The following is a 144,179-nucleotide window of genomic DNA, read 5'->3' on the forward strand; positions in this document are numbered from 1 at the left end:
TATTTGCATGTTTGTTTTCATAACTACTGCAAATAAAATGCTTTCTTTTTCAGTAAGCCTGTATCTCAGTCTCAAAGCTATGCTGTAAAATATTAGGTGTCACCATGTTTATACCACTTCATTCTCTGCAATCAAACCCTCCGTTTCAATGCTGTTAAAATTCTTGTACCACACTACCTACTGCACTGTAGATCCACTCAGAGAGCTACAAAAAGATCTAAACCAACTTAAATTTATAGCACTAAACTACACCATTAGCTGAAGTGAAATGAATGACAAATTTCAGATCGTAACAGTGTGTCACCAAAAACTGAATTTGAGTTCTTTAAATCTGAATTTGCACTGCTTAACTCAATTAATTGCAAGAAAAACTTGAATTTGAATCTCATGATGTGAATTTGAATTTAGAAAATTGAATGTGAGCACATGTATTGCCTGTCCAGTTACTATTGTGTAAATGATACCTGCATTGAAATCATGTTGTCTGAAAGTTATTGCCTGAAATAAACTATTAACTAACTAACTAATTTGAATACAAGACGTCCTCAACTTACGTCGCAGTTCCGTTCTTACGATCTGATGTAAGTCGATTTTCGCCGTAAGTTGGAACCCCATCAGGAGAGTCCGCTTTACACTTGGGAGCCATAATGAAGGGCAAAAAGTTGGGGAATGTAGCACAATCGGTGAATGTAAACAAATTCGTCTTATACCACCATGTGACGACGTATTCATCCACTCTACTCGCCAACTAGTTCCACATTAACAGTTCCTATGTGGCGACAAAATGCCGTAGGTCGAGGACATCGTAAACTGAGGACCTCCTATAATGCAATTTGAATTTATTAAACTGTATTCCAATAAACATAAAACTGAACGTAACATTTTGAGATATCATTGCCTGTCGCATATCAGCAAGATTCCCAAACATACAATACTGTTCAAAAGTTTGTGTCATCCAGGCAATTTCATGTTCTCCATGAAAACTCACACTTTTATCCATGTTCTAACATAACTGCACAAGGGTTTTCTAATCATCAATGAGCCTTTCAGCACCATTAGCTAACACAATGTAGCATTAGAACACAGGAGTGATGGTTGCTGGAAATGTTCCTCTGTACCCCTATGGAGATATTCCACTAAAAATCAGCCGTTTCCACCTAGAATAATCATTTACCACATTAACAATGTCTAGACTGGTTTTCTGATTCATTTATTATCTTCATTTTACAAAAAAAAAAAAGTTTTTCTTTCAAAAATAAGGACATATCAAAGTGACCCCAAACTTTTGAACGGCGGTGTAGATAACACTACTCACAGCTGTTGCCTTGTAAAAAACCCATAAAGCACGGTCAGCTTTTCCCCCCAAACAACAAATGTATTTTTGAGGACACATTTATGTAACACTGTATAAAAGAAGCTCACATGTGGTGCTCAGTCACTACAGAGTGTTCGCAGGTGAACTTCTTTATTTTTAGTGATCATGATGTGAGAAACTCAGACCTTTGATTTTATTACCTTTGAGTGCTTTTAGGCGGTGTTGTTGTGCAGAAAAAAAAAGCACCCACGCACAACTCCTTACACTTCCAGGGTTTTCTGCTCCATAATGAACAGAAGCGACAGTAAAGTGTGGGTGGGAAGCCAGTGAGGGATCTTGACCTTTCTGTTGCATGGGCGACCTCCATTAGTGGTTCAAAGCACCTCTGTCAAGAGTGCTGGATTGTGAGAATCCAAGTGTATTCCTGCTTAGCTACAACATTTCAAAGCATCTCAAGACCCGTTTTAAAACCCACTTCATTAACGGTCATCGGTCAGTCTGAATCTCTTCTTGCATCTGCAGGTTCATCTTCTGTGTGATATAAATTTTCCACCTACACTGGCATGCTAATTAGAATAATCAGTGCTTTGCTCAGAGCCTGTGGAGAATCTACTGCCGCTAATGCAGCTGCTGTAAGTCAGTGCGAAAAACACTGAAGTGTGACTGAGCTCTTTCACTACACGATTAAGTGTGTGATAAAGCATTTTCATTAATACATAAAAATACTTGACACTTGATTATGTAAAAATCTCAAGTGTGAGTCATTAGCGTGGCCAGCTGTGGTCTGAGAACAGAGCAGAGAGTGGACGTCACGCTGATTGCAGTTAGCTGATTTCATTAATCAAAGAAGCACAGAAGAAGGTCAGTGAGTTGGATGTGGTTTCCAAAAGAGATGTCTGCACGGTGAAGAGTGAGAAGCACGAACACTGGGGACAAATGCATGTTTCACCACCCACAAGACGCCAATCAGCCTCAACATTATAACCACTGACAGGTGAAGTGAATAACATTGATCATACTGGTCCTATGTGGTGTTCTGCTAGAAAACCTTAGATTTTTGCATCCATGTTGACTAGATTTAGACACCCAAATAAACATTGTCCTAGAACAGAGACACTCCATCTAAATGAAAGCCCTGAATATCACTGGCCCACCAATCACCACGTCGCAAAAACATCATACAGTCAGGAACATCTTGGGGAACATGGCAATTACCCAAGATGTTGATTTCACCTCCAAACTTCTTAGACCCCATTCTGATCAAGCATGATATAAATTCCAGCATTAAAACACACCGATTAGCTCCAACATTAAAACCACTGAGAAGTGAAGTGAGCAGCAAACTTCAGCCAATAAATCTGTGCACACCAGAAACTGAATTTGAATCATTTGAATTTGTATTTCTCAACTTCAATAATTTAAATGGCTTTGAATTTGAATCTATTAAAGTGAAACTGAAAGTACCATTTTGGAACTGCATTCCGTTTCTTTACAATAGTTTTTCATCCTCACTGAAAATTCAGTTTCTGGTGCCACATATGTCTGCACATGGACACGGATAATCTTGTTCTCCTGGGAAACCGTGTGTCCTGGCTGACATGTGGATGTTTCTTTGACATGTGCCGTCCACCTAAACATTGCTGCAGACCCAGCTCACCCCTCCATGGCAAGAGTGGGCTCCTCCAGAAAGACAATACACCCAGCATACCGCAAAAACCGCTCAGGAGCAAGATGTCAACCCAGCTTCCAAACTCCTCGTCAGAGATGCAACATCAGTCATTTTAACAGCTCTTTTAAGTGAACGATGAGAACCCTTTTTGGAGTTGTGAGCTCTTCCCATGTCCAAATTACATGTCACCTGTGTGCCCCATCAGTCTGAGTTGTCCATGCTGCCTTCATGTGAACGACTAAAGACATCTCCAAGTTTGAGCTGTCCACAGTGCTCTCCATTCATGTCAACGCAGCTATATATGCAGCTAATTTAGAGAAGTCCTTTACCATCTTATCAGAGAGGAGGAGATGTTGGCGATGGGGGGAAAAAATAACATAAAATGAACCAGAGTCAAAGGAAACGTAGCTTCATTTGGATGCACCTTTCTGGGGATGACACACACGGTAGAGCACAATATTTGTCAGAAAAACATCCAGTCCAGGTCAACAGGCAACTTGCACCACTAATGTCATATATATATATAAACAATAGCAAAAACAGTGTAACCACACAAGAACAGTTTAACAATACAGAAAAAAAACATAAAAATAGGAATAAAATTGTAGATATGTACACTACCAGTCAAAAGTCTGGACACATTCTCATTCAACCATTTTTATTTAATTATTTTGTAAATTCATATTAAAGACATCAAAACTATAAAAGAATACATATGTAATTATGTTGTAAACAAAAAAACTGTTGTTCTTCAGTATTAATCTACAATTTAGAAAATAATACAAATAAATAGAAGGCACTGAATCAGAAGGTGTGTCCAAACTTTTGACTGGTAGTGTATGTAAAAAATAAAACTCAATAGAGTATGTATTGGTGGGATGTGTAAGCTTGAATCATTCTGATCCATATCATATCTTATCACTGCTACCAGTGATTGTTTCCTTGATAAAAACCAGTTACCCGTGGTTGACTTCTAAAAAATAAATGAATATAACAATGAGCCAGTCTTTGGCTCCCTTTAAAGAGCCGTAAATCCCATCTCTACTCCTATTCCAAATTGATCAAGAATCCATAAGTTGAGTCAAAACAAGCCAGAGCCACAGGAGGATGTAATGTTGTGGGGGATCGGTGTGTAATGCAATTCAGAACAAAAGACACAAAACGTCCATGTTAGTCATGCAGTAAACAAGTTTACCTGTGAGTCACAGGGTTAAAGACTGTGGTTGTCTGTGAGTACTGTAGCCAGCACTCCTGTCCTTATCCATCTATTTCCTCACCATCAATGTGTGTGTGTGTTTTTGTGTGTTGTATGCGGTCCAATCTTCCCTCAGCAATCGGTCGAATCATGAGCAGGCAGCAGCAGAAGGAGTCGGTATGGATAATGCAATTGATGGAAAACCACGGTCCCTTTTTACGTCATCGGCAGGGAGAGACGAGGGACACAAAGAGACTCCACGTTCATAAAACATTCATTCAGCACTTCATTCTGCCCCAGAGCAGCCACATACTGTGAATAAGGATGTCGGACACACTATACTGTGTGTTTCTGTGTGCAGCTTTGTGAAATTTTAAGCTGGCAGTGGAGATCTACAAGAAATATTCATACCGAGGAAAATATTGTGGGTCAGTAATGGTTTGTGGCTTGCTAGCTAAAAACTCGAGGAGCCCGAGGTCTTAAATAACCTTTACGATTAATGAATCAAAAGTATCGTGTGTCTTTGTGGTCCAGGTTGTACAAACTGTGTCTGAGCTGTCGGGTTGAGTCATCTGCAGCAGAAACTGTTTGTTTTTATGCGTAGTTGTGCTGTTTGTTCTCTCGGTGTTCCCATGCTGCCGCTAGCCAGAGGGTGTTTTGACACAGAGGCATCAAGTGGGAACAAAAACACACGATTTATTTCAATTAGAAGCTTTTGTCACATCTGAGGCAAAACGCTACAAATAGCCCGAGTTAAAAATAACCAATTTCTAAGAAGAGAAAGGTGTGGTCACTTAAGACATGTCTGTGCTGTGAATATTTTAAACTACTACTGATCCTCTGCTTCTTCTTGTTGATTTTTGTGATACCATATTTGAATAAATACATGGATTGCCTTTACATTTGATCTATACATGTATTCTCCCCTCAGGATGAATTGTGATAATTGTCTTTTATTCCCTATTTCTCCATTTGAAATGAGTTTTAAATATTTTTAGCACTTCATTTATTGGCAAATACCTGCAAAACTAAAGACATTCTTATGTACTTCTTTGTGTTTGGTGCAAATTAGCATGACTAAAGCCTCACAGAGCTGCTCCCATGACTGTAGGCTTTCAGTCTCTTCTTCTGTCTACCTCTGTGATCTGCTGCTTCTATTCAAGAGTGGGAAATATTATTCCTTCTCCTGTTGCCTTTGATGTGCACATTATCCAGAAGACTCAGGAACATAACATAATATATTATTCAGATCAGGTTTTTAGTCAGATGCTTTGAGCTATCTGCCAAACAAAGCAAGATATGGCAGCTTTAGAAACTATTTTTGTTTATGTTTATGCTTTGACATATGTAAGAACCAAGCAGAGTGCAAAAAACTGTTGTTCCCCAAATGACCACTGGAGGCTCCAAAAGCAAATCAATCCCAGTAGACCTCCATGCTAAAATGTTAACGCTTAAAGTTTTACGTATTTATAATGGAGACTAACAGGTGGGAGCAGTCACAGGACAGTTCATAGCCGCCTCAGCTCCACTTATGATCCACCTCTGTTCATTTTTGGATTAGCTGGGCAGTCATCAGAATTAGGCACTGACTAGACTGCATTCCAAATTGTATACTTTTTTTCTCTTTAAATACGTACTGCAGCTGTCGTTACAAACTGCATACTCTTGCATGCAAAGTAAATACAGTTGGGACATACGACATTGCCATAATTTTGTGCATTAGAACTGATCTTGCTTTTATGTGTTATGCAATCTGAACCGTCATCTGTCCATGAGCTTTCTATGCTTCGGCTTGAGCTCATATGATAATGCATCTTCTGAGGATTGTAGGTTGGAATTGTCAGAAAAGCCTGTTGACTTACATGCTGCAAAGTACAATGGTTGTAGCAGGACATCCTGATATTTATTACATACTATATCTTATATACTATGCATTAAAACACAGTAAATCCTCTATATTATGTAGTATGGGATCATGAGTATTGGGGTGCATCCTCAGTTTCCATGAAAACAATAAGTCAGGTCTTACAGAACTAGAGGAATTCTCTGTTATATCTCAACAAAAATGCAGCTTCCTTTTTCTTTGAGCACAAGAGAATTAAAAAAAACTTTTTAGGCCATAGATTCAAGTAGTAAAATATGGATCATAGTTGAACTGTCGTTCAAGTCCACACCACTCTCTTTATCACTTTGATGAATTTCCATCTTTATTCGTTATGTATGCTTTGATTTCAAACCACTTTTCTTCTTCTCTGTAAACATGACAATAAGTATCTGGAGTGAAATTCCCCAGTCAGAGCAGGAGTTTAAAATACCCGATATTTTTTAAATTGAGTCTGACAAGAGGCCCTCCAGTCATTTACTTTGTTTTGTCTGTTGTATACACTACCATTTCAAAAGTTTGTGGTCCTCATTTTTTTCAGTGAAGATAACATGAAATGAATCAGAAATCCAGTCTAGACATTGTTTGTCAGGGCTCTCTCCTCACCCCCCTCCCCACCTGACTCCTATTACCCTTTTCCCATCTATCTCCCACCTATGGCTCTCCCTCTTCTCTCTATTCTCTCTTTTCGTCTCTCTCCCTCTCTTTCCTCAGCAAGGCACCCGGTGAAGCGCGGCCACACCTGCAGCCACTCAATAATCAGCCAAGCTCACGGGAATCTGCACAGCTCCTCTCCTGCAATAAAAGACCGGCTCATCCATCCACACTCCACCAGGTTGTTAAACTAGACTCACAGCCAGTTTCTCTCTTGCCGTTCTGTTGCTCTCTGTGTTTTAAGCTGAGACTAACATTATCCTCTGCTGTTTGCACCTAGAACCCTGCTGTGTGGATTCCTTCCCGTCGTGTACACCTGGACTCCTGCTCCAGATTCCCTCCCTGCATCGAGTTCTGTTCCTCCTCGGGTCCCCTCTCCAGTTTCCCTCCTGGCTGCCTCCACCTCCGTCTGGCTCAGACGGCCGAACCCCGGAACCCAGCCTTGCCTCCTGTTTCCCCGGAGCGTCCATACCGGGATCCATTACGCCACCAGCAGTTCCGTCTTCGCCCCGGATCGTCAGCGTATCTGGATCTAATACACCACCAGCGTCCTCCTCCTCTGGTTCACTGGCTTCTGCATATCTCCGGCCGCCAAGGATCCGCCGCACTCTGGTACCCCCCACCCTTCGGAAACAGCAGCGGCCGCCGATTCCCAGCCAGAGCCTCAGACTGGGGACTTCATTCTATTACCACCCCTGAACTCACCCCGGCTCTCCTGCCCACCTTCCATTTCTCTCTCCCTTACAATAAATCTCTATTTCCTTCATTCCTGTCTCGGTAGTGTGGTTCTCTTTTCTGGTCCGCTGCTAAAAATCATGATATTGTTAATGTGGAAAATGATTATTCTAGCTGGAAACGGCTGATTTTTAATGGAATATCTCCATAGGGGTACAGAGGAACATTTCCAGCAACCATCACTCCTGTGTTCTAATGCTACATTGTGTTAGCTAATGGTGTTGAAAGGCTCATTGATGATTAGAAAACCCTTGTGCAGTTATGTTAGCATGTGAGTTTTCATGGAAAACATGAAACTGTCTGAGTGACCCCAAACTTTTGAATGGTAGTGTATTTCAAGAGCACTTTTCAAAATGGTCACCACTTTTCATATTGATGTTAATGCTAAAAAACGCTTGTTAACCTTTAAGGACCTGTTTCTTATCGCAGAGATTCTATTCAATCCTGGTGTTATTTGAAGAGTGGTTGACTTTGACTGGCATCTCTTTCTCCTACTAAAACATTCAGTATTCATTGTTGGTGGGGTTATGTTTGCACACGTGATTTTCTGCACTCAGAGCCCTCAGACAGCTGAAAAGAAACTTTTTCTGCGATAAGGAATGAAGATATTTGAGTGACTGTAAATGTGGATGCGGAGTGAAAAGGACTGTGGTTTATCAAGCTAATGGACGTTTAGTCGAATCTCTTTTCTCACATCTTAGTGCTGCGTGACACAAACCGGCACACACTTTGCTGCACTTCTGCGCGTGTGAAGAGCTTTTTCTGTGCTGTGAAGTGGAGGTCGGACCCGAGGCGTCCTCTAGAGACACATACAGCAAAACAAATGAAGATCAGGCCGATGCGGGTTGAAACAGGATGGATTTCATGTCAGCAGGATATAAATACCCAAGCAATCATCTCAATGGCACACACTCGCCTGTATTTAGCAATAAAACAAGCATTTTAACAGTAGTTTTTAATAGTGAAATCCTCATCAGCTGTATTGATTAGAGCTCGTGATGGGCACATAAATCTGAACAAATCGTCTCTGTCTTATTAAATTAGAAGACAGCGTGATGGAGTAGGTTAAGTAGGTCTCTCCTCAGGAAAGGAAATGAGTCGCAGGCAGGGGTGAGCTTGATGAATCTGCAGACACATCAGCGTTGTCTAATAAATAATTCAGAAAGGCGTTGGAGGGGAGTACAGCGTTGAACATAATATCAGAGATGTTTAAGTTACCTCAGCAGATGCTCAAAGGTCAAAGGTCAATGCAATCCCCAAATGTATTAGAAAAACAAAACCCATCATCACACAGCGCCTTGTCTGTTTGCTCTGTATCATCTATTTGAGAATCTTTAGTCACCGTCTATGTTAGCCTGAATCACCTCATAGATCTTTTCTGCCTTTTTCCAACTTTTTACTTTACACTGTAAGAAGTGGATCTGACTGTAAATTCCTGAACAGATCACAGTTACTTACCAGAGTACCGTCTTGGTAAATAACAAGTGATACCAAGAAAAGCATTCAGAGAGAGCAGTACTCCGCCAAGGCTGCTCAGTTTTTGTAGGATCTCCGACAGCTGAAATCTTGAGAAAAATTGTGGCAGAAATCACTGCAACACAGAATGTGTCCATTAAATTTAGATGCACCCACAAACAAAATGACTTTGCGCTGAGCACAATGCATGTGTACGTTATGTACGGATACCGAACTGCGTGACCTAAATATGTAGCGGGCAGCAGGAACTGATGGGACTCAGAAACCACCTCCCTGATTTAATCAGTTGTTCCTTGTCTAGCCTGTTCCTGTAAGTCTGTTTTTAAGGAGTGTTGGGAACAGACAGCACATCATCACATAACTCCTTGGTGGATTAGCTAGTAAAATTATGGGAAGAAAATTTTTTATTGACTTGTTAAATCTAAAAAAAAAAAAAAAAAAAGTCAACAAAAAAAGCCCATATTTCAAATGACTTCCTTTTCAAAAATGTTTGACAAATGGAAATTTTAACAAATGATTACTAGATCAAATCTAGAATTTGACTTCAAAATTACAGAATTTTTGCTGTATTTATATTAGGAAATATCACTATTCTAGATATATTCCAAATTTTTTTAAAAAAAGAATTATGTATATTAAGGACTGAAAAACAATAAGCATTTTTACAAATAGCAATTTCTTCTTTTACAATGAATGACTGAAAAATTACACTGCTTTGCTGTATTTAAATCAGCTTAAACTGTAATAATTTTACAGATATGAGGTTATATCATATCTGTATCATATATATTGATATATATTGACAATATATCATATGTATTGTTGGGATCACCAAGTTCCTTTTTGCACAACAATTTTACCATTTGGTACAATAAAAAAACCTTGAACCTTGAACCTTGAATATCATTTCTTCTGTCATCAGTGCTTCCAGATTTTCCCCGTTGTTGTCTCTGTAATGTATTTAGACGATATGTTTCAAGTTGACCACCGAGGGCAGTTCAGTGATGAATAGATTAAGTCTCCTGAAATTTACTGCAGCGCTCTGGATCGTCAAATAAATATCCGTCCAGAAAATGGCACTAGTGATGAATAATGACTGACAGTGATGGAATGATGCAGACACTCATAGCTTCTCATGACTTGACCTGTGATCTGTGCAGGACATCTGTGATAAACAATCAGAGAGGAAATGGGCAGTGCTGACAGCTCCTGACAAGAAGTCATAGTTTTCTACCTTTTTTTATGGAAGATTTGAAGCTTTTTCAATTTATTGACACCTTGTGAGCAGAGGCTAAAAGCAGGTGTGTGTTTTGTGCATTCAGTACTTTTGAATCACACCTTTTTTTTCTCCCTGTTGCTAATAAGGACCTCGTCTGTGGTATTTCTGAAGAAAATGTCAGCCTCTTAACAGCAGCCCTGATCCTCGGCTTTATTATTCTTCTAGAGCGAACCTCCAGTTTATTTCTGGAATTAAACTACCGTGAGCAGCCGTGACCTTTTTAATGCTTAAGTTCAATCTAATGCTGGAAAATACACACCATTATGTCAGAGAGGGCGGTTTGTCCGCTGAGTTGCTTACAGTCGTTTCCATACACTAATAAAGATCATGCGTATCATATCAGTCTTGAGTTTCCAATGATTCCTGTGACTCAATTTTTTTTGATGCCAGTAATTGAAATACATGCATCTTTGTGACAGAAAACAATACTGCATTTTGGGTCTTTCACAGATTTATGACAGAATCTGAATGAGGTCAGCTGACTACCCGAATACACTGAATGACCTGGTCTTTACATCAGTGGAGTTTTTCTTCCCTGATGACATGGACAACATGACGATGTTAGGATTCATGGGGCTCACATTGAGAATGAGTGGATCAGGGAGCATGAGATGGATTGACCTCCACAGAGTTCAGACCTCAGCCCCACTGAGAATCTTTGGGATTTTCTGGAGAAGACTTTGGGGTCCAACTCTACCGTCATCAATATAAGATCTTGGCAGACAATTAATGCAACTTTGGGCAGAAATAAATGCTGTGACATTGCAGATCCTTATCAAAACAATGTGTGTGTACTCAGAGCTAAAGGTGGTTTAATATGAGCGCCTACAACTTTTTTTGGACTGGCAGTGGACATACAGGAACTTGAATGATCAGTTCTGGTGATGTAGAAAGTTGTGTTCATCATATTGTCTTAGTGGCATGGCCGCTTCACTTCCACTGAGTGATTCCGATTAACTACAGCTGCTGACTCCTCTGAGCTGATTTGTACAGCGTCCATTTGATAGACTCATCAGATTTAGTCACAGATAATACAGTCGGAAAATCTAAGGCGTTGAGTGAAGGAGAGACACTGAACTCCAAGAACACCAAACCTGCTGTGAAGCATGGTGGTGGCAGTATCATGCTCATTGGCTGTTTTGCTGCCAGTGGAAAGATTTTGTCATATTTCCAGTAATAAATCTATGAAAGAACCAAAATGCATCCATTTTTTTGTGACAAAACACGTGTATTTTAATAATTCCATCACAGAAAATTAAGAGCTGTAGGATTCACAGCTGGTTTGCCATTTGTCTTTACAAGTGTATGGAAACTTTTGTTCATGACTGTAGGTGACTTCTACTTTCACTGGCAGCTGAATTTATGCACATGTTCACATTTCGTATAGAGTAAACTAGAATTTTTCATGCTTTAATATTTACAATTCAGCATATACATACCAATCGCATAAATGTCCTCTTCTGAATGCTTTTTCCCGTGTATTATTCTTCTTTTCAAACTTATATTTACATAAAAGTAAGGGCCTGTAAGTAAATAAAAGTAAACCGGTGATACTTTTATTGAATTTGTTTGCTTTTTTTATTCACTTAAATTTCTTATCACCTTTATTTGTATTATATACTTTATGTTTTATTGGGGGTTTTTCCATCTTTTTCCACTGTTTAATCTGTTTGAATTATTCTAGAAAAGGTATGTACACTGTTAACTTGTCTGCGCTGTTCATAATTTATTATTAAATAAGTATAATTTTTTTATATTAATTCTGCCATATTTTGTAGCTTACCTTTTACCTGTAAAGCACTTTGAATAACATCCATGTATGATCAAAGTGCTAGGGTTAGTCGTTTTATTTGCCCACTTTACTCTCCTATAATGCATTAATTCCATCATTAAGTCACATCACTTGATGCAAACTTTTTTCTCTAAGATATAAGCAACAGGGTCATCTCAGTCTATGTGAACATAAAATATGCACATTGTTGGTGTCTCAGCTCATCACTCTCTATGAGGAAACACCGGGCTCATTACAGCAGGAGCCGGGAGATGCTGCTGATAACAGCTCCCCTCCTAGGGGAAGGCAGACTGATGGGGTGGAGGTGAGACTTATGAAATGCTACATGAACAGCAGAAGCAGCTGCCAACAAACAGCAGCGTAGTGATGTGGCCACAGGCAGCAAATGAAAGAAAGTGAAAGCGGTGTGAAGGATATGTCAAGTGAGCAGCAGATCCAAGCTGACTGGATGTGTTTTTTTCCTAAACCTTTTCTTTTGTGTGTGCATGAATTCAGTCGTCTATTCATCCTTGATAGTTGACAAATGTGAAGGTAGAAACAGTACGTAGCTGTGACCCACTTCATACTAATTCTATGCAGAGTCAAGGATCAGTATTCACATTTAAATACACATAATGAATATTTTTAAAAGTTGTTATGAACCACAATGCTTTCTATTTTCAATCTTTGAGTAGGATTCCTATAAATGCATGCGAAGGCCATAGCATACAATTTCACTACATTTTCACAGTGACCTTCAGTGATCTCTACATGGGCCATTCCAGAACATTTGGGCTTCAAAATGTTTGAAAAATGAACCTTCTCTTTTACAATTATCTGCTACATATCGAAGGCGTAATTAGCTCAGCTTACACATCAATGGAACCATTTTTATTCCATGTTTTATGCGTTGTTCTCTAACCCTACTCTAATCACAGTAACCGGGTTGCTAATCCATGCTAATGTTAACTTTTTCTCAGAAGTAGATGTTACGATGGAGGGTGGAGAACCCAAGCGCAGACAAACAGACAGGCTAAACGGTTACAATGAAAAAAGGGTTTTATTCAGAAAAACTAAAAAAAATACAATAACTGTGACCAGAACTGGGGAAGCAGGGCAGAAACCAGATTAACTAAGGCTATGGAACCAAAAATGCTCAATATAACAAAACTAAGAGGAAGTACTCACACCACGAAGGGAACTCAAAACCAAGGGAACAAAACATACTGAGGTTGATCCAATGACAGAGTCCAAACGGGGTAATCCATGAAGGGGAAGAAGCAGAAAAAGTCCAAAAACATGAGCAGTCCAGGTTTCAGAAATCATGTAGGGGACAGAGGCTGTAGCAACATGTGACTGAGGCAATGATCCAGCAAAGACTGAGGGAAGTAGAGAGCTTATATAGCTGAGGGGAACAGGTGAGTGAAGTTAGCTGATTGACTGCAGCTGATGCCTATGCGGCAATCAGCTGGCAGAGCCAGAGGGCGAGCGACTGGGGGAGAGAGACAGGAGGGAAGGACAACAGACAGAGGGAGCCAGAGGTAAACAAGCCAAAAACACACACAGAAGGGCAACAAAGGGGAAAGGAAGGAGAAGGGGAGGAAAAGGGCAGGAGCAGGAGCATAACAATAACAGTAGAAGTTTGATATTTAGCTAGCTCGCTAGTATTTTGTACATGGATTGCTTGAAGTTTGATGGGTGGGACGTAAAATGTCCTCCAATCCTGGAATGACCCACATGTGCTCACGTATGTTTCATTACTCAGATTTCAGGTTTTGCTTTTGTAGCAGCTATCTTTATGTGGCTATTTTAAAGTAAATGGTTGTGCACGGGGACTAAATTAGCTTGTTTTGCAGAATAAATATGGCATTCAGAGTAGACACTGGAGCTCCTGGTGTTTCTCATGGTGGAAGATGTTCCTGGGATTCATTCAGAAACTTAACAGGAAGCTGTGTCAAAGAGGTGGCATAGCTTGGGTGGGTTTCCATAGATAGATCCTTCGGATCGTTTTTACAGCTCCACACACATCCATAAATTAGCCTCCTTTCATCTGAGCCCATTAAATCCTTGCCTAGAAGAACAGTTGCTTTCCCCTTAGCAGTGGTTATTTCACCCAGAACAATGATGGACATTTGACCCTTTGTTACTCATGACTGGTCTCCAGGTACAAGGCAGGCAGTTAACCTTTCAACAAAACTGTATTGCTAGTCAGCGAAGGAGAAGAGAGCTGGATGAATCAATTCAAACTCTTTTCTTCTGTGCTTTTTGAACCATATTTATGTTGATCTGCACGCTCGTCATATTTCCAAACAAATAATGACAAACCTCTCACTGTAATCCCCTCTGCTTCCAGCTCTTTCCCTTCACCGCTCAGCCTCAGTGTTTAGCTCGATGTCAACCAGCTAGAAACTGCTACTTCACATTATGACAAATGTTAACCCGCCCTCATCGGATGATGAATAATTGAGCGAGATGAGGTCAACAGCGTTTCATTATGTTGTTACTTCCACAAAGCAATTTAAAAGGTTGTATCACAAGTCGCAAATAGGTTGAAAATGATTAATAATGGATAACTTTAAATAGCTGCTGTCTTCGTAAGTGACCCTAATGAATAGGTTTGCTGATTTCATAGCTTTATAGTCTGTCACAGACAAACATAATGAAGTGTTCAAGGTCGTTTTAACTGACATTTTATAATAAAAGAGTACATATAAGGCTCTTTATACACATGAAAGTGGTATCAGATGAAAACTTCGGCTTTGTGATGAGTTTTAGTTAGTTGTTGGGCCACAATGTCACTGACGGTTCACTCTCATGACTGTCATTGTGTTGTTTTTGGCTACAGCCAGCAATCGTTTTCTAAAAGGCTCTGAAAGTCAGCATTAGCCGGTAAACATAGTGTAGCATTTAGTAGCTGGAGAGCAAGGTATTTCCCTCAGGAGTTGGTAGGGAACAAAAACAGAGCCCCAACCACGAGTCTTAATGAAAGCTGATGCTCAGCAGTGGACAGGAAAGCTCTCCAGAGGATTATTAACACCAACCAGAGGATCAACGGCTGTTCACTGCTTTCTTTGGAGGCAAGTCTCGCTGCCTTAGCAGAGCAGCAAACTGTCTTAAGGACCAATCCCATCCTGGACATCATCTGCTTGACCCTTCAGGTAGATGTTTCAGGGTTATCAAATCACAGAGAAACAGCTTCTACCCCATAAGAGAACTGAACTCCGCCAAACACTCACACTAACTGTCTGGATCTGAGTGCCGACTAGCCATTCCTGCTACCTGCAGTAATAGCAGAATTATATTCTATGTTTCTCCGTAACTGCTGGATGTGTAAAAAATATGCAACTGCTGGCTAATGAGTTTGCAATATCTACTTCATTCATCAGCTTGCTGTTTTCATAACTTGCTTGTGCTGTCCAAAATTTTCCAACATTGCAAATTTAAAGGAATTGACTCATGAGAATTCTGCAAAGTAAAGCCAATTGCATTTGTTCAAAATACATATGGATCCTGTAATTGCTAGACGTGCATGACCACAGTAAACGTGTTTCTTGTTTTTAAAGTAACAAAGCCTACGTAGAGTCTGATTCCATTTTCGATACTCATGGACAGGATCTCAATGTGCAATTGCGGTGAGAAGGCGTCTGATTGGGAAACCTCAGAGTCATATGTCTGCTTTTTGCAGATGATGTGATGCTGTTGGCTTCAGGCAGTGTGGAGCAACTGATATGAAAGTCAGCATCTTTAAATGTCAGACCATGGTTCTTTGCCAGAGATTGGTGGAGTGATCCCTCTGGTTTATGGTGTGAGATGGACAAACAGACAGACTGAGGCAGCATCGGCAGCAACGCTGGCATTGTACTGGACTATCATGGTGAAGGTGGAGCTGAGTAATCTACGTTCCAACCATCATTTATGGTCATGAGCTTTGGTTAATGAAAGAATAACATCGCAGACACAAGCAACCAAAATGAGTCTCCTCTGTAGGGTGGCTTGGCTCAGTCTTAGAGACTTGGGGAACAACTCAGAACTGCTGCTTCTTCATGGTGAAAGGAGATAGCTGAGGTGGTTCACCCATCTGATTAGGATGCCTTCTGGGCGGCTTGCTTTGGTGGTTTTCCATTAAACTGGGAGAAGACCCTGGGGTCCTGGATGGATTACATATCTCATCTGGCCTATGAACACCTTGGAATCCTTTGAAAGAGGTTGACAGGGAGAGGAACATCGGGAATACCCTTATTGGCTTTAATAGACCATGATGGATGGATGAATAGATGGATGGATGGATGGATGGATGGATGGATGGATGGATGGATGGATGATGGATGGATGGATGATGGATGGATGGATGAATGGATGGATGGATGGATGATGGATGATGGATGGATGGATGATGGATGGATGGAGGGATGGATAGATGGATGGATGGGTGGATGGATGGACGGACGGACGGATGGACGGACGGACGGACGGATGGATGGATGGATGGATGGATGGATGATGGACGGCCTATTTACTGTTGATGGTTTTACATTGTGGTTTGTCTTCAGATTTCAATCTTTAAAACGGCACCGTCAGCAGCTATTGATCACAGGGCCAAAATAGTCTGCAAAGTAAGTGCTCTGTCTAAAGAAAAAGCACTTTATTGATGTCTTTAAATTGTGCTGTGTGCCAAAACATTCACATTCACCTAAGAAAAGCAGTGAGCGTACTGATTAAACGCTTTATGATAAATTACAGGAATATGGGGTAAAATTGCTTTATAAATCTGCTTTTTATAGCGCTGCAATCAAAATTCGGTGACAGTTTAAAGATGTAAAGGAGAGTGGTTAATACACTTCCCTCCTTCCTTCCAAATTAATAATGAATGAACACTTGAAATGATATTCACAGAGCAATTTGAACGATCCTTTTTGTTGTGACACCCCACCATTCGCAGGTTTGTAGCACTGCTGTGTGAACTCTGTTTTATTGTTTACTATAAGCTTCTGGCTCCTTTTTCTTCAGAACCTATTATTGGAAACTCATCTTTTTTTCCACTTTCTCATCTTGTTTCTCTGTTGTGTTCCCTGTTATTTGTGCTGTTTCTCTGGGACTCTCCAGCGAGGACGCTCGGTGAGACCGTCAGTGCCGGCAGGTAATTAAATTGCTACACGGTGCCACCATGTGGTCCAACACACATTTTCTCTCACCACACATACAGATGAGATATGGTGGCTTTCTAAGAGTTTCACATGAAATCCAGCTTTTATGCTTCGTATTAGCAGTGCTCTGGCAAGGCACAGCTCTACTTTCTACTGAATATTTTGATAACAGTAAGTCAGAAGATTTACTATGCAGGAATAAGCCAAATGACATACCACAGCCTCAGTGCTGATTGCTCAGGGGTGCTTTCTGTACTGAACGTACAATGACACATTCATTCATTAGCACCTGTTTTTTTTCTGAATGAGACCACATACCGGTATGTTGAGCCATCGCCAAGGACATAAAATGCAAAGAGCAGTTGGATACTGTAATAGGATCAGCAGCCCTCCTACTCCTACACACATCAGCCTTCATTATCAGTAGCTTAGAGCAGGATTATTGTGCCTGTAGGTGATGTTTATTTAATATATATGCTGTCAGTTTTCTGACAGATATCTGCTACATGCATTAGGTTCTCCTGCAAAGCACAGACTCTATGGCTTCTTTTCTCTCTCACAATCCTTAAGTCTAACCAAAAACTGTCTTCTTCCAAATGATGAATCTCTAAGATGATTATTTTGTTCCTCATTGTAATCTAATGTATGACCACCTCACCCAGCATGTCTGACTTTCTTTAAAGAGGGAGTCACAGGACAAAACGTTCCTTCTGTGAAGTCCTGTAAGATCTGGAACAGTCTTCCACTCTCCATAAGGGACTGTTCCGCGTTACCAACCGTCAGAACTAACCTTAACCCCTTGACGCCTGAATTTATTTACAACTAAAGAAAAAATTTTGTGTGTTTTTGCTTTCCAGCTGATGTTAAAATAAGTGAAGATTGTTAATTTATTTATTACACATAGAACAGATATATAATAATAATAATAATAATAATAATAACAGACATATGATAATTAGGTCCCACTCTAACTGGTCCTATGAGAAACCAGCACTAAGAAAGGGTTCCAAGGTATGTACTGAATATGCACAAACAGGCATTGAGGAAATGGATACGCTATCTCGGCTGCAGTCTGGATAAAAGTGGTATGATGCAAATTCATGACAACAGGCGTCAAAGGGTTAAACAATGGCTGAACGTGAACCAGTCTTGTGACCACTGACCTTCAACTTCTTTGTGTACTTTTGTAGTGAGCTTCTGTTGTGACCTATTGCCCCATGTCTCACGCTTATGTGTTTTTCTTACCTGCCTAGGGACTGCTGATGTAAATTAGCATTGTTGCTATAATCCGGCATGTTTACGTCTATTGCTGTCTAAATTAGACATTCATTAATGTTCCCTGACCCTATAAATAAAATAAACAACCATGAAAGTAGTCGGTATTCCCACATCGTGATCAGTAAATACAACCAACACACAACACAACACACTAATTTAATCATTTTATTGCAGGAAACATGGATATCGCCTGTAAATTAAAGATATGTTTTTCAACATCTTGCCATGTGTTTGCTTTTGCCCCTAATTTCATTATCGCCGCCCTGATTGTGCGCCTTCCTCCTATCCCCTGCGAATCCTCTTAGGGGTGGATTACTGGACTTAGATGTCTACACCGAGACGGAAGAGAGTGAGGGAGAAATAGGGAGAGACAGCAGATGAGCACGAGGCACCCGGAGTGAAAGAAGCAACACGGGAGGAAATACAGGCAAGAAAGGGAAGAACATGGAGAAAACCCCTTGGCTCAATGCGAGCCATGAGTGGGGTAGAAGATGGTGTGTAACTGGGGTGAGTACGCCATGATTTATAAAGAGAAAACAGTTTTATTTGTCTGTTGTTGCTCAAAAACGAGAAAGGAAAACGCTGTATTTTGTCATTGTAACTGTGCATGCATTTATAGTATTTAGAAAGGTAAAGGAAAAAGTAAGAGAACAGAAGACATTCAAACATGGGATCAGTATGGTTTGGAGAGCAGCAGGTACCTGACAAACCTAATAGACTGAGTGGATCGCCTTCATGTCCTATTAGTTGTACTGAAACAAAAGGGAGACTAAGACTCTGTGTGTGGATTTGTGTGCCAATAGGTGACTTTAAGGCTTTGTGAATTAATCAGACATAACATTAAAACCAGTTGCCTAACACTGCGTAGATCCCCATTATGTGGTCAACATTCTGAACCATTTGGCCTGGGCCAGAGGACCTGGGTGGTGCAGTGGGGCCTCTGAGAAGATGTTCAAGATGTTCATGATTGATTGATGTTGTTGTGATGTGGTGGGAGGCATTTTCTTGCAGGCGTAGGTCAGTGACATTTGGGATTTCCATTTGCATGAAGGAGTGTGCTTGTTCTGGGACAACATTTATTAGGGTTAGGGTTAACACTGTGTTGGTCCCCCCTATGTTGTCAAAAATGCTCTGCACCATTGGGTTTGGACCAGGACATGGCAGTGGATCCTTTGGGTTCTCTGAGTTGTTCAGTAGAGCCTCTGGGAATCAAACTTGTTCCACTGCATCCTGTTAATGCTTGATCAGAATGGATCTAGGAAGTTTGGAGGTCAGGTCAACATCTTGGGTTATTATCATGTTCCTCAAGATGTTTCTGACTGATTGGTGTTTTTACGATGGGTTAGGGTTAGTGGTGGGGTGCATTTTCCTGCAGTGACTTTAAGGATTTCCATTTGCATGAAGGAGTGTGTTTGTTCTGGGTTTATTTTGGTGTCTAAGTCTCATCAACCCAGGCGTCAAAGTCCAAGGTTTTCCAGCAGAACACCACACAGCACCGATATGTTCGATGCTATTCACATCACCTGTCAGTGATCATAATGCTGTGACTGATGGTTGTATAGAACACATGTTTTCTCATTTCTGCCCCTCCCAGGGAGAGCTAGCAGAGCCTCACATGGTGAAGCACATCCTCCTGTGTGCCATCTCTGCTCTCTTTGCCAAATCAGGGACAGACTAACCCGGTTGGCAGTGATGTCTCTCCTGTACTTAACCAACCCTCCGGGCTGGAGCGTGTGTTCTGCCATCTATATCCTCATCCTGCTGCTCCCAGAGGCCAAAGCAGACGACCTGAACGCAACCACGACAAGCATTGGAGGGGTTCCCAGTGTGGGGAGTACACTAACCAGGTAATAACTGCAATCATCTGCAACATGCTCCAAAGGGATGTTCTCCAGGCAGCAGCAGTACACACTTATTACAGCTTACAGGTTTCTTATTTTACTCCAGGGATGTGTGAGCTCAGTGAAAGAGCTTCTCAGTGGAGCACAAAACAGCAATAGTTTTTGTTTCAGAGCGTGTTTGCAGTGCTGTAACATGATTTCAGGGCCGTAAACAGTGGCTAATTGATTGTTTGTGTGTGTATAAGAAGAGAAAATTGACTTGATATGATATACTTTTGACTCAATTATTGAAAAAAAACAATATCCAAGAAATCAAGGCGTTAACCTGCAATGATGCAAGACTAATTTTTTTAAAGATACTGTAATATTAAACAACTTATTGGTTTCTCACATTGCACACAATGACCAACATACAGCAGCATGGCAAAAATCTCATTATTTCGTATTATATTTTGCACATAAGTGTAATTTAAGGATACTTATATACTTGTTGAATTAGATTTGACTTAAAAAAAAAACAGTCAAAAATGAATATTAATTTTGAAATTGATTAGTTTCTGCAGCCTTCAACTCCAGTTCAATATTGAGTGTAAAGAACTTTCTATATATGTGGTATAAAAGAAATGATAAATTTGTGGGTACTGTGGTTAAAAAATCAAAAACAGACACAAGTCCCTATAACAATTGTGCACACTAGGTGGCGTATTGTGTATGTGCATGTTCATGTAAGCTTATATGTGTATAAACATTTATAATTGCGTATGCGGCTTACAATCTACTAATTATTTCATTTATTTATTCTTTTTTTATGCTGAATTATCATTTTGTCAAAGGAAAAAATCACAGGTTCATCTAAGAAGCCACTTTCCTTGATCCCAGTAAAGAATATTGTTGAAAACTGTTTATTTTTTGACACAACATGGTGTTCCTGCTCTTCATCCACCAGCTGATGGAGGATGGGATGTGCCGGCTGGTGGCCACGCTGCCTCAGCTGGACGATCGGAGATGCCCGGATATGTTTCGCTGCTCGGACGAGGTTTCCTACTGGCTGCATGAGAACGAGGAGAGGAAAAGGCAGATTGTGGCTCTGAAAGAGACCATCTCTGAGCTGCAGGAGGAGCTGAGGAACCACCGGCACCGCATCAAAGTCCTCGAGCTGCAGGTGAGATTTCCACATGGGCTTAGCAGGCCTGGGTCAACCATCAGCAGCAATCCTGTCAGCTGCTTTCAGGAGTGGCTTTAGGCTCCTCAGACTCTGGATGGACGGTGGCTGTACTTACTTTTTGATTGTTTGCATTTGGAAGCTTAATAGAATAAACAGAACTTTTAAGAGTCAGATTTTATGTTAAATGTTTACATCATCGTTTGGCCAGTTCCACTGAGATAAACTTTGATTTGAGATTAACTTCTCGTATTAATTTCAAAGACAGCAAGTGGTTCTTTCTGCACAGAAAATGGAGATGACCTATTTAGAGTGTGCAATTTTGTGCTGTAATGTGGTGCTTGGTCATCAAGCTGGCTTCCACCCAGCATGCCCTTGAACTTAGCCGCTAACAGGATTAGCCTCCTACTCTTCCACGTGTTGCCTCCTTCCTCTCAGGCAGTGAGCTCATACGGAGTCTCTTAGATGGCCGGGTCGGCGGCCACAGGGGGAAGGTAGAAAGGCCTCACGTTGGTTGTTCTGCACATTAGCACAGGGCAAAGGGAGAGGGCTCTTTGGTCTGTGGTAATGGGAGTTAGTGTTATCCTCTGTGGACGAGCTGGAAATAGAATCGTCTGGCTTTAGGATTTATAAGAGGACTCGTCCTGTTTGTCCACAGGCCGTCTGCAGATGTTGCATGTCAGAGTTTAATGCAAGGATGTCAAGGGCAGTTGAGCGGTCAGTTTTAGACCCATTTTTTGTTCACAAACTGTACATTCCCACCGTGAAAAAACGACATTTCACTCCTGTATTGCATGTTTTTGAATGCCTTTGTGTGCATCTGCATATATGGAGTCAGAGTGAAGAGAGGGCCCACTTGAACACCTCCTTGGAGCAGCGTTTTCATGAGCTGGAGCTGCATTATGCTGAAGCCACCACCCTGCTGCACCTACAGGGGTCTCTGATCATAGATCTTCAGGTATACTTCCGCTCCTTATCCTAACTAAAACTATTTTAGAGCAATTCTTTGCACAATTTTCTTGCAAAAGGTAACTGTGAGTGTGTCTCTTTAGAACCAACTCCATAATCTGACACTTTTGATGGATAAAGTAAAAAGGAGTCCCGGTTGTTTGATCAACATCGTCCATCCCAATCCTCTCATGGATGCTCAAGAAGCTCTGCACCCAGGTACAGGCTAATATGATGATGATGCCCCAGCAGAGGGAGCCAGATACCACTTGTTGATTTTCTGCTACTCAGTCTGCTCTCAAAATCTCTTCCTTCAGAGATTCTGCATGCCAGGAACTGTCCCATAGACTGTGCCTCTATCTACTACAATGGAGTGAGAAGATCAGGTTTCTACTCTGTGGTGCCATCGATGGCAGGCATGCCTTTAGAGGTCTACTGTGACATGGAAACAGATGGTGAGTCCCCAGAACTGCACATGAACATACAGGTGTTGTGCAAGTGCAAGGAGGATTTCCAAGACAATGCCATGAATAATCTTTATCCATGAGTTAAGTCCATATGAAGTGTAAAAGGCAGAAAAGCCTTAAGTCCAATCAGTTGGTGTGACCACTTTGTCTTAAAAACAACACCAGTTCTCTTAGTGAGGTAAACTTGAATGTTTGTTATTAAGGTACTTGGCAGGTAGGTTGTTCCAAGTGTCTTTGGGATTTAGGCTTCCTCCTTTGCCTCTGTCTCTTTGTGTAATCCTAGATTGACTCAGTGATGTTCAGATCAGGGCTCGGTGTGGGTCACACAGTCCTTGTTCTGACAGTGGAGACTGATCAGACCCTTCCTGGACAGCACTGTGTGATAGATAAGAATGTAAACATGAGGACACATTCCACAGGGTTGAAATCTGGCTTAGACGTGACTAAGTTTCAGTCAAATAGCCGGAGTTTCAATCTCTGTGTTGGCAAGCACACACTCTGCTTTGGTGTTCTTGAGCAAGACACTGAGTACCCGACCTGCAGTAATCAGCTGAGCGAAAGGGGAACCCGGGATACGCTCTGGACCTTGCATACCTTGCTTTTTTGCCTCAGGTGGTGGCTGGACTGTGATCCAGCGGCGAGTTGACGGCTCAGTGAGCTTTGACCGCAGCTGGAGGGAATACAAGGATGGATTTGGTGACCTGCACTCGGAGTTCTGGCTGGGCAACGACCACATCCATGATATGACCACTCAGGGACGCTACAGCCTCCGAATCGACATGGAGGACTGGAGCAACAAGCACAAACATGCCACCTACCAGAGCTTCAGGTCGCTGTCATTCCCACAAGCAGCTGACAAACACATGCACAGACTTGTGTAGAGCTGATTATTGCAAAACAATCCATATCTCTGAGATAATTTCCCACTGTTCTTCTGTGTTTGCAGTGTGGAGGACGAGGAGCATCTGTACCGTCTCCATGTGTCGGGCTTCAGTGGCACGGTGCAGGACTCTTTCAGCTGGTACCACGACAAGCAGGCCTTCAGTACGCCGGACAGTGGCAACATCTGTGCCGAGATCTCACACGGTGGTTGGTGGTACAACCAGTGCTTCTATGCCAACCTTAATGGAGTCTACTACAGGGTAAGGATACACAAACTAGCCCTCACATCACATTTATAAAGAGCCAAGTGTTTACTTCCTCTTTATCCTGCAGGGAGGCCACTACACCCCAAAAACCAGAGGACCGCTGGGTCCCGATGGGATCGTTTGGCACTCCTGGAAAGACTCTGATTACTACTCCCTACGCAAAGTCACTATGATGATCCGACCACGCAGCTTCCGAAGCCGTTTGTCACCATGACGACGGCATGGAGGCAGGACCCGGCATCCCTCGTCACAACATAAGCACTGTTGCTGTCTGGTGACTCAGGAGCTCAGAGAACAGTTTTTCAGTGAATGGACCTACAGAGTAACCTGGAAACCACGTCTCTTCTGAGGATTTTCACTTATGTGCAAATGACCTCATGTTCTGCTGGATATTTTTGGGAACCAACTTTACACTGTAGAGTTCATAGAATTTTCTCACTCAGTCTCAGGAAGTGAATTCTTCCTCATTTTGTACGTATTTTTTGTACTCTAGTTTGATACCTTGACACTTGACATACTTTTAGGAATCCAGCCAAAACCTGTTTGTTTTACGGCACTCACTGGCAGAATGAAGTGGCTCCAAATTCCTTCTAGCCGCTAAGTGGAAACGATTGTAACTGGCAAGCAGATCACGTGAGACTGTTCACTGAATGCTCTACAGATGTCGTGTTCTTATTGCATATCACTGACAATCATCAATTCTATTCTTTTTGAAGGTCGTCCAACTAAAAATTTAATCTATTGTGGAAGCTTTAATTAAACTCAAAAAAGGTCTTGCTATTACTGAAATTATTCAGGGCATAGCAACACCTGAAGTACACAAACAAAATGAGAACACCTCTGTCACCTGAATGTCAGATCATTCAGAATTATATCACCTCTAAGTAATTGTATAATTTCGAAGCTGAGAAGTGGAGTATTTACTTTAGAAAGACCATATTAAAAACACAGGCCTCAAAGTAGAAACTCGAAACAAAAGTGAATACACCTGTGATCATGAAAACAAAGCTGAGTACATTTGTGATTTTTAATGAATCTAATTAAATGACCTGTCAATACAAGATATTTGTCAACTTTAGACGTGTGAATTGTGTCTACGTACATGTCTGCGTCATGGCTCCATGTGAAAAGATCTGATGAGTGGATGCAGGAAGTTCAATGGTCAACTAAAAATCAGTGAAAACTAAGTTGCAGAAGTAAACAGGAGGTATAGAGTGAGTCATTGCAGCACTAATCACTGCGGTCGTTCTACTGAAATAATGCTGCGGACAGGATGTTGCTTTCACAGTTTACCTCAGAAACAAAGGTCAAGTGTTTGAGACTTTGCAGAGAGGGTATCAGTGGAAATCAAAGTTTCTGTGAATGCTCATACACCGTAAAGCAGCAGTCTCCAACCTTTTTTACACCATGGACCGGATTCAAGAAAGTCTTCTACAGACCGGTCATCGCACATGTAACAAACAAGAAAACCGTTTAGAGAGCGCAGTGCTCCGCCAAGGCTGCTCAGTCGTATTATTTCCAACAAATGAAATCTTTTACAAAAAGTTACCTTACGCTGAGCACAGGCGTGTTCTGCATGTGTACGTTATGTACGGATAATGAATTGTGTGACCTAAATATGTAGCTGGCTGCGGAAATTGATGGGACTCAGAAACACCACCACAATTTAATCAACTGTTCCTTGCATTATTTCCAACAGATAAGTCACGATAAGTCCACAGCAGTAGATTTTTACTTGGTGACAGTATTCATTTGTCATAGTTACAGTACACCATGCTGCTATCTCACAATGATACAGAAATCTTTAACAAATCCGTGGATCCAGATTATAAGCTGCATCACTGCCAAAATCTAATCACTTGGTCCTTGTGTCATTTTTGACCTTCCCTGAAAATTTCATACAAATCTGTCTGTCCATTTATGAGTAATGTTGGTAACAGACAGACAAACCAATCATCACATAACTGAGTAATAATGATTAAATAATTTTTTATTCCTCTTTTAAAAGAAGCTCCAGAGACGTTTGTTTTTTTAATTAATTTTTACCAGCTTTGTTAAACGTCCAATGTGGGAAACAAACACAGACGGAAAAGACGGGAAGACAATCTAGTCATTTTTCAAAATAAAACACCCTGCAGACTCCGCCAGAAATAATACAGAAAATAAACCGTTCCAATTCTCTCTATGCGGCCCAATACAGGTCCGCGGCCCGGTAGTTGGGGAGCAGTGCATCACGTCAGCCTGTATGAATGACCCTCGCTGAGGTCAGGTCCGCAAAACCACAGCGGATGCACAGTCCTGACAGTGAAACATGGAAATGAAAGTGCAATGATATGAGGCTGAATGTGTGACTGCAAAATACACCTCCACAAGCATGGAAGAGGAATATTCCAACAACCGTGTCGCCAGACTTGAACCAAATAGAACACCTTTAGAGTATTTTAAAGAAAAATACAGAAACACAACATCTCTTGAGAAATTTGTCTGATTGAGGCCATGATCAAAAACAAACATGGATATTCAAAGTGGTTAAGAAATAACGACATGAATGTTTGGAATGAAAACCGTGTTGACTTTTGGTGCATAGTTTTCTACAGTATGGCCTTCAGTTTCAATACAGTAAATCTAACATGTTGTTTTCTGATATACAAGAGCAAATACTGATTTTTAAACTTAGAAGTAATGCAATGGCTGATATTTACATGATTTTGCACACATGAACTCATTCCTGTTGCATCCTGTTATTAGAAACAATGAGCCTGAATCTGAATGGAGTGCTACTGTCTTAAAGTACAGGACCAGGCAGGGAAAATGGGCTATTTGAGGACTGTGTATACACATACATACTGTATGAGTGGTACAATAAACACTAAAATATGGCACAAAGGTCCCTATTTCATGTACTAAAATGCTTAGACTTCCACAACAATGCTCCTTTTGAAAAGTAAAGCAAATATCTAACTCAGAGTTGGAGACTCTCATGGTTGAGTGCAGACAGCAGTAATCATCTGTGGCATCCAGTAAGTGTTAGTTACATTCAAATGACTTCCCACATGGGTTTCTAAAGACCTTTAGCATGTTGGCAGGTGTCAGGCATGTGGTGGGCAGAGGTAACTTCTGCTGGCCTGCTAGCAGGGTTGTAATCCACTCAGTTTAAACTCTTATAAAACTGGAAAATAAATGTTTTATAAGATTTTTATAGACCGAGATGATTTTTATTGCAGCAGAACTCGTGAAAGTGAAGCAGTAACCTCTCTAAAGCACATGCACTTCAAAGTAACAAACAGGAGAACACTCAGTGCTCCTGTTTGATGATATCCTCTCATCTCGCTGCTCTGTGGCCTCCACATCCAGCTGCACCTGATGGCAGCGATAGCGGCTAAAAGAGCTCTTTCACTTCCTCCTCTGGAAGGCTGCACAAAACGCACTCTTCACTCAAGCTGCCGACTCATTCTCATTCCTATCCATGTCTACGCCACATTTTGCTTTGGTGAATGCTAGCTTTTGTGTGAGGGAATCAGCGTGCGCGGCGTGTTGTACACAGAAGCATATAGAAACCAAGAGGAGGATTCTTTCAAACACACAAACGGAAACAAATGAAATCCCAATGAGTACAAATCATTGTTTAATAAATCAAACAGAATTTCTGCTCACCACATTGCAAATACTTCTATACATAAAATAGTATCTCAGTGGAAAGAAGCACCTGATAGGTTCAATAGAACATATATATATATATTTATTTTAATGGATATTTTTTAAGGGAAAAGTGATATGAAAAAAAGTGAACAAGATTAGAGACTGATTGAAAACTGGGAGGTGAAAAGCAAAAAAGAAAAACATCATACAAGACATCGCTCAAGGTTCTTCCTCCAGCTCTTTATAGTACAAATCCTCGAGTGAATGTTGCCGCTACCTTCATATCAAAACCATAATCTGGTCAAACGAGGACAAACATTTTGCAGGAGTACTGGGAGAGGAAACTATTTTGGCACCGTCTGCAGCGGGATGTAGATTCCTAAATGTGCAACCCAACCTCAGTCTTCCACATCTTTTCTCCTGAAATGTAAACTGCAGTGTCATAGGCTGTACACTGGGGGCGCTACACTAACTAGTTCTATTTTTCCTGGAGGGGCAGGACAGGAAAAAGGTGGAGCTTCCTGCTAGCTTTTGAGGAAGTGCAGGATGAAAGGGGGGGTTCAGGCACTGCCAGCAGTGGACACACAGAGGACACAAATCTACCTTTTGCCAAGACTTCATAAAGGAATGCGCCTGCTTCTAACAGTGCTGGAAAACGAATCCAAATAAACCCGATGTTTGCTGAGAAACAAGTAAAGCTTGAATATGCTTTTGCAGCTACATTTAAAATGAACTTCCTGGCTGAGGATGGCTTTGGCTTTTGGTGTCATTTAATCTGTGCAGATAATAGTTTGGCCACATTAGTAAATCCTTTCCTGGAAGAACGGCTGAAAAACTGCAGACTATTGCTTTTAAACAGTTGCACCCGAAGCAGGAAAACGTTGGAGTTTGACTCATGCAATGAAAGAATTCATGACAGCTGTGACTTTTAGTTCCTGCGTTACGAGCTGTGAACCTTGGACAGAGGGAAGTGTGTGTGGAAATGCTGCGGTGCGTTCTGTTATCACTGCTGCCCCTAAAACCCACTAGTGTCAAAGCTTTTTCATGCTCACGAACTTCATAAACTCCTGAGAGCAGCGGACAAAGGTAACACCGACGAGCCGGGACAGTTGGCAGTAAAAGAGGACATGAGGTAACAGTGAAACAGAAGTGAAATTTAAATTAAAGGGAGGGAAAATAATGCAAACGTAAGCAAAGAAGGTTTAACTTTTCTTGTCTTGTAGTGCGAGACTCCCGGCGGTTGTTCTTCACATCGTAGTGAACTGACTGTGTGCTTGTCTCAGCTTCGCAGCGATCTGGGGGTTGCAGAAGAAGAGAGAAAAGCGAGCATGAGAACGAAGGCAGAGTGGTCATGTGAGGGTTTAGTATCTTCAGTATCTAAGCGCTGTGCAGCTGACTGCCAGGTAATAAGGCAATGAAAAGGACAGACTTAAATTTACTGGGATGAACGCTCAATAAAAGTGCCTGTACCGTCTCGTAAAACTTGACTTGCTCCTCCAGGTACTGCTGCATGACCCGGTTGTAGTCATAGATACGGTTGCTATGGAAGTGGTTCATCTCAGCTGCGCCGCAAGTGAAGGAAAACCACAGAGATCAGACAGAGCGCTGCGATGAACTGCAACGCTTCAATCAAGAGTGAGACAGCGCGGTCGGTACCTTGTAATGAGTAAGACATGGTGCTGACGCGTTTGGCCATGGTGACTTTGTCCTGAGTGGTAATTTTACCGGCGGCCACCAGTTTGTCAGCCTCCTTCACCTTGTCGATGGCTGCCTGTGAGAATTAGAAACGAGCAAACAACAACACAGCAGTCAGCCGGGTGTCCACAGCTTGTAAATATTCACTTATTTTGCCCATTGGGTGGGCTACAGCGACTCATGAATCAAAACATTAACTAAAATATGCAGCAATACTTGGTAAGTGCAGGTATAACTTTTTATGTACACTACCAAAAATTTGGGGTCCCTTAGACAATTTCATGTTTTCCACGAAAACTCAAACTTTTATTCGTGTGCTAACATAACTGCACAAGTTGCTCTAATCGACTTAAAGTTGCTCTATATTAGCTAAAGTGTCTCTATATGAGTAAAAGTTGCTCCATCCTTTCCTGAGTTCAGGTCCTCAGTTCATTTTGCTGCTTTTTATTCTCTCTCACCTCATTTAGGGGAAAAGCTCTGTGATCCGTTGAGCTAAAAGGAAGTGCAGAGGTCTAGTTTCCTCCTAGACCAGCTGAATTACAATATGCTAGCTTCTAAATCTGTTTTCTACTAAACCTCCATGCTGATAGCAGCTTCCCTATTTCCTAATACCATAGGAGCTGTTGTACCTTATGGACTCCGATGGTGTCCGGGAAGCATCCAAGAAGGCCCTTGTATTCATTGTTGGTCTCCATGAGGAAGTGAAGGTCTTTCTTGGGCTGAAAACAAAACAAACAGACATGAAAACGATAAATGTGAAAAGGAAAAAGGTGAGGTAAGGGAGCTAAAACTGGAACAAAAGTGACAAAATTAACCTCAGAGCAGGAACTAATGCAAGATCCTGATAAGAGAGAAAACAGGGAAACAGGGAAACTTCAGGTCACAGGAGTTTAAGTTTAACACAACAGCACTACATACGACACGAGCATGGATTCAGATGAACATCCAGGAGGTAGAGACACTGAACAGGGAGCTGGTAAAGGAGTAAAAACACTGACAGAATATTTAACTAAATCATCTGTTTACATGGCAAATAAAACTGACTTCCTACATTCTTTCCTTTTCATTGACCATATAAGACAGGGGTGTCAAACATGCGGTTTTAATGTGTAAATGATGAACTGAGACATTTTGTTAAAATTGCATTTATTTTTCTTTAGAAATTTCCGGTTCTTCATAACGTTTTGTAAAAAGAGAATTCCTTAAATGTGAACATTTTCAAATTAACTTTTTTTGCACTAAAACAAAGGAAAAATGTGGAGTTGTGGTTATTTATACTGGTCACTGGAGACCAAACTGGGCTGATTGTGGGACCTGAACTAAGATGAGTTTGACAGCCCTGATCTAAGAGAACGCCGTTAGCAGATAAACTTTACTGCTTTAATGAATCCATGTCCAGACATCGTCTTTCTCCAACACTAAACTGTATCGCTAAGCTAACATTTCTACAGGAGAACTGATAAAAACTATCTGGAGCAGCTCAGGCTTACCAGATGAATCCTCCCTCTGGAAGCTGCTGGGACACCAAAAAAGCCAAGAAGTGACTTCAATACACAGCATGAGGACCAGGCTCAACAAAACGGCAAAGAAAGCCAGAAATAAATCATAGGTCAGAACAAGGCTGAGGAAATACTAGAAATAAATCAGACCTAGGGCTCTTCCTCCACAGACACAGACTTGGTGAGCAGGACGTTGGGTTCTGGAGGTCAATAAAACAGCACAACCAGGAAGTAAACAGGAAATGTTCAGAGATATCGAGAGACGCCGTGAAGTGTGACCATGAATGAAAAAAGACGCAGCCGGCAGAAACACCTAAAATAAGCTGCAAGACCTTCAAGCTACATCTTATAGTTCTGGCCTACTGTTTTGTTCATGAAGGAAACAACTGCTGTTTATCGAACAACTGCAATATGATGTGTGTGTGAGTTTCTAGCAATAGGGGGAGTAGGGCAAGATGGACCACCCCTTGTTTCTAGAAAACCATGGAAGAACCTGGTCATTTGAAGGGGGATCCATTCTGCTCTTCCAGTGTAGAGAAGGAGCACATGAACAGAGAGATGCACAGTTTACCTAACAAAATATTCAGTGTGAAAGGAATTCAGTGTGAACTTTAGAGATAGAGAGTGTTAAAAGACCACTGGACTTCAGGTGGGAGTTGTTATGGGAGGGGTGACAATAGGAAGGGTAGAAATGGTTGTGTAACTTTCTGACTACTGGTAGTGACAGCGGTCAGAGGACCTACCTGCTCTGCAACCATCTGAGCGATCTCTTCGTACGTCTTCCCTGCTGCTGTCATGGCATCCGTCAGGGTTGACTCACCTTCAACACAAAAGGAGTTCAAACGTGTCATCACCATGTTGCCCAATAGCATGTGTGTACTGTTGTGTTTCGAAACGCGTTTCCACATCATGAATGACTGGATAGCCAGCTGCATCTGCTTCTGCTTTCACCACTGGGATTACAGCAATCTATCCAGCTTGGAAACAAAGACAAAACTGGATACTATGAGGGCCAGGGAAAATACATAAACCGCCCAAAACAGCACATGATGTCATATTTGTGTTCTGTACCTTGGTATCCGCTGCTGTTGAAGACAGAGGAAAGGTTCTGGAAGGCTTTGCCGATTCTCTGGTACTCTTTTGGCAAAGCTGTGGATGATGGGAAGAAAACAGCCAGTGTTGAGAAAATACTCGTGATTTTCAATGCAAACAGTAATTAGAGCAGCGTGAAGGTGTGGCCTGTGTGCTGTAAAACACTTATTTAGCTTCAGTGCAGTGTGAACATACGGCCTGTACATCTCTTCCAGTGCTCGTTTCCCACTGTGAGGATTTCCTTCACCCCGTCGTCCATGGCTTTGGTAAACCTGCTGAACTGCTCACATTTCAGATCCCTGTAAACGAGTAGCACACGTACTGAATATTCAGAATACCGCTGGCATGCATTAGCACATAACTGCTGCACACAAGTAACTTAGTCATGGTTTTCTCTTTGCAAAGTTTGATTTAACTCACACTTCTGACAGCTCCAGGTCCTGACCTTCAGACTCTATCGTGGAGAAGATCATCACTCCCACTGTCTCATCTTTCTCTGCTTTTCTCTTCCCCATCTTCCAGTCCTGCACAGATCAATCATCGCTCTTTTTAATTAAACATCTGAACCCCAGAGCTGCCCGGTTCAAAAGGTACCGGTATGTTGTGTGTTTTTTTTTTTTTTTAAATCACCAAAATGACAACGTTTAACCAGCAAGACAGTGTACAAATGAGAAGAATTGTATGATTTTCAGTGTTTTGACAGTTCTTGAACCACTCATGTGTAGGGCTGGACCCGAATATCTGAATATCTGGTCATTACGGTGGAATCTGAATGTTTATTTTGAGATCCAAATATTCAGATCCTCCTCCTCCCCCGAGAGAAAAATGAGCTCACAGTGAGGAAAAATGTGACAGGAGCTTAAAAACCCACCAAGACTCTGCTACGGTTCAGAGGGTTGATCAATAAATGAATTAAAACAAGCAAATAGCTCCCAGACCAAACAAGTTAATAATAATAATAGACAACCTTAGTTTTAGGCCATATGCAGCAACTTTTTAAAATATTAATTTCAATAATAAAAGTAGGTCATTTCTACCTTTTTGTCAATGTAATCTCAAAGTAAGCATAATTTGAGACGTTAAGGGAAACCAAACACAGGAGCTGCAGTTTACCTTCTCGTCTTTGTAGGTGAGGAAAAGCTGAAAGACTTCGCTGGAGGAAACAACAGGGTGCCTGCACATCCTAGTCATCCAACCCTGCAACCGCTCCATACGCATCTTAATGAACTCTTCCTCAAAACGGCCTTTAAACGGTGAAGAAAAGAAAGTTGCTCATCAACATACTATCCAACATGCATGTGCTAGCGGTGTTAGCGTCGGTAACTCACCCGTCACCTGCTTGTCCGGTAAAGAGGGGATGGGGATGGCTGAGCCGAATTTGTCCAGGAGCCTCTCATACAGCCAATCAAAGTGCTTGTATCTGTGATTGACTGTTCGGTTTGTGGTCTGCAAACCCAAAACACGGAGTTCATGAAACCTTGAAGCAAGAACTGACTTCAGCCAAAAGCCTTATAGCTCCCATTAAGCAGAATGAAGTTTGTTTAACGATTTTCTTGCAGGTATTTGATGCTGGTTGCTGCCTAAACTCTACTCAGTGACGTGACAGTTTGAAGAAGCTGCTGGATTCTTACGTTGGGTGTGATGTGGTACTCGATGTAGCTCTTGAGGCCGTACATCTTTGAGCCTTTCTTGGGATCAGCTACCACGCAGTCCAGCTGGGCTTCTGGGTAAGACCACACCGGACCAACTTCTCCATTCTGAGCACGAAACAGAAAGAATGACACGACTTTGCATTTCAGGTCATACAAGCGTAAAATGAAGCCGGCAAAAAGATGAAACTAAGTGAATAAAATACAGCCAACAACCACAAAATTCAGACATGAGAAACAGCAACAACTAAATGAGGTAGGTTCTGTTAATACACTACTACCATTTAAAAACATCCCCTAATGAATAGCAAATAATTTACATACGTATTTAGTGACAACATACATAAATTGCCAGCTTGTCTTTGCCCTTGGCGAGCTGTTTGCAAAGGAGGTAGAGCTCCGGACCAGACTTGGAGAAGCCAGGAAACCTGCTCAAACAGAAAGGGTGATTAGTCTCTTTAACTCTTCCACAAAGTCACAGTTTAATCCAAAAAATTGCGTGCGACCTGGTAGAAATTCTGTCTGCTGCTGTGTATGAAATTCTACGGGAGCAGTGACATTTCTGCGTTTTTCCTTTGCAGATTAAGCGATGAACTGTAACGTACCCAGAGCTTGTTGAAGATTTAACCATCAGCTGCTGCAGCATTCCACAAAAGCCGACATAAAGCTTCACGTCCGATCGCACATCAGCTCTTACTTGTTGAGGGAGATTTTCATTGAAGATGCGGGAGTTCCTCCTCTCTGTAACGCTCCACCGTCTCCAGATTCTGACTCGGCGTAACCACCAGTGGACTTCATGTCGTCCCATTCATCATCCCACTCATCGTCCTCTGCCCCTGGGGTCAGATTCACACAGTTAGGTTTAAATCAACCTTGTTCTGTGGTTCTAAACATAAGAAAAACTACTCTTCTGGAGCAAACGGGTGCATTCACATCAGCTGGAGGACATGCAGCACTCATCTACACCCCCTGTCAAAAGTTTTGAGACGGGTTCTAATTTATTTGAATGAGAAAGTCTTTTAAAACTTTTTACAGGGGGTGTATATCAAAACAATGCAAGTTTGTAAATTGTTTCGTACATTAAGAACACATTTTAATCATCGCCACTCTCACTTATCATCAGTAGGGTATAAATATCCCACACAGATGTTGCACACATGAAAGGTTAAATTTATCCTTGGCTGCACTTCCTTTTCCCACACATTATGTTTCATGTAAAAAGTGTTCATGTCTCATTTTAAACCAGTGCATGTACAGCTCAGACACATCAGTTCCCTGAAATCCTCTCCACTCCCAGATGCTGCTAAAAACATGTGAATTTTGGAGCATAATTTTCTCCCTTCGCTTCAAAAGGAGGCTTGAAAGCACACCGATGCAGCGTACAGGCTTAATGGAAAAAAATGCACTCAGAGTCTGTTTGTTTGAGGCAGACCTTAAAAGCAAGAAGATATTTTCACACATAAATACGGTAAAGGTGGCCCGCTGCATTACTGTCTTATGAAGGTAAATGCAAAATTACACTCGCATCAGAAATAAGACAAGAACATTTGATTTAGAGTATAAAATATCAATAAGCCACAGGAACCTAAATATTTTCAGAAAACAGTAAATAAAATTTGCAAAAATACTTTGATTGCACTAAAATATGTTTAAATAAACAGAGCACTGCGAAAGAAGATTTTAAATGTGTTCCTTGCATGAATTCTGTGCATCTCCTTTAGGCAAAAACATTGCACTTATGATAAGAGTGAAATTTGACGATTTTATCTACCAGAGCTGCTTTCTATGTGTGAAGTTTTATATGAGCGGAACATGTATTTTAATAGCAGGGGATCATGTTCATTTAATCAAGATAAAGACTAATATCTGATTAACTGTGCAGCCAAACTTACCTACATTTTCCTGTAATTTGACATTTAATTTCGCTAATCCAACATGTTTACGCAGTTTGAAATATGGGAGGAAGTAGCTAAATCCAACCACAACTAAATAATCAAAGAAAAAACTAAAGGTGCCTGCTGCAGCAGAGAGGACCTCTAACAATGTTCTCAGGCCACAATGTCATAAATGTTTAAAGATGTATTCCTTACTGTTAAGACTGTCCAAAGACAGAGGGTAAAATAAGCTTCCCCCCAACAAAACAAAGCTCAAAACACACTTCATTCGTGTTTTACTTACTTCTCTTTATCTATACAGGGCAGGCATGCTTGGACAAAAAAAAAGAGGCCACACTCTTCTTAAATTCCACAAAGCACCTTCTTGCAGTTAATATAGTTTTAATATCAAACTACAAACACGCATGCCTTATAAAGTTCAACTCTAAAAACTCCAAGGTGGAAAGTTTCACTCATCACATGTACTTATTGCCAGTCCACACACAGACATTAGGAAGCTTCCAACGTGCGATAAATGCGATACCTGTGTAATCAATAAGGTACGGGTAGATGTCTTTGGCAAAGAGAGAAAGAAAGAAAAAGTCTGTTAACTTTTCTCCTGGCCGTTTATTTTCCTGTGTTCTCTTTTTCACGAAAAGCAAATGGAGAATTTAAAAAACAGGTCAAGGAATTCGTCCTTCTGAGTCATGAGTGAGGCTAATTTTTCCACAGTCTGGCCAAAACTGAATCATGACTGGGCCGTCCTTTCCAGATGCTGGAGGGAATAAGAAGAAGAAGCACATCTGGGAGGAAAAGTCACCGGGCAGCAGAGAATTTAGAAATGATAAGCACTGGACCAAAGTAGCTGAAGCTCCACATTACAAGGATTACTGTACATTCTTAAGGTATATGAGTTATTACGGGATGAAGGTGGAGGACAGGAAGTGTATGTTTCACTTGCTAATTTTTATTTCATCGTCCTTCTCATGACAAAAACCCTCGTCATAGTGGCATTTTCATCAGACCTTTTACAGCATATCCCAAGAGCTGGACCGTAGTCAGAAAGCTTAAACATTTACACAGGATGTTTACTAAAACAATGACTGCTTTAGGATGCAGCAACCACTGCCATGATGAGCCAAAACAAGCATCCCAATGAGAAGGGAATTGTAGCATCAGACTACCAGACCGAGTCACAAACCACATAATCTAGATGTGTTGCTCAAGGCCGCTTAGTCTGATTGTCTGATGGATTGAGCCGACACCTCAGTCAGTCTGGTGTTTCCACATCTATTCCATCCGCTGCAGCCATACGACCAATCTTATCCCCAGAGTTACAGTCCAAACAGTCAAGTCTCTACAAACACTAACCTAAGGGCCAGTTTACACGACAACACTTTTGGATGAAACACAAAGGTTTTGTTGCATTGCTGCCTCCCGTTTACGGAGAAACGTGTTTAAGACGACCTAAAATACGGCCTCCAGAGTGGAATGCTTCTCAAAAACAACAGACCCTGTTGCCATGTTAACAAGTAGCCGGAGTTTTCAGTGAGAACGCCGATGTCATGCTCCTCAACCTCCACTTCTGGGATTTTGAGGCTGTGGGAAGTGCACAAAAAGGTCAGACAGGTGTGAAGACAATTCTTCCTATGGGATTCCACGCAATTTATTGCTGTGAAAGTTGTGTATTTAGGTAGTTTGCTTGATTTCAGTACCCACCAGGATGACACACATTTATCACACGGATGCAAATGTGCCAAAATTAGCCAAAAAATAAATCTTGAACTAGCCCTTAATCCTCTGAACCCCCAAGTAGTTTCTGGGTTCCGCTTTGTACATTACACTTTCAATCTAGTTGTCATGCATGAACTGAACAACAACAGTAACGACTCATGCTGCTGATTCTACTCAGTTTATTGAATCTCCTTCAGCAAACTGCATTTGTTTTACCATTACTGTAATCAACACAGACACAGTCAATCAGCCCACGTCTACATTGGCAGCTGTACTTCTTCTGGTCTGTGGAGGAACAGGTGGTGGTCGTGTGGGGTTCTTCTCTACAAAGTTACATCACCGACTACCAGCCTGGCCCGCACACTACAGCGTTTTCAGTCCTTCCAGTGTAAACGTAGATTCTTTTCACTTTGTCGTCATGTGAAACCGACAAGGCAAAGGAAATGCTTTAGTGTTTTTGGGTGAAACGTTGTCGTGTAAACGGGGCCTAAATGGCGTCACAAGACACTGTTGTGATTCCAAGAACCAAAACAGCATGTGACCTTCACAGTCCTGAAACCACAGTAAGACATCAAGACATTCATGCTCCTACATTTCTCTTTTATTTGTTTTACAAATCACCATGTGAGTTTCTTCAAAGTCTGACAAGTGAAAAGGCCTGTTAAACATTAAACACATTAACAGCAAATGCATGTAACAACTCAAAAAGGAAGCAGAAGCACTTGAAAGAATGAATATGCGGCTAAGCAGTTCACATTTTCAATTAACCTGTGGTTTTAAACAGTGGTAATTAGTGAAATAAATAAAACCACAACTGCCACAACATTATAGGCAATAATTTAACAGTATTGACAGATAACATTTGGCCAACCTTGGCAGCAAACTATGAAGCTGTTCCTACCTGGGCCTTGGTAAGCCTGAGGGTGGCCCTGTGACACGGAGCCCCAGGGATCAGCAGCGCTCTTCCCCGTCTGGGTGCCCTCCGGATTAGACGCCCAGTTGTTGCTGGAGCCCCCAGAGGGGTCTGCGTTCCACACCGACCAGGGATCATTGCCGTTACTGGCCTGGAAGAGACAGAAAGACGAATCGTGAGGAAGGAAAAGGAACAGAAACGGAGAGGGAGAGGACAGAGAGGAGACAGAGCCGAGTCCAGCCTTGTTTGGAACTCTGTTTAACGAGAAGCTGACGGTAGCCTTAAAACAACATGCTTTTCCAAACACGTGATGCAGACCTGGTCGCTAGAGGGGATCTGTTGAGAGATAAATCAGCTTGATAGAGTAGTTTGGAAACTCTGCTTCACAGATGAGGCGATGGGAAATACAAAAAGAAGTACTGCATATCCGAAAAAGAGCACATGCTAACACGCAAACACGACCGTCTGGTTTGTACACTCGATTTTTTACAGCACCTGAAAGCTCAAAGTGCGACTTACATGCTTGCAAGGCAGGCACACGCATCGCAGTGAGCCATGAGAACAAAGGCATGCAACAGTGTGTGCTCGTCTTTGGTGGGTTAGAATTAGCAGAATGCTAACCAAACCCAGAATTAGTGCAGTCACCAAATATAGCTTTTAACAAACAGTCATAAATACAACAGTAGTTTCAAAGCAAACTGCTGCAAGAACATTAACAAATAAACACATAAATGTAGTGAGGAACAACTTTACTGTACATGATGTGACATTTAGCATTAAAATAATGATTATTTGGGTCAATATATAATTGCGGGACTTTTTGTAACATAATTGACAGGTATCATAGGTGACATTTTTGCTGTTTTCAGGCCTAAAATCAACATGGCCGCCTATAACCAAACACCACATGGCATTTTTACAGAAAGATTCTTCTAAAATATTATGAAGACAATTGAGTAAAACTGAAATCGAAAGTTATTTATAAAGATATTGTAGTAAACCTGTTGACATGCAATAAATCCGCATTTCACTCACACAATACTTTATACTAAATATCTCAGAAAGTCTTGGAGTCTTTTCTTCAGGAGGAAATGACATCATGTGGAGCAGGTCATGTGATCTGGAATCAACACACTTCCTTCAGAGGTGTTTTTGTAACGGCTAACTGAGTTGAAAGTGATTTCTCGGACATAGATACAGTTTGTTATTTTCCATATAAAACTTAAAATATTGCCAAAAAAGAAACATCTGTCATGATTATCACAAGAACACAATCAAAACAATGTTTGAATAAGCTCATGTTTTTATTGTTTAGCTAATTAAAATGTGTTTTTCATTAAATTTGGACACTTATTTAGTTGACATTTTAGTGATATCCAGTCATTTTTTATTAATAAGGGATTGTTTCCATAATAAATAATTATTGAATTTATAAAGACATGATCATAAGGAACATAAAAACATTACTTATTTTTATTTTTAATAAAAATGTATGCAAGATATGTCCCATTTACTTCAAAAGTCCCTCAATTATATATTGACCCATTTCCATTTGTGACATTCTGATCATTTTCTAATAAATGCAAGTGATCTGTCTGTGCGATTAGTGAATTATCTGTGAGATATCGGTATTATTTACTGATCTTTAAATGTTCTCCTTGGGGTGCTGATTCGTATAATTCAAATAAAGGGTGTGGGAGTTGATTGTGTGAGCATCGGAGTGTCTGCGATGTAGTGCAAGGTGAATGGAGAAGATGAGATCATGCTCTCTGCAGGCAGTGGGGGTACGACGGGGGGGATTTGACAAACAGCAGACCAATCAGAGAGGAGGATGGTTTTGGGCTGAGAATGGGTGAGAGGGTGGGAGGGCTTTGGTTCATGCCACTGGCCACGCCCCCACCACCCACCCAAGTGGCGATTACCTCATCAGGGGACGTAAGGTAGGGGGAAACTGGGGTGTCGGGGGTGTCCGGCTGGGGACTCAAGCCCCCAGCATCCACCTTGAGGGGGGACAAGAAGGTGACATCATCACAAAGTGCCAGCAGTGGAGGTACACACAGAGCAGGGAACGGGTTAAAGCGCTGCTGAGGAGGTGTTGTGTTAGAGCGAGAGCGCACGAGGGACGATGGCTGACACATTTCCTGCCTCGACTCAAACGCTTACTGCGCCCACACTTATTTTCTACAGATCAGCAGCTCGCTCATATTTGTGGAACTTCCTGGCAGAAGATTTCACTCAACTTATTTCCTCCCAGCTCTGACTTACTAGAGCTAAAACCTGCGTCAGTTTATAAATGACATGACTACGGAGAATATCTCGCGCTGCAGCTGCTCTCACTTCTGCATCTCTGGGGCTCACACTGGCTCCGCCAACGTCAGTAAAACTCTGTCATCGGCTCACTTCTGCTTTTGCTTTAACATCACTTTATCGCACACACCAGTGAGAGGGAGAATGGAAACGCTGTGCACGGCCATACCGTACATATTTACACCTACTTCCCCAGCATGGTTTTAGCTCTTGTGAATTTAGAGAAGTCGAAGGCGTACCTGGACTTTCACTGGTCGTTTGCATTACCTGGTTTTGTGCAGGTGTTGATGCAGGTGCGTATGCATCAAAGAAGGACAGATCCGCAGCTGCAACATTTCCTACGCTTGGAGTCGGTGCTGTGGTTCCTGCTCCTTGAAACGCAGGAAATTGCTTGTTGAGCTACAAACGAAAGAGAGAGACAGAAAACAGTGAACAAATCCAGATATTCCACAATGATCTAATGACTTTTAAAGGTGCATTCTTCTGTGGTAATGTGACTGTCTCCTTAGCATTCCCTGGCTTTGCAAACAGGGTTTTAATTTTTCACAGTTTGTCCAAAATTCATCAGCACAAGATGGTGATTTTCATGCACATGCTTAACCACTTATCAAACAAAAGCACCACATATGATTCTATTTTTGCGGTTCAATATCCGTTTGTTTTTGCAGATCTTGTTTTTTACCAGCAGGGTGCACTGACATGGAAAGGAGTTGCTTAAGAAACAGGCCTGGTGTTTTTCATTAGACATTACATAAGCTGCAAGTGCAGTTGTCATCTGTGGGTTTTTATGATTTGGACGCAGGATTGAACAGGCTGAGGGGCAGCTGTGGAGGTAACTTAAGGTCAGACAGACGTACACATCCACGTGAGCTTGTTTGTGAATTTCAGCAGAGAGATGATACTAATCTCTCTCCTGTACAGACGCTGCATTGTTGGGGTGAGGCTAAACAGTTAACATCACAGACTTGAGGTTTAATCAAACTCTTTTTCTATCTCTTTGTGAATTTCTTTCGAGTGACTCATGCTCTCATGATGAAGTCAAGAGCTTCTGGACAAACACACACAAATACCCTAATCAGCAAAACCCTGAAGGAGGCACATCCTGTTGTGATTTTAGTTTCAGGCAAGAGAAAGCACCGCAGTATGCAGACACATCTTCCTCTATGGTGGGAAATAACTGACTGACTCAGACTATGTGAGACTGAATTCTTTTTGCGTGCTGACCTGGATAGCACATTCTGTACTTTTTGATCTCAAAACACAATAGCAGATGGTTCAGTTTCCTAATGTTGTGGTGGTACGTTCACTTCTATCAGTCTGTGGGTTGTGAAAAGTTTGCTAAATCACCACCGCACACTTTTTTGCATCACCATGGACACTGTCTAAGTTACCTCGATGTAGTCTTCGGGCACTAGTCCAACCTCCCCTCTGGAGTTCTGTGCTTCAATCCAGCCGCCTCCGATATTCTGAAACAGACCGAGAGCCAGCAACATAAGACCAAACAAACCAGGGCTGGTTTGCTGCTCAAACCAACCAAAACCAATCTGTTAATCCTGGTTACGCTAGCCTGGTTTGTTTGAATTTTAAAATACTTGGATTCAAACATTCAAGATGACTGCACACTCTACTAAGCTGCAGGAGAGGAAATTCTGCTAGCGGATGAGATAACTCTGCAAAACCAGCAAAAAACAAGAACAGAGCAGTGCCAAGAAGCGGCAAACTTTGTGCACTTTTCTACTACAGCAGAGCTAACAAAGTTACATAACAAAAACAAGAAACCAAACTATTAGGGCTGGGACTTCAACACATTAATTTTGATTAGTTAATTACAGAAAAAGTAACACATTGAAAAACATAACACATTTAATTGCATCTTTAATTGCATTTCTCAGTTCCATAATGCCTAGCATAACACTGATGCACACTCCAGCCCAGTAAGTGGCAGTAATGACCCTAAAGTCTGCTATGACGAGACTGCATTGAGCTTGTGGGGCGGAAAGTTTTCTTTTAAAAATCGTCCCGATGTGAGCTTGGATAAAAATGTGGTTGTGTCAAAATTGTGCAACAAAGAGTTTCCTGATCACCTCAATGTAAAACATGTTTCTGTTAGCACCAGAGCTAACGCTAGCTATGACAGTCCTGTTACCGGCAAACGGTGTAGCCATCCCATAATAGACCATTTTTCAAGACATTAAAAGTGCTTGAGTTTATAAAAAGTCTTAAAATGTTGAATATAATCGCTATAACTGGACTTTGCGTTTACAGTAATCTGTGAATGAAAAATGCAGATAAACAGAAACTAAATCACTATTTTTGTTGTTTAAGTTCATGTATTGTCTATTTATCGATCGGTCATCAACCAAAATGTATTTGAATTGAAAAACTTTGACTATTGTGTCAAATATTGATACTGACAAAAATGCAATTAATTAACTACAAAGCCTCTAATTAATTACATATTTTTTAAAATCACATCCCACCACTAAACGCTATATTGCAAGAGCTCTAAGGTAACATATCTCCAGCTTTAAAGTTGACAGAAACATCAAAATGAACAATACAAGAATAAGAATGACATTCCAGTAACAGAAACAGATTCCGAAAGCAGAATGCAATGAAAAGTATTAAATGTGTCATTTTAGTTGTTCAATGTGGCAGCCGTCAGGTGTCTTAGCATCTGTACATGCTAATCACAGAGCAATCATGTTTCTACCGAATGAACCTACTTCAGAGTAGGTTTGACCTGGAGGATAAACCGCCTAACAACTGTTTCAAAGAACAGTGAAACCTGGGATCGTGTCAAATCGTGAACAGTTTAATCCGGCTGAAAGGTTAATCCACATATGCAGAAACGGCCCCTAGACTGACCAGGTCACCAAACGTCTGCATCCCATGCACTTAAAGCACCGAGTCAGCGGGAAAAATGACCTAAAAGAAAACCTGAGGAAGTGTTGATTCCTCTAAAACCCACATTTACACACAGCTGGTGATTAAATTTCATTATTTATCTATGCACCCTTTATTTTTGGATGCTAGCCGCCAGCTGGAGGGCAGACTCTATAATGAGACATCAACCTGCTGTGTTGCTGAGTACAAACCCAGGAGACGAATATATTTCACTTTCAGGCACACAAGGATTTGATGAGGGAGTCTTTCTGCTTACTAATGCTGTATACGGTGATGGACCTACACATGTGCAGGGTCCCTGGACAAATCAGGTTTCCCCAGAAAAATGGAGCTGTGTTTCTATAATTGTGTTTCTCTTAATACATTGGTTTTGGGTTTGAGGGGGGCAAAAAGCAATAACCAGTTTAACCCAATAATCTGTAGAAACACTGAACACTCCCAGAACAAATTACTGCAGTCAGTTTATTTAGCGACAAAAAGAAAACTGTTTTCCTGGCGGGCTTAAGACAGACTTCGATTAGGAAACTATGTAGGTCAGCACACAATTAGTGACCTTTGAAATGTTTGCAGCTCTCAGTAATGACATCATGTTTGCTCTGTGTTTCATCGCCTCACGTCCTTCCCTTTCCTCAGTACATATTAGTGACATACATCGATTACAGACAGCATGAAGTTGTGCGACTTCAGCTTTAATAGGACTGACCGTTTTCAACAAAAACGCTAGAGGAGGAGCTTTATGAACATTTAAAGCTGCAATAGAGAATGCTCTTACAGGCTCTGCCCTTTGAAGCAGAATTATCACAACTGACTTTATGATCATACTGAAAAAAACAAACTAGTAGCTGCAAAACCTCAGACAAAGTAAACCTTCCAGTTTCCTGACCTCTTTAACAGTGGAAACATGACACATTAATTCCAACTGATCACACACTGCAACCCAAAGCTTATTTTAATATAAAACAACAGCAACAAAAAGCTCAACACAAACGTGTTGAACAAATGATGTCTACACACTTCCTTTGCAGCAGAGTGTCTGGTATAATACATGCAGTGTGTGCTGAATTTAAAAATAAGGAATGCTAATATTATTTACCTGATTGGTGATGGTGATTGTCTCGCCTTCTTTCACCGTCAACTCATTGTTTCCAGCCTCAGCAATGAAGTCATATAAAACCTGTGCCTAAAAATTGAAGAACAAAAACAAAAAAACAATGGGTGATTGGAGGACAATTTGTTTGTTCTGTGCACATAACCACATGAGATGTACTAGAACACATAATAAAACCTGTCGCAGCCTAATTCCTGTAAAGAGAAATCAACAGGACGAACCAGTTCTTCTCGGCCCTGTTGCGCTGACTCTTGCCTAAATTCAAGCATAAACCAAAACAAGGCCGGGACCATCACACTACCTGGTTCAGTTTAACACTCAGGAGCCCACACATCTTCTCACACTGACCCACATCCACTAATGTGTCCTTCCCTCAGGGCCTCGGAGTAGCGACAGGCAGCCGAGTGAAAACTATTCCAGCATTTTGTGTGTTATCAAAACGGTATCAAAGCCACAGTGTGTGTGCGACCAACTTACTTGGTCATTAACCAGTGAGATGGAATGCGAGGCTATTTTCGATTGCCCTGAACAGAGATCTATTTTAGTGTAAGTGCATCATCTCCTCGGAAATGAGGAAGCTGGATGATGTTTATTAGCAGGAACGACAGAACAGAAAGTGCCATGAATGCTTCTGCTGGCTCAGTTATTATTTCTACTGATCATTTCTTCCTTGCTAGTAGGCATTGTTATATGATTTGCATGGAGGTCATTTAATGCTGATAAATTTAAAAATTTAAATGTCTAATGTTATAGGTCTTTTAGTTATTGTCACTTCACTGCTGAACAGTTTGGGGTCACTTAGAAATGTCCTCTAAAGCACTTTTTTCAATGAAGATAACATTACATAAATAAGAACTACTGTCTAGACATTGTTAATGTGGTAAATGACTATTCTAGCTGGAAACAGCTGATTTCTAATGGAATATCTCCATAGGGGTACAGAGGAACATTTCCAGCAACCATCACTCCTGTGTTCTAATGCTACATTGTGTTAGCTAACGGTGTTGAAAGGCTCATTGAGGATTAGGAAACCTTTGTGTAATTATGTTAGCACATGGATAAAAGTGTGAGTTTACATGGAAAGCATGAAATTGCCTGAGTGACCCCAAACTTGAATAACACTGTAGGTCAATTTTAACTCATTTCAAACAACTTTAACTCATTTTACAGCAACCGTAACTAATATAGAGCAACTTTAACTAATTCAGAGCAACTGTGCAATAAAACAACAGTGATAATTACCAGCAATAGTCAAACAGAATGTCTGATAGTTTCAGTGAAACACATCAGATGCACGTCTCCATTAAAGCACAAAATGAAAACGTATGAGGAAGAAGTACATTTTGCATTCCTTGTTAATTCCTTGCCCTCCTTGTAGATGATAACTGAAGCATCCTGAGCCTCTTGTTGCCTCAGACTTTGCTGACAGCTACAGTCGACAGAAACAGTGGTTGCCCTACGAGGTGGGCTGTGTGGTGTGTGGTGTACAAACAGCCACAACACCGTGTACCGACCCCGTACCACTTCCACCTTACCGATACACTCCATGCTACTATGGGGACTGGCAAACTGGATGTCGGGTCACAGTTTACAAATTTATAACCTTCATCCTAGTTGCAGACTCAGTAACTTCTTTTAAATCACTTCTTAAAACCCATTTTTATAGACTTGCTTTTATGTGAAGTTCACTGTTAGCTTTAGTATTCTATTCTGTATTTATGACCTGTTCATTTTATAGGTTGTATTTTCATCTTAGCTACCTAGTTATGTCAGCTTTAATTCTTTAATTCTCTATTTTTTTGTAACTTTTAACCTTCAGTCTTATTCTTTAATCTTTAAACTGTCCAGTTCCTTCGTTTGATTTGCGTGCTAATCTAGCTAAGTATTCTTTTAACTCATTATCATTTTTACTATTTGTTTTATTTGACTGCTCCCTTGGCTTGATTGTCTTTGTTTGCATGTTTTGACTGTTAAAGCACATTCTGAATGCCGTTCTTGAGGGTGCTATATAAACAAAGTATTATTATTATTGGTGTTATTATTATTATTATATGTGCAATAACCATCTCAACCTAAGCATTTTTAATGGCATCAGACATTTTAAAGTAAATACTGCACCTCATTCCACTGTTACACTTTTTTTTAAAGGTGTTTGTTGTTGTCTGTTATATTGTGTTGTGTTTTTTAAAGTGCCAAGAAAGTTTTGTTGTAAAATGCAATGACAATAAATATTCTTGAATTATTATTCTTAAAGTTGTCTCAGGATTTTATTTGTTGTATTTAATGCATATCAAGATAACATAATTTCCTTGCCATCAGTTATTCTTCTATATTCTGTGTGTAATTATGTGTGTAAATGTATTTATTTGTGTGTGTGCCTTCCAATCTTGTGTTTACAACAAAATTATCACCTGTGAACTTTCATAAATGGGCTAAAGTGGTTTGATTTAAAACAAAGGTGGCTAAATTCAAAATAAATCTTCTTTCTGTTGGTTTATTAAATTAAATTAAACATTTAATAGTGATATTTTTTGCTCCAGCCTTATTTATCTCAATGCACTGTACAGCCCACACACCCAAAGACTACATTTCCCAGAATTCCACTGACGCATAAATGACCCGCACTGGAAAGGTAGTAAAATGTCACAAGACACTTTCTTAATGAGACACATTTTCCATGTATAGCAAAAACTTTCACGCTGAATAAATGTGCCCCAGCCGCCATTGCACGGAACTAAAGCCGAGTTTTTAAAACGTTTTAAACTCCAAATGTGTACCGAGAGAAGTGCTAACTGTAAAAACTTAAAGCGACAAACTGTGAGTCTGAACCTGAACAAGCGCTCATTATCCGTGAGAAAACAACTGTCAGGGCGAACCGCAGAACGTTTAGCGGTTAAAAAAAAAGAAGCAAGGAGAAATTGTCAGACCTACCTTCAGCGCCATTGTCGAAGCTTTGATCAATCATTACAAAAACAGGGCCCTGCGGTTTTCAGGATTTCCAGTCCTCAGCTGGACATTTCCCCCCCACCGCTGCTCCTCGGCTAAAGGCGAAGAAAACACGATAATTCCTGCCGGTGGACTAACGCCGCGACACACACACACACGTTAACACATTCCTAAAAACTGGTTTAAAAGTAGAAAGAAAGAAAAAACAAAGAGCTGGAGAACGACGGTTGGAAACGGAGCAATTGGAAATGACTGCCAAGTTTGAAGCTCGTAGCTGCTGACAGCACGGAGGAGGGAGTGACCTGAGAGAGGAACCCGGAACGGTCGTCCAGGTCCGACACGGCCCTCCGAGCACCGGACCGTTTAAAATCAAACACTTGCAACTTTTTAAATTTTTAAAAATTTTATTGTTATTAAATAAATTAAACAAAATAAAGTTATGAATTGTCTCGATTACAGAAAAATTAAAAGATTAAAAAATAAAATAAAATACAACTTGCTCAACCATAAAAACAAAACAACGGCGAACAGCTAACGTAATCCTATAATTCCGCAATTTCATTTAGCAGACGCTTTTATCCTCAGAGAGTAGATACAACGATATTAATAATATAATCATAATACTCAAAATAATCTTATAATATCAATAATATACTACTACTACTAATAGTAATAATACATATTTCAGCAATAAATAATGATTAGAACTGCCCTGTTGATTAGTGCTCTGACCACTGGTGGCAGCCACATGTTCCCTGACCATAGACTGTGTTTTGCTGACAGCTTTAAGGGAGTTACCCTTAACTTATTTCTTATTCTTCAGTCGACCTCTGCTGGGTTCAAGGTGCCATTACATTTTAATTCAAAGACCCTTTTAACATCTGTGTGGATACAAACCCCCATCTGTCATTCTATTCGGTACATCTTGCTGCAACTAAACCCCACTTTCACCCTAAGTCAGCTGGGATAGACTCCAGCCCCCTCTTGACCCTACTGAAAATTAAACAGTGTATAGACAATGGATGGATGGACAGTAGACTAAAAAGCAAAAACACTCATCTGCGTATTTTTTTAAATAATTTTTGTGCACAAAAACATTAAAAGAAAAGCATTGTTCTACAATTAGATACTAGCACTCACTGGACAGATAGACACAATAGTAAATATACAAATATAGTAAGATGATAAGATAAGATAAGATAAGATAAGATAAATTTTATTGATCCCTCACGGAGGAAATTTACATATTACAGTAGCTGGATACAGATGAGGCAGAAAGAAGCAGAAAATAAGAAATACTGATCACAATAAGGCTAAAAAGTTATTATTAAGGTTTTATAAAGTTTTAAGACAATGTACAAGGCATGATGAGTTTACATATGATATGCAAAATTATGACGTTGCATACACACACGCACACACACACACACACACACACACACACACACACACACACACACACACACACACACACACTACATTGTTAATGTGGTAGATGACTATGCTAGCTGGAAATTTTTACTGGAATATCTCCATAGGGGTACAGAGGAACATTTCCAGCAACCATCACTCCTGTGTTCTAATGCTACATTGTGTTAGCTAATGGTGTTGAAAGGCTCATTGATGATTAGAAAACCCTTGTGCAGTTATGTCAGCACATTGCCTGGAAGACCTCAAACTTCTGAACGGTACTGTAGATATATATGGACATGTACACGTGTGACATGAAGGATAATGTACCCATGTTTCTGTTGTTGTAGTGAAAAATATTATTGAGCAAAAAAATAAATACAAAACTGTGTTAGGATGATGTTATTGCACATGAAGTCCTGTAAGAGAACGGTGTTGTATATAATTAAATTCTTCCTATTCTTGTTGGCATAAGGGGATTAGGTATTTGTCGTCCCAACACACAACATCTCTACAACACAGTGGAAACAATGAAACAATGAAGTACACACCACATTGGAAACCATAGATGACCATGGATGTTCAGGTGTGAGTTGTGTAGTTTGTGCTGTGTAAATAATGGAGATAGACATACTGTAATGTGATGCTCAGAGAATGATCACATGACCGCATTCCTGCAGCATGAAACTGTGACTTTAATCAAGCGTTTGATATATGAGTGAGACAGAGAACATTTCTTCTCCCTCCTCGTCACCTCTTCATTTATCAAACACCTGAGTCAGGTTCATTGAGAGGCACAGAAAGGGGCAATGAGCTTGCAATTACATAACCAGACTTTTGGCAGCACTGAGGAGCAGTCAGGAGATTTCTACTCACATCAAAGACACTGAACCTGCAGATTTAGGGCTGAGTGTAAGCTCTGAAGAAGCCCTTAAGTTTGTAGCAAAAATGAACAGAACAATCAGAGAGCATGGAAATGTTAGACATAGACTTTATAAATGACCAGAAGGAAATTAAATTGTTTCAGCAGCATGGATATTCAATAAAGGGGTAAACAATAAGACAACACAGAATATTAGGGAAGGGTATAAAGTGAAGGTAGAATAAAATAAGACAGAAATATAGAAGATATAATATAGAAAAATATCTACAGAATGTGCAAATTAGAATGGGCTAGATGTGCAAATACCACATGTAGGTGCACATGAGCATAGTTGTAATCCTGACAATGCTATTTGTTAGCCTGGGAATGGTAGCCGTTAGCCCAGAAATAGTAGTGACAAGCCTAGAGATGCGAGGGACGAGCCTAAGAAGGCCAGTTGTTAGCTTTAGAATTCCAGTTGCCAGTCCAGGGATGCTAGTTACTAGCCTAGCAATTGTGGGATTCCAGTTGCCAATATAAGAAAGAAAAAATCAACAAAATATACAAGAGTGATACAGAAATGTGCAAATGAACAGAATGTGCTGGATGCGCAAATGACATAGGTGCACACAAGTTTACCTAATGAATGATATAATGAATGATGTTGAGAATGAAAAGTGTCCAGTGTGTGAAGTGGTTTCATCAGAAGGCAAAGTGACAAAGCCCTTTTCTGATCTACCAGACGTATTGAAAAGTCTTATTGCTGTGGGGAGGAATGACCTCTTGCACTGTTCCTTGTGGTATTTCCACAAGGCCAAATGGCAAATGACTGAGCACTTTTTTTTGACTGTATCGCTTGAGTTCATCTCGCAGTGCAGGTGTGTCGTAGGAGGAGGGCAGGAGGGCGGGAGGGCTTTTTTTTTTTTTTTTTTTGGCAACCCCACAGTTGCTGACTCTGAGCTCAGTTTGAAGTTTTCCAAGCTCACAGAGACACCATGTGCTCTTTGCCTCCCCTCCTGCCCCTGTTCCTGGCCTGGACAACAGTGGCGGGGGCAACGGACTCGACCATGCCGTTCATGGAGTACCTGGACCGGGACCGGCTGGTGTGTCTGAAGTGGGGCTTTGATAATCTGCAAGGAAACATCACATTCCAGCTGGTAGTCAACTCGACAGGCTGGGTGGGCTTTGGCTTGAGTCCAAACGGAGGCATGAAGGGGTCAGACATCGTCATCGGGGGACTTGGACCCAGTGGGAGCTACTTCACAGTAAGAGAGTAACCACACGAGCAGATGTTAGTTTTATTAGTACATCAAAGAAATGATTTCACACATTTAAAGCTCATTTTTGTCAAAACGAAATGTGACCCCATATGAGCAGCTTCAGCCTTGCTCCGTATGTACAGGTACTGCTCAGTTTGGTAATGACCTCTCTGAGGAGAAAGGACTTTTCAGATTAAGTGTCGTCAGTTTTTGCAGGCTTGCTTTCATGTTTTAATCTTTCTTTATTGTTTTATTTAAAGCTTTAGTTTTGTTTTTCCTGGATTCAGTTTATTCTTTTTCTTACCCTCTTATCCACTGTTTTTTCCTATAATGTGCACTTTTGTTAAATTTGATTTATATATGTTAAATTCTGTGCTTTGGTTTTAGTAATTTTTTTTACTCTTTTTCTCCACTTTTTGCTCCTCTGATCTTTTCTGTTTCTGTTTAATCTGACTGGCTTCCTTCTGTAACATTGTTTTCCTGAGCATCCTCATTTTCTGCCTTGTGTGTTAAATCACTTTGTAAACTCTGTATTTTATAGGTGTCTTCTCCTGTGTGAAGGTTTTGCCTGTTTGTCCTTTAGGATAGATATGCCACAGGGAATTCCATGCCTTTGGTGGATGACCAGCAGAACTACGTCCTCCTCTCTATGAGTGAAACCGATGGTCAAACCACCATGACGTTCCAGAGGCCCATTAAAGCCTGTGATGACAAAGACTTCCACATCACTGTAAGACGTTTTTTTTTTTGCTGTTCTCTTCCTCCCACAATGTACATTGTAAAGTACATTTCAATGCTAGCATCCTGCATGAAAAAGTATTCTTCAGTTTGAAACCGGTTTGTCCAGTAAAGTTTCACTGCAACTTATTTGGTGAGAAATAATGTAAAAAAAAATTCATAACATTTGATAATATACCAGATATTTTGATGCCAGACTGGTTGACACTTTATACAGAACAAACATGCAAGCATCCAAAAAAAGGGAAACCTTTTTGTGAGAACAGGACCTTTGCTACACATTTCTGCCTTTTACACTTCAGATTTTCTTTGTTGTTTCACACCATGGAGGTAAACCACAGGTTATGTTGTTCTTTGCATGTACTCTTCTAGCTCGTTATACATCGTCGTTTTATTGTTTGTCCAGTTCTCAAGTTTCCTGCTTATCGCCATGTGTTATGTGAGCTCTTTTGTCCTCTTTATAGGATTTTATTTCACAGCAGGTGGTTTTCAGATGTGAAGAGAAAGGCAACAACACGAAGAAATGCGTGAGGTTATGATTACGTGAAATGCTAGACGGCTGCTACGTTACTGTGCTGAAAGATGAAGATTTTTCAGTTCACAAACACTGAAAGCTTTTATGACCTTCACCCAATGAAAGTCTTTTCATGCTGTTGGTTTTGTCTTTATATTTCTTGACAATAACTTCCATCTCTCAAACAGGCCCAACCCATTAAACTAATCTATGCATATGGGACAACAGATGAGATTAATTACCATGGGAGCCGCAGAGGCACCAAAGAAGTGAACTTGCTCAACTATATGCCGAGGACCATCCCGACTGACTCCAACTATCTTAGTGCTAAAGTGGAAAATGTAAGAATAACAGCTGGCAGTTAAGAAACAGTAAAGATTAATAGAATGATTGGAAATGTGCTTTTCTGATACGACAGTCACCAGTACGTCCCTTTATTGATTTTAATGTGCGCCACCAGTCAAAAGTTTGGACACATCTTCTCATTTAATGACTTTTCTTTATTCTCATGCAAGGAAAATGACAAGAGTGTGCAAAAGCAGTAATCAAAGCAAAGGGTGGCTACTTTGAAGAATCTAAAATATAAAACATATTTTGACTTATTTCACACTTTTTTGGTTACTGCATAATTCCATATGTGTTCATTCATGGTTGTGATGCCTTCAGAAAGAATCTGGAATGTAAAGAGTCATGAAAATAAAGAAAAAAACATTAAATGAGAAGGTGTGACCAAATGACTGGTCGTGTATGTGTACCTTGTATTTCTTTGCCGTTGTAAAGCACCTTGAATTGCCTTGCTTGCTATTTACAGTTCACTGTGCCTGCCACTCCAACCTACTATCACTGCAAGGTCTTGAAGTTTCCAAAGTTAAATACGAAACATCATATATATCAGGTAAGGGTCTGTAATTCATGTAGGCAGAATAAATCAATGCAATGCAGTTCAGTTTTGATGAAATTTCCAGTTTCCAGGCTTCAATCTGCAACCATTGATCTGTATAGAAGTGTACTTTCTGATATACGCATGAATAGTATAAAGTAAAGATGCACCTGAAACCTAAAATGTGCTAACCTAAAATCTCTCCCCCTCAGATCGAACCAGTGATTGAGAACCATGACGTCGTTCACCACATGCTGTTGTACAAGTGCCCCCCCGAAGTGACAGAGCCGTATGAAAACCGATGCTACGTGGGCGACATAGGAGACCTCTGCTTCAATGTAGTGGCTTCATGGGGAAGTGGAGGAGGGGTGAGGGAGAATCAAGTTTTAGTACTTCATTTTTGACTGTCCTTAGTGTGCTTCTGCAAGTAGATTGCAACGGATGAAAGAAGCATTTAGATGTTTTACTCGTGTGAAAGTACCATAACGGCAATGTAAAAATATTTCTTTACAAGTAAAAGTCCTGGATGAGATTCCAAATACGACATGACTTCATTAGATTATTTATGGTGAAGAGTTCATGTTGTCGCTCCTGCAGGCGGCGCTAGTTTCAACAGTTTTATAAACAGGGACAGCAGCTAATTAATGGAATTTCTCATATGCAAATCTGTTTTCAGTTTTTATACCAAATCAGCTGAAGTGTGAACCAGAATACACACTGCTGTATGTGAGACACTGGAGGTTTAATTTTTAGCAATGTGTTGTGTTTAAAGACAAGTGTAAAATCTTCTTTTTTAACGTAACTAAAGGTGTCCGATAAATTTAGCAGAGCGGAAAGTGAAATATTTTCCTCTCACATGTCATGAAGTGGAAGTACACAGTAGCATAAAATGTAAATACTCAAATAAAGGTCCAATAGTTGCTTTCCATCACTGGTTAATCCACAGTTCATTTTTGAAACCTCAGGTTTTTGAGTTTCCAGAAAACGTGGGTATTCCTATTGGAGGGGAGGACAATGATACGTTCTACAGGCTGGAGATCCATTACAGTAACCCAGAGATTAAAGCAGGTAAATATGGTGTATATAGTAGTATACTGTATGCATTCTTACACATACAAACTTCAAAGGCTTTAAATTGTGTTTATTAATTAAGAAATGAAATATGCACTGATGTGTTTTTGTTTTTTTATTTTTTGTGGTTAACCCCCTCTGTATAGGCATTAAAGACAGCTCAGGACTAAGACTGTACTATTCAGCTCAGCTCCGGACGCATGATGTGGGCATTCTAACTACAGGCGTGCTGGTCAGAAGTGAACTGCCGTACAACATCCCCCCAAAAACATCTCAGTTCCGCACCTACGGGATTTGTGATACGTCACAATTTTCTCTGGTATACGGTTTTGCTGTACGGATTACAAATGGCAGAAGTAACTTTATTCATTGTTTATGAATATTCATGAAAGTCTTCAACTGTCACACACAGCATATGAATCCTGTGCCTGACCTCAGTGTGTTTGCTGTGCTCTTGCACACTCACCTAGCAGGGAGGAAAATCAGAGTTGGCCACTTCAGGTAGGAAAAAATAGGCTGAGTAGAGACTGCCAGCCCAAGGATTAAACAGCCAAATGAGAACTCAAAGCTGTTCTTGTAAATACACACTAAGAAATAGCTTTGAATAGAGGTTGATGGCTGCTACTGTATTCTTTCATAACCTCTTGTCTTCTGTAGAGGTGGAAAGCAGATAGACTTCTTGGGCTTGGATGAAAACTACAACTTTGAGTTGCAACAGACTGTTAGTTTGGGAAACATCAAGACAATCAAACCTGTAAGCTCTAATTGCATCAGTGCCCATTTATTTACATGATAAAGACAGACAGTGTTTGGGTTCTTATGATGCCACATTACTTGGCTCCCACTACAGGGCGATGAGATCGTAGTGGAGTGCACCTACAGCACCACCGACCGAGATGGAATCACTAAGGTGGGTCAGTGCTGTGTGTAAACTGGTGTTCATCCACTCTATGATGCGTCCATCTGTAGGAATATCAGAGTTTATCTTTCCCCCTTTCAGATGGACTTAGCAACCACTGATGAGATGTGCCTGGCTTTCCTGTTCCATTACCCTGCAAACAACATCACCTACTGCGCTAGCCGCCCAAATACTACATTTCTACCAACGATCAACGTCAGTGACATGTAAGACTCAATGCAGTCCTTCGCATTACATTTCTGTTGAGACTGACCAGTGCTGGTTTGGATGCATACACTACATACAGTATTTTTTTTTGTCAAGCAGATGTATTGCTATGCTTTTCTGAAGTGGCTTTCCACTAATTTCCAACAGAGCATCTGATGAGTACGAGTCATTGTTAAAGAACCAGCCTCAGGTTCAGATCACCCTTGATGATGCCGTAAGTATCATTATGATCATGTCTTTTCTTTCTATTCAATCTGAACTCAAAAAATGTTGTCTGGACTTTTTAATTATCACAACTTCTAATGAAATTATGTTCAAGAAACAGACTACACTAGACGAGGGGAAATAGCTTTTCCAGACAGACTTAACCATCTGAAATAGTGCAGGCATGTTAAGATGGAGGAGGGGACTTGAACTCACCGTGAAGAAAAATTAAAAAAAAATGAGCCAATTTCACCTCAACTTCACTTTACTTTTAAATCAAGTAATGCAGAATTTTTTAATTAAATGACACACAATATTTGGGTGATGCATTCAACAGTCTTATAATGCCAACATAACCCATTACAATAATGTGTGCAACTTTAATAACTTACCTAAATCAGTAAATTTGACTTTTTAAAATCTTGCAACCATGCATTCAATCAAGTAGTATGAATTTGTCCCTTGAATTACTTTTTTAAACTGCAGTAGAACCTTTTGTTGAGGACATTTTTTAAAGGACTGTGGACTCCTTAGTCTGCAATTGTTTCCATCAACAGTAGTTTAAAAACTTCCCCCATTTATAAATGATTAAATATTTGTTGATTAGTTTCTTTTCCTCCAGTTTTAGACATACTGTGCTTCAGCTATTAAACGTTAACAAATAACCAGTCAATCAATGATTCAACAGCTTTCTGAAAATTATAGTTATATACATTTTTTGACAATTTTTTCTTTTTTTTAGAACAGACACACTTTTGTCATTTTAAAATGCTACATTTTGTTATTTTATTATGAGTTGCAGTTTTTTTTTGCTGGTCATCTTGTAGTTCTTTCATTCACTCCTTTTGTTTTGATTTCTTGTCTTTTTTTATTTATAGTGACATATGGATGTTTTGTCTATTTGTATGAAACTTTAATGATTTAATTGACATTATTAAACCTTAGATACATAAGTGTCCCAGCGATCTTTGTAATGAAAACTTTTTATCATTTGATTTTGCAGCTATTCCTCAAAAAGTTTGTTTTCTGATATCATTCCATCAAAGTTTCCTTTGACACTTCTAAAGAAATTGCAATCTTTGTATTACAACCCCAAGCTCTTTGTCACTGATGGTATCATACAAGAGGTGATGCAGTAGACAAACTTGAAGGGACGGAGAGCAGCAACAGCTGGAAGAAAAGAGAAAAACGTAAAAAAAAGAAAAAGTGGATATTGGCATTCTTCTATTGCTGTTCTGAGTAATATTCTTCTTTTTCAACTATCAAAATGTTCAAAATCTGTTCTAAAGTGAAAAATAAGCATATTTAAAACATGAAATCATAATTGTGTGGACAAAACTATAATACAAACAACAATATAAATTATTTTTCTTTACCAAAATGCCAAAAATGGCATAAAAACACATTGATTCTTATGCGGGTCATTTTTGACCCACTTATGGAAGAGTGTAGGGTCCTATCACTTGTGCATCTAAGGCGTAATATTCAGTCTTCAGCCATTATCATTGCACACGTGTTGATAAAATCTTATTGTACATATATTGTCAGGCTCAGACACACAATCAGAGTCTTTAATCATTTTCCATAACAATGTCTGGATTTCAGTTAAGATCACGGACAGCCAAGCATATTTTTCAGTATTTCTATCGCAAGCATAGGGCCACCTCCATCCTGAAGGACTTCACCCACCCTGCAAACAAACACCTCAACCTTCTCCCTTCAGGGAGAAGGTTGCACAGCATCCAGACTAGAACCACAAGACTAAGAAACAGCTTCTTCCCCGAAGCTGTCAGGCTGTGGAACAGGTCTCTGTAGACTCTGTTTTTGTATCATCACCACCTCTCCCCACAAACATACATGCATGCACACATCCCCACATACACACACAAGCATACACACACACATACACACACATACACACACACATGCACAGATACATGCACACATGCAAACAGGCACACACATTCATACACACACTGCACTACTGCACTAGGCTCTTTATTTATCTACTAAATATATAATATAATATATATCATCTACTAACTGATGGTTCATTGCACATATATTTATGTTGTAGATTTGTATATATTAGTGTGTCTTTTATGAAAGTGTTTTTATATTGTGTTATGGCTGAAACTGGGACCAGGGTCTAATTTCGTATTGTTTCATGTGTAAATGTGGAATGATATGACAATAAAGAACTTTTGACCTTTGGCAAAATAAAGTATTTTTACATTATAAACTCTTGTTTTGTTTGCAGAGCAGAGCATCATATTTAATAAACGGCACTGTAAGGAAGATGATGAAGACACCCACAGTTGCTTGTCGGAGATACAACGCATCAAGCCGACTCTGCGCCTCCTGGATCGTGAACCACGCAGTGATTTTGCTTTCATTCCTCTGGATTGCAGTAGTGTGACGTGGTTGTACGAGCAACACATCCAAGTTCAGTCTTGGCAGAGCAAGATACGGCTGACCTTAACTGTAACCTATGTGATATATTCAACCTTACAGGTCATTTACTCTGGATTTATTCTCTCTTTATATTGCACATCTTTGCTTTGTCTTGTTAATTGTCACTCATCATAATGGAATTAGCCAAGTATACGTGAAATTTATACTCTCTTAATTTAAATTCACTCTCCTCTATTTCACATCACTTGTTATGAGAATTTAAATTTACTAATGGTATTAAATATTCTACCTTAGTAGCCATAACTTACTCTACTTTGATCATGTTGCACAATAATAGAGATGCTTTTTACAATAATAGATGTTTAAATGATTTTCAGTATGAATATAAAACATGTATTTTTTTAGCCTAGTATTTAATCTGCTGGATTACACAAAAACAGACAGTGTTGTTGTGTTATTATTTTCACATTTGAACCACTATAATAAGAAAATCACAGCTAGTACTCATAACATAAAACAATTAATTAAACTATAAACCAAAAGGTTCCATAATTATTAAGCTAGGCATCAGAAGAAATGCACTTTTCTGTTTTTGGTATATTTATTCTGTTTAATACTTGCACTGTAGGCCTAATTGTTGATTTGTACATGTATCAGAGTTTCTACATTAAATCATTAAAGATCATTCTCTTAGTAAGAATATAAGCCTAAATTTATTCTCATTTATTACATTTATTTATATCGCACCTTATGATGCACAGAGGTTGATCTGAGCGCTTTACAAGGAAGGGGAAGAACAAAACACATGTAAGACAATGCATTTCTGATTCATATAAATGTTATCTTCATTGAAAAAAATTGCTTTTCTTTCAAAAATCTGGACATTTCTAAGCAACCCGAAAGTTTTGAACGATAAATGTAAATATATTTATATATACATTTACACATCTGCACACTTTTATTGCCCAGTGAATAATAATGTAATAAGTAGGGCCTTAAATTGAATATTATATTTGATTGCAAGTGCAAGGATCTTAGAATAATGCGTTAAGAAAATAATGTATATGATGTCAGCATTTTCAATGAGCAGCAAATGTCTTATGATCTCATCAGAGGCCAGTCACTCAGGCTTGTATAGATACTGTTGATGGAATTGGATGCCAGCAGATGCGGTTGAAATATGCAGTTCCATAGACCTTCCTCAGGGGGGCGCTCTGGATTCTCTGTCCGCTTGACACTGACTGTGCAGGCAGAGAATGAATGTGAGCGGCTAGCCGGCTATAGCTTCGGCAATGTTGTTGTCACTATCAGAATGATATCGCAGCGGGACAGAGGAGAACTTGCTCGTTTTTATACTGTCACGGACCCCAAAAAGCACCAGAAAGGCTACACTGTGTACAAAGTCACCGCGAGGGTGAGTAAAACGGACGATGGACACTCTGGCTGGCTAGGCTAATGCTATGTGTTGTTAGCTAGCATGGCTGTGCTAGCCGAGCTAATATGATGCGGGGAGCAAACATTAAAAACGCCAGCGTAGCCTCTTAATAATGACCTGACAGCGGGTCCAGCTTGTGTGGACACAAGAAGTGCAGCTAATGAGCTCATTTAGACTCGCTTATGTTTTGAAATACTGGTTCTTTGTGAGCTTGTTGGCTAACTGGACTTAGCAATACCAAGCAGATTGACTGAATCCAACCAAAACGCTGCTAAATAGCTTAGCAGCTAGTAGAGTTACTGTCATTTGTAGCATTAGCGTAAACAGACATTGGGAAGATGACAGCTGGTTCGTGCTATCATTATGTTTTGAGGTAATTTTCTCTTAATGAAATGACATGAAATATTGTGAAAGGTACTTTTTTTTAACCAAGTCAGACCTGCTGTTTAACTAAGCTGTGGTGGAGCAATGTCAGGTTTAACTTTGTGATTATAATGTTAAAATATGTCCCCCAGAGTAAGAAAAATCCCAAACAAAATGTAACTCACAGATTGCTTGTAAAGAAGCATGTCCTCTGATGGTAAAAAAATGGTTCATTGTCAGTCAACACTTCTGTCAGACCTTAAGTCACCATAATTTTCAGCAGCCAGTCTAATAGTTTCAGTCAAGAACAGGCTGAGTTTCTTTGTCTCTGCCTGGCTTCCATCCTGCAGCTGGTGATGTCTCGCTCTAACACTCCAAACCGCCGTCATTTTTTTCCTTATAATGCTCTCATTGTCGTGTCACTGCTCATTGCTAGTGCCAGCCCGACAAGAAAGTCTTTGCAGCAAAACTATAGGGAAAAGTCACATGGAGTTTCCAGATCCTTGAGTTCTCTTGTCCTTCTTTCACACAGATAATCTCCAGGAAGAACCCCGAGGATGTCCAAGAGGTAAGACAGGCTGGCGTGTTTTTTTTTTTTTTTGTAATAATAACTCTCTGAATGTGCAGTGTTTTTTCTTATGTACCCTCAGTAATTGATTGTGTGATAGAGATTTGGTGACCTATTTTGGAAGAAATTTCCCCCATTTTCAAGCTTACTGTTTGCATAAAGACTTTTCCACAAATAGAAAATGAAACTGACATGGCTAACTTGTGGGAAAAGCCCATGTGTGACTCATCTTGTCCTCTTAACACATAAGATTTCACAAAGCAAACTTCAGTTTCCTTTGCTGGTTTATTCAGTTACACAAACGTAATTTAAAGATCCATTCACTGTGCAGTTTTATCTCCCGAGTCCTGTGTCTGTACGCCCTGTCATAAAATTACCATTCAGTGTTTTAATTTATCAAGTATATATGTTTTGCTCTGAAAAGCCACTTTGTGTTTACAGTTTGACAGAACACCGCCACTTTCTCGTTATGTATCTGTGAACATGCAGTAAAATCAAATAGAAACTCGCTTACGTTTCATACAAACTGAGGAATGCTGTCAAGCCTGGAAGCAGCGCTAATGCAGCAGGCATGATGTCAATTACTGCATGTGTGTCTAAGAGACAGAGTGAGAGCAGACATACCTCCGTTACTGACTGGTGCTCCTAAGTGGTGATCAGTCTAGTTTTGCTAGTTTAAGATTTTAGCAAACTGGACTTCCATCTTCAACATTATTCCAGTTTGCTTTGACTCCTCCCTTCATGTAAGTAACTGCTTCATCCAGGTTTGTGTGAGAATGTTGTGTATTCTTGTCGCGCAAGATGGCGATGAGATAAGAGGACACATGGGTTAATTTGATTCATGTGTTGGCGTAGGATCAGTCGCTTACATTATTGCACATATTTTTTTTTAACTGGGTGCAATATTTGAATGATTCCAATTCTGAAAAATCAATTAAGCGATACTAAGATTGCATTTACAGGCAAGTATTAAATAGAGTTACTTCTTCAAGCAGTGCTTGGTCAGCAGACTTGATAGTTTAATGTGGCTTCATAGATTTTTATACACAAAATTATTGATTGTCCTTTCTTAAGCCAGCTTCCGTTCTATCTCCAGTCATGTCATCTCTCTCTCTCTCTCCCTTTCTGTAGATAACGGTGTGGAAGAGATACAGTGATTTCCGGAAGCTACATCAGAATCTCTGGCAGCTGCACAAGAATGTGTGTAGCCAGTCTGAGCTGTTTCCTCCCTTTGCTAAGGCCAAAGTCTTTGGTAAGAAATCAGACTTCTCCATTTCCATCTGTCAGACATTTATCCTGAGGAAGTCATAGAAACCAGAAGCTTATCGTTTTCTTTTTTTTTTAAATGGCATTGAAACTAAGCTTTTCCTCCATTTTCTTTGTCCTTGCTCCTGTGGTACCTTATCCTTGAGTTTATTGTATTGTTATCTTTAACAGTCACAGATTTTATAGTGATGGCCTGCCCCTCTTTGAGGCAGCTTAGCGGTATTGTACTACACACATGTACTGGTTTTGCTGGATTTGCTCACTCGCCTCATGGAAATTTCTCATTGTGTATCCATGTGTGTAAATGTAGGTCGTTTTGATGACTCAGTGATTGAGGAAAGAAGACAGTGCTCTGAGGATCTCCTACAGTTCTCTGCTAATATTCCTGCTCTTTACAGCAGTCAGCACATCCAAGATTTCTTCAAGGTACCCGAGCACGCTATAGCATTAATAATAATAATATTCCCACATAGACTATAGACTTCAATGTTTTTTTACATTTTTTTCAGGGAGGTGAGGTTCACGACGGCTCAGAGCTCATTGGACCGGCGGAGCCCTTTTCTGACTTCCTGGCTGACAGTTTGTCAGACTGTAGCTCTGATGGTGAGATAACACACAATAAATCCTCCCCAAAATCTAATTTATGGGTCATTCCAGAATTGGAGGACATTTTCTGTCCCACCCATCGAATTTCAGATAATCCATGTACAAAATAATAAAACATGCAGCTGCTGTGTAAATGTACTTCTCCTGAGACCAAATCTAAAAAAAAGGAGAAAAGAATGTTCAAAAATATTTTAAAAAATGCCAAATAAATCTGGAGTTCCCCAAAAAATCATTTTTCTCTTGTCCCACCCCCTGATGACCAAATTGAACCTCAAATTAAACATGTTGAATTAAATTTAAATCTCCTTTTTTTGGTATTATTTTTTTCATTGATGTCTCTTGTGGGCTGCACAGTAGAGTAGTGGAAAACGTAGTGGTTAACACTTTCGCTTTGCAGCAAGAAGATCCCTGGTTCAAATCCCGGGGTGGTCCTGGGATCTTTCTGCATGGAGTTTGCATGTTCTCCCTGTGCATGTGTGGGTTTTCTCTGGGTACTCCGGCTTCCTCCCACAGTCCAAAAACATGCTATTTTAAATTGTCCGTGAGTGTGATTGTTAGTCTGTATATGTAGCCCTGTGACAGACTGGTGACCTGTCCAGGGTGTCCCCTGCCTTCACCAGAGTCAGCTGGGATAGACTCCAGCACCCCCATGACCCTAGTGAGGATAAAGCATTGTATAGAGGATGGATGGATGTCTCTTTTAGTTGTGGGAACATTTTTTTAATCACATAATATTTAAATATTAATTACTATGCATGAAATGTGTGTCCCACAACAACACTGTTGATGATGTTTTTGTCTCTCATTTCTGTCTTTTTTTTGTCATTTTATGTCTTGTTTTTATTTTCAGTGTCCTATTTTTGTCTTTTGTCATATTTCTGTCATTTTTTTTATATATATATATATTTTTTTGCCATTTTCAGCTTTATTTGGATAGTTGTAGTGAAGGCAGACAGGAAACAGGGGAGAAGAGTAGAGGGAAGGTATGCAGCAAAGGGCCGCAAGCAGGAATCGAACCCGGGCCGCGGCGTCGGAGACCAGCCCCTGTACATGGTTCACCCACTTAACCTGTTGAGCTATACGGGCGCCCATATTTCTGTCGTTGTGTGTCATATTTTTCTCATTTTGTTTCATTTCTGCTGTTTTTTGTCTGTTTCTGTCTCATTTCTGTCATTTTGTATCTTGTTTTTCTCATTTTGTGCCTTTTTTTGTCATTTTCTGTCTTGTTTTTGTCATCAACATCATCAAACAATTTTCTAAAAGAATGGGTAGAGCAATGTTACAGTATGTCCTCTCTTCTACTTTTCATATTTTCATAACATTGTCAGCCTTGATTGAATGTGTCACTCTACCTCATGCAACCCTGTTATGCAAATTGTCAGAATAAGACAAATTCTTTTTTCTTTTTCTTGACTGTTTTCCATCAGTCAGTTTGTCCTCTTGGTCAGCAGTAACAGCTAGCTAAATATCTAGCTTCTACTGCTGAGAAAAAGCTAACATTAGCATGGATTAGCAACCCTGTTACTGTGATTAGAGTAGGGTTAGCAAACAACACAGAAAACACAGAATAAAAATAATACCGTTGATGTGTAAGCTGAGCCAATCAAGCCTTTGATAGTTTATTACCTATTACTGATGAATATGGAGCAGAAAACTGTAAAAGAGAAGGATTATTTTTCAAACATTTTGAAGCCCAGATGTCCTCCAATCCTGGAATAACCCATATGATGACTAATTCAAACTTGTTTATTAACATGTGGCTGTATCTTTCAGTTCAGAGAGACATCAGTGGTGCAGATGATTTGACTATCACATCAGAGTATGGAGGTAAAGTTTAAAACATCCATGCACATTAGAGCTCAATTACACTTCAGTTCTTTGGTCATGTGAGGCTTCTTTCGAAGTGTGTCGGTATGTAGGTGACTGAGGATTCTTTTCCCTCACCAGGCCCGTCCAGTGACAGCGACCTGACCTCCCTGGCTGTGGATACGGACTCTCTGGCTGAGTTGGATGATGGCATGGCCTCAGGTCGCACCTCCCCAAACCAGCCACAAGGGGGAGCCACCAACTTTAGTAGTAGCTGCAGCCCACGTTTGCCTTCCCTGCATGACCGCCGCACTCCATCTCCTGCCCCAGTCCCTGCCTCCTCCGCCCCTAACCCAGAGGTCAGCTGGCCAGGTAGAACGCCGCTCTTCTCGGGCAGTCTGAAGAAAGCCGGCGGTGGCAACCCGAAGGACGTGAAGTCAGACTACCTAGACAAAGCCAGCGAGCTCATCTGTTTCGCTGTACAAAAGGAAAAAGAGCAGGATTACCAGGCAGCTTTTTCGTACTACCGCAGTGGAGTTGACTTGCTGCTGCAAGGAGTGCAAGGTCAGTTTGACAGAGAGCTTGATAACTTTTCTAGTAGGTCAGTGGTGTCCCATTTAGTACTAAGTACATACATTACCTTTAAAAATTTGGGGTCGTCCAGACAACGTCATGTTTTCCATGAGAACTCACACTTTTATCCATGTGCTAACATAACGGCACAAACACAATGTAGCATTAGAACACAGGAGTGATGGTTGCTGGAAATGTTCCTCTGTACCCCTATGGAGATATTCCATTAGAAATCAGCCATTTCCAGCTAAAATAATCATAAGAAACTTTACTGACTAATGTTATCTTCATTATAAAAACCTGCTTTTCTTTCAATAATAAGGACTTTTCTAAGTGACCCCAAACTCTTGAACAGTCGTGTACATAAGATGTTATACAGAATAAAACCATGTTATTCTTAACCTTGTCAACTTATCTGCTGGTGCCATTTCTGATGCGACAGTGATAATTTATGTGGCAAAAAGGAATAACAGTTGTCCAAAATAACTTCAAACGTGTCCAAAGTTACCTGAAACTGGACCATCCTAACCCAAAGAAATTGCAAAAATGACTGAAAATTTCCCCCATATTTTCCAAGATTTATTTTAATTCTATTACAATTGAACCCATGGTATGTAAAGACTTTACTCTAGTTACCCAAAGTTGAAGGAAAGGACATTTTTTAGGTGCAGATGCAGAATTGTCAGAACCATAGAGTGGACGACCTCAATTCATTATTCAGTGTTTCAATCCATTTGTTGCAGGTTTACACTATTATTTATCTAAATGTGTATTTTGTGGGAATAGAAAAATGATTTAATTTCCAGGACTGTGAGAGATTCTTATAAGTAGTGTTGACATGACACAGAAACACAATCCTGCAGCTAATAATGAGCCTTTAACATATAAATATTACAAAACGGTAACATATTGGTTGTGAGTGTGTCAGAAGAGCCAGCTGGGAGTTGCACATTTTGTTAATGAATCTTATTTTATAGTGCGCCTCAGGGTGACAGAGTGTTCTCTGTTATCAAATCATGTCACTTTCTTGCTGATATTTCTTTCTGAAACGATCCTACAGTTTGAATTTCCGACCAGACTTGCATAATTAAACTATTATCGAATAACTGCAGAGACCAGCAGTAAAAATGGTAACATCTATCCATGACTGAGTGTTTCCACTTGTGTAAAAGTTGCACAGCTTATACCTGCATATTATTCATTATATGACAACAGCAGGGTTCTTTCACCCCAGATTTAAGCTTGAAGAGTACACTACATGCCAAAAGTTTGGAAGCAAGAGACAATTTGTGCAAGAAAACGTCATAATTTGCATCAAAATAAGCATGATTATTACATGAAGAGTCGCCCATCAGAATAGATTTTTACTGTAATGATCAGGTATTTGTATCTGCACTCTTGTTTCTTTACTCAGCTGTTTCTTTCTAGACAGATATGGACACAGTTGAGATTTATTGGAATTTTTGTATGCAAAGCCAAAGAGCTGAAGTGAATAATGCAAACTGTGATTTATTTTTTTTTAACTTTTGCACTGAAGTTGTAACTCTTGTAAATCTTCTCAACTCTAGAACTTTCTTTTGTCAACATTTATTCAGCAGTTGTCTGCTAACATCAATGTACACCTAAAGATAAATGGAGGAAAACGGTGCATATCAATGAAAGCAAAGTTTGATCCTTCAGTAAACACATCCCAAAATCCACAGAATTCATGCTGGTTTTTCAGAAAGGTGTTGTGAACAGAAACTTGAAGTTGCTTGCTTCTAAATGTTTGGCCTGTAGTGTACGTTTAAAAGCGACGGCTAAATTCTGGTGCAGCAAAACTACAGATGGCACAGTGCAACGGATTTCACAGTTGACTAGTAAATCCATTAAAAATCTTCCATGGCCCACAGGTAGGTCATAACAGCCCGTAATTAAAGGAAACACAAAACCATATTGCTGTGTCGGTGCATTCATTTATAGCACAAAGTTTAGTCTTGTCTTCATCAAGGCCATCTTTCTGCGAGCTGCTGAAGAGTCTGAACAGATTCTGTAGTGTAGAAGGGCTAAACCAAAAATACATCACTTTCGCTTCGCTGCTCATTGGACTGTCACAGTAGTAGTAGTAGGTGTTTTATCAATAAACGGTATGCTAGTACAGAAAGTAAAAGCATCTCACTTTTCCTTTTTCAGGTGAGCCCAGTGCCACGCGACGGGAGGCAGTGAAGAAGAAGACTGCTGAGTATCTGATGCGCGCTGAACAGATCTCCAGTCAGCATCTGAAAAGCAACATGGGTCAAGGCTCAACACAGACAGTGGTGAGTAGGAGGGAAATGTCTTCAACTTCTGAACACAAATCACAGCAAGTATGTGCTCAGAAATGTTCTAATAGTGCTTGACTTGTAGTGACCTCTGAAGAATGGGCTGCAGTTTATTACCTCTGCCAAGGAACATGCTGGATTGTTTGTCTGTCTGTCTGTCTGTCTGTTTGCAACGTTACTCAAAAACGGAGTAACGAATTTGCATGAAATTTTCAGGGAAGGTCAGAAATGACAAAAGGACTAAGTGACTAGATTTTGGCAGTGATGCGGCGTATTGACTTGTTTCTGTAAATAAGTTCCATTTTCATTGATTTGTCTGTCAGGTTTTGGTGCTTCTAATATTTGAGTTGCTGGGTTGCTCCTCTTCTTCTCAAAATTGTTCAGAATTTATTTTGATATTGTCTAAAGTAACACCAAATTGTGCACAAATGACTGAAAATTGTGCCAAATAGCTTGAAAACTCTCCAAAATAACTTGAAATGAGTCTAAAATGACAATTTTTGAGCCATTATGAACAGTTTGACTAATTTGGGGCTTTTTTTTTTTTCATTTTGGACAATTTTTATTCCTGTTTTGATTCTCTGTCGATTGGCTGGTGAGGGATGTTTTGCCGTGCTGAATGTGTCTTCCGGCAACTTGCTCTTCTGTTCACTGCTTTGAGCTGAGCTGCATTTGTTTTATTGATCCAGTTTTTATCCAGATTTGTTAAAGATTTCTGTATCATTGCGAGATAGCTGCATGGTGCCAGTGTAACCATGACAACAAGTGAACACTACATCAGCTGCCTGATGATGATCACATGATTGCAATCCTTCTACAAATCCACCACTGCGGACTTATCGGTCGGAAATCATACAAGGAACAACTGATTAAATTGTGGGGGTGGTTCTGAGTCCCATCAATTCTCACCACCTGCTACATATTTAGGTCACGTGATGCTATATCTGTACATAACGTAAACATGCATAACACACGCCTGTGCTCAGCGCAATGTCATTTTGTTTGTGGGTACATATTTATTAAATGGTCACATTCTATGTTGCTGTGATTTCTGATAACTTATAAACAAATGCTGCTTTTCTGACAATGCCATATAGAGGAATGAACAGCCCTGGCAGAGTGCTGTGCTCTGAGTGCTTTTCCTGTCTGTTTATGTGTCTGTTTTTGACTATTTTTCACATGCAACATGGGCCAAATGTTGAAAAGTAATATATATAGCTGCAAAACACTGAAATGTTTCTGTCTTTTTAAGGCCTTCGGGGCTCAGTGCTGCGCTTCCACTAGCAGAGGAGGGCAGCAGAGTCCGTCTGAGGAGCTGAGAGCTTACAGGGTGTTAGGAGTCATAGATAAGGTAAGTTTACTGTGTACTAGTCTTGCAAACCAAATTTTGCAAATAAGCTTTGACGTCGTTTCCTCCATAAACCAAATCATCAGTTAATATTTTTACTGACAAGTAAAATAGAACAGCTTTATTGTCACCATGCATGGGGGCATGACGAAAATATGAGTAGCTGCCACTAGACGATGCAGTGATAACAAGCTATGAGAAATAAAATTACAGCAATAAATAGTCAGTGTACATACAAAACAAGACTATATTCAAAATTACAACATATGCAGAAGAGGCAAGAATCAAGTGGGATAAAGACCAATATAGTAGAGTAACTATGGGCAGGAGATTGCACATAAGCAGCATTTGAACCATTAAAGTGACACTAAGTTATTGTTTTGAGTTCAGGAGTCTGATGGAGCATGGGAAAAAGCTGTTTCTCAGTCTGTTTGTGCTGCATTTTAAATATGAGTGTGACCCTGTCAAGTACAAATATAGGCCTAAGTTAACACGTGTTATGTGATTTAATGTCAGAATTCCCTCAACATAATTACATTCCCATCGAGGAAACACTCCTTTACTAAATCATAACCCTGTCCCAGGGTATGGATGATATCCATCTTCAGATTTCTCCTCCTTGTGTCCTTCTTCGACCATCTCTCTGTTTTTTCTATTTTTTCTGAGGCAATAAAACGTAATAGATTTACTGGATGTATGGTGAGGGCTGAGTGTGTGTATGTTTAGCGTCAGTTATGACTACCACAAGGTCAGTTTGGGTTGCTGGTCCTCTCAACCAGCTGCCTGCGAAGCAACTTCACCACTCAGGCATGAAATGACTTGGCAAGCAGCTCAGAGAGTGACACACAGCGTTGGATCAATGATGCTCATCCTAACACACATACACACACCAACACACACACAAAACCCTAAGGAAAATGTTGACACAATACCAACATGTGTTACCCCATAGAGGTGCTTGAAAAACACACAGCATGTCAGAAACCATTCAGGCAAAAGAAGGAAAAAAACCATAAGCAGGAACAAAGTTGTCCAGCAAACGACCCGGCTTTTCCACTACTCTTTCTCCTCCTTCCTCCTTTCACTTTAAATGGGGACAGAGGGGACAGATGGAGAGAGCTCCTCACCCTGCTGCCCCCGCCTCCCCTCCACCTCCCCCTTCCCTGATGTTTGTTTCTTAATTATATTAGCGCCCTGGCTAGCACCGCCACTCTGTTTACTCACAGCTCCATTCATATCCATTTAGCCTGCACCTGTTTGGTCCCAGTCAGGGTCACATGGAGAGAGCGCACCCCGCAAAAACATACGCGGCGCACACAAACACACAAATACGCAAACACACGGACACACACATATGCTCAAGTTCCCCCAGAGAGAGCAGAAGAGCAATGGAGATGTCAGAGAGAGAAGAGCAGGGCTGGAGAAGGGAAGGGAATGAAGACGTTAGGAAGAAACAGAGGGAGAAAGTAGAGGAAAGTGAAGTGAGAAATGGTAGGAGCTTCTTTGTTTTGTTCTTGTTGATGAAGTTTAGATACATTTAGGCAATTTAGAGATGGTATTCTTTACTGTTAGTCTTTCTTTGGGGATGCATTGCAAAGCTCTGTGGTGAGATATTTTTTTAAGGAGCACGTGAGAAACTTATGTATCTTCCATGTAAACAGAAAGGTGAAGGCCAGCTGTTTCAGTAAGTGATTGACTAATATGTCAAAAGTAAAATAAGTCAAAATCTCTTACCCCAGCCTCTGAAATTTTGAGATTTTCTGCTTTCTTTGCCCCTTTATGAAAGTAAATTGAATATTTTTGGCTCGTAGGCGAAACACGACATTAGAGGATGCAATGATTGGCTTTGAGAAACAATATTTTGCACCATTTTGGGCATTTTATTGACCAAATAACTAATTGATTGATAGCTAAAATAACTTTTCGATTGGGCTAGTGATTATATTTGGTAACTTCTGCACACATTAACTGTGATGTTGCTCCGGCCTCTCAGTGAGGTTGAGAAGCGTGTGGTTTTCACCCAGCTAATCAACTAAAATCACTCCACGTTGCAGCACACTATATTGTGGCATTTCACCAATCAGCAGAGGCCTGGCGTGTATCAAACTTTCTCTTTTCTCCGAAGCTGGAAAAAGACAGACTTGCAGCTTAGACCTCTTCTGTATTTGCGGTTGAAACGTCAAAACTAAGCATGGTTAGTTAAAAAAATTTAAACATTTTACGGTTGAATACTTGTGCTAAGTGATGATATATACATTTCTTGGAATGTTTCTTTACTACCAACGTACAAGTAACATATATGGTAATTTTATTGACCTTGAATCTCAACATGAAAATTAAAATTTTTGAAAAATGTCACAAAAGTAAACAAGTCTTATGTCCTCCAGTAACACTGTAAGGTTGAAATCTTGACTTTCAAAGTATTTCAGTGCCCTTTAAAGGGCTAATTAAACATTTTTTAAAAAGTTGCAGCTCTATTAAGAATTTTAATGACGATATCTGTTGATAGTTAATTTGTTTGATGTTTTTTTCTCTACAAATCCATGAAAAGTCCAAATATATTGCTCCATCCGTTTGGTTTTTACCCTATGGAGATCTATAGATTCCTTTAGCCTGTGTTACGTTGCATTGCTGGAACTTGGTTTGGTCGACGCAGCAGGATCCAACATGTTAGTGCCAATTTTTCTGGTATAATTTAGGGACCTACATTTATCTTGCGGTGACCCTCGTGTGTGCCCTGACCCAGTCGTTGAAAAACATTGCTGCGGAGGACGTAAGCACTACATCATCTTAGACTGTCTGTTCATACCCGGCAATTAATGGCACTCTTCCATCACAGGTTCTTCTGGTCATGGACAAGAGAACACAGGAGACGTTCATCCTGAAAGTAAGTGTAACGTGCATGTGTGAGTGCGGTTTTTTTTTTGCCCTGCATCCTCGTCGTCCTGACTGTAAGTGTGAAGTGTGCCAGAAGCCCCAGTGTGTGACCGGTGTAATTGATTCTAATGGGCCTGTCCCTGTCAGCTCCTCTGCTCTCAGGTGTGAGACGTGTGCCAGATGCCAACGCACAGCGAAGCCACAAATGAATACACACACACATATGCGCGCGCACACATGCATGCATGCCGACACGCAACGCACCCAATGTGAACTTTAGCGCTGATAGATTTGTGTGGCGCTTTTGTGTGCTGTATGTAGCTTGATGAATCCGGTGACTTTGGGTTGCCACGGGGCATAGCTGGCACTTCGTTAATGGAAGGTTTCTCCTTTGCCACACTACTTTACTCAGTTTTGTTGCACCTTACTACTAAACGTAGGGGAGGGCAGTAATTCCAGAAAATGCCGGTAATGAGTTCAAATTAACCACATGCTCATAAAAACTAATTTTTTCACCTTCATTTCGTATTTAGAGTTGGCCTCTCTTGGCATGTATGTAAAAAACACAGACATGTGCATTTTAATTAAAACACTGAGAGTTTATGTTGGCCATTATGTGGCCAAACTGACAAGCAGTTACTCATTTGACTGGTGAATGTCTGTAAGATTTTAAGGAAAACATGCCACTTGACAGACCGTGAACAACAGCAAATTATCATATGACCACTCACAAAAACCAGAATTCTCCATGCATTATAGAGACTGAAGAAGTCGTCCAGTGTGGATGCTGTCTCTCGAAAGACTTGTGTAAGAAAGATATCTCAAGTGATGTCTGTAAAATGAGCCCAGTGGTCAAGATCATGGACGATATCACTGCAGACTGGAATAAACACCAGCAGGATCTTAGAGCTGCTGGGCTTAGCAAGAAGGAGGCTAATCTGCTGCACGCTGACAGCAGAAAACTCAGTATTTTTTATAGACTGAAGGCCCAAGGTGGACCATTCACAGCAGCTGTTGATGAGTATCTGCAAAATACAGCAGATGACCTAAAGACCAAGACTGAGAGAATGAGAGATGAAGTGATGTATGCCAGAGTTACCTCAGTATCACTACCCAGAATGAGCCATGTCTTCAGGATGTTCAGTACTGAAAGCAGAAGAGGCTTCCTCCTGGACTGTTTGGTGACAACTTTAAGGTTCTATTAGGCAGGACCAAGGACAGGTCGACAGTGACATTTTTGCCTAAATAACACACTGAGAGTTTATCATCAAAATCATGTGGGCCGTTATGTGGCCAGACTGACTGGTGAATGTCTGTAAGATTTGAAGAAAAACTTGCCACTTGATGAACCATAAACAATAATAAGTTACCATATGACCACTCACAAAACCCATGATTCTCCATGAGTGATATTGATGCATTATTGTAAATCAAAAGCGGCTGTTTTACCAGCATTTTCTAAACATTTTGTAAATGCCAAAAACAAGCTACTATATTTTTTTATCCAGACAGATCACACCATGTCGTACTAGCTTTGCAACATGATTGGCATTCACAGACAAAAGTAAGTAGTAGCTTAGGGTATACAACCTCAAATCTGTACTCTTTATTAGTTTTTTTGTCAAAAGGTGAATTGAAGTACTTCATTTCATTCATTCTTGGACGCCCTATTTTCAAGTAATTTGAATACCATGGAGAGGTGATGTCTATGACACTGTTATTTCAGAAGTTTTCCTCTGGTTGAAAAGTTTTTTTCTATTAGACAGGACCAAGGACAGGTCTACAGGGACACTGACAGACTTTTCTTTGACCATGGAGCAACTCCCCTTACATCAGGTCTTGGCTGAATGAGCATAGCCTTTCAGACATACAAGGATGCATATTGAACATTCTCTGGAAAATTAGCGATTTTGAGCATAATTGTGGTATTTCATAAAATGCCAGTGGCTGCAAGAAGCTAAATCACACAGAAAAATAAGGCTAGGATGTCTTCTTGTCCTACAGATTCCTAAAGATTGATTTACACTCATTACCGTGTGTGTTTTTTTTTATAAACATTTATAGCCTCCCCCGACTAAATGCCCATCTTCCTCCTCCTCCTCCTTTAATTTCCCTCGTCTCCCCTTGTTCTTAAATGAATGTTATTTACTCCCAGGCTTGCTGACCTCCTCCTTTTCTTCTCTCTTCTTATTTCAGGGTCTGAGGAAGAGCAGTGACTGCGGGCGGACTAAGAGGACCATCATGCCTCACTCCGTGCCCCACATGGTGCAGCTGAGAAAGTTCATCGTCTCCGAAGATGCCGTTTTCCTTCTGCTGCAGTACGCTGAAGGTAAGAGACTCATTTCCCGCTCACCGGCTTCATCTTCCCTCTTTTGTCTTCTTTACCTCCGCCTGTCTTTTCCCCTCCTTCCCCTGATCCCTTTTTTCCTCCCACCCATCCCTGTGCCCTTGTTCCAGACAGATGTTTGATAGAGATGGGTGTGTGTCACAGGTCATTATTCTGAATACCAGGTGGCGCCATGCTTCATTAGCTATGCCAACACCTGGGCCTCCTTACATCCCACTCACTCTAGGATGTGTGTGCAGACCGTGTGTGTGGGTGAGTGCGTACAATGAAATGCAGCCATATTTTTTAATGCCCTGTAACCTATTCAATCTGGTGTACTCCATAACCACCCTGCGCTAATATTAGTGGACAGTATTGAATATCATATGGGGCTGTTCAACATGATCTAATAAAGCTAATCAAATGCCAGTTCAATCAAAAACAGTTTTGCTGCCGTTACGTTCCCAGTTCTGTGATTCAGGAATTTCAGGATTACTCCTCATGCTCTTGCAGTGCGCAGTTCTTTTAACATAGAAACAACTGATGGGTTGATTAAGGAACGACAAGCAGACGGAGGGAAGCAGTGACCTGAGTGACTTTGGACAAAACAACATGTGGATGGTTTTACTTTCTAAGCCATCGACCTGCCCCGCTATCATTATCATCACTGTGAACTCCCTATTCATTCTCATCACACACAACAGATGCTGGCTTCCAATTGCTCACGCTACAGCTCCGTGTGTTTCTCTATGTCTGTGTGCATGTGTGTGTATCCAAGTTTTTTATTTTTGGAAGTAACATTTTCATATACAGAAAAGTGAGATGCATGTCTGCAAGATATTGACAAGTGTTTTCTGGGCAAAGTGAGTAACGATAGAGACCCCCAGACTGTCATGTGGCCGCAAAGACGATATTTGGTGGTACTTTAACAAGATTTAACAAAAAAGCACTCAGTCACCAAGGCTGCTCAGTCGTTGTATGATAGTTTTGACGGATGAAATCTTTCAAAAATTCGTGGTCCGAGGTGGTGGCTTTTTAGTTGGATCGTAATCATGTGATTGTCAGCAGGCAGCTGATGTAGTGTTCACTTGTTGTCATGGTTACAGTGATGCTGTGCCGCTTTCTCACAATGATACAGAAATCCTTAACAAATCTATGGATGCAGACTATAAGCCAAAATCTAATCACTTGGTCCTTGTGTCATTTCTGACCTTCCCAGAAAATTTCATCCAAATCCGTTGGTCTGTTTTAGAATAAAGTTGCTAAGAGACAGACAGACAAATCGACACTGATCATCACAACTCCGCTAAGTTCTTTGGCAGATAATAATCAGATATTATCTTTGAACAATAAGCTCTTTTTTGAAAAAAAAAGGATGTCCACATGCAGTATATCCCTCAGAACACAATCAATACACCGTTGTGTAACAAAGTGTAAATCGCTTTTATTTCCAGCCTCAACACTGTTCAACGTTTTCATTGCCATTGTTTGCATATATACCTGTTTCAACTTCTGAACATGGATATGGAAGAATAAAAATTTGCAAAAAAACATGCAACATTTGGCAGACAGCTTGATAACTTTTCTAATAAGTCAGTGGTGTTCCATTTAGTACTAAAAACATACACACTACCGTTCAAAAGTTTGGGGTCACTCAATCTCATGTTTTCCATGAAAACTCACACTTTTATCCATGTGCTAACATAACTGCAAATGTTGGAAATGGAACTGGAAATGTTCCTCTGTACCCCTATGGAGATATTCCATTAAAAATCAGCCGTTTCCAGCTAGAACAGTCATTTACCACATTAGCAATGTCTAGACTGGATTTATCATTCATTTAATGTCATCTTCATTGAAAAAAAACTGCTTTTCTTTCAAAAATAAGGACATTCCTTATTTTAATATAGCAAATATCCAATTAAGCTATTCTGATTTACATATTTGTCTGTTTATGTGTCAAACAATGGAACAAGCATGAAATAGTGACTGAAATGCAGCCTATTAACGCAACATGATAACCAGCATTCACCTCACAGAAACGTCCAATTCCGCACACTGATTTTATACCCAAACCGTTGTTTGGCAAATTCGGCATACAATGAGTGAAATACAACGGTTGTGTCGTGAATTCACTAATATTTCCATGTCAAATGACCAAAAGACGGTGCTATCAATCACAAATTCAGAGAATCTTCTTCTCGGAGGCGGTGTGGACAGCAGCAGCTACAGACACTGAAACACTCTGAGCCAAAATATGAGTTTATACACTAGTAAGGAAATAAAACATCTTTGCTGTATTTTGAGCTACAACAAATGAAAGACATTCAGAGGACATGTGAGACTTTCATTTATTTACTGACAAGCTGCACAATGTTCAACCTTTTAATTCTTTGTTGTCGTTTAATCTTCAGGTGGGAAGCTGTGGTCTCACGTTGGAAAGTACATGCGTAATTCCAGTCCAGACGAGAGCTTCGACATTCCTTTCATCCAGAAGAGCCACACCACGGCCGTGCACTCTCCACAGCACATGATGCCACACTTGGATCCAGATTCAGCCAGTTGTGATTCAGGGCCTGTTGCTGGTTCAGATTCTGCATCTGAGCTGCAGAAGGAAGAAGAGAATCCCACCGTGTCTCCTCTGAAGAAGCTTCTCCCTCCCAGGCTGGTCGAACAAACGGGGGCCCAGTCCGACTCTGGAGCCACCTCTGAAGAAGAGTGCACCAACAGTTACTTGACCCTTTGCAATGAGTACGAACAAGAGAAAGTGGAACCGGATGCGCTGGAGGAGGAGGAAGAGAAGAGTGAACAGGAGATGCTGTCATTGGAGGTGCCCAACGCTACGACCACCACGTCCTCGCGAAGTCGCTCTCTTCTGAGCAACGACAGCCTCTCTTCACCCATCAGTTCTCAGGAGCTCGGCTTCTTCAGCGAGTTGTCTGACAAAAGCGGCTACACCCACGACAATGAACGCGGCGAAGGACAGGATCACGGTGAAGTCTTTAGTCCTGTACGTTCTCCTGCTGTGCCTATGTCGCTGGATCAGTCCAAGCACACACCCATGGAGTTTTTTAGAATTGATAGCAAAGACAGTGCCAGTGAGGTGACCTGCCTCGACTTAGGAGAGCGGGGCTCTTCTAATACGCAGGTTCCCCTCTTTTCTGCGTCTGACCTGGGCTCCGACGTTACCGAGGATCTTCCAGAGCTGGCTCAGGAGGTTAAAGGCCCCAGTTTGGAGTTTTGGGGCTTGGACTGTAGTGATAAAGGCTCCAACGAGTCTGTGCCAGTCATCTCATTTAAAGAAGCAGTAGTTGAGGATGAAGGTCACCCACCAGACCTTTTGGTCAACCTTCCTGTAATGAGCGGGACAGTAGACTCTCTACAGGAGGAATTGGAGACTTCAGGAGTGTGTCTGGGCCTCGAGGTCACTGCGTCTCCTCAGAAGTTTATCCAGCCTGACGTTTTACAGCTTCACAGCCAGCCTGAGGAAGAGGAGGAGCAGCCGCAGGAGCTTTCGTCTTTATGCATAGCCTCTACAGCTTGTGACACAAGTGCTGCATCTACGTCTCCTTTCAACTCACTCTGGGACGACTACAACCTGGCGTTTGGACAAGAGGCCTCTGACAAATTGTTTGATCACCCTGAATGCCAAAATAATGACCTCCCCCTCGATGCAGGCATCCCAGATAGTGATTCCCATAGTGACAAACTAGAGCCCAAAACAAGCGAAAACACAGACTTGGTTCCAAACCCCAGCGGCGACAGCACAGGCTCCATCCCAGCCATAAATGGGGCCGAGGCCAGTGCAGTGGTTGAGAGTTTATTAGGTCTTGATGGTGAATCATCAAGAGTTATTAGTGATACAGGTGGCAGTGAATTTGATAAAGAAGTGTCGCGGCTGTTCGCAGAGCTGGACGAGCTGTCGTTGGCTGCGTCCCAAGCTCGTATCCCGGAGGAGTTCGTACGATGCTGGGCAGTAGAGATGGTGACAGCCCTGGATTCTCTGCACCAAGAAGGCATCATCTGCCGGGACCTAAATCCCAACAACATCCTGCTTGACCACAAAGGTTAGACTTCCATTTTAAATGGCCTTTTTTTTCATAACACAAGAATTTCTGTAAAAATATACATTTCACTGGTTCTCAGTAAGATTGCACACACTGAGGGTTTTTGTTCAGTTGTGTTGGGTTTCCTTCTGTTGTTACATAAAAAGATGATCCTAAAAGTACATCTAACAAATGAAAAAACTGCCCCAATAATGTTTGAATAAATATCCTGCATGAGTTATAATATTCTAGAGCACTATTCATACATATGTCATACAGTTTAGCGAGAGAATGTGAAAATAACAACTGGCTTAGTGCAACACATTACTTACGAGTTAATCCTTAAAAAAACAGAATGGATTCTGATCATTCAGACCTTTGCTAACAGCTGCCTTAGCACATTATTCCTGTTACTTCATGATGGGGACGCCGACACATCTAGATTACTTTTAAAGCAAAAAGAGTGTAATTAAGGACTGTAGATCTTAGCAAGAGATATTTGTACCTATATTACAAGAACTTAAACCCACATATGAAAAAAGTATCAAATCAAAAAAACTGGAAAGTACTAGAAGTAAATCTTCCGATCAGATATCGACTTTGAATACATCTGTGTAGGTTGTCTTTCAGTCCAGGTCATCGTAACCCGAAGAGTTTGTGTAGAAAGCAACTGGACTTCTGCTTTTAGCTCTGAAAGAACCAAAAACCTCTTAGGGTCAACTTTGAAGAAGAAAAAATAAGTTCAGCTCCACTAAACGGAGTCTGAAGACTACAGCAAGCACTAAAAGTTAAAAGGTATTTTATGGATGTCATGTTTTATTATAGTTGTTTTTTTTTTCTTTATTTCCAAAAACCCAGTGACTTGTAAGAAGTTAATATACAGTCCATATTGAATTCTTCTGAGCCTCTATCAGTCCACCGTGATCTCATCTATTTACCAGCATGATTTCTCTTCCTGAAGAGAAAGTGTTGTTTTACTGCGAGGTCACAGATTCTCCCTCAACTTCTTCTCTTGTCGTCCTACAATCATCTCTCTCCACCTCGTTATCAACAAGCGTCTAATTAGCTGAGTGGCTGTTTTCGTCTCCCCGGTGGTAATTATTGTTCTAAAGGGCCCATCAACGGCCTAGTGTGGTGCATCAGTCTGGCTAGCCCAGGCTAATGGCCACAGCTACCTAATGACACCATTAGTTCTAATGATAGCGTTAACGGGTAGCCGCTAAACAGGAGTAATCGCCGGGGCTGTGTGCTTGAAAAGCTCACGAAGGGATGTAGAGAGGCAGAAAGGAACGGAGGAAGGAAGTGCTCTAAAGGTGAGTAAATAGTTTGGAAAGTTGAGTGTCGGAGTGACACTCGACCGCAAGGGTTTGACAGGAGGCAGAGCATTGTGTTGAACTCTGAGCCCAACACTTTCCCTGTTTTTCTTTTCTCCTTAGGTCACGTTCAGCTCACCTACTTCTGTAGCTGGAGTGATGTGGAGGAGTCCTGTGACAAAGAGGCCATCGCCAACATGTACTGTGCACCAGGTGAGACACAAATAAACATGTAATTAACTTTATTCCTCTCTTTTACTCATTCTCTATCGTCTTTATTCTTTAAAAACCCTCTAGGCATTTTTATGCTCCTGTCTCATTTTTACTCACTGTGGGCTCATTTTTAAATGCATTATAAAGTGCTGCACCTCTATGGAAACCATGACCAGAAGTAGAGAGTATAATTAATTTAAGCTACTAAGGCTACAAGTAGAGAAAAATCTGTTAAAATTGTCACAAAAATGTGCAAACGCAACACAAAATTGCAAAATCATCTCAAAAACGGTAAAAATCACCACTAAAAGATGTGAAATCTGTAGAAATTACACAAAAATACATGCAAAAGATGCAAAATCACCACAAAAACATAAATCTGTGCAAATTGCACAAAAATACACACAAAAGATGCAAAATGATCACAAAAATATGCAAAATCAGTCTAAATTACACAATAAGACATGCAAACACACAATGACAACACTCAAAATCTCCCACAAAAAAAACATGCTATCAAGGAAATCATATAAATATGTGCAGCTCTAATCTGTTCTGATTATTTCAGTATAAAGTAACCAGGTTCAAATGATTTAAGATGCCGCAAATACTGTTTTTTCATGCTAATGTATGATTAATTTAAGCTGATAAGGCTACGGTCTGCTAAAATTACCACAAAAATGTGCAAACACAACACAAAGAGTTACAGAATCACCTCAAAAACGGTAAAAATCACCACTTAAAGATGTGAAATCAGTGCAAAAAGATGTCGAATCAGTGTGATTAATACTAGAAAAAGATTGATCCGCGTGCAATAAATTTCACTGCTTTCATTCTTGTTTCCTGTCTGCTCTGTGTGAACATAGCTTGCAGTTCAGCTAAAAACTCTCTGAATTTTCGTTTTGTAGTCGTTGGTTGCAGCTGAGTCACATTTTTGTTTTTATCGTAGAATGAAGTGATTTTGGCGAAATGTCCCAATTTTGGACTTAGATTTTGTACAATTTTCTGACAAAGCAGTGCATCGCAGAGAAGCTCAGAGGAGTATTTCAGTCTTTTACAGATTGCACACCTATAAAACACACTGGGAGGTTTTGGGGGTCAGTGGGTTCGTCACAAGCCTCGTTTTGTTTGACTTTATTTGTCAGTTTTATTTGGAGTAGAGTCTACACATGGCCATAAAACACAATTTTATGTCTGCACATGAAAAACTAGACACTAAAATGTACGGAAACTTAAATACAGGGACGCTAATCCATTCTGTTTTAAATGAAAATGTAGAATGAAGTGATTTTGATGAAATACACTTCGATTTAGATACGATTTCTAAGAAAAGAGGACACCACAGAAGTAGTATTTTGTCAAAAAGAACACCTTTAAAACATGCCAGCAGCCTTATTTTGTCTGACTCTGTCAGGTCGTGCTTTATTGTGGGGTTAATTCCACATTGACATTTTGACCTTTCACGTGGCCTCATAACACTCATTCATAGCTGCACACGAAAGAACTTCACTGTGTTAAAACTACAATCTCATTACAAGCTGCTGTTCCATTCTGTTTTAATGCTTTTAAGCAGTTAAAGGAACCCCTGCATGCAGTTTGATTGTGTTATCTTTCATTTTACATACCTCAGATTTGTCAGCTTACAAAGGATGAATAAGAAAAATCTGTGTTCTTCAGGGGCTGCACAGTGGAGTAGTGGTTAGCACTTTCGCCTTGCAGCAAGAAGATCCCTGGTTCAAATCCCGGCCTGGGCCTGGGATCTTTCTGCATGGAGTTTGCATGTTCTCCCTGTGCATGCGTGGGTTTTCTCCGGGTACTCCGGCTTCCTCCCACAGTCCAAAAACATGCTGAGGTTAATTGGTTACTCTAAATTGTCCGCAGGTGTGAATGTGAGTGTGATTGTGTGTCTGTATATGTAGTCCTGTGACAGACTGGTGACCTGTCCAGGGTGTCCCCTGCCTTCACCCGAGTCAGCTGGGATAGACTCCAGCACCCCCAGTGACCCTAGTGAGGATAAAGCGGTGTATAGAGAATGGATGGAAGTTTTCTTCAGGGTCTGCACAGTGGCTTGGTGATTAGCACTGTTGAATACAGGCACAGGTGGTTATACTTTACTTGCATATATATTTATGTTGCCTCTGTAGTTCAAGTGTGGACCCAAATTATGAGTTGTCTAAGGAGGGGCCTGCGCTTTTTCATGAACTGGAGGACATGATAGAATTTATATCATGTGTGGACTGTAGGATCCTGGCAGACATAGAAAGTCTAAAGCCTTTTAATGTTACACTTTGCATATCTGCATGACTTAAAATTGGAGATCTCCTCAAATCTGTGATAGTCTACATGCACCCAGAAGTTGTGGCCATGCAGTGACTGCTACTTACATGCAGATTAGACCGACTGCCCAAGTGGACTCACCACAGCACCCCAGTGGTAATCAAGTCTTTATACTTTGTGTATGTATGAAACAAACCCCAAAGAAAGTAGCATAATATTTAATAGCAATGATAGCCACAGCAGGGCTCCACAGTGGCTTGGTGGTTAGCACTGTTGCCTTGCAGCTAGAAGATCCCCTGTTCACGGCCTGGGATCTTTCTGCATGGAGTTTGCATATTCTCCCTGTGCATGTGTGGCTTTTCTCCAGGAGTCGTTGGCGTGTTCTCTTAGTTTTGCCTCTGACCACAGGATGCTTCCCTGTGGCTCCACACACACACACACACATGAAAAACGCATGCACCTCAGTTCTTTGTATGTGGGGAGTCACATAGACACTCGGGTGCTTCACTTAAGTAAAATTAAGAGTGGAGCCATGTCAAAATACTCTTTAAAGTCAAAGTTCTTCGCTTGAAAAAGCACAGAAGTAGCAACAAAATGCGCTGATCAGCCACAACATTAAAACCACTAACAGGTGAAGTGAATCATAACGATCATATTGGTCATTTGTGGTGTTGTGCTCAAAAAACGTGGATTTTGGCATGTTGATGAGCCTTAGACACCAAAATAAACATTGTCCCTTAATGGAAATGGAAATCCTAAATGTGACTGCAGGAAAATGCACCCCAACACATCGCAAAAACATCAGTCAAGAACATCTTGAGGAACATGAAGATCATCTAAGATGTTGATTTGACCGAGACCTGACTGCACAGTGGAGTAGTGGTTAACACTGTTGCCTTGCAGCTAGAATATCCCTAGTTCATGTCCTGGCCTGGGCTCTTTCTGCATGGAGTTTGCATGTTCTCCATGTGCATGCGTGGGTTTTCTCCGACTTGTGAAAATGAGTGTGATTGTTTGTCTCTATATGTAGCCTTGTGATAGACTGGTGACATGTCCAGGTGTCCCCTCCCTTCACCTTAAGCCATCTGGGATAAGGTCCAGCCCCTCTGTGACCCTCATGAGGATTAAGCGGCGTATAGATAAAAGAAACATGAATAATAAAATGTCAAATAAAATCACTGCAGCAGATATGTGGTTTTACAGACGCATGTTACATATATCTTATACGGCCAGAATAACCAGTGAAGATGTTTTAAAACTACTAAACACAAATTATGTGCAACTGAGCAAATTTTGTGGACACATCGTAAGGAAAGGGACCCTGGAATATACTGTCACAACTGGAAAAATTAACAGGAAGAGATTATGAGGCAGAAAGAATGAAAATGATCGACGGACTGACATTATAGCTGCACGTGGAATGAGCAACAGTCACAATTCAGAAAGCAAAAGATCTGATTAGAAGGAGAGAAATGATCGCCTCTGCTGAATGGCATGGCACTTGATTGATTGATTGATAGATGGATGTTTTCTTCACTTTCCCCCCCACAGTTGGATTTGTTGCAGTTCTCCCATCGTCCTGTAGAGTGTGCTGTTGTGCAACAGTCTGCCAGCAACACTGTGTTGCCCCCAGCTGGCTTGTGGCAGCTCTGGCATGCTGTTTAAAAGCTGCCTAAAACAAACTGCTGCTAGACTACAGCACTGAGGCCCTACTTAGCGCTTCTCTGTGTGTGGTTGGGTTATTTGTGTGTCAACGTGCGCACATACATTTGACGTCTACGGGTGGTCGAGTTATTCGGTGTATTTACTGCTCCTTACTTAGGCTGCTGGATAGAGTGTGTGTTTAATTCCATCTTTCTTAAATATGCAGCATACACGATGACCCTCGCACCCGTTCACTCTCCCACACACTTTTAAGCTATTCTTTCATATTCATCCTCTCGCTCAAGCCAGGGAGGTCACGTCACATTTAAATCCTCCTTGTGTCTGCAACATGGTGTCTCGATTTTGTATTAAATCTGAGAGGCGACAAAGGCTCTATTTAATATCCATAAGTGTTCATTTTTATTCTCCTAGCAGCAGCTTGTTTAAAAGCTCACTAATAGAAATGGAAGCGTTTTGAGGCGTGTGTTTTAGTGGACAGGAGGGAGTCCTATAAAGACGTGCCTGCCACTTAAATTGTTGTGTAATTAATGGAAATTTATCCCCATTATTACAAGCTGCTGGACTGTTTACCTTAGTGTCAACTGTGGGATTGATGGATAACCTGTAATATGCTTTACATACTTGCCCCCCTAAAATTATTTATTAGCAGAAAAAGGGAGGGTTTTGACCAGACTCGACATCTAGATCCAGTAACATCTGAAATCTATTTAATTTACAATGACATAAAGCTTAAATTGAACAGATATTTAAGGCTATAAATGATTACCTGAATTCAAAATCATTCTAAAAACAAGATGCATTTCAGTTAAATGACAGGCACACGTGTAATCCATCCTAGACAGCGTGTCTGTGGTAGAAGGCAACAGAATGAGAAACTTTATGTGAATGTTCCACCTCATCTGCAGTAAAAACCAGCAGATTAGTGCTGTTTGAATCACATTACTGCTGAATTTTGCCTACAGCTCACACACCACATACATTTAAAATCATTTAGGCTGTTTAAAAATGTCATATTTTGTGGCTAAAAGCAGCTCATTGGTGAAGCGACCTCCGCCCAGGTGTGAAAGGTCTCGTTTGCTAAACGAAGGTTGATCCCATGTGGATCACTGGATGTAGTGATTGCTACCCGCCAGCAGGGGGTGTGTTACGCTGCTAAGTGGAAACAACACATGTATTGACAGTCCCACTCAAACACTGACAGCAACTTTCTCTCTTTTTCTAGCGTCTCCCTCCGTCCATTTTTATGTTAAATTTGATCATAAACGGGAACCCAGATAGCTCAACTGGTTGAGCGGGCAGCCTATAAACACATGCAGCGGCCTGAGTTAGATTCCAGCTCACGGCACTTTGCTGCAGGTTTTCCCCCTCATTATTCTCCCTACTTTCCTCTCTGCCTCTTCACTAATCTGTCAAATAAATCCCCCCCACTAAAACTAAAAAAAAGATCATAAACACCTTCTACAAAATACCAACTGTCACCTACTTTGCTTGCTTGTATTTACTCCATACTTGCAGACTCCTTCATGCATCTTTCTTTATGTACATGTGAACACACACACACTCACACACTAACATAGAGGTTAGTGTGTGTCTCTGCTGCCCTTGTTATGTATTGCTGTTTATCCAGACAGGGTCAGCTCTAGCGATGGCTTCATTCCTGATGACAGATTTATGACTGTTTGCCAGAAAGCTAGCAGGGGGCCTGCTGTGACTGTACGTGTGTGTGTGTGTGTCTGTGTGTGTGCGCATCAGAAGGAGGGAAACATGTTTTTAAAACGCACATTCACACCCAAAAAACACGGGAGTGTGCTCGGAAAATACAGCGCAGAACGTATTAATCTGTTTGTTCTGCACTCCTGCTTATTTATTTTCTCACCATTTTGTCATTGCTGATAAACATCAGATGGCTAATGTTTGTCCGCTGATAAGAATAATTAAAAAAAAAAAAAGAAACAAGCTGTTGAGTGAGTGCAGTAGTTTGAGCAGAAATAGGAATCGTTTATTGTTCTGCGGAGAAGGAAGCAAGGCCAGACTTCAGTGTCTAAGAAAAGGGAAATTCAGAATTCTTCCTCTCTGGGGGGAACAAGGCAGTTACTGAGGACTCGCATCGTCATGCTCACTGTTTGTTTTTAACAGTTTTAAAAAGCTTGATTTACCTGCACAAGCTAAGCCTGATCTGGTGGAAGATAAAGTTTTGTTCCTCTTTTGATGCTGAGCTGTGATGTCATTGTTTCAAAGGGCTTTTCAAGGAAGACATTGTCACCTGAAAGTACTTCTGCTTATTAATCCAATATTTTCAGCCTGTTTCCACAGTGAACACATAGAATAGGTTTGTTTTAGCTTGTATAATTTGTTTATGACTGCCATTTCCCCAGCTGTCTTACAGTAATTATGTCGACCACACGCAGATGTACTTGATAAGATCACCTGTATTCTCCTTAAACAAATACAAACCTGAATTGTTTTATGTGGTTACAAATTCAGCCTGCAGTCACCTCAACAGTATTTTGTGATTATTTTATTTTTCCTCAGCAGTTGATTACAAACCTGTATGTGGTCCAGAACGTCGCTGCTGTCAGTTCAGAGTTGTGATTTTTTTTCTAAACACTGTTTCCTCGACTTTGATGTCGTGAAATCAAGGAAATATGTAAAGTAGAATTTACAGGGACTTGGGAATAGGACAGCTTCCACTACTGGCTTCGTATTTATGTGAAAGTGGATGATGTTGGCGTGTTTTTCCTAAGAAGGAGGCATCAAATGCATATCTTAACTGTTCCCCATCTTACCAGGCTACATGAAGAGCACATTGAAAAACTTTACTTCATTACCAAAGTAAGGACTTAAATTGATTTAATTTGATGTATTGAAATGTCACTTTGAAATATACAAATCCCAATTAGTATGGTTGTTAAAGTTATGCAAAGTAGACCTACAAATCTGCTCCTGTACATTTAATTAAATTCACCTAGCTAAAAACATCCCCTTTCTCTTTAAAATAAAGACTGTTGTTTAGTGGTTAATAGATGATTGTACATTGTTTATAAGCCTGTGTCAGTGGAAATCATGTATAACTGAAGAACCACAGCAGAACTCGGGGAACATCTTGAAATGTGGAGTGTTTAAAACAGGGGGGGAGCAAACATGTGACCCGCAGGCCAAAACCGGCCCCGCTAAAAGGTCCAATCCGGCCCCGCAGGACGCTTTAAGCGTGAAAATGACAGAGAAGACAATTAACTGCAATTTGTGAATTTCTAAAACTGTAAATTTTAAAATAATTTCTAGACCATGACGAGTTGTTTGGATCATGAAATAAAATACTAGATTGCTCATTGTTCTTTTGTGTCTCATTTTTGTAACATTTTTCTTGTTTTTTGGGTTTTTTTATTCTTTTTTTGTTGACTTTTGTTGTTTCTTTCATGTTTGTCGTTTTGTTTTTCCCTTTGTCTCGCTTTTTTGTCTTATTTTGTCATTTTGTACCTCACTTTGATTGTTTTGTTAGTTTGTTTTTGTGGGTTTTTTTTTTTTCTTTTTTTTTTTTTTTTTTTTTTTTTTTTTTTTTTTTTTTTTTTTTTTTTTTTTTTTTTTTTTTTTTGTGTTTTTTTGTCGCGCTTGTGTCGTTTGTCTATTTTTTGTTGTTTTGTTTTTCACTTTTGTCATCCTTTAAGTTTTGTTTGTGTCAATTTGGTAATTTTTTTGTCTTGTTTTGTGTCTTTTTTTGTCTCACTTGTGTCGTTTATCCATTTTGTTGTCGCTTTGTAACTTCATTGTCTATTTTTTTTCTCTTTTTTTGTTTTGTTTCGTGTTGTTTGTCGCATTTTGTTTGTCGCTTTTGTTGTTTTGTGTCTCTTTTTTGTTAATATTTTGTCTTGTTTGATTGGGCTGAATGTTGCCCCTGAACTAAAATGAATTTGACACCCCTGGTTTAAATGTTGTTGCCTAAAGGAATTCTGGGAGAAAAGAGCAGAAGCACCGAAACACATTTTCTTAGCAGCTTTAGAATTCCACCAGCTTCCACTAAAATACATCAGGCTCTTTAAACGATGCAAGAAAAAGAATCTTTTCTTGCATCCCTCTTCTTGAAACCTCCTTCAAACTTAAAACTCTTCCACAATCTAACAAAACTAATTCTGGAGATCCTGGAACAAACTCACACAAACACTTTTGTTCACATCTTGCGTTATAAGTTTTATTTTCCGTCTTGCTTTATTTTACACTTTCAGACCAATTCCTTTCCTGGCTGTTGTCTCTTATTCTGTTGCTGTGTGTTTCATTATATCTCGTCTTACGTAAAGATCTTTGTGTTGCTTTGTTGAAAGGTACCTGACAGGTTAACCTCGCCTTGCCTTGGAACAGTATACACAGATTCCTTCCTTACTTCCTGTCTGCGTATGCTTTGCTTCCTCTTTTCGTGACGGCCGTCGGTTAGGTTTTTAGGGAAGTCGGTCTAAGAGGAGAAGAGAGAAAGTTCCTTATGGGCCTCGGGAGGGAGGAGATGGAGTGTGATTAAGATACAAAGCAGGGGGGAACTGCATTGTTGAGGGGAAAGGGAAGAAGAAGAAGAGGCCACGAGGGGAACACGCCACATTGTTGTGTCCGAACTCCTCGTTTTGTTTTCTTAGAATTCTCCTGTTTGTGTTTTTTCATGCACGGGTCAAGAAAGAAACGCCAGGTGAGCGTAGGTGTGCTCAGATTGTAAGATGTAGCGGGCTGTAGCGGTGAGCTCTGAGTGACCCATGGCCTGTGGACGCAGTTTATTCTCCCTTCCCGTCCTCTTTTTCCTCCATCTCCCTTTCTCCCTGCCTCGCTCTGACAGAGCGGTAAGTGTAGCCTGCTCCACTGTACTCTCCCTGCAGCTCCTTAGACATTAATCCATTGTGATGACATCGACCTTGCTCTGAGACGTGTGTGTGTGTGTGTGTGTGTGTGTACGTGTGTGTGTGTGTCCAGTATCTTCCCTCCAGCTCATAACCACACAGGTATCACTGGTCCGTTCAATGACGATCTCCTCTCCTTGGTTGTCAAAACAGTGGTCCTGGGGAGCCCTGAAGACTGGTTGCTCAGTTGGCTGTGTGTTTGTGATATATATATATATATGTGTGTGTGTGTGTGTGTAGGAAGCATGCAAGTTGTAAAATAGCCCTCTCTAACCTTGGCTGTAAGAGAGCCGCGCAAGGCCCCGGAGTTCCCGGCCGCCTCCGGGAGATGAGGGGTCTTTGTCTAATACGCTCCCCCAGCTGAGGAGCCTGGTCCCTGGGCAGCCGTGACCCTGCGTCCCAGCCCCATGGGTGACCAGGCCCCCTCCCTCCGGAGAGCAGAGGAGAGGAGAGGGGAGCCGAGCGGCACAAGAGGCCATCTGGTACCCAGTGGAGCCGCTGTACATGCTTGACTTTAGCAAACGAGCATCACTTTTGGTTTCTGTGTCTTATTTGAACTCTCTCAGATGGCTGTCAGACTGGTTTTGTGGATCGAGGAGACATCAGATGGACAGTTTAGATCGAGAGGTGAACAGTCTTCCTATAAAATGTTCACCTTGACAGGCTTTTATAGTCTTTACATGTTTATGGATGCAAATTATTTGTGTATTAAAAAGTACTAAGAAGAGGAAAAACCTTATCCAATTAGCAAAATTGATAAAGAGCAGCAGCCTTATTGTGACGCTGTCATCAACGTCACAATAAGGCTGCTGCTCGTTATCAATTTTGCTAATTGGATTTAAGTTTTATCTTATTTTTACACAAAAAACCTTGGGAATTTCAGGCAAAACATGACTTCAACATTTCATAAACCTGACAATTAATTGATTCAATGAAGAAAATTCTCAGCGATAATAACAAAAAATAATCATTAATTGCAGCCGGTGAAGAAAGCGCAACAAAAATGTTTCACTATTTGTTCTCAAGTGCTCCTGCTTTACATTTCTTGGTGTGTGTGTGTGTGCTGCACGGGCGTGTGTTTGTGTTTGAGGTCAGGTCATGCAGATGGTGTGAAGTTGCAGCACAGACGGTTTCCTCAATTTAACTGCTTTTTATTATGCAAATCACCCCCTTTATGAGACGCACACTTTTGTGTGTGCGTGCGACTGTGTCCATGTTTTTGTTCCCATTTCGAACTGATTGCATCAATTCAGCGAAATATTAAGTAATCCAAGATGTCAGCTTGAAACGGCGTCTAATGTGGAGGGTGTGAAAGCGACATCTTGTAATCTCAAGATGAATAAATGATTCCGTGATCATTTTCTTCATTCGCTTTTATCGCCAGTTAATTATTTTTCTCCTCCAGCATATGAGCAGTTTCCCAGCTTGTTAATTTATTGATTATTTCCTCCTCTTTCTGTGCTCTCGTTTCAGAGGTGGGAGGTATCGGCGAGGAGACGGCGTCGTGCGATTGGTGGAGTTTGGGCGCCATCCTGTTTGAGCTCCTGACGGGCATGGTGAGTCAAAAAGCGCAAAAAGATGTTTGTTTTTTTCCTGTCTTTGTTGCTAAGGTGTTGTGGGATGTCTGTAGGTGTCTTGGCTTTCAACTCTCTCACACTCTTTATGGTGGTGCCAGGTTGTGTGTGATTCTGCGCGCGTGTCTGTGTGTGTTTGAGCAGGTGGACTTTGTTGTTTGGGTGTGTGCGAATGTGTGCGAGGTGCGTCTTGGCTGCGCTCTCTTATTCTGGTTCTCGGGGAGTGCCAGGGGTGTCGGTGTGACTTTCTCCCCCAGCCTGAGCTCCATCTGCTGGGCCACGGGGTCAGCTCTCCCCGGGCCTCTTTGCTGGCTCCTACAGCAGCGCCGGGCTCGGAGCGCGCCGACCTCCGATCGGCGTGGAAGGTGAAGACCCGGGCGGCTCTCGAGGTGCTGCGGCTTGGCGGGTCCGCCGTCGGAGGGACCATCTTTCAAGACAGGAAGGGGAGCATCTCAGAGCCAAGACAGCAAATACACATTCAGCTGTCATACGTGTACACAAACACATGCTAATTGTAAGTTGAAGGACAAACCAGTGCAGGTGCAGAGTGTCCCTTCAATTTTTTAGTGCCTTTTTAAATTTGAATAATTTCTAACTGATTGCCATTGGGCAAATTTTCACATCAGCCGTCAGCGCTTCTCTTCAGCGGCACAAACATGAGTCGGGGTGAGAGTTATTATGTTGAACAGTACACACTCATTTACCTGGATAGAAAAAAACCAAACCCAAAAAACCCTCCGTCACACAGATGCCTCCTTTGATGATTATGTCTTGGTACGGTCCTGGCAAGGATACACTCACACAGGCACACATAGTGTCTCTTGATCCTTGCAGGATAAGATCTTGCCTGGAGCAGTCTTGGCTGCGGCTAGGAACGCAGCCAGAACTCCTGCAGCATGTATCAGGAGGGAGACCGAGGCAACCGACCTCACTGATGGAAAAAACACACCCCGTCCCCCAATACAAACAAACAGTTTATGGCGTTAACTTGCAGCACACACTCTGTTCTCGGCTTTCCAGTTTGTTGGTGCAGAAGCGCTGGAAGATGTGCGGCTGATAACAGTCATTATTGTCAATTATTTCAACAATAGGACTCCGTTTGGTGGTTAGAAAAGCCTTTGCAGGTCTTGTACTGCCTCTCTCTCACCGGTTTCCTGCGAGTGCATCAACGTCTGCCGAGCCGAGCTGACAGTTTGACCTGCTCAGGTTCCACTTTCAAAACAAATAAAAAAGGCTTCCAGTAAGCTTGCTCTGTACAAATGAAGAACATTCAAACCAAAAACAATAACGTTTTCCGTGTCATTCGTTCTGCGACTTGACGCACAAAACAGATCCAAGAAAGAGCAACAGCAGTGGAATCATCGCCTTGTTGTGGTTGCTGTGATCAGTGTTGTTTCAGGTGCTCTGGCTCACTGGCCTCCTCCTATTTGTCCACTCCTGGCGCTCCGACATTCACTTAATCTCAGCGGGTGTCGATAGATTCTGTTTTACATCGATGCTTATCTGCCTCTCTTCTTTCCACTCCTCCTTCCCTCCACACAGTCTCTGCTGCGCTGCCATCCAGCAGGAATCGGTCGCCACACGGCTCTCAACATCCCCGAGTCCGTTTCAGAGGAGGCCAGGTCTCTGCTGGAGCAGGTGAGAGTCGCTCGGTTCACATACGGAGCTATACGCTCATCAAGTGGCCCGCTCGGTTACATTTCCACCTACCAAGGGAATTTTTAGAAGGTCTGGGAAAAGATGCGCAGGACATTACAGTGCTGACATGAAAGCAGTGTGATTTTCAAGCATGATATGAAAATAAAACCTCACTGTAGCTACTTTATGTCATCAGTTAAAGTAGCAGCTGGACCATTACAAATAACATCATGAAAAGAATTATTGCCTTTGAGATGTGGACATATAGAAGAATGCAGAAAATATCCTGGACAGATAAACTCACAAATAAAGTCTTAAACAACATAAAAAAATAAGAGCACACAATTAGAGCACATATTAAGACTCAGAAAACTCATTTACTTTGGTCATCTCATAAGAAAAAAATAACATATCAAGAGTATTATTAGAGGGACAAATAGATGGAAGAAGGCAAAGAGGACGACCAAGAGCAATGTGGACAGACGATATAAAGGAGTGGACAGAAATGCAGTACAGTGAAGCAGTAAGAACAGCCGAAGATAGAAGTACGTGGAGAATTACTACTATATCCTCCAACCCTGTAAAGGACGGAACATGAAGAAGAGAAGAAAGTAGCAGCTGGGAATTATCAGCTGTGAAATATGCAAACTGAAAAAGTGGTTTAACATCAATAAATTATTAAGTAAACTAAATTCATGTTATTTGGCGACGTTTAAAGGGATTCATATGCACAGATACAGGTAGATGGTGTGGAAAGTGAGAGACTACTTGAACATAAATTTGTTGGTGTTTCAACTGCTGATAAAAATAAACTGGAAATCTCACATAAAAATCCATCAAAGCAAAATATCAAGAAGTATTTCAGTGCTCGACTAGAAAAGGACTCGTAGAGCTCGGTACTCTTCCAAGGTTGTTCATTCCCCAGCATTGTCAGAAATGCAGCCTTTTACTGTTCCCAGGAGTGAAATCTGGATTGAGGATATCGGTGCTTACAAACTCCACTCCAGACAGCTGAAACTGACTCCTTCAGTAGCAGGTAGTTGGAGTTAAAACTGAACACACAGGTTCTTTGGATGCTGATTTTTCAGTCACAACAGCTCTACTTCTGGAGAGACTTGTTGCAGCTGAATGTTAGTTTTTAATGTGGCTCCACAAACTGAATTCCATCCACCGCCATTGTATTAGTGGTGTTTCAGAGTCGGATGTCTCAAATTAAATTGATCTAAATTAGCCTCGTCTCACTTGGGAGAGGCCAGAACATTTTAATTTTTGTTTTAATTTTATATGTGAATTAAAAGGACGATAATATAAGGCCGCAGATGTGTTGGCCTACGCTCAAATACACAGCAGTAGGATTGTTTATTTATTATTGCTGCACTTTATTTGCACTTGAATTATAGTTTAAGACACAGATTAAACTAGACAACCCTCACATTGACCCAACTAAAGCATTTACAGTAACCTATAGTCTAAAATGTGTGTAATCTTTGGTATAATAAATGGTATTTTCATGAACAGGCTTACTGTTGCTGTGTTTTGTTTTTTACTTAAGTGATTAGATCATTCTGTGCTTGCAGCAAGGCCACTAATGCAAATATCATTGCATTTAAGCAGACAAATTGAACCCAATTTGCTTTGTGTCTGTTTAGCTGTTAGGGCTAAGAAGACGCTGTACTCTCATAGTGACGTTTCAGAAGACGTCCATAAACTGTGCACAGACCCTCTCAGCCTCTTCAGGCCTGCTGCTGCCTGATGGTGCAGCTATTTAATAAGGAAAAGAAGGCAACGTTCTGCATTTGCAGTGTGACACAGTGTCTGAAAGCAAATTTACAGAACTGTAAATGAGTTGGTAACACTGATAATGGTGGACTCATTTAACCCCTGACTGTCCCACATCATTTAAACTGTAAAAATCTGTTTTTTTAACTGCTTTGTCCTCATTTTAGTGCCACAGCTCTTTCACTATTAAAGTCATGTCTGTGCTATATATACATATAAATATATATATATTTCTCCTGCAGTCTATGGGGTTACAGTAACCTTAAGCTCTGCAATATTGTTCATGTGCAATAACTGCACCGTCCTCGTACAATATTACAGTCATTGTCAGACATGTACTTGCTGTTTTTTTTAAATTGTTTTATATATCTAATAATTTTATTTTTTTTTATTTTTTTTTTTTATTACTTTATTTTTTATTTTGTTTTGTTTTTTTTATTAATTTAATTTTTTTATTTTACTTTTTATTCAATTTTTTTAATTTACTGCTGTACATAGACCTTCTGTTTCATATCTCTAATAATATAATAAATTTTATTTGTCATGCACTTTTCATTTAGACAACATCTCAAAGTGCTACATTTAAGATATGAAACGGATAAAAACAAAGCAATCGTGTAATAATAACAGAGCAATCAGATAAAATAACAATAAATAGAAACATTCAGGGGCAGGTTTAGTTAAAAGCTTTGTTAAAAAGAAAGGTCATTAGGCCTTTTTTTAAAAAACATCCACTGTCTATGGATATCTCTGACACTTATATGATCACTGCTGCCTTTACTGCCTCTGCAGGAACTCCTCATACTGTCACTGCACATAATCTGCTGCTTTGGCCCACCCACCTTGTTTGTGTTGTTTTTTCTCTCTCTTGTTCTTTTTTAATGTGCTGCTCTTTGGGGATAAATGAAGTTTGATTCTGATAGAGTAGGTTTATGAACTGTGAATTTTTTTGGACATTATACATCATTTCACTTTGCTGTTTGTTTAATAGCTACGTCTATATTTACTCTTTATTGCTCTCTGTCTCGTCCTGCTGTGCAGTTGCTCCAGTACAACCCAATGGAGAGGCTGGGGGCCGGCGTGGGAGGCGTGGACGATATCAAATCCCACCCTTTCTTTGCCGGGGTGGACTGGCCCAAATAGACGCTGTGCGTTGTGGAACTGCATGCTGGGAAACCGGCTCTCCTGAATGAACTCCCTTCTGACCGGACACACCAAGTAGATACACAGTCAATCCAGATTATGCATTTCTGCACAGATCTCCCATTTTACGTACGGCCACGCAATCCCCACACACTTTCTAAGTAGCCAAGCAGCAGAATTCCCTTCTTAGTACGGTTCTCGTTTGTTTGTCTCATCGACTGTGCAGGGAACACTAGACACGTGTGCGGTGCAATAATTTCTACAGCAGGTGAGTGAATGTGGCTTTCTCACTCGTCATACATGAGCTCCACGCCAAAACGTACTGACTGAGAGCGAGAGGCAGCGTTTCTGTGTTCTCCCTGCTTTACTTTAGTACTCTAACTTATTCCATGCAGACTGACGCAGACTGAAAGTGGCCTTTGCTACAGACACACGTGCAATACACTCAGTTTGTTTCCTTCTCTGACACTTCCATCATTCCTCATGGAGCCCACTGGATTAGCTGACATGAGCAGGCTGAGTTTTTAATCTGATGCTCTGATATCTAATTTCTTACTCTGTCAAACTTTGTTTTTCAGTCATTTTGTTGCCAATGAGCCTACGATCATGAGCGGACTCTATGCAAGGAAACGAACAAACTATTAGAGATGTGAAGACTTTAGTTGTCTTAAGTTTATTAATAGATTATACAAGAAAGGGCAGTTGAAGACACATAGTTGAAGCTGTGTGGAACAAACTGAGATTTTTTTAATTGAAGAATAAAGACAGAGGAGGCATTTGAAACCAGCCTTTTTTTCAGAGTAAAATAGTTTATATGAATATCAGAGAGAGCTCTCTTTGTCGTACCACACTGCATTTTGTGCACGTAGATTATGAGTCGTGTAATATATTTAATACTATGAAAAATCTATCAAACAGTCAACGTGTATCATGTAAGTAGACCTTTTTAAGGATGTTGTATGAGAAAAAGATTCTCCAGGTGTCAAAGCCGTGGTTACGTGTCAATCACAACATGTCCTGCCACATCAGTTCAATCCTTCTTAGTTGATTTTGTGTGTTTTGTTTTCGAGCAACACATCAAGTAACTTGCCACACAGATCGTAATGCTAATTTTATAATCTCTACATGGACTGGTTTACATTTTTATGGGCACATTTCATGCCATATATCACTTCATGTAATCACACGAGGCTTTTGAGAGTTTGTCGCAGCATATATTAGCACTTTTGTGTAACCTCCACTCAGATAATCACTCCTCTATAGATGCCGCACTCTGACGCTTCTCTGCGTCACGGGAACATACATGTTAGCTAAAAGATCCTGTAAATTACCAGCTTCATATTTCACCTGTTAACCCCTTTTATCAGGCATAAACATTACTGTGACAATCAGATTGTTTCTCTGATTTCTGTCATTGCTCACTCGTGTGCGTGCTCTGTGTCATGTCAGTGCACTCTGGAAAACAATAAACATGCCTGGATGAGTACGTGAACCGTCCCGATGCTTCTTGTGTAGACGCTCCGATGACGTCCGAGGAGCGGGGAGTGTTGTGTTGTTGCGAGGCTACAACCTGTCTTATCCGCCGGACTGATGACACTCCTGGAAAACCGCTGTCACTCCTGCTGAGTGTCACCGTGACCGTAACACGAGCAAACACACAGTCCAGTAAATACCCAGCAGTCATTGATGCTACTCTTTTGGGGTGCACTTCCTGTTTTTTCTGCCCTGCTCTTCCTCAGAACTGCGCAGTACAACTTTCTAATGAAATTTTGAGCTTTCCATTCAGCGGCAGGGTACACAGAGGTACACGAGGGACTTTAATGAGCAGTTTTCACTATGATCAAGCACAGCCATGCAGGAAAATAGCCGAGTCCCCTAAGGTTGCATCTTTGTGAGAACAAAGGCGACCAAGAGGAGAGGTGGGTTTTTGACAAACATCGAAACTGCGGCCAACTTAGAGGAAACTTTGCTTTTGTTCGAGTGTTAGATGAGAGACTGATAAAGTACGGGCTCTCATGAATACAAAGTGAATATGTGGCTGCTGGGTAGATGAGCTCAACATGAAGACTCAGGCCTTTATTAGAGTCCCTGTGGATGTGCTTACAGGTCTGCAAAGACCATGCACACCACTTAGTCCTCATTAAGGGTCGGGGGGGGTTGGAGTCTATCCCAGCTGACTTTGGGTGAAGACAGAGGAAACCTGGACAGGTCACCAGTCTATCACAGGACTACATATAGACACAACAAGCAATGATGGATGTTTTTGAACTGGGAGAAAGCTGGGACAAGAACCAGGGATCTTCCAGCTGCAAGGTAACAGTGCTAACACCAATCCACTGTGGAGGCCCAGCTGTTTCTATCACTGCTATTAAATATTATGCTACTTTCTTTGTTTGTTTTTTTCATGCATACACAGAAAGTATAAGACTTGATTACCACTGGGGTGCTGTGGTGAGTCCACTTGGGCAGTCGGTCAAATCTGCATGTAAGTAGCAGTCACTGCATAGCCACAACTTTCTGGTGCATGTATACTATCACAGATTTGAGGAGATCTCCAATTTTAAGTCATGCAGAGTCCACTTCGTCTGTCATATCTGCATCTACTGCCACACAAACACTACTGCACTTGTAGCGGTCACAGCAAGGCCATAGATTCTGGGCTGTATGCAGACTATGACGTAACTCTATCATTTCCCCAAGTCCACGAAATGCGCGGACCCCTCTGTGGACAACGGCATGCTGTCTAAAATTTGGGTTCACATAGGAACTGCACTACACAGACAATAAAATGTATATGCAAGCAAATATAACCACCTGTGCCTGAATGCAGACTCCTGCACTGTTGCCTCACAGTTTGTGTCCCAGCCTTGGCCTTTGATCTTTCTGCATGGAGTTTGCATGCTCTCTCTGTGCATGTCTGGGTTCTCTCCTGGTTCTCCAGCTTCCTCCCACAATCCAGAAACATGCTGAGGTTAGTTGGTAACTCTGAATTGTCCGTAGGTGTGAATGTGATTGTTGGTCTCTATATATAGCTCTGTGATAGACTGTTACCTGTCCAGGTGTCTCCTGCCTTCACCTTAAGTCTGCTGGGATAGGCTCCAGCCTCCCGTGACCCTAGAGATTATTAAGAAGTGTATAGGTGATGGTTGGATGGATGTTTTTGTTGGGCTGCTTTGCAGATTTTCATGTCATGGAAGAGTGAACTGTGTCTGAGCTCTGCTCCTTCTTCTGTGTTTTTTTGTACAGATGATGTAAGCAAAATATATGTAAATGTCAGCTTTAGAGGCGTCTGTAGGCAAATGTTTAGAGTTGTGTTGATCTTCTCAACTTACACTACTGTTCAAAAGTTTGGGCTCACTTAGAAATGTCCTTATTTTTAGAAGAAAGGTATTTTTTTCCAATGAACTTAACATTAATGAATCATAAATCCAGTCTAGACTTTGTTAATGTGGTAAATGATTATTCTAGCTGGAAACAGCTGATTTTTAATGGAATATCTCCATAGGGGTACAGAGGAACATTTCCAGCAACCATCACTCCTGTGTTCTAATGCTACATTGTGTTAGCTAATGGTGTTGAAAGGCTCATTGATGATTAGAAAACCTTTGTGCAGTTATGTTAGCACATGGATAAAAGTGTGAGTTTTTATGGCAAACTTTTGAACAGTACTCTATCTCTGCAAGACAGCAAATACACATTTCCAAAAATGTTAAACTATTGCTTTATTTGGTAGAAAAAGAAGTTGCTGATTGGTTAATTTGGCACGAGACAAGAGTTTCAACTAAAAATGTGTGAAAGGTCATTTTGTAGGAAACCTTTGAAACATCTGTAAATCAATCACATCTCTTTCATGGACTGTTTAAGTCATTCGATTAATTTACTCCTGATTGCATTTTCCGTAATACGCTTCAAGAATCTTTTTGTGTGTGAATATGTACCCATTTTTACGAAGATTCTAATTCTAACTGGAATGAACGGGACCCATTCTTCTTCTCTGCCACCTGAAACGACACTCGCTCATCCACGCACGCTCAGATCGGGGGAGTTGTTAGCAGTGTTGGAGAGTATTCCCTTGTGTCAGCTTACTGCCACAGGGGTCAAGAGTCTGGGCTGATTAGTGCTTGTCAGAAGACCTGTCTCACATTACACACACACTCAGGGCGAGAGGTTCACTTCAGCTCCGAGAAGAAACCTGTCAATCTCACTCAGCGTTTATGTGCCTTCAGTAGCGGCAGGATCCCCGCCAGCGTATTTTATGATCTACGTCTTTAACAGCACATTAAATACGCAGAGGAAGTATGGGATGTGTGAGGAATGTGCTTCAGACAATGCCACGTCTCAAGCTGTCAGAAATGACTATTTGCTGCAATGCGTCCCTGGTTTAGACCATGAGTATTTGAACAGTTTCATATTTTCAGCTTTAGCCCGTTAAATTTGAAACAACACGCTCAACGAAAATTCTGTGAGGGAGATATAGAGTAGCCATCATGTCTGACATGTACGGTATCAAAAGCACTTAGACCGACGCCAGTGAAAAACTGTGACTTTTTTGTGTGAAATCCTTTGCAGTTATTAACTACCCAAAGTATTTGACCAATAATAACAGCAGAAGCTTCTTCCTTGGTGATGCCCACAGGCCTTCTTGAACAGATTAGGTGATTGAATTGGCCAGTTTAGGATATTTACTGGCAGGCCTCCCCACATCCACAGTCAAACATCTGCAGATGGTCCAGAATGCAGGTTTTCAACCAGCCGAAAACAGCTCATGTCACCGTGATGTTCACACCACTTCACTATCTTCCAGTTCCAAACTCTGACACTTGCATACAAAGCTACAACAGTCCAATAGTCTTTCCTCTCATGGCTGACGAGCACAGCCCAAGTTTGTTTGGTTGTCCCAAGTTTGTGATTTTTTTCATGTTTTGGAAATGTAACGACTTAAAATTAAATCCACATACATATTTTATAGCAGTATGGCACACTTAGAGCTTTGTACGAAAGAGGTGCTTCATCTTTCTGTTACCCTCACGAGACTTTGAGAAAGATTTTCTTTTCTTTGACTGAAATCGAGCAAGTTTTAACAGTAGCGTCACTCAGAAATACTTCAGTTGATTTTTTTTTAGCTTTATTTGATAGTAATGGTGAGAGGGAAACAGGGAGAAGAATGGAGGAATGTCCTGCAGCAAAGGGCCATAGGTGCGAATGGAACCCATGACAGCTGCATGAGGACTATAGACCCAATGTCTGGGTCACCCACTCAACCTGTTGAGCTACCCAAAGGATTAAGTTGTTTTCATTTTTTGTAACAAAGAACAACAAATGAAAACAGCTCCCTCCTACCTGAACTCTGTCGTTCAGGTCTACACTCCCTCCCTCCAACAGAACAGAGGTCGATACCTTGACTCTTCTGTGGTTCACCAGTAGTGGAACAAGTTACCAGACTCTGTTCCATCTGCAGAATCCCTCTCAGTCTTAGTAAATGCGATGTCATATATGAAATTCTATGCAAATCATGCGAGAATGTAGCCTAGCCGTGCTAGACAACCCACGGCAACGAATTTAATTCTCTGCCAGGGTGGGTCTAGTTACCCTCCATAAGGCTCGAGGCTGGATTCTCCTAAAACTGGCCGGACCAATCACCATGAAGTGTAGAGTCAGAAGGCGGGCGTAACGAAGTGACGACAGAGGCGCGACGATTCTGACAGAAACAACCGGCGCACAATAAACGGTTATCTTTCGACTCGGCTTTGGCCACAGCCCTTAAAGATTTGAAGCTAAAATTCAACTTGAAAGATAAACAAAGGACGGCACTGAAGTGTTTCATTGAGAAGAAAGACGTATTTGGACTTATGCCGACGGGATATGGCAAATCCTTAATATACCAGTTGGCTCCGCTGGTTGGGAAGCTAATGGGACTTAGCCACAATCCGGCGCTCTAGGAACTCCGTCAGCCTATACGTTGCGCTGATTGGTTGTATACCTACCCAATTGCTGCAGAGGGATTTGATAGACAACCTTTTAGCCCGCCTCCTTCCCTGTTGAGCGTTCCTAGACCCTTGTGTCTTAAGAGCTGGGTCTAGCAAGAAAGCATACATTGGAGAAACAGGAAGATCATGAAACACAAGAAAAAAGGAACATCAGACAGAAAAAGAAACAGTTGGATGACTCATAACACAAAAAGACAAGAAAACTCAAAATCAGCCATCATGGACCACTGCAAGGGAAATAACCACATTATGGACTGGGACAAAGGGAGGATCACAACATCGGAGGCCAACAAATACAAACGGTGGATTAAGGAGGCCGTAGAGCAATTCCATGAACCTACATCCTCTAACACCTGACAGATCCTTACTTAGTGGTTGGTTAAAAAGTAACGCTATTCTACTTTAAGAAGAGACTAAAACCCAGCTCTTCACTGAACAGCTTTGCACTTTACAGACTGCAAAAACCTGCCTGTAGACACCACAGTCCTATTGTTACACTTAAACTTGTTTTCTGGCTCTTATCCAGGTGGCTTTCTCCTGACTAGATCCTTATGTTGTCTCTACTCTCAGATGTACGCTGCTCTGGATACAAGCTAATTTAAACTGTAGAATTGCACTAGTAGAATCACTGTCCAAATGAACGATGAATGTTGTCCGCTGAGTTTTGGTGCATTTCTTTGAATCTTCTGCACACCTCCACTTTCATCCTGTTGCTTCTGACAGCAGTGAAGTCATCAATAAATGCAGGCGTACCACTTCCATTATCAGCCTTAGATGCTCGACTCCTACCAGAAAAACAATCATGCTTGGCAGGCGAGGTGGTGCTTTTTCTCTTTCCAACATTTTCATACAGGTTAATTTTTACTTAATTGGTCCATGGAACTTTGTTTCAGGATCAAAGCGGTTTATTTTTGTGTATATTTGAAAGCTGCTGTCTGACCTTTCTGTTCCTGAGCCTTACCGGGGGTTTGCATCTTGTGGCCAATCTTCTGAGGTTGGTGAAGTCTTTTCTTCTTGTTTACAAAGGAACATGTCCGCCTACATCCTGGAGAACGTTCTTATGCGGTCGTAAAGAGCTCCTCGGGCTAATAGGCCATTTGCCATTTTCTAGTTTTCCTGTGTGCACCTGCTTTTTAAGAATTTCCTGTTTTGGCAAATCAGCTATCTGATAGAATTTTGCTTTTTGACCTCATCATAATCATCTGAAGAATTCTAAGTAGTGACTCAGTCAGCCTGGAGGCATCTGTGAGCTCTTTTTGTGCCTAAACTAACAACGAAACAAACCAAGAAACAGTTAGTAGCCAAGTGTCCATTTAGTTGTAAACCGTTTCTGTTTGCTGTTTAATATGTTTACTTCACTACATTGCAGAGAAAAATGTTGTACTTTTTATTCACTTCACCTGTTGGTGGTCTTAATGTTGTGACTGATCAGTGTACTTTGTTGCTACTTCTGTGCTTTTTCAAGCGATAGACTTTGATTTTGAAGAGTATTTTGACATTGTTCCACTCTTAATTTTAGTGTGTCTGTGTGGCTCCTCACATACAAAGAACCAAGGTGTGTGTGTTTTGCTTGTGTGTGTGTCTTTGTGTGTGTGCAGAGCCACAGGGAGGCATCGTCTGGTCGGAGGCAAGATTAAGAGGACACGCCAAGGACTCCCATGATGCAACACAGGCCTCTCTTTCTGAGCCCCGACAGCGTCACCCGGCCGGGCCTGCAGGCCGAATTGACCCCTGAACTCCTTTCTGCAACTTCCTGCTCCCTCTCTCTCTCTCCTCTCTGGTCTTTTCCCACCTCTCCCTCTCTCTCCTTAAATGCGCCTCCCCTCAGCTCCAGCGGCCCGTCGCGTTCACACCGAGGCGCCACAGTGGGCAGCAGCCAAATGGCCTGCCCTCTGCTTCATATTGCTGGTGGTCAGGTTTTGTTTTTGTCTTTGACGGTTTGACTTTCGTTCACAAAGCCCAGGAGGACTCCTGTAGCCCAGGGACGGACACACACACACACACACACACACACACACACACACACACACACACTTCAGCGCCAAGCTGAAGAGTTCCGCTCAGAGACCTCGGGCATCTTCTCCAGCTTCTGTCAGAGCCATGATGTCATTATGAAGAGACACAATGCCTCTTCATTATCCCCCCCCCCACACACACACTAACACATGCATCCTTGCTACTGCGCACACACACACACACACACACACACAAGCTGCACATGGTGAGGCACAGGTGAAAGCAGGTAGAGGAGGAAAACCTTTAAAGTGAACCTTTCATTCCACTGTTGGTGGCACTTGCTCTTCTTATGTTTAACAGAAGTAAAAAGAATAATTAATTAGATCAGGGGTGTCAAACTCATTTTAGTTCAGGTTCTACATTCAGCCCAGTTTGATCTCAAGTGGGCAGGAGCAGGAAAATCACAGCATAATAATCTGTAAATGACCACAACTCCCAGTTTGACTTCATTTTAGTGCAAAAGTGTTCACATTTAAGGAATTATCTTTTTACAGAATATTATGAACAACCTGACATTTTTTAAGAAAAATAAGTTATATTTCATTTATTCCTCAGTTTATCATTTAGACATTACAACCTACAGAGCACAGTTTATGTGCAAAGACACAAAACATTTAGTCACAGGTACCTGGAACTGAACAATACAGTGTTTTACTTTGTGATCAAAATGACAAAAGTCAGACAAAAACAAGACAAAAGATTACAAAAATGAGACACAAAATGACAATGAGACAAATGACACAAAACAAAAAGAGACAAAACTATTTGACAAAAAAGTTACAAAATGACCAAAAAACGGACAAATAATGAAAACAAGTCAAAAAAGCACATATGACACAATTGAGACAAAAATGAGAAAAACAATGCTAAAAACAATGCTAAAAACAATGCGTAAAGCACAAGTGAGACAAAAAGGAAACTCAAAACAACAATGAGACAAATGACACAAAACAAAACAAAAAAGACCAAAAATGGACAAATGACGAAAACGAGACAAAAATGTACTTATATGACACAAATGCGACAAAAAATTACCAAAGCGAGAAACAAAATGAGAAAAACAATGCGTAAAGCACAAGTGACACAAAAAGGAAACACAAAATGACAAGAGAAACAAAACAAAAACATGAGACAAACATCAAAAGTCAGACAAAAAGCAACAAAAAGAACACACAAAATATTACAAAAATGAGACACAAAATGACAAAAGAACAATGAACAATCTAGTATTTTACTTTATGATCAAAATAACTTATCATCTAGAAATTATTTAAAATGGCAATTTTAAAAATTTACAATTAGCAGTTCGTGTCATCTCTGTAGTTTTTACACTTTATAAAGTCGTCCCACGGCCGTATAGTGTTTCCCCACTGTGTGAGATAGCGTTTCCTCTAGTGTTCTTAATTCCCGAGTTTGTGTGAGTGTGTGTGTGTGTATGTGTGTGTGTGTGTGTGTGTGTGTGTTTGTTTTTATATCTCTTGTATTAAGTGCTTTTAATTGTTGTATTGTTTTTATGTAATGCACTTTGAGCTGCTAGCTTGCATGAAAAGGGCTTTATAAATAAAGATTGATTGATTGATTGATTGCTAGGACCTTCTGGGGGGACGGTTTTGGCTTGCGGGCCGCATGTTTGACACCCCTGAATTAGGCAGATAATCAGTTTTTATTGATAAGCTGCCTCACTTTCTGCTGATATAAGAGCAGTTTAACTTTCACTATATTTCAACTCAAAATAACATTCAAATTTTTAGTTTAGACTCTGTCTCTCCAACGCTTTGCTTTAATTTGAGCTTTTATTTTATTGCACAATTTACACTCAATATCAGCTGGTATCCAGTGTCTTCCTCAGGAACGTGACCATGACCCACCAGTATCAATAAACAGAAGATCCAAAAATCGTCTTTCAGTTATCGCCAGAGGCACAGATGTACCTTTTCAGAGCGACATTATGGAAATCTGCTGAACTTTGTTGTGTAAGAAAATGGCCTGATGTCTAAAAATGCTAAAATTGGACCAAAATATACCAAAAATAGTAACTTTAACTGGACATATGCTAACTCAAGGGCTTTAGGTTACAGGATCATGACCCAACAATATCAATAAAAACAGAAAATCAAACAGAGATGAACACTGTCATCATTCAGCTGCCACTAGAGGCACAAATCCACCTTTTCAGATTGACGTTATGAACAGCTATGGAACTTTAACTGTAACAAAATGGCCTGATGTCTAAAAATAATCAAATTTAGACCAAAATGTGGCAAAAATAGTAACTTTAAGTGGACATACGCTAACTCAAGGGCTTTAAATTGTGCTAAAATGAACACAATCATGGCAGAGTTCCTGTATATTCATTGGATATACAGTATTTCAAAGCAAAAGTCATCAGCTGCAGATAAAACTAAAGCGCAGACTAAACCGCCTCCTGGTCTGACTTTAATTAACTGCTGTACTACTACTTGTTAAAGCGGGATCACTGCTCTTGTGCCTTGGGCGGTCTCACACTTTAATTTGATCAGAGCAAAGAAGCTCAGTCTCTTACCTTAATTTCCTCTGCAAGACGGGGAAAAAGAAGAAAAGAATCAGAAGGTTTGTCACGTGCAGAACCGCTCTCTGATTTCAGGGTAAACACGGTGGCGAAAATTAACCACAAATTGGCCTTGAGGGTTTACTGATCTTGCAGACAGATCATTGACCCGCTGTGTTAGCCACACTGGCTCCATCTGCAGTGGTGTTTCATTAACTGTGACTGCGGATTGTAGCGATCGGCCTTCTGCCTCAAGACAGCCCAGCGGGGTCACTGTAGGCCTGTAAGGTCATACGAAGCCACCCTACATGTTTTACACTTAACATATGACCTCTGACTCCTAAATGAAAGACGTCCATCCACATTAAATGCATCTAGAGCATTTTGAGGTATTTAACAGTCTTTCTTTGTCCTCCCCCACCACCAATAATGATTTTTATTTGATGTTTTTGATGATTTAATGTACAGCTGACGAGGCTTTTCAGTGGGAATCCTTTGTCAGGACATACTGCTTGACATCTGTGAGTTCTGCTTTCAAACTAGATTCTGATCGGAATTAAATAATAAAGTGAGGTGGAATTTAAAAGATTAAAAAAGTAAGATGAAACTGGCACAGCGGATGTGACAGTCCGGCCATAAAGGTGAAGGCAGACTGTGATGTTCATCTCTAATCATAGTTTATTTCAAATCTTTTATAATGTTTTATTATGGAGCATAGCTTTGTGTTTCTTCAGTATTGTTTCGAAACCACTATCATTACTTCGCCAAGGAACGACGGAGTTACGTATGTGAAGATCAGAGTACGTTTGTTTGTCTGTCTGTCAGCAACATTACTCAAAAATGGACTAACGGATTTCGATGAAATTTTCAGGGAAGATCAGAAATGACACAAGGACCAAGTGATTAGATTTTGGCAGTGATGCAGCTTATAGTCTGGATCCACGGATTTGTTAAAGATTTCTGTATCATTGCAAGATAGCTGCACGATGTCACTGTAACCATGACAACAAGTGAACACTACATCAGCTAATGATACGCTAAGGTGGCTAAATTCAAATTAAACGTTTCTCTCCTCGTCTTTATCAAAATTATTCTTATTGACTGAAGTATAACTCGATATGATTTCTCACCTGTAACTCCTAGCTCTAATGCTAACCCTGAATTCACAGGAAGACAGCCTAAATCAGCTTTGTTGTGCAAATTATTTTTGTTGCAAGTTCTTAGAAAGCCAAAAAACGTACATTAGTCTTATTGTTATTGATACTGGATTTTATTTTGATGCTGCTGCCAGCAGTTGGGCCTTCCTTGACACAATTTTTTAAGAGACTTTTCATTGGTGGCAGTAAAGAAAAGGTTTTTTTTTAACTTGTACTGCTCATAATTCGAACGGCGTGACACGAACGCATCGTTGGGTTTGTGTAAATGGAGTGAAATCAAAGCAGGAAGCGCTGTCGGTGAACGGAGTGGCCTAAATGCCTGCTGACCCTGGGAGATGTCTCAACTCCCTTCAAGTCAAATTACCCAGAGTGTCTTGCTGCATAAAGCCTCCTCTGTGTACCTCGACTCGAAGGGCCAGTTATTTCCCCGCTCTGAGCGATGTTCTACCTCACCTTCGCCGCCACATTGGATTTAAGGGGTGCCTTTATATAACCCAGATGCGTGCGCGTGAGTCATGATTCGAGAGGCTCAGATGTTAAAGGAGTCCCAACCGGTGCCCAAAAGATGTGTCACTAGTAATACCTCCCCCCCAGACCTGAGGTGTCTCCTTTCGTTGTGCTGTGGGCCTCTGTGATCCGTGTGGAAGGGCGGCGTGCCAGGGCCCAGGCATGCCGTTAGCAGCTCACTAACATAGCATTAGCTCCACGGTCATCTCAGTGGGCCTGCGCTGTCTCAAACGCTTCCTCACGCTCGGCTGCACACACCTTCTGTGGCTCCACACCGCTTGTTAGCCACAGACCCCCTCTGTCATAAGAACACCCTCCCCATCCTCCTCCTAGGCCTTTATGCTCCATCCCTCTTCCTCACCCTCTCGCTCCCTCCATCCTCACCCTCTCTGCGGGGCTAAAGAGGCCTCAGCAGGGGCTCCTGTTAGCGCCACACAAACACTCGTGCAAAAACATCTTAAGCCCCGTGCACCGTTTGACTTTCCAGCAAAGAAAAAGAGAGATACACTGCAAAAACTCCAAATCTGACCAAGTCTGTTTGTCTTATTTAAGTCAAAAAGTCTCATCCCACTTGATTTAAGATAAATTCACTTAACAAGTGACACTTCAGCAGATGAAGGGACTTGTTTTAAGACAACGCATCTTAAATATCTTGTTAAGTCAAACAATCTTAAAATGACCTTGTTTTAACCCTCATGTCATCCTGCGGGTCAAATTGAAGTTTGAAAATGTGGGGAAAAAATTTTCACAGTGAAAACTTCCACATTTTCAATTTTTTGGGGGGTAAATTTTTAAATATTTTTTGGTGGAAAAAACGAAATGTTAAAAAAAGTTTCTTTAAGAACATTGAGAAGAAAATTGTTTTTTTTCTCGAATGTTCTTAACGAAAATATTAGAAGTTTTACTGATGTATATGTAATCACTTTAGATAGTTTTAGGATTTTTTTTTGAAGATTTTGTCCATTTTTTTAAAATATTCACAATTTTTATATATTATTTATTTTTTAATTTCTATTTCTTGCCAAAATTGGGAATTTTTTTTTGACTAAAACTTTTAAGGGAAACTTCTAAAGAATTTTCTTCCTGAAGATTTTGCAAATTTTTATAAATTTTGAGAATTTTTTGCTGAATTTGTTTTATTTTTTTCAGACAAGGAAACAATATTTTTTGGTGCCGTAAACGAGGACAACAGGAGGATTAAGACACCTAAGTTTGACAATCCTGGTAAAACAGAACTTAAAATAAGTTTCCCCAGCTAAGTATCACATCTTATTTCAAGAAATCTGACCAAGCCGTTTTTCACTTGTTCTATTGGCAGATTTTTTTTTATTATTATTTATTTCAAGCTAAAAGTTCCTTGAAATAAGTTTTTTTTTCTTTTTTTGAGAGGGACATTTTTTCCAGCGTACCGACAGCCTGAGCGCCATCGGATCGCTTTCGCCTCCACCTTGCGTCTGAGGGTTGTGGGGTTGCCGCGGGCGACCTGGAGGGGAATGTGATGCTTGTTAAGGAGGAGACGTTCCCGGGAATGTAGCTTGAACGCCGCGCTGGGAGCAAAAACTCCACCCGCTAATCTGTCTGTTCCTCCAAGGCGCGAGTCTTCCTGGCGACGAGACGCTTTCTGTTACCACACACACATTCAGCCGAAGACACAGTCGCAGCCAGATGACATTTCCCTCACCCTCAGGGGAGAGAGAGAGGGCAAAAGGGGGAGGCTGAGAGGAAGACATGGGGGGGAAAGGAGGCAGCAGATTAAGGGAGGTAGATGACATCTCACACATCTCGACAGAGAGGGGGGCATTACACTGCAAAACCTCCAAATCTTACCAAGTCTGTTTGTCTTATTTTAGTCAAAATGTCTCATTCTACTTGATTCAAGATAAATTCACTTAACAAGAGACATTTCAGCAAGATGGAGGGACTTGTTTTAAGACAATGCATCTTAAATATCTTGTTAAATCAAATGATCTTGCAATTGTCTTGTTTTGAATTGAATTTTACAAGAAAACTCGTCCTCGTCCTGCGGGTCAAATTGACCCGTTTAAAGTTTGAAAATGTCGGGAAAAATATATTTTCACATTGAAACTTCAGATGTCCACTTTTTTCAACATTTTTGGGAAATCTGAACATTTTTAGTGGAAAAAAGAAATGTTAAAAATGTTTCTTAAGAACATTCAGAAAAAAATCAACCAAAATCCAGTGAATTTCACTGGATTTTGGTTAATTGTTTTGTGAATGTTCTTTAAGAAAATATTAGAAGTTTTACTAATATGATCACTTTTGATATTTTTGGGATTTTTTTGGAAGGTTTTTACTCATTTTAAAAAATATTTACAAGAATTTTCTTGCCAAATTTGGAGGATTTTTTAAAAAATAAAACTTTTAAGGAATTATTGGAATTTCCTTCCTGAAGGTTTTTGCAAATTTTCAGAAATTTTATGGATTTTTTTGGCTGATTTTTTGGATTTTCTTTCAGGCAAGGAAACAATATTGTTGGTGCCTGTAAATGAAGACAGGTTAATACATCTCAAATTAGGAGGTTGCATGAAATCAAAAATCGATTTTTGAGTGAAAACTGCAATTTTTTTTTAAACATGTCCGGCTCATTTTAAGACACCTAAGCTTGACAATCCTGGTAAAATACAGCTTAAAATAAGTTTCTCCAGCTAATTTTAAGACTTCAATATTCTAAATATCACATCTTATTTCAGTAAATCTGACCAAGCCATTTTTCACTTGTTCTACTGGCAGATTTTTTCCACCTATTTCAAGGTAAAAGTTCCTTAAAATAAGTTTTTTTTTCTTGTTTTGGGAGGGGCATTTTTTCCAGTGTAGACGGAAACGAGGGGAGCAACGGGGGGGAGTCGGGGGAGATTAAAGGGAGAAGGAAACCAAAAAGGAACCAGGTGGGAGAGTTGCTTTGATGCGCCCGAGGCAGTGAAGAAGATGCAGGACTGTGGCGATGAGTGACGGGAGCAGAGCCAGGTCTGGGGAGGAAGAGGCCACGGAGTTAACCGGACGTCATGATATCGCTGCGTCTAAGGCGGGGGGAGAGGGCGACATCTGAGGGTGAAGTGTAAAGGAGGTGAAAAGGGGGCGAGGAGGGTGAGGTTAGCGGGGCAGAGTGCAGCGTTCTTGAGGGAGTGCGGAGGATCCTTGGAGTCCTGGCACCTTATGGCATGGCCTCCAGTCAAACAGATGCTGCAGGCCTTGCCAGCCTTGAGCAGGGCACAAAAGAGACCATTAGCAGCAAAGGAGGAACGTGCCTTGTCTTACCGAGCAGCGCAGGAGTGTGTGTTTGTGTGTCCAACCTGTCTCTCAAAGAAAAAAAAGGGAGCGTGAGCTGTTTGTTGACGCTATGCTAATGCCTCCAGTTGTCTTCGGTTGACTGTACATTTACTAATGGGGTGCAGCGTTCAAAGAAAGTTGTGGTCCGAGCAGCAACCTGTGAGGTTATTGTGTTGGAAATGGCCCACATTTGGCTTAATGGACCCTCGTTCATCTTACTCGTCGGACGCACGACTTCTATTTTGGGTGGATGATGCAACAGCAAGAAAACATGGAGAGGAAAGGCCCCGGGGTCGACCTCTTTTAAAGACTTAAAGGGGCGAGCCGGCACTTTTACACATCAGTATCAGTTTTATAAAGTAAAGGAAGTATAAGCAGCAAAATGTAGTTCGGACATTAGAATAAAAATCCTGGTTTGGTCCCTGTGACTAATCTATCGTTATATGTGACATCATCAGGTTATGAACAGCAAAGCATCAGTGTGTCGGCAGCTCGTTGTAGCTGCTGCAGGTGGAGCCAGTTTGTGTAATCTGAGAGGCTGTCAGATGTTCAATGGGAAAAGAAAGAAGAAAAAAGTTCTGCTACACAAGTCTGCTTTCAGTTTTAGGACTTTCTCTCTAATGTCTGATTTCTGGCAAGTTTTTACATCTCATAGTAATAGAAATAATAAAAAATTTAGAGAGAAGAATCACTGTCAGCTTATAGACATCTGAAATTTGACGACTGACTGCACTCTGCTTTTTGTAAGGAACCAAAAAGGTTGGAAACAACTGGTTTAAACACTGTGATGCAGTTTGCAGGTTTGTTTTATTATTCATTGTGCAAAATCTTCATCTTAAAGGGGAACTTCGGTTTTTTTCAACCTGGGGTCTGTTTTCATGTCATTTCATACATGTGAGTGATGGAGAAATGAATTTTCGACATAGCTCCAGTATTTAGCCAGGCAGGCAGCTTAGCAGCTCAGCTAGCAGCTCAGCTAGCAAAAAGTATGGGGCAACTTGCCCCCCCCCGCCGCATCAAAGTCCGCCCTAACGTGCTTTTTTCCCCACACTGACCGGCTCGAAATCACGCGATTTCGGAACGAGATTTGCGTTCTAGTGTCCTGAGATTTGGATACAGACCACAACAAAGAGCGATCGCCAGGTAATGTGGAGGTTTTCGTTCACTTCTCATCTCTAGTATGTTGTGGGACACTCATTGAGACTATCCGAGCCGGATTAGCACATTAGAGCGGACTTTGATGCGGGGTGGCCTCTTGCCCCATACTTTTTGCTAGCTGAGCTGCTAAGCTGCCTGCCTGGCTAAATACTGGAGCTATGTCGAAAATTCATTTCTCCATCACTCACATGTATGAAATGATATATGAAAACAGACCCCAGGTTGAAAAAAAACGAAGTTCCCCTTTAAAGAAGCGTTTGGAAGCAGAGTGATCTAAGCCGCTTTTTGTTGTTTTTGAGAAAAAATTTCAAGAATGATCTAACATTGGAAGCACCACTGTAACCACTCTGTTTCTAACCCTCTCATGACATTCTGCAGGTTTTCACTCATTTTTTAAGAATTTTCAGTTCATTCTGAACAGATTTACATAATTTTGGAGTTTTTCTCAGAATTTTTTAATCATTTTGTACATTTTGAAGTCATTTTGATCAATGTGGGAAGATTTTTTGTTATTTCTATGAACTTTTGTGTAATCCTGGACAAATTTTCTGCAGTTTTGTATCATTTCCAAGTCATTTTGGACAAATTTAGTGTCATTCTGAACAAATGTTTGTCATTTTAGATCATTTATGGAAATTTTTCTGTAATTATGGATCATTTTCAAGTAATTCTGGACACATTTTGGAGAATTTTTGAAGCATCTTGGACTATAAGGATTTGGAAACAGAGTGGTCTAACCCACTTTCTTACTGTTTAATCCTCACTAGGGTCACAGGGGGCTGGAGTCTATCCCAGATGGCTAAGGGTGAAGACAGGGGACACCCTGGACAGGTCACCAGTCTGTCACAGGGCTACACATAGAGACCAACACTCACACTCACATTCAGACCTACAAACAATTTAGAACCACCAATTAACCTCAGCATGTTTTTGGACTGTGGGAGGAAGCTAGAGAACCCGTAAAAAATCCACACTATGCACAGGAAGAACATGGAAACTACATGCAGACAGATGGGAAGGCTGGGACGTGAACCAGGAATCTTCTAGCTGCAAGGTGACGGTGCTAACCACCAATACACTGTGCAGCATATTGTCTTTTTGAAATATTAAGGGACAGCAGCATAACCATGATTGTCATGAATTTCATCTTGATAATATTCGGATGTTCTTTCTCCCATCTATACGTGGGTCACCGTCCATACAATGCTGACATCCACATACACTAATAAAGTTTGGGGTCCCTCATTTTTGTAAGAAAAGCATTTTTTTCACTGAAGGTAACATGAAATGAATGATAAATCCAGTGTAGACATTGTTAATGTGGTAAATGACTGTTCTAGCTGGAAACGGCTGATTTTCTAATGGAATATCTCCATAGGGGTACAGAGGAACATTTCCAGCAACCATCACTCCTGTGTTCTAATGCTACATTGTGTTAGCTAATGGTGGAAAGCATGAAACTGTCTGGGTGACTTCAAACTTTTGAACGGTAGCGTAGACTCTCCAGTACGTCACCAAAATGCCACGAGATTCAGCAATGAAAACGATCGCGCTTCATCTTGTTTCATCCAAAAAACGTAAGCGGTCACAGACTAGGAGGCACGACATTCTTCTGCCATCAGATTCCTCACAGTTTGAGCAGATTTTCTCCGGTTGTAAACACCAACAACCTAATCTGTAGCCGACTGCACGTGATTCCACAGATGGATTAGCTGGATCTGTGGTGACGCTTGGTCAGATCGCCTGTCGTACCGACAATTTCTGAGATGGCTACAGCTCCAACAGACATGGCGGCATCCAGCAGAGTCGAGAACAGTGAGAAAATGTGGATGTTTAACTTTTTCTCTGCAACAGAAAATGCTGCAATTGTGATAATGTAATGGAGTCGAAAGTGTAATTTCCCTCTGAAAAGTAGCACAAAATGGAAATACTCAAGTAAAGTAAAATCACCTGAAAATTACACTTAACAGTACCTGAGTAAATGTACTTTCCTGGTCTGTCACCGGGGTTATCAATTCGTTCACACGCAAAATGCCTAAATTGATAATTATTTTGACAATTCTTTTTTAAAATCTGTCCACTTTCGAGTAAAAAACCTTTCAACAAAGCTAAATATTTTTGGGAAGAAGCGGCAGAGGATAGGTTATGCATATTTAACTCTATACATCCATCGCTCCTCTCTTTTCTGTTCCTGTCTCTCTTCACAAATCGCACCTGCATGTTTAAGGAAGCGAGACAGGTTAGGGGTAAAAAAAAAAAAATCTTAACCAGAGAATCTATGCCTCTGTTTTGGAAAACTACTGACTCTAGTGGGTGGAAGCATAAAGTAAGTGGAAGAAGAGCAGCGCCAACTCTCTCCTCACTGTCTATTTTCTCTCCTCCATCTCTATTTTTTTCAAGTGTAAGTGATAATATCCTCCCTTTTTCTACCTCTCACCGGCTTGAGTGATTTGCTAAGGCGGTGTGTTCATGCGTGTGTGCGTGTACATGCGTGTGTGTGCGCGTCTCACATTAGCCTTTTTCCATTAAAGCAATTTCGCCGCCCATTGTATTCCTGAAGAGGACCTGGGAAGTCACTAATGGTGCCTTGCGTCCACACTTGCGCGCTAGCACACACACACCCCGCCGCACACGCACACAGCAGAACATCTCTAAGCGTGTGCTATCATCACCTGTCGCCTGATTGCTGTAAAACACACACATTAGCATAGAATGAGACACATTATCACTCCTGATTATGGGACGCTAAGAGGTTTCACAGAAAAAAAAGACCTCACACCTTTTCTCCACAATGCCTGCTGCTAGTGAGATAAATGCATGTTGTCCAACATCTCTGACGCTACTGAAACAGCCTGAAGACTCTGCTGATGGATTTAATGGCCTCTTGTTGTTCGTGTTCATAACTGCTCAGATTTGTCGTGTCAATACTAATTTTTTAAATCCAGACAGCGCCGTGATCCAGCTGCCACCATCAAAACATGTACTTTTGTATGTTTCGGGCTGTTTTCAAAGTGGAGAGAAAAGCGGCCCGGCTGGTGGGGATTTCAATGGGTTGTTACTACTATACGCCTGTTTTAGTGGGGTCAAATCTGAGTAGGAGCAGAGCAGAAATGCACACATGCAGACACAGTGAAAGGTGACGGAGCGTGGCTAGCAGGTGGCCTCCTCTTCCCCCGTCTTGATGAGTAAAGGAAGTGTCAGTCGTGTCCAGCGGAGGCGGCGGACACTTGTTCGAGTCAAAGGTCGCCCCTGTCTGCTTTATGCACTGTTTTCTTAAGTCCGGGGTGTCTGCAGAGGTCAGGCCAGGCTCGGCGACGGTCGCTTATTTCAGGGGTGGAGGAAGGAGGGATGATGTTGTCGCTGACTTCTATTTTCTTTTGTCTTTCCGCTATTTTTTCACCAGCAGACTGGAAATGAGTCCGTATCCTTACATAGCCTGGAGAGGCCACGAGGTGACGGGTGGAGGAGGCCAAGATGGGAATCCCCGTCACATGTGGGTTCAGCTCGTGGTACGGCGTGAAAAATGGGGACTTCCAGGTTGGGCGAAAGATTTGTGTTTTAAAGGAATCATTCTAAAAGGTAGGTACAATACAGGACAGATGTCTAAGCTTCTGTTCACAATGTGTTATATCAGGTGATACTGCATTATCAACTGTGATAAACATGCTGTTGTGAGCAGTTAGGTCTGCATTTGCAATTTCTCCAAGGACTGCAACCTGGAGCAGAGAATAAAATGTGACAACCTTCGTCTTGAGGATAGCTGGTGATGAGAAGTGGGTCTGCAGCGACCATCAAGAGAAGAAACAACATTTCAGGCGCACCATGAACATGCTTGTTGTTTTATTCAAGATTCAGAATGGTTGTGCACCAATAATTAAATCCCCACAGTCGAGGCAGAAGTGTCTGAGGAAGAGCATTTAGTGCAAACAGCCTGATCTGTGGTGCAGTGGCATCTGAGCGCTCCAGTGCGTCGCATCACAGAACAGCAGGTACACGCTGGTTTCTGGCTACAGCAGCACAGTTGTTTCTCCCCACATGTCCTGCTCTCCAGATCTGGTTCCCTCTCTCTTCTTTGTTCTCCCCAAAATAAAATCCAAGTGGAAGGGTCGCAAAGTGTGAGATACTCGCTGCTCATCGCACACTGATGTTCAGAGCGTCCAGGGAGTGTTACAAGTGTGGCAAGAGCCCTGAGAGCGCTCTATCGCTGCACAAGGAGACTGCTTCAACAGCCAGATTTAAATTAGATATCAGGAGTCTATTCACAGTCCTGTAACTTTCTGATCAACGTTTTTAGCATAAAATCAGGGAACAGGCACACAGTAAGGCCATCGCTGAACTTTCTGGACCCCCAGGTTCATGGTGACGTAGGTGTCATTCAAAGGTTTGGGGTCACTTAGAAATGTCCTAATTTTTGGAAGAAAAGCAGTTTTTTTTTTCAATGAAGATAACATTAAATTAATGATAAATCCAGTCTAGACATAGTTAATGTGGTAAATGACTATTCTAGCTGGAAACGGACAAACCAACGCCGATCGTCGCATAACTCTGTCGTGTTCCTTAATACTGATAATTATGATTTCTTATGATTTAGTGGTGAGAACAGTATTAATAGTAGCAGTGGTTAAACATGGTAAACTGAAAATATTCATTCCATTTTCAGATGACCGAACTGTGAAGGCCTAAAGCATGAACAGCATCCATCCATCCATCCATCCATCCATCCATCCATCCATCCATCCATCCATCCATTCTCTATACACCGCTTTGTCCTCACTAGGGTCGCGGGGGGGGATGCTATCCCAGCTGACTCGGGCGAAGGCAAGGGACACCCTGGACAGGTCACCAGTCTGTCACAGGGATGAACAGCATGTAAGGGTTAAAGCATTTCAGTCACTGCAGGAATTCTGCTTACCGGAGTGAAATCTGAAGGAAAAAAATCAGAGCAAGAAGTAAAGATTTCCGTGTTTTCAAGTTAAAACCAAATAATTAAATTCAAACCCTCAGAACAAACAGAGGACACGCTACCAGGAGATTCTGAACAGAGGAGCTGAAAGAGATTGAGTTCAGATTTCCTTGGCACTTAGCAGCTTCATTTGCCCACCTGTCACCCAACACACACACACACACACACACACACACACACTCACACAGAGAGAGAGAGAGAGAGAGGTCTGTGATAATGACATAATTGTCCCAGAGCACACAGCCATGCAAATAGGGAAGATGGCTTGTGTTGCCATCCGTAGGTCTCTGCCATCTATTTCCATTATTCTAATGCACTGCTACTGATGACCTGCTCTCACACAATTAACAGTCAGCGAGTGAGAGGCAGCAGCACACAGACAGAGAGAGAGAATGTGTGGTATTTGAGAAAAGCATTTTTCTGCCCTCATCTTTCTGCCCTGATCTTCTGGCCATTAAAAAAATGGCATTACAGATGTAACATATGGTAACTTTTTCTGCTCTCATTTCTGTTTGACTTTTGTCGTCTCTTCATCCGTTCCCAGAGGCAAAGTTGGAGCTTGTTAAATTTCGGGGAAAAATTTTTTTTTTAAAGGTGGAATTATCACTCGCTTCTCTGTCCACACTTCCTGTGTGGTTCGCTCGCCCGTGCTCCTTCCTGCGTCGCTTCTTGCCGCCATATTTTCTGTGCATGAGTGTGTGTGTGATCTTGAGAGAATGGGCTGTTGATTCTGGTCTGTTCCTTGGCTCCCCATCTCATGGTCTTGGCCCAGGTCTGATCCCTGTGATTGGATCGGGGGGCTTTTGTGGTGACTGATGGGACAGAATTAAGCCAAGTGGCACACACTGAGCACGCTCCATGGCGGGCAGATGGACGGAAAGTGAAAGAGCTGTGATTTCTCATTGTGTCCCGCCGTCTTTTGGGGTGTGTGTGATACCCCCGGAGCACGTCCTCCGTCCAAGAGCTCTGTTCTCAAATCAGTGGCCACCGCTTCCTGCATCCAGAGACACGCCTCTCCAAGATTTCATCTCTGTATCACACCACAACTGGGTTGTAAGCAGCTTAGAGAAGAATAATGCCGGGCAAGATATAGCTGCTCAGTCTTTGTTTAAGGCTGTGTCAAAACTGTGCAATGCAGCGACTTGGTTCGCAACATTTAACCCTCCTGTTGTCCTCATTTACAGGCACCAAAAATATAGTTTCCTTGTCTGAAAATTTTTTTAAAAATTTGCAAAACTTTCAGGAAGAAAATTCCAATAATTCCTTAAAGTTTCCCTTGAAAGTTTTATTTTTTTTAAAAATCACCCAAATGAGGCAAAAAAAATTGTCTAAATATTTTCAAGAAATGAGTAAAAATCTTCCAAAAAAATGAGTAAAAATATCAAAAGTGATTACAGATATATCAGTAAAACTTTTAAGGTTTTCTTTAAGAACATTCACAAAAAAATCAACCAAAATCCAGCGAAATTCGCTGGATTTTGGTTGATTTTTTTTTGTGAATGTTCTTAAGAAACTTTTTTGTAACATTTTCTTTCCACCAAAAAATGTTCAAAAATTTCCCAAAAATGTTGAAAATGTGGACATCAGAAGTTTCACTCTGAAAATATATTTTTTTCCCCACATTTTCAAACTTTAAAACGGGTCAATTGTGACCTGCAGGATGACAGGAGGGTTAAAAGAACATCCCTGATGTCGCACAACTAAAGTAAACTTGATCATCTGCAGCTGTGCTCATCGGTGCACATATTTTCCCCGACGCTGATCATTTTAAAATATAGTGTGTGGATCAGTGCACATCTGTTGACAATTCACTCATATGCTCATGAGATTTGAGACACAAACAGATGCCCAAAGTGTCTGTTTAAACGTATTCCAAAACCGATTAAAAACACATAAAGGGGTTAAACGACTGAGGCGGTAAAAGTTCCCGCAGATCATATTTAACCTCTTACCTTTGGAGCCGCCCAGTGCGCCCAGCCTCTGCAGCTTAGCCTCAATGGGATTTACACCACAAGTGTGTGTAATAGTAATTTGACCCACTGCTTTTCTGTGTATACATATGCGAGTGTGTTTGGGGGAATGTGCCGATTACAGCAGATTACTTACACCCATGTTAAAAGAGGAATTAGTTCCCAATAAGAACTGCTTAAAGGGCCTAAAAACAGCAAAGATAATCATTAGGGCCGAGGGGAGCATCACTCGTTGCATCACACACACACCCACTCACGCCATCACACGTTAGAAAGGAATAAATACCCACACCCCGCCTTTTTTTGATTTTATTTTCATCCCCCTCCACCCCTTCCCGAAACCAGCGAACTGAGCCGTCGGCGGCGGCGCTTAACTACTCCTCTGATCTGGACATTAGCGAGGGGGCTTTGGAGTTTTATTTTGAGGGGGGAAAATCACATGAAAGGCCCGAAAAAAAAGAAAAAAAAAGCCAGGAGTTGCAGCCAGGAAGGGTGGACGAAATCAAGCCGGTCCTCTGTTTCCATCCGAACCTTTTGTCTTCTTCTCTGAGAGCTGAGCAGAGAGAGAGGAAGAAAGACAGAGCGTAGGAGACAACAGGGGTAACATGGCATCCCCAGTAAGGGTTGAGTGATCTACTTAGAAGGGCCATGGCAGGCCTGGCCAGCAGAAGCCAGATAGATGCCTGAGCGGGCTGGCAGAGGACCAGACAACCCTTTAAATCTGCTACTATGGCTAATCTCTAATCTGGAGATTTACTCTATCTGTCCCCCCTCTCCCTCTGTTTCCCTTCCTCTCTCTGTTTCTGCTCCTCCACATCTATAAATGGAGCAATCTGTGAGTATTTCAAAAATGCATTTATCCCCAAAAATGTGTTATTAAAGACTGTCTAATTCCCTCAGCTTCACCAGCCCCACCACCACCCAAAATCCAACACACACACACTCACGCTTCCAGTTTTTTGCAGATGGCCGTATAATGCACAATCAGCCAAACAAGACGGCTGATTTTTAGGGTGGAATGTTGGACTCCGTCTCCTTTGGAGGTCATCCTTGGTGGACACCGTTAGCTAGGAGCCATTATATGCTAGCGGTAAGCGGCGAGCCAGCAGCCGTCACAACCAATCCCGCATCTTCTTTTAACTGGACCAAGTTCCAGCCCAAAAACTGGAGCAAGGAAGCGCTGGTTGCTGGGAATGTAGTTGGATGAGAGAGCGGTGCGTTGCGTGCCATGCGTATCCCAGGTGATTACCTCACTAAAAAAAAAAAAAGTGCTTCCTTGTTGACAAATCTTTGGTCCTTTAATGGACGGTGCAGCTATTTGGTCGCTTTTCATCCAACAAAAGCACGTTTCCCCCCTGAAGCACTCAACACATGGCGGTCTTGAAACTTGCATGATGAAGACATGACGTGTCATAATAATTAGGAGATGGACAAAGGACCTGCTGTTTAACATGGAAATTTATGCAGTCCCCCGTGTTTTATGAAGTGAAATTCTAGCAGTTTCCTTTTATATATTGTCTCCCCAGGTCTGGAGTTGATCAATTCGTTTTCATTGTTCCGGTGCTGGAGAAGGCCAGCGTTCACTGACACTAATGCGTTTGCAGGTCAAGAGAGGAAGGGTCCTACCTAATGTGCATCTTCTTCGGGTGCTCTCCTCTTCGCCGCTGCCAAAAAAACAATGCTTCCCTCCTCCCTCGTTCCCGCTCCTCCGTACTTAGGCCCTCGCAGCAATTATGCCCAATCACAGGGCCTCAATAGGAAGCAACCAGGGCTTGTTTGTGCCTCTGCGGTCATTAAGAGGGGGGCGAAGAAAGGAATTAATGACTTAATTGAGGAGGAGAGAAAAGGGGGAAATCACACAGACTCTGGGAGCGGAGGGGAGAGCATGAATGGGGAGCCTGGAACGCTCCTGGAGCAGGGGATTGTGGGATTGCTGAAGTGTGTCAAGATTTTGGTCGTCCTCCAGAGCAGATGGCGGCTTGTCGTTCGCATACCATCTATTCTCCTCTTTGTCAACCCAGAACGGCTTCTTTTGTTCCTCCCCACTGCTTTGCTGCAAAAAAAGTTCATGGGCAGAGGGAAGGAGGGAAAAAAAGTGGAGAGAGAAACAACACAACAAAACTGAAACATTGGTCCAGTTCGCTCCAGCTCAACAGTCTCAACATCTCTCTCTCCCCGCTAAAGTTTTGACCAAATCAAAAAGGATGCTGTGTCTAAAGTGTTGCCGTGCCAGGCTTGGCACATTGCTATTCATTCCTGTCTAATGTGGCAGTGTCCCCCTACTGCCAAGCCTCCGCTCCTGCTCCACAGACTCCTGATTACTGTGGATAAACACGCAGGAGGAGATTCCCCCTCCTCTCCTCCATCCACACCAACTGAGACTTGAGAGATACGCTACCTCCAGGAAATTCTGGCTCGACCCGTTCTCACAATTACTCTTCCCATCCAAGATTTCAAACCGATAAAGTAATCAGGAGGAGGAGAGAGAGAGAGTGGGGGGATGGAAAAAAAAGCAGCCCGCTGACTGTTTAGCTCTGCACACACCTCTGAGTTTTTCCTCTTTGACTGTTGCATAAAAAGAAAAAGAAGAAAAAAAGTAACGAGGTCGGACGGAGCCCTGTTGAAGCCTCGGGGTGGACAGAGCTGATGATAGCGAGCCGAGGTGCTTTCAACATTTTCCTTTTTCTTTTTTTCTTTCATGTGTCCTGATTCCTGGAAGCATTCCTTCTGAAAACAACAACTGAAAAAACAACAACAACTGAGGCTTATTTGGAAAATGGCTAGCACCTTTTTTTTTTTAGCAAGGGGCTGAATAATTAATGTATGCTAATGCTAACAGTGTATTAGTTATTCAAATGTAATCCTTTTAGACAACAGAACTGTTTACCCCCTATTACCGCCTCTGATCGTCCACTCCAAAAGTGGAGCCCATAAAGAGAAGAAAGCAAAGGAAGAGAGGAGAGGTGAGTGTATGTGACACTAGCAGACACCAGCCAACACAACAAAGAAACACGGAGAGATTAGCATGACAGAGAATACCGGAGCTGCACACACTAATACACAGCATGAACTTATCCATAACCCTCAGGGGCCCCCGATCCAGTGTGCATCTCCTCCTTCAATCTTTCACATCTCTCTGTCACTTCTCTGTTTTTGTGTGTTAAACATTGTCTCCGGTCTCTTCTGTTCTGCGCTCGGCTCCTCTCCTTCTCGTTTCCCACCCCTCTGCTCTTTCTCAGTAGACGTCTGAAGGGCCCTCAAGCCCAGAGGAGATGGGGACTGGGTCTTACCGGGGCAGGGGCCAATATGTGATGGCGGTGGTGGGGGAGGAAGAGGAGAGGAGGAGGAGAGCTCTCTGTCTGGAGGATGGGAGGATGTGTCTGAATGTTTGGGAGAAGAGGGCCTCCCATTGATAGATTAAGGACCAGGTTGGCCGTACTTGAGGACTATGGTGCTCCATCGCAGGAGGTGAGGCTGGAGAGCCAGGTCACGCATTAGCATGTGTTTTGTTTTCGGCTCGACCGTCCCAGAGTCCGCTACTCCGGTTTGTATCGCTGACAGCCCCAGAGAGGGGGACGGAGAGGAGGGCAAAGCCTCCATCTTGTTTGTGGAGCAGTATTTACACAGAGTGTTAAGCTTATGTAAATCTTTCTAACACATTTACAGCGCAGCACCGAGGGACGGCTTCGGAGCTGCTACCTCTTTGCTGCTTTTACATAGATGGTGTTGAACTTTGTGTCATGTTGCAGTTTTTTTCTATGTGCAAGTCCAAAACCACCAAAAATACTAAACATGATTCAGATAATTCAATATTGGCATGGAAATTAGATAGAATCTGACTTTTAATGAGATAAAATGTTAATAATAACAACTAATATATAAACACTACTGTTCAAAAGTTTGGGGTCACTTAGAAATATCCTTATTCTTGAAAAAAAAAGCCCTTTTTTCAATGAAGATGACATTAAATGAATAACAGATCCAGTGTAGACATTGTTAATGTGGTAAATGACTGTTCTAGCTGGAAACAGCTGATTTTTAATGGAATATCTCCATAGGGGTACAGAGGAACATTTCCAGCAACCATCACTCCTGTGTTCTAATGCTACATTGTGTTAGCTAATGGTGCTGAAAGGCTCATTGATGATTAGAAAACACTTGTGCAGTTATTTTAGCACATGAATAAAAGTGTGAGTTTCATGGAAAACCTGAAATTGACCCCAAACTTTTGGACGGCAGTGTTGCATATGGTGTTGAACTTTGTCTCATGTTGCATTTTTGTACGTGCAAATCCAAAATAACCAAAGTATTAAAGATAAGATAAGACTATATTAATCCCAGGGTAAAATAAAATAAACAATAAACAAATATTCTTGGAATATATACAATTACACTGGTGTTAGTAGTGAAATACAACTCAAGTGTCTAACGATAAGATAAGATAAGATAAGATAAGATAAGATAAGATAAGATTCATTGATCCCACAGTGGGGAAAGTTCACCGTTATAGCAGTTACTCCAAAAGTATAAAGACAGTAGAAGAATAAATAAGAAAACAACAGTGTAAAATTTGCAGAGAAAATTATAGACAGATGATTTAAAAAAAATACTATGTAGAAGACTATAGACAAGAGGATGAGGCATCAGTTATTGCACAAGTGTGTAAAGTATCTAAGTGGATGATAAAGAATAGCATCTGAAATATATATATATATATATATATATATATATATATACACACACACATATATATTTATATATGTGTATATATATATATATATACATATACATATATATATCATAAAATAACACTAGTACAAAGTGTAAACTGTAGACTAATAAGAAACAGATTCACAGAAAGTGAACTGACAGTAAACAGATGTATTGCACTAGAAATATTGAACAATGGTATTATAGATCAGAAGACTATTAAGGAAAAGTCTGTTAATCATGTATCCTCCTTCAGAAGGGGGAGGAACTGTACAGCCTGATTACCACAGGTAGGAAGAAGCTCCTGTGGTTCACCTTGGTGGTCTCAGTGTGAAGATTTTCTAACAGGACGTCAGTGTGGCATGCAGGGGGTGATAGGTGTGATATGAACATGAATATCAATCAGATTATTCAATATTAGCATTAAAATGTGATATAATCTGACTTTCAATATGGTAACAACTGATTCAGCTCCAACACTAACTATAAAAGCAAATATAAATACATAAAGTCAACACATTAAACTTTCATTGCAGAGAAAAAAAAAGCCCATACATAGAGTCAGTGATGCCTAAACTTTGGCTCTAGTGACCTACTTTTACTTTAAATGAAAGTATTTTGTCTTTAGGAAGCAGAGTTGACGCTGTATTAATGATGTTCGCATGAAAACTGCTGTCTGTGTGGCTGCGGTTTAGAAATTGTTGATCAAAATGTGCGCAACTATTCAACTAGATGAGCTGTGATATATTGGTAAAAATTGAATTTTGATGTCATGTTATTAATATTGAAAATAATGTTACGTTTTTAACAGAGAGAGAAAGGACAGAAAACACAATAAATAAAGTTAATGATGGATTTGGCTGATAACGCATTAAATTCTCTGTAGATATTGTGCTCATATCATTGTCTTAACTTCATTTAGCTGCATTAATCTTGTAGTTAAAAGTCTGAATGTTTTCTTCAAAATTTAAAGTCAAATTCTGACAAAACTCTGCCCTGATTTATTACTTATTTTTTTTAGTTTTAGCCAGAAATTATATTGGTTATAACTGCATTATAGTCATCAAAACAGATACAGAAACACACAACAAAGCTGGAGTTTCTTTTTATCTTGGCTACTGCTGCTAACAACACTGAAGGAATTTGTTAAGAATCAAAAGACAAAGGGAATTTAGTCCTAAAAACACTCAGACACCCACTTCATTTTAATAACTACTTTTAACTACATTTAAACTACACAAATCTCACTGTAAAGAGCAGTGAACTGTTTCAGTGTGCATTTAAGACTATTATTTTAAGATAGAACTGAAAAACTCTTTTAATATCCGCCCCTGCTTGTCTGTTACTTGGGTCTGGATCTTTCAAAATGAACCTCAACGTTTTATTCTCTGCAATCCAAATGCAAAATTTACATGAATGAGGCGTGCTTGTGCAGCTGAGCGGTCACAATATCTTTTAAAGGGTCTTCAAACCATATTTTCATGCCAGCTCCCATTCATGAGTCACTTTCATTTGCAACTCAGCGGCGCTAAGACCACCTGAAGCACGATCCTCAAGGTGATTCAGTCTGGGAATGTCTTTGAACCTCCCCGAAGCTACTCCTGCCCGCACAAAAAAAAAAAAAAAAGATCAATGCGTCTGAAAAAAAATGCAATGAGTTTATCCCCCCTTCTCCTCATCAAAGATAGGCTTGAATTAGGTGCAATTAAGGTATTTCCACAGCCGCCATAAAACAAAAACCGCATGATAGCAGAGCCGTGGCTTCACCATTAACAGTAATCGCCCACTAACTTCACACATTGTCACTCAGCGGCAACAAGGTCAAAGATGTGAAGCTGACCTGTTTTTTAAAAAACGTACACGCCAATCACGCTAACAGTAAAATCCCACTAAGGGGCTGTGAAACAAAGTCATTTAAACGCTGAAAGCTACGGACCCCCTCCTCCGTCTCCCCCCTTTTGATAATGATATCAGTAATAGAGTCTTTTGTTTGATAATGAGAGCTGCTATTTCTGATAGGGAATAATAATACATCGCTATTATAGTTTCATCTGTTGGGATCGAATGAATAACAATGCTTCGTGCAAAATCCGGCGTGGCGCTAGGACACGAGCGTCCTGCCTGTCTGTAATTGTGGGGTTTGATGCTGAAGTGGACGAGCACCTCGGCACAGAGAGGAAAGCAAAGGTCCTTGGAGTTATTGTTACTGGTGTAACAATGAAGTCGATTTGGAGTGTTAATCACACGCTTCTCGTCCGGCAATAAAGTCCTGGCCGTGTTCGCCCTTTGATGAGACTGTTTTGATGCTAATTGTACAGTGGACTAATAATTAAGTTAATGACGTGAGGCTCTTTGCATGTGATTTAAGAGAACATGTTTGTGGTGGCGGGAACGGCCGGCTAATGACCGACTCAGTCCCGGCTGTTTACAAAAGCCAGAGGGGTCAAGATCACGATTCAATAATCGCTGCGAAAAATCTTACAATTTGGGACATCGAGGGAATCTCAAAGTTTTAGCACGTATTCCACGAGAGAAATTCTCACGGCAAATCAAAAATTCTGCATCCAAATTCCTGCTTCAACTTCAAGTGCAACCTTTTTTTGTTTTGTTTTTTTGTTTTTTTTCTGCTGCAACCTGTGAGAGTGGGAAAAAACAGGAAAACTCCGCGCTAAACTGCTAACTTTCCGCCGCTTCCTGCCAACTTCAATGACTCCAGCTGCAACTGCCAAAACACTGATTCACAAGCCGGCAAAACTGGATGATGACAAAAAGCGCATTCTTAACTCCAAACACTGCGCCGATGCTTGAGATAGCATTTCTCTCCTTTGTGGGATGGATGATAATAGGTAAAAACAAAGAAAGCGGGGTGTAAAATGCTTCAGCTGAGCGTGATTACAGCTGTGGCCGTCATTAGGCAGCCTCTTTAATGTAATTGATGGAGTGGATTCTCATAGCAGACCTCAATAGACTGGGCAGGGTCTCCTCGTTTATTTGGACTCATCTGCATTTGCGGTGCGTGTGTGTGTGTTTGTGTGTTTGCGTGTTTGTGTGTGTGTGTGTGTGTGTGTGTGTGTGTGTGTGTGTGTGTGTACGTACGCACGCAGGCGTGAGGTAAAGCCAGAGTGTGCTATAATTACGACTTCACACTCTTCAGACACTTAGAGAAAAGAGCAAAACAAAGCGCAGTAATCAGTGTGTGTGAATGTGTGCTACATTCTGAGTGCAAATGTGCTCTCAGTGTGTGTTGTGTTCGCGCACGCATGCTTGTGTGTGTTTGTGTGCACCTACTGAGTATAAGTGTGTGTGTGTGTGTGTGTGTGTGTGTGTGTGTGTGTGTGTGTGTGAGGGAGAGACTGTTTGCATTTGCTCAAGGATCCTGACCCTTCAGAAATGACACGTTTTCTCTATCTACCCCATCCTTTCCCCACACATTAGGTGCTTACAAAAGACAGAGCACTAATGCATCATCTAATTGGCCTAGGCTCCTGCCTCTGCCTCTCCCTCCATCACTCTATTAGCTCAGTAATTACCCATATGCCTCGGCGAGGCGGGCGTCCAGATAATGGCCGCCTCAAGGGCCCTTGAGCGCGGCAGAGAGGGGCCGCAGTCTGTCGCCGCGGGAACAGAGCAAGCTCTCCAAACTATCCCAGCACCGCACTGGGAAAAACACAATGGGGAAGAAGTTTGGCAACACCCTCCCCAGCCCCTCCGACACCAACCCTCCTCCTCCCACCCCCCCACCCCCCAAAAAAGTTCTGAGTTGAGTGAGTGATGCAGATGGGTGCTGATTCCTGTTAGCTCATGTTTCTGTGCGTGTGGCTCCACCTCAGACATACTTGTGCTTTTCTTTGAAGGAGACAGAGGCATTTTTTTCTAGTGGTGGGACGCGATTCAAAAAAAATTGTCTAATTAATCACAGGCTTTGTAATTAATTAATCGCGATCAATTGCATTTTTGTCAAATAGCAATATTTGACACAATAAGTAAATAAATTTTGGGTGACGACCGAATCGATGAATAGTCATACACATGAACTTAAACAACAAAAATGTTTGTTTCATTTATATTTATCTGCATTTTTCATCTGTCTACTACATTCACAGATTTCTACAAACTCAAAATGCAACAACAAAAGTATTCAGGAAGCGAAATACTACTCAAGGCTGTTCATTCCCTCATGTGGCATTTGATCATCTGAACCCAGGCGTGTGTTCTGCATGTGTACGTTATATACGGATACCGAATCACATGACCTTAAAATGTAGCAGGTGGCAGGAATTGATGGGACTCAGATACACCCCCATAATTTATTCAATTGCTCCTTGTATCATTTCCGATGGATAAGCCCTGATAAGTCCACAACAGAGGATTTGTAGTAGGATCACAATCATGTGATCAGCAGGCAGCTGATGTAGTGTTCACTTGTTGTCATGGTTACAGTGACACTGTGCCACTATCTCTCAATGACACAGAAATCTTTAACAAATCTATGGATCCAGACTTTGAGCCTCATCACTGCCAAAATCTAATCAATTGGTCCTTGTGTCATTTCTGATCTTTCCTGAAAATTTCATCCAAATCCGTTGGTCTGTTTTTGAGTAATGTTGCTAACAGACAGACAGACAGACAGACAGAAATACAAACGTACGCCAATTGTCACATAACTCTGCCACGCCTTGGCAGAGTAATTACAGTGATTACATTCAACATTTTAAGACTTTTTGTAAATTCAAGCACTTTCAATGTCTTGAAAAGTGGTCTGTTATGGGATGGCTACACCGTTTGCCGGTAGCAGGACTGTCGTCACTAACGTTAGCTCTGGTGCTAACATCAACATGTTTTGCATCGAGGTGATACCGTCGGCTTGAAGTGCTGCAGTGATCAGAAAACTCTTTGTTGCACAATTTGCACACAACCACGCTTTTATCCAAGCTGCCATCAGGAAGATTTTTAAAAGAAAACTTTCCACCCAACAAGCTCAATGTGGTCCTTCGTCGTCCTTCGCTGTTCACCAAACTTTGTGCGCTGACATCAGTAAGTCTAAGGGTGAAAATGAAGCTGGTCCCTCATGGGGTGTGAAGGTCAGTGTCTTGGCTGAAAGTCTTGTTGCTGACTTATGACTTCATCCATTTTATTTTTAAATGAATTCCTTTCATATCACATCAGTTTTACCTTTTCAGGATAAATTACAGTTCTTTCAAAAACAATCCAGTTTAGTTGTACTGGAACGTACTTTTGGGGGCAGCATTGGGATTTATTATTGTACCCAATTCCTCCTAAAGTAAATTTAACAGCTGAGTATTGAAACAAGGCAGATTTACAAACATCTGAACTTATCTTTAAACTACTTCAAACTCTTGAGTCTTTCTCTTTCCTGTCTGAATCACTCTATCTTCTATCTTTTCAGAACGGAGTTATAATTCTCCAATCTTGGATCTTCATCCTCTTAATTGAAATCTCATAATCTGCTGCAGAATAGGACTGGCTGTTCTCATCCTCATCCCCAAAGGATGCTTCCAAAAGGGTACAACAAAGAGCTTCTTAAATAATTCCCCTGCTCTCCGCAGCATATAATATGGATTACAGAGTCCTCGGCCTCTTTGTCGCCACCTCCCACTCTTCCTCCTCAATCTGGGATACGGTCTCATCCCTCCATCCCACCCAAGGCAGATTTTGTGACACTCAAGCTGACCAGGCGGCTTTATCTGTTTTTAAAATCACATAAATATATAAATAAAACGTCCAGCAGTAATGCTAATATATGCCCTAAGAGGGTCTAAGGCTTCGGATCTGTGGACTTAATCTGGGTTTTGGGGAGGTATCTTCCCTTGGCCGTTCAGAGATTTGTGAGATCACTGTCAGTCCTGGGCTGGCTGAATTATCTTTGCGTATTGTGTTAATCTGTTGGCATGCAGATTGTGGTGGACTAAGGTTCAAGTGGGAAGGATTAGGGGAGATCTGAGCAAAGCCGATGCAGGCAGCCTTCTCAAAAACGACCCATGCGTTCAGGCTCCTCTGTGGGTTTTTTTTTTTTTTTTCTGACCAGAGGGACCACTGAAGCTCGGTGGCTGCCTCTCACATACACACTCACACAAAGATACACACAAATCGCCTTCATTCCACCCTCTCCATTCCAGATAATTCCCCTCTTAAAATCTCCCCTCAGACCAACCACTGCGAGTGCAGGACCCAAAATGCAAAAAAAAAAAAACAGTGGCCATGCCCACTCCACAAATCCCAAAACCTTTTAGAGCTACTTGACAGAGAGAAATCCATCTGGAGAGGATATCCAGCGTCCATTACTTAGAGACTAATGTCTAGTTTTAACTCAGCAGTATTTATTTACATCAGAGCATCTAAATAAAGCACATTTTATGCCCCAAACTCACCCCCGGTAATGCCTTATTAAGACGCTTCTAACACACAGCAGGAACGCGGACGAGGCTTGTAACTTTGTTAATTGTTCGCTGTCAGTTCAATAACCCAGCACTTTGTGTCGGACTCTCCATGATTATCTCTGGAGAGTGATAAAATCACTTCAGGTAAATGAGTGATTGGACTGGAGGACCGCTGAAGTACAACTTAGCAGTCCTTTAGCAGCTTCTGTTTGCTAAATGGAGCCATGGAGTTGGGAGGATGAGGAGGCTGGAGGGGTCAGAGGGGTCCATATGGACCAGCAATTGGACGACTCTCGGAGGGACGAGCAACCAATCACGTTCTCTACGAATCCTCGACCCCGCGACCCGGAGATCCAGCAGGAGAGCCGGGATTTCATTTCCACCAATCACTTGGCTTCAATGAAAGCTAATTGAACAATTCTAATCTCTCAAATCATTTTATTTGGTTTAAGTTCTCGGTGACAGAAATAACAGTGTTGGAGGTGCACTTGTCTTTATGGAAATGTTATTTTTAAAAAAAAGTCTCTTTGTGTTGAGTTGTCCAGAACAAACGGACTGTTTTGATTCTTAGACAAACCAGAGGAATAAAAAAACCACTTGCTTTGAATCCTGAGCTTTTCTGTTTACCCTCAGTGTTGTTGTATTCAGTGCAGAGACTCTAATGAGTGCAAGACACAGAAAAACGGTCGTTTAATCAACCAAATGTCTTCCGTCGCTCAATCCCGCTTTATTAGAGGCAGAATCTTCTGTTTCCTTCTGCCTGCGTTCCTGAGGTTAATAGGTCTCTAATATGGTAATTGTCTGGTCAGGGAGGAAGGAGACCAAAAAATTTTAATTAAGGAGCGAGCGGCTTTCATTTTTCCCCCTTTCTGCCATCCTCACTTCGTTTGCCTTTAAATTATCTTCCAGACTTCAGGAGCAGTTGTTTTGTCGTCTCTCCAATTAAAACAAGCCGACGGTCGGAGAAAGTCCTCGCCTAATTTCTTTCTGTGATCCATGAGTGAGCAATAAGGACGATAATAAAATTTGATTAGCCATGGCAACAGGACTCCTTGATTGATTCTTGTCCGATACTGTTTTCCACAAATGTAATTAGGTTCAGCTCTGGATATTAATGCAGCTCCGCATTTCATCACTACGGCATCAGTTTGTTCCCTTAATATTCTTTACTAAATGCTCTGTAATTGCTGCCAAATATTGTTGTTTCCTTCCTTTTTTTGTTGCCACAATGAATAGTTTCTGGAGGAGAAAAGAGCCGAGCAGAAATGTGGAGCAACCAGATGTAAATCTACACTGTAAAAATAAAATTGTTGTTTTTACGGGAAAATTCTGTGGTTGCTATCGTAAAATTACGGTAAAACATTTTTTTTTTCATTTACGATGAAGCAATGTATCGATGCTGTTGATTTTGTAGTTAAAAAGTATGCTGAATCTTTAAAAAAATGTTTGTTTTACTTGAAAATTTACATGAAAATAGCATTTAAGCTAAAGTTAATGTGGCCTGTTGTAAATATTACAGCATTTTTTCCTTTATCAGCACAGCAGTTAGCATATTTAACATTTAATATGTGTATTTTTGACAGTGTAGCTGTCATAAATATTAAACCATGTGTCTGTTATGAACAGAAAAGTACATCAGTTCAACCGACTGAATGAAATAAATGCAAAAATGTTACCTCTTATAAATATTACGGCATGTACGTACATTTAACTGTAAAAAAAAAACTTTTTTTATATAAATGCAAAAATTACAGCATTAAATGTTATATGCATATTAAATAACTGTGCAAGAGTAGGGAAAAAAACAAAAAATTACAGTTTTCTCCTGACTAATTTGTTTATTCAGTGTTGTATAAACTGTATGAAACTGTAAATTTTATGGGCATTTTTTTTTTACAGTGCACAAAGACAGAATGAATGTCAAACAATTAAAAGCAGGAGTATTCATAACGGGAAGGATCTTATTAGCTGGAGAAAAAACCAAATGACCATTTCTGGGCTGCTTAAGCCTCAGGATTACTCAACCTTTGGTGGCGGAGAAGAAGAACAATGTGGCTTTTAAAAACCCATTCTGGAAAGAAGCGTCTGGCTGACAATTATACGCCTCTAATCTGTTTAATAGGTGGTTGGGAGAGGTCTTTAAGATCCTCATTCAGGACTCACGATGTGGCCTCGGCGTCTCCGAGTGTCTGTGTGGAGTTTACAGGGAGGGTTTCAGGAAGACCCCGACATAAGACAGACAGAACCAGCAGAGGAAGAGGGAGAGTTTTAAGCCCGCTAAGCAGATCAATGTCTTTGTGTGCGGCCAACAGGGGCACTTGAAACTTTTGGTGAGCCCCAGCTGTCTGGAGCTAATTCTTCCTTTATGTTGCCTTTGTACAGACATGAGGAGAAGACAGAAGGAGATTTATGAAACACTTTCAAAGCTACTTTTTTTCTGCCTCTTCACTTGTTGGAAAATTTTGCTGCGAAATGTTACATATCAGGGGGATGACGGCCCACGAAGCCGAGGGGTCAAGCAAATCTGAGATGTACATAAATCTACAGTTATTTGTACGGCGTCTAAGCTGAGATAAAATGTTAACCGTTTCTGACCCCCTTTGACTCCTTAAAGCAGCCTGTTTGTGTTTACTGATTGATTTTTTTTTGTTTAGAAAAAAAAGAAACAGTCAATAATCTGTTTTCCCAAAAGATTTTTAATCACCCTTTCAAATATTTGTGCCATCGCTCGTGTGGAGTCGCGTCCTTTAGGATTTGAGATGGCCACAAACAACAGGAGGGGGGAAAAAAAAAGGCACCGCCAGAAAAAAGATCAACAAACAGGCGAAGCATAGAGACAGAACAGTTTGAGGATGAACGCTGCTAATCCTGACCTCAGCTAATGCTAATGCAAATGCATGTTTATCAAATATGTAATCGACATTAGTTAGAAAAACAAGGATCTGTCAGCACTCTGCTCTTTGTTCCGTGATTGTGAAAGAGGGAGATTAAGATGGGCTTTATGATGCTCAGATGAATGGAAGGAGAGACGGATGCAGGGATGCTCTTGTGCTCGTTGTCAAGAAAAGAAGTGAACCTTTAAAATCTGCTGCTGGAACAACATCCTCAATCTAATTTAATTTTAGAATCCTGACAGTTTTAGTCAATTTATTTTTGGTCAGATTTTGTCTAGTTTTAATTAAATAAACGTCACAGAGCTTGTTCATAGGTAGCCACTGGATTCGTTGGGTTTCCCTCCTCAGTATAATATTATATTGCTTATATTTTGAATTGGCGCTATGCAAGTAAAATTCAAGTAATTTAGTCTCATCTTCCTTTTTAAATAATGTATATATATTTTTCCCCAAAAAATGCTTGTATTCTTCTTGGTATTTCAGAGGATTGAGCAGATTAGCTTAGTATTTTTGCATAGCATGTTAGCTTAGCATTGCATTAAGGTTGCAAAAGAGGAAGCCAAAAATAATAATAATAAAAAATATTTTAGTGTTGTCTTAATTTTTAAATAATTTATATATTTTTTTTTATAAACATGCTTGTATTCTTTCTGGCATTTCAGAGGATTGAGCAGCATGTTAGCTTAGCATGCTAGCTTACCATCTTAGCATAGCATATTAGCTTAGCATTGCATTAAGGTTGCAAAAGAGGAAACTGAAAGTAAAGAAACATTTTAGCCTCATCTCACTTTTTTCACAGTATAGCCTATGTATTTTTTTTTTTTCAAACACGCCTATTTTCTTCCTGGCAGTTAAGAGGATTGAGCAGCATGCTAGCTTAGCATGTTTGCATAGCATGTTAGCTTGACTGCAAAAGAGGAAGCCAAAAATTAAAAAAAATGTTTTAGTCTTGTTACTTTTTCAATAGTGTACGTATTAATTTTTTTTTCTCAAACATGCTTGTGTTCTGTCTAGCATTCAAGTTTTTACACTTTACAAAGTCATCCCGGATTGGACCCTCTGGAGGACCGCTTTGTGCCCGCGGGCCGCATGTTTGAAACCCCTGACTTAGATGCTGGATTCTGTGGTTTTGCAGCTAAAACATCTGTTCACTCCACCGTAGTATTAGATGGTAATGATATGCTAATTCCTGCTGTCAGCAACACAAAATGTACAGTAGACAGCTGAAAATAGCATAAAATCTCTTTAGAATATTAGAACTACAGCAGTTTATCTTTTTGAATGTATTTTTAGTCTTATTTGTGTCGTTAAAAATAACTTCCTAGCTTCCACCTCTACAGCCTCACAAACAATGTCACGGTTTCTTGCAGCTGTTTTGTTGCTTCTTCCCCTCTAACATCCAGAGGAATTGTACAGTGTTGGTACTTTTCACCGGTTAAATGTTTACAGGATGACACAGGGGTACAACTCTTGCCGGTTTGCGTCTCCCCTGGGCAGCCAGAGAAACAGAGGTAACCTATTTTCTTTGGCAAGGTTGAGCAGTCACACGGAGACTGTGTTTGTGTTGTTTGATTGCGTTATTCCTTTAGGCCGCCCTTACCTTGCTGTCTCCATCGCTGCTTTTTTAATCTCTTTTTATTCTCTCTTAACCGGCGTTTTCTCAACTTTAGTCTCGTCTATTTCTTCCCTGCCTCCATGCTTCTTTATCCCCTCCTCTTCCTCCTTTTCCATCCTTCCCTACAGTCACTCAGGGATAAAGCAGAGGTCTTGCTGTGCTGTGTTTGCAGGGTTTGTTGTCAGTAAATGAGGTCATTAGAAGACACTCTGACCTAACCAAAGGCATTTGTTCTGCATGCTATATTTTCTTCTTTACTCTCCTCTTCTTCATATAAATATACACCTTTGATGGAACGGCCAGATGCTGGGATCATTAACATGTCATTATATCACCCCACAAATTAGGGTGAAAAATCTCCTCCCTTCTGCACTCCTTCCACCCCTCTGAGCAGTAGATACAGTGAGTCTGCAGACAGAAATAACATCTGTTTTTCTTGCGTGAACTTTCGGATGTTTTCTCCGTCTTCTCTAAACCCTCTCCTGAACTTCCTCCGGGATTTATTGGTGCATCTTGAGGCGGGGTGACACGTCTAGGTGAGCCTCAGGGCCTCCGGGTCCTCTGTCTCTCCGTGGCATGAAGCCAGATCCCCGATGACACCTGTGAGCCTTGGCAGAGCTCCTGGTTTACAGTAGGTGTTAGCAGGCTTTTATGTCAAACAAAACACCAACACAATGCCTTCTCTCTCACTATACCTCCACAGCTCCCCACCCCAAAATGACTCCAGCCCACTTTCTCCTGCACTCAAAGTGGTCGCGGCTCTTTTTTTCCACAATCACGTGCTACTGTAAACACCGCCAGTGAATCAGTCTTTTTCTCGCCATGTCAACGGGTTTTAATTATCGGTGAATGTCAAGGATGTCTGCTGGGTCCACCTCATTTCTCTCAGAGCCAAACCCATTTCTTGTGTTGTGTAACACCGTCCCCCATTGTCCGAGCACACTCATAAACATACTTCATATGCAGCATCTCTGAAGTGTATTCCATTGTTCCTCAAGTGGGGAGACGAGTGTTGCTGCTCTCCAAATGGACATTGGCGCATCTCCTGAAACAATACGGTTCCCCCACACCACATCACTCACATGCGTTTAAAAACGCCAGACCTTGACCACTTACGCCTGGAAAGAAAATTACCTGAGCACAAAGCGGGAGCTCTTCTCTGCACCCTAAAACACACCACAGCACTCTTGTGATTGCAAGTGGAGGGTCTATTATAAACAATTATTTTAGCCCTTCACGGACAGTTTGGTCTTTTTGATGCATTGTGTTTTGAGTGAAGAAGTATAGGCAGGAATAAATGGAGGAGTCGTCCGGTCAAGGTAAGGCTGTCGGGTGATCTAAACACATCGGGAGGGAGAGAGTCAGATCCTGATGTTTGATGTATTGTATGCATAAAGGCTGATTATAACACAGACACAGAAAACACTCAGTTCTCATAGGGTCACAGGTGTCGCTCAATAGATTTTGAATCCTCCAGTGTAGTTCTGGCGACAGCTTAAACACACTTACAGCTGCGTTATGGATATATTTGACCTCCGGCAACCAAAGCTTTGTGCTGTATTGCTTGTTTATTTTCAAAAGTAAACACACCTAACAATGGGTTGAAATTACAACAAACAGATCTAAGAAAAAAATGAACCAAGCTTCTCCTTTGACTTCTGATAAGTGCTTATGATATACCATGATATTTCTAAAACTAGAAAGGCACTCAGAGAGTGCAGTACTCCGCCAAGGTTGTTCATTCCCCCATATGGCATTGTCAGAAACGCAATACTATTTTTATTTTTTTTAGAAATGCAGCATTTGTTTATTAGTTATTGATGATCAGAAATCATTTCAGTGTCGAATGAGTCCATTTAATGTAGATGTACCCACAAACAAGATGGCCTTGTGCCAAGCACAGGCGTGTGTTATCCATGTGTACGTTATGTACGAATACCGAATCCCTATCTGGTGGTACCCAGTCCAGGGCAGCCAGGAGGAACTTTAACTCTAGTTGGCCTCTGTGGGTTTTACTTGCTTCCTATAGTAGAGGACTAGAATCCTGCGTTTGCTCCTTGATACGATTCGGTGTCCATATATAAGGTACACATTCATAACATACGCCTGTGCTCATCCATCCATCCATCCATCCATCCATCCATCCATCCATCCATCCATTTTCTTTCACTTATACGGGACCAGGTAGCAGAAGCAGGCCATTCCAGACGTCACTCCCCGAGCAACGCTTTCCAGCTCTTCCTGGGGGATCCCGAGGCCAGTACTTATCCTCTTCATCCCTGGTGGGACATAAGGCCACAACAGTGCTACACCACTTTCTTCGATCTTGTGCTGTCTTCTGTGCTTCTCCCCATGTGAGGCCCATCTCTTCCAATTCAGCTACCACTGTCCGTCGCCATGTTGTTTTTGGCCGTCCCCGTTTCCTTTTCCCTGGTGTGTCCATCGTAAGGCTATACGGGGTCCTCACCATCTAAGGAGATGGGGACAGCAGGTGTTGTGTTGATGTGCATCAACCAGCACATCTACGTGAATGCGCGCAAAATTGCACATGCACGAATGTCGCTGTCGCGTTGTTGGGAAGGGGAAAAGCGATGTTCGTCTCGTCGCACAGCAGCCATAGAAAATGAATGGAGCGCCACTGTTGTCGCCTCCCGTGTGTCGAGCCCCTAAGGCTGAGCCCAGCCACCCTTTGGAGAAAGCTAATTTCGTCTGCTTGTACCCTAGATCTTGTTCTTTTGGTCACTACCCAGAGCTCATGACCATAGGTGACAGTTGGAATGTAGATGGCCTGGTAAATTGAGAGCTTTGCTTTGGGGCTCACTTCCATTTTTACCATCAAGGTTTGGTACAACGCCCACATTACTGCTGCCACCTGTCCATCTCTCGCTCCATTTTCCCATCACTCATGAACAAGATCCCAAGATACTTGAACTCCTTCACTTGGTGGTTGGATCAGGCGCCTTTTGTTGACCATATCAGCAGTTTCATCACACAGGCCTTAATAGATTTAATTTGCATTCTACTTAAAGTTTGTTTGAGATTGTGGTAACAGCTTTGCAGCATCACAGAAAAGCGAAAACAGTAGAAACTGGAAAAAGAATAAACTGAAGATGCTAAGATAATGGCGTCACATGAGCCCTTTCCATTATTTAAAGTTCCCGACCAGTCGAGGAGCTGTAGAATAATACTACGTTCGTCTCCTCACACTCTTGTCCCTCGGTTATTGAGTTTCATCCACTTCATGCAGATTTGCTACTTTTGTTTCAGTTTCACTTAGTTTTTCAGCCTATTTATTTGCATAAATAATAAGACTCAAAAGTAAAACATAATGCATTAAGCAGCAGAAAAGGTTAGTGCCGCAGCTCGGCTGTTCCAGAATGGATTATTTGATTGCTTGCAAAAAAGGCATTAGGCAAGAGAGATGAGATGTTTCTTTGCCGCTTTTAATGACATAAACATTGTAATTCGGCACTTCAGTGACAATCCGCCGGAACACAACGTCGATTTTAAATGTCATCCGGCTTCCATCAGCACAGGTACGAGATTCACAGAGTGCGATGGAAATATGGAAAAAGTGAGACAGAGAGAGAAGGACGGAGATAAGAGTCAGAGGAAGAGAAAGAGAGGTGTGAGACGTGTGGGTGGACACTGGGCATGGTGGCAATAGGCACAGGGGCTTAATGAGAGGTGAGCCAGAGGAGAAACAGAGCAAGGACAGACAGAAAGAAGGCAGCAGCGAGAGGGAGAGGTGAGAAGGAGGGAGTGAGTGATAGATGGTGGGGGAACACAGGAAGAGAGGGAGGACGGGACTTTGGAAAACAGAAGCAGTAAACAAAAAGCCAAGAATAGAGTCCAGGTGTGAAAAGCGAAGAAACAGGTGGGGATAGAGAGGACGCTGAAGGAGGAGCCGGGCAGGGTCGGCAGGAGGCGTCCTCCGAGTTAAAGTCATGGATACAAAGATACAAAGAGGAACACCAAAGACAGCAGCTTCTCTCCAGATAACAAACTGTCTCATGTGATGTTGATTTACAATGAAAGCAGAAACACAAATACAGGGAGACTTGTCATTACATCTGCAGCTTATGAAAGGACTGCATGGGTCATTCCAGAATTGGAGCACATTTTACGTCAAATTTCAAATAATCCAAGTACAAAATATTAAAACATGCAGTTGTTGTGTAAATTCACTTGTTCTGAGACCAAATCTAAGTAATAAATAAGTCTGGAATTGCCCCTAAAATGCCATTTTTTCTCTTGTCCTATCCCAATGATGACCAAATTGAGTCTCAAATAAAACAGTTAAAATGAAATTTAAATCTCCTTTTTTTGGTATATTATTTTTTCATTCATGTCTCTGTATTTGTGAGAACATTTTTTAATCAACATAATATTTTAAATAAGATTTATTATACATGGAACGAGTGCGGCACAACAACCCTGTTAGCATAACCTTTTTAGCTGGTAGAAGAAGAAGAAAACAGTGAAACATATGACATAACATTGTCAGCCTTGATTGAATGTCTCACTCTACTTTGACTGTTTTCCATCAGTCAGTTTGTCCTCTTGGTCAGCAGTAACAGCTAGCTAAATATCTAGCTTCTACTGCTGAGAAAAAGCTAACATTAGCATGGATTAGCAACCCTGTTACTGTGATTAGAGTAGGGTTAGCAAACAACACATAAAATATGGAATAAAAATGGTACCATTGATGCGTAAGGTGAGCCAATCAAGCCTTTGGAAGGTTATTACCTATTATTGATGAACATGGAGCAGAAAAATGTAAAAGAAAAGGTTTATTTTTCAAAAGAATTTTAAGCCCAAATGTCCTCCCATTCTGGAATCATCCACATCACTTTGCCTGCCGAGGAAACCACTTTCCATACTGGACACTATACATCCTAAACATAATTCATTATATCTGTAAAGTCATCTACACCTGCTTAGGTTGTTTGCACTTTCTTTACATCACTTTTGTATTTTCTGTTGATTTTTTCTATACTTTTTTTCTATTGTTATCTTATTTTTTTTTTAACCTTCACTTCATACCCTACCCTAATATTCTCTCCTGTCTTATTGTTTACCGCTTTGCTGAATATCCATGCTGTTGTAACAACAGAATTTGCCTCCAGGGATTAATAAAGTCGGTCTAAGTCTAAGCGCAGAATCTGACATACAAATCTCCAAACATTGGTGAATTTCATCATTAAGTGACTGAAATGTATCCACCTGTCGTCATGAAATACTCGGTTCTCGAAGCTGGCTAACAAAGTGACAAAGTGGAGGATAGCTGGCGAGCTAACCGCTAACATATGGACAGGAGAAGCAGCGACGGCTGCTCGGCATCGTCAGTGACACCTGGCTTTGCAGCCCCAAAACCCCGACTGTGTCCAACAGACTCACCGATGCAGTGTGAGTGACGGCCCAACGAGAGCCAATCTGATCATCTAGAGTCCAACAAGAAGACAAAAACATCAAGGCCGCTAACACCGCACTGTCACAGTCCTTCTGATGTCACCAGAGTAAAAGCATGTAAGTTTGTATGCAGCAAAAAATGTACTTTAAGTATTACAACCGAATGTACAGCAGAAACATATCCACTTAATAGTATATTATTATAAAACATATGACTAGAATCATGCAATTATTCCTCCACCAAGAAACACTGGTGGTGTTGGTGGTGTTATATGACAATCAGCGTTGGTCTGTCTGGCTGTCTGTCTGTCTGTGTGTTAGCAAGATTACTCAAAAACGGACCAACAGATTTGGATAAAATTTTCAGGGTAGGTCAGAAATGACACCAGGACCAAGTGATTACATTTAGAAGGGAAAAAGTTCACTAACGGTGAAATGGTGCAAATTCTTGGTGCAGAAATTGAGTAAACACACTAAATTTTCCTACTTTTGCTTGCAGATCAGCAGATTGCGCCAATTCTATTGGAATAAACTGATTTACATCTCAAAAATCTGAAGTTTTAAATGCTTGGCTAAATTGAATTCAATGCTGCTGCTGCAGCATTTTCAAGCCTCCTACAAAACATAGAGGTCATTCCAGAATTGGAGGACATTTGGGCTTTAAAATTTTGGAAAAATAAACCTTGTCTTTTACATTTTTCTGCTCCATATTCATCAATAATTGGTTATAAACTATCAAAGGCTTGATTGGCTCAGCTTACACATCAATGGTACCATTTTTATTCCATGTTTTATTTGTTGTTTGCTAACCCTACTCTAATCACAGTAACAGGGTTGCTAATCCATGCTAATGCTAGCTTTTTCTCAGCAGTAGAAGCTAGATATTTAGCTAGCTGTTATTGCTGACCAAGAGGACAAACTGACTGATGGAAAACAGTCCAAAGAATTAGTCTGATGCTGATAATATGAGGTAGAGTGAGACATTCAATCAAGGCTGACAATGTTATGAAAATATGAAAAATAGAAGAGAGGACATAGCTTTGTTCTACTCATTCTTTAGGAAAACTGATGCTAATTCCAGTGTTTCTTCTTCTACCAGCTAAAAAGGTTATGCTAACAGGGTTGTTGTGGGGACACATGCTCTATGCATAATAATAATTATTTAAAATATCATGTTGATTAAAAAAATGTTTGCATAATTACAAGAGACATCAATGAAAAAAATTAATACCAAAAAAGGAGATTTTACATTTTAACTGTTTTGTTTGAGACTCAGTTTGGTCATCAGAGGGGTGGGAGAAGAGAAAAATGGCATTTTAGGAGGAACTCCAGACTTATTTGGTATTTTTAAAAGCATTTTTAAACATTCTTTTTTCCTAGTTTTTTTAGATTTGGTCTCAGGACAAATAATTTACACAACAACTGCACGTTTTAATGTTGTCATAGTATATATAGTATTATTTGAAATGTGATGGGTGGGATGTAAAATGTCCTCCAATTCTGAAATGACCCATAACTCCAAAAAATATTCAACCAAAGTAAAGACTGGCAGAGCTGACATTGTTTGGATCTTTAACTGGGAATTCTGTGAACAAAGAAACGCAGTCCTCAGACACAAAGAAAAATGGAAAAGGGACAAACAGTAACTTGGCTCCAGCCCAACTTGTGAAGGAGTTTGGGACAGCACTGCGTCCCTCCCTCCTCCTCACCCCCATCCTCACCCACCTCCACCATCCCCCTATAAAGGTGATGTATGGCCAGGGGACGGATGTGCCCTTGTCAGAGCCCTGTGTCTGAAAATGCTGATGGATGGAGTGAAGGCGAAGGAGGAGAAGGAATGCAGGTGACGGGGAGATGACAGTGATGAAGCGTGGCTGCGCCTCACCGCCACATCTCAGACAGCTGTTTAGCGACGGGGGCTAAAACCTCCGAGTGTGTGTGCGGGACAGGAGACACATGTGGAGAAAGGCTGCACAAGATTAAAGTTAAAAAGGTTGAGGTGAGAATGAAGTATTTCACAGGAGAGTGGACACGCAGGATGTAAAATAGAAACTTTCCTTTTGTACTGCTGAACTCTAGTCCTGATTTTCCAGCGAAATCTGTTGGCGGAGAGCAAGAGAGAGGCAGCATCTCCTCTGTCTGTATCTCATGTCCTTCAAGGCCTGGCTGTAGCCTCCAGGCAAGCCTCGGGCTCCAAGGCCTCCCTTCATGTGGCAGGACACCAGATCGGACTCAGACACACACAGCTGTGGCCCAGGGGCCTTCGCTCCTCCCGGAGAGTGACACTCAAACTCCCGAGAGCCATATTTAAGAGCAACAGTAAGTGATTATGTGTGTGTGCATTATCTGTGTTTCCGTGACTTTTAGCCCGCAGCCAGCAGGTATCCAAGGGCTCTTTCAAATTAGAAATGGGGCGGATTAGCCGATTCCCCCCAGAGCCCAGTGGGTTTCTGAGCAAGGACTCTGGGAATATCACGCATATCCGTCACAGCAGAACACGGTAAAACATCACAGCGCCAGTCATAAATCACACAGCTTGTCCTGCGCATCATCCAGCGGCCACAGGTTGCCCTGTCAGTTTGACTGGATTACAAATCATGCGCAGAATAGAGCCGTGTAGAGGAAACTGATACAAATATCTGCCATAGTCGAGTATTTATGGGAAAGACTGTGAAGCCCAGTTCCAGAAATGTTGTTTTATATCTGACCTCTGACCTCCATGTGGAAAACAGACACTAATCAACTAAACAACTAATCTGACCTGGTTTGTTGTTGAAAACAGCTGCTTGTTGTGACCAAAAACACTGTGAACAGAGGCAGTGCAGCAAAACTGTAATGATTTGTTCACACTCCCAGCGAAGGTTACAGAATGGCCGGGGCTGACTATCTAGTTGTTGAGTCATCTTTGAAGTGTTGCTGAAGCGTTCAACATTGTTAACGTTGCTGTCAAATAATAAATCACCAAATTATGAAAAAATAAGTCTTCATAAGTCAGTCAGTAACTTTCTGTAGGCTAGATACAACATGTGGATAACATGACCATAGAAACTCATCTAATGCAATCGCCCATGGGAAAACAAGAGCTGCCCCGTTGAGAATTCACGCCCAAAAGTGCCATTTTTGGTGGTTTCCATCGTATAGTGAGCTTACTATATTTGCTTTACACACACACTGGTTCCAAATCAGATGGAAGCATGGTTATTTACATACACTCACTGTCCACTTTATTAGGTACACCTTACTAGTAAAAGGTTGGACCTCCTTTTGTCTTCAGAACTGCCTTAATTCTTGGTATCATACTTTCAACAAGGTGTTGGAAACATTCCTCACAGATTTTGCGTCATATTGACATGATAGCATCACACAGTTGCTGCAGGTTTGTCGGCTGAACATCCATGATGCCAATCTCCTGTTCCACCACATCCCAAAGGTTCTGTTGATTTGAGATCTGGTGACTGTGGAGGACATTGGAGTGCAGAGAACTCATTGTCATGTTCAAGAAACCAGTTGTAGATGATCTGAGCTTTGTGACATGGAGCATTATCCTGCTGGAAGTATCCATCAGAAGATGGTCCACTGTGGTCATAAAGGGATGGACATGGTTAGCAACAATACTCAGGTAGTCTGAGGAGTTTAAACCATGATCAGTTGGTACTAAGGGGCCCAAAGTGCGACAAGAAAATATCCCCCACACCATTACACCACCAGCAGCAGCCTGAACCGTTGATACAAGACAGGATGGATCCATGCTTTCATGTTGTTTACACCAAATTCTGACCATCTGAATGTCGCAGCTGAAATGGAGACTCATCAGACCAGACAATGTTTTTCCAATCTTCTGTTGTCCAGTTTTGGTGAATCTGTGCCAACTGTAGGCTCAGTTTCGTGTTCTTAGCTAACAGGAGTGACACCCGGTGTGTTCTTCTGTTGCTGTGGTCCATCTTCTTCAAGGTTGGACATTGACTTCCTTTGAAAATGACTTGTAGCTAGATGCTTCTTCACCATCTGCTTGAACACACCATAAAGTTACTGGTCAGACAGCCACACCATGAGCTTAAAATCGCCATAGACATCTGTAAAGCCAATCTGTTGTCATTCCAACACAATAAGATGTTATTTGCCTGACAAACGTATGACTTTTTTCCATTTTAACAGAGTTAAAGGCACCAAAACTCCTTAGTTAATACACTCTTTAATGACATGAACCACGTTTCACGGCACAACTTGTCATTGCCTAAAAAGGACTGGTGTTGACGACACCAAAGGAGAACATTTGGCTACAAAGTCATGGCATCTATTTCTGACATTAATGCCTTTGTATAGGTCTATCAAAAAACCCTGCATGCTATGAGGTCCCTATATATGATGTTGAGGGACACATTGCTCCTATACGGGAGCTGAGAGTGAGATCTTGAGAGCCTGGAAAGCCGGTCAAGCTTTATCATGGTGATAATTGTACGAAGGTTCATCACTAGAAGCGACCCCTCTCTTCTTTCGGTGTTATTATTAGAAACATGTCGGTTATAGCTGCTTTAAGCTAGCTTCACGTGGTCATGAGCTGGTGAAGATGAACATCATGTAGAAGCAGCTCTGATATTTCTTAACCCTCAAACCTATTAATCAGTACACAGTAGTATTTCATCTGTTTCACATCTCTGTAGCTGTCCATATCCCCTCAATGTATATTTTCCTAAAACGTATGTCGTCTATAGCTACAAATACGAAAGAAACAATGAAATTACTATTGACAATTACTGACTTGTATTGCTTGCAATATAGTGGAAGAACTCCTGAATTGAGATGGAACTGAAAAATCCAACTAACAAATAAAAAAACAAGAAAACTTGTATACCCCTGGGGTCTACATGGCCCCCAGATGTACTGATAACCAGAGAGCACATGGAGATAGAGAGGGTCAAAGAAAGTAAGGGAGAATTCAGACGGACGAGTTAAAACAACAGAATGATCCAGAGAGAAGAAGGGATGTGAAAATAAAAGGGCTGGATAAAGTGGGGCAGGTTTAATTGAGGACTGGAAGAGCAGCAGATGTATTAAGGGACATATTGAGAAGAGGGAACTGGAAGTGTGTTGGTGTGTGTGTGTCTGTGTGTACAAAATGCACTTGTGACACAGAGCAGTATTGACAAGTGGGGCTGATGCCCCTGAGAAAACCTTCAGAATTCAATCTCATTGATTCCCACAGAGGAGTGGAGGACGCTGCCTCTGGTCCACACCCTGAGTCACTACACAGAAGCACACATGCACAGAAACTCTACAGTATCGGGCCACATCACTTCAACTCGAGCTTTTTCTCATAGTAGTCCAGTGTGGAAATTCAACTTTAAAAGGACCTTTTTTTCCCCAGATTTTCTTATTAAAAAAAAAAAAAATTGACAGCAAAAAAGAAATTCTACTTCTTTTTTCCAGTTATTCACAGAACCATGCCTGAACTTTTGAGACCTCTGAGTGCTAATTCACCTCTTTTCTGTGCACTTAGGACTTCATTATGCTTTTTTTCTTTTGTGCATGTCTGATAGAGGGAATGCATCCATACATACATTCACTCGCTTCATGTGTGTGTGTGTGAGAATTAAAGAGGAGGAAGAGATTATGGTGGGTGTCGGAGGGGTGGTGGTGGTGCTGTTGGAGGGTGGATGGGTGGCACAGAGTCCATGTGTTGTATGACCTTGGTCACCGCTGAGGGGACCTAGTTTCTTGCCAAGCCAATCAATAAGCTAAACAGGCGGAGGATGGCTATTTGGAGCATGGGAAGCCAAACTC

General features: G+C 41.1%; 4 protein-coding genes across 6 annotated transcripts; 3 read left to right on the top strand and 1 right to left on the bottom strand.

Annotated features, from left to right (window-relative positions):
* Positions 1–18,582: 18,582 nt before the first annotated feature.
* Positions 18,583–25,042, top strand: LOC110951764 (fibrinogen-like protein 1). Its single transcript, XM_022194991.2, is given in 10 exon segments — positions 18,583–18,905; positions 19,993–20,211; positions 20,214–20,245; positions 21,186–21,401; positions 22,240–22,359; positions 22,454–22,568; positions 22,667–22,804; positions 23,429–23,645; positions 23,763–23,958; positions 24,032–25,042. Coding segments are annotated over 10 exon segments (1,416 nt in total). The 5' UTR covers positions 18,583–18,889; the 3' UTR covers positions 24,179–25,042.
* Positions 25,043–27,572: 2,530 nt separating this feature from the next.
* Positions 27,573–47,639, bottom strand: snx9b (sorting nexin 9b). 3 transcript variants are annotated; one of them, XM_022195003.2, is made up of 19 exons: positions 47,313–47,639; positions 44,367–44,453; positions 41,758–41,832; positions 40,634–40,765; positions 39,982–40,059; positions 38,048–38,210; positions 34,236–34,374; positions 33,882–33,966; positions 33,521–33,646; positions 33,218–33,335; positions 33,003–33,133; positions 32,310–32,413; positions 32,085–32,188; positions 31,869–31,946; positions 31,541–31,617; positions 29,928–30,017; positions 29,260–29,374; positions 29,074–29,165; positions 27,573–28,898 (listed from the first exon to the last, which is right to left on the bottom strand). In XM_022195003.2, the coding sequence occupies exons 1-19, from the start codon at positions 47,322–47,324 to the stop codon at positions 28,851–28,853; spliced, it is 1,854 nt and encodes a 617-aa protein (XP_022050695.1). In that variant the 5' UTR covers positions 47,325–47,639; the 3' UTR covers positions 27,573–28,850. The 3 variants fall into 3 exon arrangements, with proteins under 3 accessions (XP_022050695.1, XP_022050694.1, XP_022050693.1); XM_022195002.2 differs by lacking the exon at positions 39,982–40,059 and having other exon boundaries at positions 47,313–47,637; XM_022195001.2 differs by lacking the exons at positions 39,982–40,059; positions 47,313–47,639 and adding an exon at positions 44,683–44,802.
* Positions 47,640–50,558: 2,919 nt separating this feature from the next.
* On the top strand, positions 50,559–58,511 carry moxd1l (monooxygenase, DBH-like 1, like). Its single transcript, XM_051960963.1, has 13 exons — positions 50,559–50,864; positions 51,442–51,588; positions 52,299–52,451; positions 52,922–53,005; positions 53,203–53,358; positions 53,956–54,058; positions 54,208–54,380; positions 54,474–54,562; positions 54,719–54,815; positions 54,912–54,971; positions 55,062–55,186; positions 55,335–55,401; positions 57,652–58,511. Exons 1-13 carry the CDS (start codon positions 50,595–50,597, stop codon positions 57,808–57,810), a joined length of 1,683 nt encoding a protein of 560 aa, XP_051816923.1. The 5' UTR covers positions 50,559–50,594; the 3' UTR covers positions 57,811–58,511.
* Positions 58,512–59,016: 505 nt separating this feature from the next.
* Positions 59,017–94,489, top strand: rps6kc1 (ribosomal protein S6 kinase polypeptide 1). The gene is made up of 16 exons (XM_022195004.2): positions 59,017–59,220; positions 60,137–60,172; positions 61,304–61,424; positions 61,749–61,864; positions 61,948–62,041; positions 63,818–63,871; positions 63,992–64,414; positions 66,596–66,720; positions 67,976–68,074; positions 70,911–70,958; positions 73,145–73,277; positions 75,689–77,341; positions 78,757–78,846; positions 89,136–89,218; positions 90,779–90,874; positions 93,695–94,489. Exons 1-16 carry the CDS (start codon positions 59,119–59,121, stop codon positions 93,794–93,796), a joined length of 3,375 nt encoding a protein of 1,124 aa, XP_022050696.2. The 5' UTR covers positions 59,017–59,118; the 3' UTR covers positions 93,797–94,489.
* The last annotated feature ends 49,690 nt before the right edge of the window (positions 94,490–144,179 follow it).

Source organism: Acanthochromis polyacanthus, chromosome 16, assembly GCF_021347895.1.
Source record: "Acanthochromis polyacanthus isolate Apoly-LR-REF ecotype Palm Island chromosome 16, KAUST_Apoly_ChrSc, whole genome shotgun sequence".
Lineage (NCBI taxonomy): Eukaryota > Metazoa > Chordata > Actinopteri > Pomacentridae > Acanthochromis > Acanthochromis polyacanthus.

Bases quoted from the DNA above. Each gene is read 5' to 3' on its own strand.
- snx9b (XM_022195003.2), bottom strand. The intron at 40,766-41,757 runs GTAACTTAGACA...TTTCGTTTGTAG, and splicing joins TGCCCGAAGACTACATCGAG to CTCAACAAGCAATTTCCTGC. The intron at 33,134-33,217 runs GTGAGTTACCGA...CACCGTTTAAAG, and splicing joins ACCGGACAAGCAGGTGACGG to GCCGTTTTGAGGAAGAGTTC.
- moxd1l (XM_051960963.1), top strand. From the start codon at position 50,595: ATGTGCTCTTTGCCTCCCCTCCTGCCCCTGTTCCTGGCCTGGACAACA. The intron at 54,059-54,207 runs GTAAATATGGTG...CCCTCTGTATAG, and splicing joins TAACCCAGAGATTAAAGCAG to GCATTAAAGACAGCTCAGGA. The intron at 55,402-57,651 runs GTAAGTATCATT...TTTTGTTTGCAG, and splicing joins AGATCACCCTTGATGATGCC to AGCAGAGCATCATATTTAAT.
- rps6kc1 (XM_022195004.2), top strand. From the start codon at position 59,119: ATGATATCGCAGCGGGACAGAGGAGAACTTGCTCGTTTTTATACTGTC. The intron at 60,173-61,303 runs GTAAGACAGGCT...CCCTTTCTGTAG, and splicing joins ACCCCGAGGATGTCCAAGAG to ATAACGGTGTGGAAGAGATA. The intron at 61,865-61,947 runs GTACCCGAGCAC...CATTTTTTTCAG, and splicing joins ACATCCAAGATTTCTTCAAG to GGAGGTGAGGTTCACGACGG.